At 39.9% G+C, this 117519-nt stretch overlaps 4 protein-coding genes and 2 long non-coding RNA genes across 10 annotated transcripts in view; 2 read left to right on the forward strand and 4 right to left on the reverse strand.

Annotated features, from left to right (window-relative positions):
• Positions 1–958, reverse strand: part of LOC309502979 (alpha-2-macroglobulin-like) — a 10578-nt gene extending 9620 nt beyond the window's left edge. The window contains exons 1-2 of the mRNA XM_082175654.1: positions 746–958; positions 49–601 (exon numbers count right to left, since the gene is read on the reverse strand). Of these exons, the coding sequence (XP_082031780.1) occupies positions 49–131 (83 nt within the window). The 5' untranslated portion in view covers positions 132–601; positions 746–958. The remainder of the gene's footprint in view (positions 1–48; positions 602–745) is intronic.
• Positions 959–6761: 5803 nt separating this feature from the next.
• LOC309501345 (uncharacterized protein) lies at positions 6762–71627 on the forward strand. Its single transcript, XM_082173394.1, has 9 exons — positions 6762–7765; positions 9921–10235; positions 55033–55443; positions 70120–70152; positions 70241–70315; positions 70613–70641; positions 70729–70803; positions 70953–71021; positions 71141–71627. Exons 1-9 carry the CDS (start codon positions 7705–7707, stop codon positions 71249–71251), a joined length of 1179 nt encoding a protein of 392 aa, XP_082029520.1. The 5' UTR covers positions 6762–7704; the 3' UTR covers positions 71252–71627.
• On the reverse strand, positions 18303–34066 carry LOC309503317. Of its 2 annotated transcripts, XR_014207609.1 has the most exons (5): positions 33361–34066; positions 30774–30961; positions 20461–23574; positions 19549–20369; positions 18303–19037 (listed from the first exon to the last, which is right to left on the reverse strand). It is a non-coding gene; the product is annotated as an uncharacterized lncRNA (long non-coding RNA). The 2 variants fall into 2 exon arrangements; XR_014207610.1 differs by having other exon boundaries at positions 18304–20369.
• On the forward strand, positions 54174–110189 carry LOC309501443 (uncharacterized protein). 4 transcript variants are annotated; one of them, XM_082173556.1, is made up of 10 exons: positions 54174–54265; positions 105483–105673; positions 106012–106132; positions 106259–106365; positions 106479–106541; positions 106833–106916; positions 107048–107185; positions 107613–107833; positions 108606–108765; positions 109131–110189. In XM_082173556.1, exons 2-10 carry the CDS (start codon positions 105484–105486, stop codon positions 109178–109180), a joined length of 1134 nt encoding a protein of 377 aa, XP_082029682.1. In that variant the 5' UTR covers positions 54174–54265; position 105483; the 3' UTR covers positions 109181–110189. The 4 variants fall into 4 exon arrangements, with proteins under 4 accessions (XP_082029682.1, XP_082029680.1, XP_082029681.1 ...); XM_082173554.1 differs by lacking the exon at positions 54174–54265 and adding an exon at positions 100770–100902; XM_082173557.1 differs by lacking the exon at positions 54174–54265 and adding an exon at positions 102750–104972.
• On the reverse strand, positions 88126–98009 carry LOC309498025 (alpha-2-macroglobulin-like). Its single transcript, XM_082168506.1, has 34 exons — positions 97800–98009; positions 97393–97576; positions 97170–97326; positions 97006–97058; positions 96821–96841; positions 96554–96719; positions 96388–96472; positions 96201–96315; positions 96002–96122; positions 95811–95920; positions 95571–95741; positions 95265–95492; positions 94966–95178; positions 94738–94887; positions 92348–92473; positions 92182–92275; positions 91748–91886; positions 91428–91653; positions 91219–91342; positions 91027–91148; positions 90901–90952; positions 90722–90805; positions 90457–90633; positions 90243–90318; positions 90007–90163; positions 89865–89939; positions 89617–89779; positions 89352–89536; positions 89065–89283; positions 88859–88980; positions 88659–88740; positions 88487–88570; positions 88309–88414; positions 88126–88225 (listed from the first exon to the last, which is right to left on the reverse strand). The coding sequence occupies exons 1-34, from the start codon at positions 97880–97882 to the stop codon at positions 88185–88187; spliced, it is 4311 nt and encodes a 1436-aa protein (XP_082024632.1). The 5' UTR covers positions 97883–98009; the 3' UTR covers positions 88126–88184.
• Positions 98098–99387, reverse strand: LOC309503913. The gene is made up of 2 exons (XR_014207934.1): positions 98511–99387; positions 98098–98352 (listed from the first exon to the last, which is right to left on the reverse strand). It is a non-coding gene; the product is annotated as an uncharacterized lncRNA (long non-coding RNA).
• Positions 110190–117519: the final 7330 nt, after the last annotated feature.

Genomic DNA, 117519 nt, shown 5'->3' on the forward strand with positions numbered 1-117519 from the left:
AGACAACAGAATGCTTGTTCACTTCAAAGCACATTTAACAGTACTTACGGCCCTAGTTTCTGTCCATCAACAGCAAAGAGAAAAAGGGCTAAAATGAGTCCTTTCCAAAAACTAGTCTCCCTCACAGCCATGAGGGAAAATCATCCAAACCTAAATCAAGAGTCTTTTTCAAAATTATCAGAGAGCTTCTCTGAAGACACTCTACCACTGTTTATTGCTGCTTCTCTCAATCATTTGTACTGAAGGCAGGGATATTTAAATACACTTAATTGTCAGGGAATGCATTAATTTAGTTAATTTAATTGATTAACCACCACCTGGAATTAATTTAGTCTGTTAATTAGGATTTCTATCTGGTATTGATTTAAAACACATCTAAATACTGCCAGTGATGTAGGCCCAGTTTCACAGAGAGCCTGTACTGAACCTGTGAGACTCATTTCAACAGTAAACACTCCTGTGAGCGAAGCATAGTAGAGCAAGCTTTAGTCAATAAGGGCCTGTGGAGTGATGGATGATTCCATCCATGGCATCGTTTCCAGGATTCAGCTCTGGGCTCTCCATCCTCACTGCTCACATCAGTCTAAAGACATTTCAGATCCTACAATAATGCAGAAGCACTTATTTTAACAGCACAATGTCATTTGTTTTCTGTATTACAAGTTAAAAAATGTTTTATCTTACTCTATATTTTTGTTTCAGGTCCCCCAGATTTTTTTAAAATTCATTTCTTTAGTATACTCACTCAAACTAGTATACTCGTCGCTGATCTCCACGATGTTCGATTATGATGTATCCTCTCCTGTGGCCTCCTTGGATAGAAAAGTATCCATCGTTGAGTGCTTCAGAATCTGGGCGGAAGCAGTAGGCCATCTGGGAACTTCTCGCCTACTCTTTTATGAATACTAAGGATTCATACATACTTTTTCGCTGGCCTACTGTTTTTCCCTACTATATAGTAGGGAAGTATGAGGTTTCGGACGCAGCCCGAACACACGCTCTTACTCTGTCCAATAAAATGTCTGTCCAAATACGAGACTCTATCCCAGGGGGTCCTGGAGTGCCACTGTCTTGCGGAGTTTAGCTCCATCCCTAATAAAACACACCTGAATAAGCTAATCAATATCTTCAGGATTACTAAAGGTATGTTTACACGACAACGGCTGAATCCAAAATCGCCCTGATAATATATCCTCAAATAGGGCAGTATTTGGGTCGACAGCCATTTGTAGTGGTAGAAACCATAGTGGACGTTATTGAGTGCACTTATTCAATCATTGAATCCTTAAAACTGAGAAGTTTTTTTCTTTGTACTGCAGCGTTTATACGCCCACGTATAAATCGAATTAATTATTATTCATAACGAATTATGATCAATAATTAATAATTCAATTATTTTTAATTATCTTCAGAATTTACCGTAGCAGAATCAATAGTATGATAATTTTATCAGTTCATCCAATGAACAGAAAGCATAAACAAGTATTAACTCTAGGAAATATAATATCTTCCTGGCCAAGAAAGAATTAATCCCCAGCTAACAATAAATTAAGAAATAATCACGGGTACAAGCATCGGTAACTTAAATCGAAGTTCAAGACAATAAGATGTAAACAGATTAACACAAGTAATCTCTCTGTTAAAATACGAACAATACTTTATTGATTATATACTAACACATAAAAACTAATATCTAACACAAACACACAGGTTACTTTTCATATGAATTTTTTTTTCCATTTTATTACGAAATTCAGACAATAAATACAGTTTTGGCGCTTGTAAATGTGACGTGACCGATCGCTGTAGCGCCTCAGTTCAAGTAAACCGATCATCTGTTACTTTTTATTTAAAGATACAGTACAACTTACTGAAAGGTATTTATTTATGCCTCATAAATAATATCGATCAATCAGTGTTTTTCAACCACGGAAAAAGCAATAAAACTGCAGGTGAACAATTATGTCACAGAACGTTACATTTACCTCAGGAAAGCCATTAATGACCAACACCTTAGTTGACTAGAAAAAATAGCTATAGTCAGAGAGGAGTATTTTGCTAAATATGTGCACTATATTACATTTGTATTATATTTTTACTTGTGTCATAATTGTTATTATAATGAAAACCAAGTTATATTTAACTTAATTTGTTCATTTTTAACCTTTAATAATACCAGCTGACTGTATGCATTATGTGATATGTATTTTTTCTTGAGAAAAATTAACATGTAGGCTATCTACTGTAACCAGGGACGGACTGACAATCTGTGCGTTCTGGAAAAGTCCAGAACGGCCGTCCAACAGAGGGCCGTCGGCACAAAAAAAAAAAAAGTATAATAAAGCAATATGAACAGCCAACAGCAGTGGCACTAATACGATCACTTATATGCTACGTGTAAAAAAAAGAGTTGGCCTACTAGCCACTTAATAGTTTTATAAGGCTTAGCAATTGCACTTTTAAATTTGCTTGCATTATATTTGAATAGTTATAAGTTATAGTAGGCTATATAGCAGTTGTGTCTGATAAACATCAAATGGGAAACGCTCAAAAAGCAGAACGAAACTTGTTTGATCTGTGCGCGGCCAAAGCAAGCAGGGCTGATCTCGATAACGCGAAAATTATTACACAGAGCTGCGCGATCCACTGAGAAGCATTTCAATTCAGCGCAGAATTCTCTATTATAAACCCACAGATGACTATGTGATTTAAGTTAGTTAAAAGACGAAACAGAGCAAAAAACAGGCGAAACATTGTTCCAAGAACAAACCAGTTAGAAAACATTTCACTCCACAACTTTACTGTAGTAAAACTGTAGTAAAACAAACTTTTATATATAGTCATGTTATTAAAGTTATTATGTTGTTATTAAACGTAATGTTATTAAATGTAATGCAGTAATGTTTTTTGTTTAGAAGTTGGCAGTTTATTTATTTTGCATTTATATTTATACTAAATATTTGTTTTTGATAACACATAGCCTACTATAGGTTTATAGAGAAAAAAAAAGTCAATATATATTTTCATAATTTTTCAGGAATTGTTTAAAACTGTCTGAACCAGAACCAGATCTCAAGATATTTTATTATTCCGCATATTATGGTGAAAAGTAAAAAAAAAAAAAAAAAAAAAAAAAAAAAAGGTAAAGGTAAAGGTAAAGTTAAAAAGCACCATGTTATATGTATAATAAATATTTTTGAGTATAACAAACTCAAAAAGATTATTGTATCCCTTGAGGTAGCCCACAAAAAGGTTGGAGAGGATTCTGAATTTTAGACACATTTCTGCTTGTAACTTTATGAAACATGCTCCGATTGTGGAAAATGACACATCATTATTTACAGCATTTTACAGTCCAAACTCAACATAATCCATCACTCAGAACTAAAGATATTCCTCATGGAGTTCTAACACACAAAAAATCCACAGACTCACACAGCCTAGCAAGGTAGCTTAGACTTGGCCTTTTTACTCGTATCTTCATGAAACACACATCGATCATGAAAAATGACACAGCGTTATTTACAGCAGGAGCTCACGATTAAAAAGAGCCCAAACTCAATATATTCCATCAATCAGATCTAAAGATATTTCCTCACGGCTTTCTAACACAAAAAATACCTCAGACGCACCTATCCTAGTACTCATGAAGCACTCACGTTTGGTTTTCACTTATAACTTCACGAAGCATGCACAGATCGTAGAAAAATGCACATCATTATTTTCAGCAGACTCGCGCGATTAAAAAGAGCCCAAACTCAGCAAAATCCATCACTCAGATCTAAAGATATTCCTCGTGGAGTTGGAACACACGAACTCCCAAAGGCGCACATAGCCTTTAACTACCCAGGAATCCGTGCGAAAGGCCAATCAGACAAAAGATGAGAGGAGATTTCACTCACAGATAATTATCTAGTAGCTAGCCGGTCATATAGGGATTGTCAAAGTTTTTTTTTTTTTTTTTTTTTGTCACCTTACTGAATTTTTCGTCAACGATACCAGGGACACCGAAGCACCGGGGAACATGAAATTTGGTGGGCATGTAGCCCCACTAGACTTCTAAGGAAAAATTTCGTTTGGTCCCCGGGGGCCACTCCCCCCCCGCGCTGGGCCCCCCCAAACCCAAAAAAATGCCGTTTTTCCTAAATAACTACCTGAACCGTGACACCGAGGATGAAGAAATTTTTATGGTATGTTGGTCTACTAGACTTTTACGGAAAAATTTCGTTTGGTCCCCGGGGGCCACTTCCCCCCCCCCGCGCTGGGGCCCCCGTAAATTTTTCGTCAACCATACCAGGGACACCGAAACACCGGGGAACATGAAATTTGGAGGGCATGTAGCCCCACTAGACTTCTAAGGAAAAATTTCGTTTGGTCCCCGGGGGCCACTCCCCCCCCGCGCTGGGCCCCCCCAAACCCCCAAAAATGCCGTTTTCCCTAAATAACTACCTGAACCGTGGCACCGAGGATGAAGAAATTTTTATGGTATGTTGGTCTACTAGACTTTTACGGAAAAATTTCGTTTGGTCCCCGGGGGCCACTCCCCCCCCCCCCGCGCTGGGGCCCCCGTAAATTTTTCGTCAACCATACCAGGGACACCGAAACACCGGGGAACATGAAATTTGGTGGGCATGTAGCCCCACTAGACTTCTAAGGAAAAATTTCGTTTGGTCCCCGGGGGCCACTCCCCCCCCGCGCTGGGCCCCCCCAAACCCAAAAAAATGCTGTTTTTCCTAAATAACTACCTGAACCGTGGCACCGAGGATGAAGACATTTTTATGGTATGTTGGTCTACTAGACTTTTACGGAAAAATTTCGTTTGGTCCCCGGGGCCACTTCCCCCCCCGCGCTGGGGCCCCCTTAAATTTTTCGTCAACGATACCAGGGACACCGAAACACCGGGGAACATGAAATTTGGTGGGCATGTAGCCCCACTAGACTTCTAAGGAAAAATTTCGTTTGGTCCCCGGGGGCCACTCCCCCCCCGCGCTGGGCCCCCCCAAACCCAAAAAAATTCAGTTTTTCCTAAATAACTACCTGAACCGTGGCACCGGGGATGAAGAAATTTTTATGGTATGTTGGTCTACTAGACTTTTACGGAAAAATTTCGTTTGGTCCGCGGGGGCCACTTCCCCCCCCCGCGCTGGGGCCCCCGTAAATTTTTCGTCAACGATACCAGGGACACCGAAACACCGGGGAACATGAAATTTGGTGGGCATGTAGCCCCACTAGACTTCTAAGGAAAAATTTCGTTTGGTCCTCGGGGGCCACTCCCCCCCCGCGCTGGGCCCCCCCAAACCCAAAAAAATGCCGTTTTTCCTAAATAACTACCTGAACCGTGGCACCGAGGATGAAGACATTTTTGTGTTATGTTGGTCTACTAGACTTTTACGGAAAAATTTCATTTGGTCCCCGGGGGCCACTTCCCCCCCCCGCGCTGGGGCCCCCGTAAATTTTTCGTCAACGATACCAGGGACACCGAAGCACCGGGGAACATGAAATTTGGTGGGCATGTAGCCCCACTAGACTTCTACGGAAAAATTTCGTTTGGTCCCCGGGGGCCACTCCCCCCCCGCGCTGGGCCCCCCCAAACCCCAAAAAATGCCGTTTTTCCTAAATAACTACCTGAACCGTGGCACCGAGGATGAAGACATTTTTATGGTATGTTGGTCTACTAGACTTTTACGGAAAAATTTCGTTTGGTCCCCGGGGCCACTTCCCCCCCCGCGCTGGGGCCCCCGTAAATTTTTCGGCAACGATACCAGGGACACCGAAGCACCGGGGAACATGAAATTTGGTGGGCATGTAGCCCCACTAGACTTCTACGGAAAAATTTCGTTTGGTCCCCGGGGGCCACTCCCCCCCCGCGCTGGGCCCCCCCAAACCCAAAAAAATGCAGTTTTTCCTAAATAACTACCTGAACCGTGGCACCGAGGATGAAGAAATTTTTATGGCACATCAACCTAGCCCATAATCACTCATTTGTGATTTGCGCCCCTCCCATAAAAAATGAAAATGCAATATTATTCTGCTTTAATCGCCCCTATCTTCAGTGGAGATGTTCAGAACTGCACCATATTTCATGTGTATGATTAACTTGACAACCTCTGGGGGTATCCTCTGCTAAGTTTTGTAGAATTTCATCCATGGGGGGGTATAAAATAAATTCATTTATGTGCACATTTAGTGACTGTACACTCATCGGCCTGTAGATGGTGCTGTTGAGCGAAGGGTTGCTGGTTTAGGATGATACTGTCACACACACACATGCAGGAATACAAACAAACGCAAGCATGCACACACACTGACATCCACACGCACAGACACACACCCATACACACACATACAAATCCACATGCACAGACACACACACACACAAACACACACGCGCACACATGTACGCACACATACATACACGCACAGACACACACACACACACACACACACACACACACACAGACACACACATACACAAATACACACACATACACACACACACACACACACACACACACACACACACACACACAGACAGACATGCACATACTATTACTTTTTTTAGGTATATACATAAACACGCAATACAGCCAAATTACTCCACGTCATTTATTTTTGTGGAAAGCCAGTGCAGGCCTGAGCGGCGGTCATATTTTGTACCGCAATGCGGTACATCTAGTTGTTGACATGGCTGAGAAGAAAATATTATGACCTAAATGTACATTTTACCAGTTGTTACCTACAGTTTATGCAAACATTATGGTCATCGAGCAGTGGTTGATGTCTCAAACACAATAATAGCGCGTTTAATAATACGATCGCATTATGGCAGGGCTTTACTGAGTCATATGTAAACATAGTATGAATATTGAAACCTGTAAATTGAAAAAAAAATATGTTTAAATTATGTTTTAAAATTGTAATCTTAGTTCAAATGGAACATTATGTATTATTATGTACAACTGTATCATTTAAATAAGCATGATGTAGGCTATCTATTGTCTAATGCCCAGGTGGCATGCACAATATCAAAATACAGAACTGTAAAATTAGGCTGTGTAGTGGACATGGAGATGAGACGTCGGAGCGCAAAAAATGTGATTTCTCCTGTCCAACAACAACCAGACCGTTATTTCCGGCATGCCGATCGAGTCTGTCCCAAAAATACCTCTCAATGCCCTCTCATGGACTTGCGCCAAGGGCCCTATAGGTCTGCACTACATGACGTCACCAAAGTGTGGACTCTGAGGAAGTCCACAAGTCCGGAGTGTGCCATTTGGGACAGGGCCTCAAACGGAAAACAAAGCCAGTAGCCCACGCAAACAACTGCTCTTCCGGTCTTAAAAAGCGCACGGAAATCTAATCGCATGCACACCTCCGCCCACAAAGAAACGCTCTTAAAGGGGCCGTATCACTTTTACCTTGCTACAGAGATAGATAGATAGATAGATAGATAGATAGATAGATGATAGATAGATAGATAGATAGATAGATAGATAGATAGATAGATAGATAGATAGACTAAAAGTAATTCTCTCATGTGCAAAAGTAGCCAATAAAGTGTTCAGAGCAGATGTGTGTTGAGACAGTGTGATTCACTCATTTGATGAGATCAGAGGAAGTTAATAACCACAGGAGGAGATGATGATGTTTAAAGGAGGAGCTGTAACTATATATAATGAAGAGGAAGACTGACAGAAACACAAAATGGCTGATAAGTGTGATCTGTGTCTGCTGGGACTGATCATTCTCTCTTCACTTCTCACAGGTAAAGAAATCTGTATTTTCTCTAAACACATTGTAGGATTGAAAATAATCCAAGATATTTGAAATGAACAAAGACGTTTGCTTTACTGTTTTCCACCCCCTCTTTCTACCACAATGACCATTTGTAGTTCCTAAAGGCACAGAGGGGCTGATAGTGATCACTGTAGGCCAAGATGTTTTGGGGGTTGATGAATTGTCACACATTTAGTACGGTGTGGGAAGTTGTAATTATCTGATTGGTCAGTTTGAACGTCTCACATTTGGGTTTTAGTCACATGATCAGAGAAAGGATAAAAGAAGATTGTAACTGTTGATCTGTCTCTTTTATTGTCTGGGTCCCTTTTTTTGGGTCTCTCTCTCTCTCTCTCTCTCTCTCTCTCTCTCTCTCTCTCTCTCTCTCTCTCTCTCTCTCTCTCTGGTAACATTTTAGATATATGCTGGGAACAATTAATGGTATAAAAGTTATCATCTCATACATTTATTTTGTAACTATTTTAAGTATAACTATAACCATGTTGTCAATAAACCCTTTAAATTACAAATAATGTGCTAACTAGTTTTGATTTGGTATTGACTTTATATATAATATAATATAATATAATATAATATAATATAATATAATATAATATAATATAATATAATATAATATAATATAATGCTTTCTATTGCAATACAATATTGTCACTCTCTATAGCAACGCTCTCCCACATATTAATCTATTGTAACTGTGCTTATTTCCGTTGTTGGTATAAGTGGCAGTGGGTGGAATGGACAAGAAATGTACAGTTTTCTACCATCTTGCTGACAATGTTTCTTTAGTCATCCGGCAGTCCTGCAGGAAATCCACCCTTACAACATTTAGTGGAATTAGTCTGGAAAGAGTTCATTTGAACATGCTCAGTTTATTCTTGCACACATTCACGTTGTGATCTCAGAGTTGTGTATTGATACACACAGATCATACTGTATTATTCCTGATACTGGACATAGTGTCACTCAAACATCTGATGATGAAGAATTATCTTCATATTAAGAGTGTGTCAGTGATTTGAACAGCTCTCTGATAAAGACTAATAGTTTATTCTGGAGAGTCTGTTGTTTGCTTTAAGTGAGGGTAAAGCTGTGTGTGGAGTTGTTTAATCCTCCTCTGCTGAGATCTTCAGAGATCTAATGTCTTTTATCTTCAGTTGATTTCATCTAATGCTGAGTTCACACGGCACGATTTTAGTCCCGATTTTGTTACTGTCAAAATTTGGCAGTTTTTTGTACAGCAAATTTTTACAGTGTGCACTGAAACAAATGGCCACATTTTGACAGTAACATGCTGTTTTCCATTAAAACAGCAATATAACGTAGAAACAAATGCATTCTGGGAGATATTTGTCTTTTTTGAGAAAGTAGCCTACAGGAATATACTGTGAATTAACAGCTCAAAGTCGACACTCAGAGGCTGTGTTCAAAAACACACCCTACTCCCTCATTCACTATTCCCTACATTAGTTCACTAATATAGTTGTGACTGAGTGAATAAAATGACTGAGTGAATAAAAACAAGTGAGTTAATTCAGACACTGATGAACACCTGCTGCTAACAAGCAGAATCACTGAAGGACAGAGGAACAAGAAGAACAGAAAAAATATGAAATCGACTGAAGATAAAGACATTAAATCTGTGAAGATCTCAGCAGAGGAGGATTAAACAACTCCACAAACAGCATTACCAGCTTCACTTATTACTAACCAGACTGACTTTATTTCTGTCAGACGTCTACAGAAGCTCTTGACAGGTGACAGAGGTTTAGATGTCATTGTATTTTCATTTGATGTCACCATGATGGTGATCAGTGTTTGCTTTAGTTGGGCTCTGGACCCTTGACTTTTCAACATTAGTTTTTCTTTGGCTGTGATAGCTTTGTCTTTAAATACAGTTGCTATTGCAAAAAAGCTGAAAGAAAACAGGATCAAATGACAATGGCTGTTAGTTAATGGTCACATTCATCATCTAGTGCCACGGATCTCATTTATTGTCTAATGTATTTTATCAGCTCAGTTATTTACAGTGTGTATTTTAGTTTTCTGCTTTTTCTGCTGGTATGTTTTATGTTTTCATTTATTAACATATATCATAATGATCACTGATATATACTGTGTTTCAGGAACCAGTGGAGTGACTGTGTTCATCAGTTCTGGTGAAAATGTGCGTCTGTCCTGTAATAAAACTCTTTCTGGCTGCAAATCTAAAACTACATGGACCTACTATAACAGATTCAGACTTTCAGAGACAGATGAACTGATTACTTTAGGGGAAAAGAAGAAAGACACAGAGAGACATGAGAGACTGAGTCTGGAGTCTGACTGCTCTCTGAACATCAATAACGTCACAGAAGAAGATTATGGATTATACATCTGCCAACAATATGTGAATAACGGACAAGGAACTGATGCTTATGTTTATCTGCATGTTCTTCATGGTAAATTTATGATTATGTGGTCAATTTAAAAGTTTCCCTTTAAACTCAGATGATGATTGAAGAGTCTGTGATTTGTGTCTTGTGTTCAGTTTCAGTGTCTCCATCTTCATTATCATCATCATCATCTTCGTCATCATCATCATCTTCATCCTCACAGACTGAGATCAGTCCAGGCCGCTCTGTGACTCTCTCCTGTCAGTTGTATGCATATACTAGACTCTCCTGTGATGATTTGGTCAGTTATGTGGGATTTGAGCTGTTGTGGGTGAATCAGGCTGGTGTTGATCTGAAGACAGACTCCAGATATCAGATATCATCATCATCAGATCAATATCACTGTATCATCATCACTCTGACTACAACACTCCTGAATGAAGATGACAACAGAGAGTGGAGATGTCAGCTTACTCATGGAAATAAACTCGAGACCTCAGTCAGATACACAGTCAAGTATTCAGGTGATAAAACAGTGTTAGAAGACCCTCATAATGTCAGTAACACTAAGGTCTATCAGTATCACTGAACCAGAACAAACTGAGGGAACAAAAGCTTCTTTGACTCTCACAGAAGAGTAACTCAAAGCATTGCTTCAAACTAATGAACTGCAGTGAAGTAACAGTCCAAAACGTGATGCTGGAATTAATAAAGGAATTGAAACTTGACAGCAAAAATATCAACTTTTTATGTAATGTGATGATCAAAGTTAAAATATGAATGTCATATTGTACAGTATTAATCATCTGAACTAACATTCATCTTCACAGCTCAAGCTGATTCAACAACAGCAGTGAATCCAGTCCACATCACACACTCTCAGGATCCCTCAACTATAAACACACACGTTTCTAAAGGTACATCATCACTGTCTTTCTCACATCAGTGCTTTTCAGAGCATAATGCTAGAGTTATCTTCAGTGTTCACTCATCAACATATGACTGTCATATTCTACAGTATGATTGTCACATTGAGTTGTTGTTTTAGTTTCATTTCATGGACTTTTATGGTGTGTCCCAATTAGCGTACTTATGCATATTCTATGACATGTTTAGTAGGGGTGTAACGATATTCAAACCGAACCGAAAAACCGCGATACACCACCCACGATACGTATCGCGATACTCTCATGGTTCGTAGGCTGAAATAATCCGAGAGAGGCGTGTGAACAATGTACAAAAAGACTTTATTCAATCATCATAAATAGTTAAAATGTTCCATGATAATCAATGTCTGGTCACCATCAAGCACTGTCGCAATCAGATACTCTGTGTACTGGACAAAAATAAAGATGTCAATTGGAAAATAGTCACAACAAAAAAATAAACAAAAGACATAAAAGACACAGGCTTTCCAGTGGCTGGGGCAGGCTAGATGGAGTGGAGACCCTATCTGTGGATTTGTGTAACACGCACACACACACACACACGCAGTGAGAGGTGAATCCAAGCAGCACTGCACTCCACACAACTGCACCACCACCTGTAGTACTCCAAACTAGCTAGCTAGCCTCCCAGCCTCGAGCCAGCAGTGCCTAAAATACACCAAAGCAAACAAATCAAATTAAGTTCAATAATACAGTGGAAATATTTCCATCAAAGTAAACAAAAACATTTATAAAGAACACTATTACAATAACAAGCTTGAACTATTGAAAATATACAAAACAAAATACTAGTAAACAACAACATAAACACACAAAATGAAATGAATGCAACAGTTCGAATGATCACTGGAGCAGGTCCCAGAATCAGAGTTCCCTGAGCGTAAACACTTAACAGGGCACGAACGATGACATTAATAATGCCCTAGATGTAAACCAGCCCCAAAAACAGCAGGAAAGGAAAAACAGCAGCGCATCCTCCTTTAACAACGGATATAAACTTCCGCCTTCAAGAAACGCGATGGAAGAGACAGCTCAGCGCACTAAGGAAGAATGCTTAATTAGATACAGGTCTTGTGAAAAAGAGGAAGCAGATTAAATCACACTTACCCCACGCAATTCCTCGTGCCACACGGGGTGTATGGTCACTCACAGCTCATAATGAATTAACATGCAGGAAGACTTTTCACTGATTTCACGGCTAAGAGTTAAACAGATAATTAATCACCCGACGCCAAAATAACAGTAGGTAAACAGAATCGCGCACATACCTAACATGCAGTGGACAGCCTATGACCCAACCAGGCATAAAACGCACTGAAAAAAGAGAAAGTCTACATTTAAAATCCACATGCTCACGTCTATTAGCCAAACAGCTACAAACCAAGAGAACCCACGTACCGTCTACACCAGCGCGCTCAGTATGGGCGGTCCCAGTCGTGACGCACACCAGGCGATCTAACTCCAGCCCTAAAATACCATCAGTGCCACCTCCAATAGGCTATGGTGGGTGACAATCATGTACCAATGAGCCAATGAAACTGAACTACGTCACCCACCTTGCCACATGTGTACACAACAAATACAGCGTTATAGCCTAACCACCATTAACACCCTACCCTATTCGCTAGTTGCACGTGGCCGCCATTTTGGATTTCAGATCAGCGAGGGTGTGCTTAGACACTTCCGGTTTCGCATTACGCCCGGTGCAGGGAGACGGAGAAAGCCGAAATTGATCTTTTATAGTTGTTTATAGAATCAATTATCACTTAAAATACTACTAAGATCCATATTACTATCACACGAGCCAATGGCAATTAAATGCACGGATGCATAGTCAGATTAATGAATGAAATACAACTGTTCACGAACAGAAGATTGTATTTGACTCATGCTGCATACACATACGCAATGACAGTTACCTACTGTAAATATAGAGATACAACTACGATTAGAGTTGTTTGCATAAAATACACCGTGAACATTCACACGTTTTTCCCTTGCGGTAATTTTGAGTGGCTCAATAGCGCGATATGCGGTTTTACCACATTTATTAATTTATTTTGATTTATTTGTTGCTATATAAATAAGTGTTACGATGTGGTCAGCGTCCACAAAAACGAGTACATTTTCAGTAACCAATAAACCGAAACTAAACAGCGTCTCTGCGCATTGAAAGCCTGTCACTCAACGCGCAGTTGTTACGGCAATGGACTGTCTTTGAGTGAGTCATTAAACCTTTCATTCAACAACACGTTCAAAAACGCTGATTGATTCATTAAAAGATAGTAATGAAACTAGGTTAATTATTTTTAACTTTGAGCTCCACTTTTCAAGGCTCAGCTGACCAGCAATGCGTCGCATGGGTAACGCTGAAGCTTCACTTAATAGAGAGAAATGGCATTGATTCAATGCGTGACTCACTGAGTTTTGTTTCCCGCGACCGCGAGTTCCTCGCACTGTGGATGCTGACCAGCGCTGTCGCTGATGCCATTCATGGTAAATACCCTTTATTTTAAACGTTAAAAGGATGACAGGACAAATATTTAACTTTCCTTGGACACGGCAACCTTTTCACGAATATGACTTGACCTCAAAGACAGACGCAGGTAATCGCACACGCTCAGTCGATCTCTCTCATTCACTGTCTGTTTAGGCTTAAGTGCAAATCCACGAAGCCTCTGTACAAATCACCATGATAAAACCATGATCACCACGTCTTATTATCATTAACTTATTTAACATTCTATACACATGCACGAAGTTTAAAACAAGAAGGGTATAGCCTTATGAAAAAAGAAAACACGCGAATATCGCAGTTGCTGCGGTTACTTGAATTCCTCTCCGGTTGGCTTGTCAGTAGCGCGGTACTGCGATATTGCGGTTATCGCGACAGCCCTAGAGATCGTATGTCGTTTTAACAACATCTTTTCTCGTAATAACGAGATCTTATGTCGTTAAAACAACATATTTTTCTCGTAATAACGAGATGCTATGTCATTAAAACAACATATTTGTTGGCCTTATAAGGACATGTGTAGTCATGTACAAAATATGCCTTTATCCACATAAAACTGATAGCCAATCATGTATTTATCATACTTCTACGTTCAAAAAGCTGAAACAATAGCCCAATGGACATTCATGTTAAAAGATCAAATTATGTACACACCTTATTAATAAAGCATGTGTAGCCTACAGATTAGCAGATGAGCCCAGAATACGAACATTGCGTTTAATTGCACATTAGGCTAAACGTTTTCCTTCCATAGAAAACCCTTATAATAAAAGAAAAATCTTAATGTGGCTTAATAGACTACTTCAGTGATAAAGATCAAATGCTGTACACACCTTATTAATAAACCATACTATCCTACAGAAAAGCAGATGAGCCCAGAATATGAACGCAACGCATTTAATTACACGTTAAGCGTTTTCCTCCCATAGAAACCGCCTTGGTTACTAACGTAACCTCGGTTCTCTCTAGATGAGGCCGCCAGCATTGGGCATTTATCTGTAGTGTTTCAGCTGCCCTTTTCAAACTGGCGCAAGAAAATGCAACAGAATTTGATTTGTTAAACATGAAGAGGACTTATCCGTCTGGCATGGCCGCTCGCTCTAACGTGAACCTAGATAAATGTTCACTATTATTAGGCTCAAATCCAAATACGTACAGTACAGTACCATCTGATTATGTAATCCTGTCCGTATGATTGGCGCATCTAGGCTACATTACAGCGGAGATGTGTGGAGATATGTTTGCAGGCAGCCTACACTGATTAATGCGCATGGATATAGTTTACCGGGTTGGCCGTGACGTTGGGAGAGTACAGCTCCAACTCCACAGTCTGAAGCGTCTACCTCCACCACAAACGGGAGATCGGGATCAGGATGTTTTAAGATGGGGGCTGTTGTAAACCTTTCCTTCAAAGTATTGTATGCTTGGTTGGCCTCTTCAGTCCATTTCAGCTTCGAAGGTCTCCCTTTCAAGAGGGGTGTCAGGGGTGAAGCAATCTTACTGTAATTTCTGATGAAGCATCTATAAAAGTTGGCAAACCCCAGAAACCTTTGAAGCTCTTTCAGGGTGGATGGTTGTGGCCATTCTGTGACTGCTTTGACTTTGGATTCATCCATTTTTACCCCTTGGTGACCGATGTGGTAACCCAGGAATGAAGTCTGTCTGACGTGAAATTCACACTTCTCGGCCTTGACGTATAGTTGGTTTGCGAGTAGACGAGAAAGGACTGTCTTGACATGGCTTATATGTTCATCCTCAGATTTTGAGTAAATTAAAATATCATCAATGTAAGCTATTACATACTGGTTCAGAAGGTCTCGGAAGATCTCATTAATGAACGACTGGAAAACAGCTGGAGAGTTGGCAAGTCCATATGGCATCATCTGGTACTCATAGTGCCCTCTATTGGTGAAGAAGGCAGTTTTCCATTCATCGCCCTCTTTGATTCTGATCAAGTTATAGGCACTCCGTAGGTCAAGTTTAGTGTACAGATGGTAACCAACCAGAATGCCTATTACCGCCGCGCCAGCCGGCGCGGTAAAAATAAACCAGTCGCATTTCAAAGTCATTCGCGAAATGACCGCCAGGTGGCTCAAAGGGATATTGTGCAAAACAGCAGCCAATAATGCATTTTTTTCAATTGCCATAAGTAGGGTTAATGTCAATTAACAGTAAGGATGAAATACTACAAACAGAATAGAACATTTTATAAGGCCAGAAAAATAGAATAACAAGTTAAAAATAGAGACGATAACAACCTGTATTTCATATTGTAGGCCTATCGTCGGTGGGCGACAAGCCTATTCGCCGGGGAGCAGTGCGATTTAAAAAAAGCACACACACACAAAAACAAATTTAATACCAAAAATAACAAACAACAGTAAATTATGAGCAATGAAGCTGATTATTGTACTATTCTATTGAGGAATGAGACGAATGAAGAGCGCTTCTACACACATTAGAACGTTTGGGCTTTTTTGCAAAGAGTAAAGTCATGGCCGAGTGGTAGAACGTACGTGTCACTCATTTAGATGACGGGTTCAAATCCCGAATTAACTTGAACTACTGGTTTTTTTTTTTTATATTAGCCTATTAATGCATTTTATAGCCTATTATTGATGCAGGGAGATTTGTCTAGTTCTAAAACTCTGTTACACCATAGTTTTTTGCTTATATTTATAAAATAAAATTACCATGCATTTCCATTTTACACTAAGGAACAAATATTATACAATGACTTTACTTCTGTTGCCTATAATAATTCCAATCGCAATTTCAAAAGCAGTTCTGTCAAAAAAATAAAAATAATATAAATATATATCAATGCTAATTCAATAGACCATATAAAATGTATAAAATAAAGATATGCAACAGGCACGTTTAAACGACAAACAATAAAATTAGAGTTACGTTCATGGTTCCAGTGGCAGTAATGCATGCACGGCTTTTCAAAATGTCACAAAGCGGTTTGAGATTGTTTTGAATGAAATATTGAAGTTTATAATAATATATAAAGTGTTTTGGCACACCATGCCGAGTGGCGCTATGCATTGTTCTAAAGTCGGGTTTTATTCTGGGATGTTGAATTAGTGTTCGACAAACGTGGCGGCGCGTTCATTTGGATTTATTTTTCTCTTAACAGCTAAAATAACCTAATAGGCTACTCTGTAATTTTTCGGTCATACAGATAAGAGTAGAGTAGCCAAAACTGCTGATTGATTCATTAAAAGATAGTAATGAAACTAGGTTAATTATTTTTAACTTTGAGCTCCACTTTTCAAGGCTTCGCATTGGTAATGCTGAAGCTTCACTTAATAGAGAGAAATGGCATTGATTCAATGCGTGACTCACTGAGTTTTGTTTCAAAACTGTAAACTTTTATTCGTATTAGGCTAACGACAAAAGTTTGTCTGTCGTCTCTGTCTCGGGAACCGTGCGTCACAAAAATGAACCGAAAGCACTTGCCTCAGCTCAGTCACGATACGAAATTAATCGGCTATGTCTAAAGCCTGATTATGTAATCCATATGAAACCGAGAGGTAGAGAGGTTCTACTCAAACATGTTTAGCTATCATGTGAGCGCTTCCCAATGAGGAAAGGACAAGGAAAGGGTGAAAATCTCGCTCTAATTAAATAAATCGCCCTGAATTAAATTGTAAAAACAGATCAAATTAATGTATTTGTCAATGTTGCGATATTGTTTCATTTAAGTTAATAATTATTCTATACATGTTATTTAGTTTAACAGCAGCACGAAGCACTGTGGTTCGAGATTTATTTGAATACAAAAATAAAAAACTTTATTCACAAATCGCAACCTGCGGTTAAGGATTCAAAGATCCCTGTGGAATTTAATATTGAGTTGAACATTTTGTTAATGACAACAAATGAACATGCGTTTGAAGATTGTATTTAGTTTTGCTTGGAAAAAGCTGGCCCAAACTGAAGTAGCGTTTTAATTCTTAAATTATTGAAATAGGCCTAATTAAATATTTAGTAATAAACATTTATGACAGAAATATTACTACATAGCCTAAATTATTTAATTCCTTCATTATCGACACTTGAATAGCCTATTGCTAATGTCTAGAATAGCGATTTAAGTGTGAATTGCAAACACTTTGTTTTGTTTTGCAAACTCAGAAAGCCCGTTGGGGGTTTGGAGAAGGCAGTAGGCTATAGTTGCTTTATCGTGGGGGTGCAGGACAAGAGGTGTTAATGTTCCTCTTTCATATGGAGAGTGTCGGATAGCCAGTCTGATGAGCAGGCAAAGGCGAAATTCTTTTAAGGATAAATCTCAAAATCTCCAAAAGTCCATATGTAGGCCCTATATCTTATTAAATTATAAATATTGTAGTTTTATTGATTGTATTTAAAGGTTTTCCACACTCAATTTCAATTTAGCAGATACAGAGCTCTTTAATTCGCGATCAACCTCGTTTTATTGTAAGGTGAATTCAACAAGGCATGCTGTGTCTTTGAAGCAACAAAGGCTATTTGTTACAGTTTTTTCTTTCGTGATTTGTGTGGATGACACGCAGCGACATATATTATCAGCTGTATGGTGTGTTTTTACCCTGAAATGTTTAAAGGGATACTCCACTTTAAAATTAAAATTCTGTCATCATATACTCACCCTCATGTTGTTTCAATCCTTTATGAATTTCTTTCTTCTAATGGACAGAAAGGAAGATATTTAGAAGAATATCAGTAACCAGATTCTTCTAAATATCTTCCTTTGTGTTCAGCAGAAGAAAGAAATTCATACAGGTTTGAAACAACATGAGGGTGAGTATATGATGACAGAATTTTCATTTTAAAGTGGAGTATCCCTTTAATTTCGAGAGAGACCCGGCGCGCGCAGTGAGGGAGACCAAACTTACTAAAAAGAGATCCAGCGCGAGAGAGGCAAAGAAAAACGCATGTTCTTAATTTATGTTGCTTTGAACTATTTTCGTTTTGTACCGTTTTCATTTTTTTTACTTAGCTGCAATTTCTTTGACAATAGAAATTTAAAATGTTGCAAGAATAAGACTCTGTGTTTCTTATTTTGCATCGCAAAGGGAAAAAACTCTATCGATGCAACCCTGTTTTAAATAAATAAACTGTCCCGACACTTTATTTATACCATTAAATGTGCGATGGGTTTTCAAACTTAATTAATTTTTATTTTATTTTACATTTCCATTGTTTTTTTAGTTTTTTTCTGATTTGTTCGATCTGTTTTGAAAAATGTCTTCCGTTGCTTTGGCCGGGTATCACTGTCAGTCATCTCAATTTCGTGAATGATAAAAAAAAATTAAAAAAAAATTAGCAGATTAAAGACGAGCTTCATCATCTTCATTTTCTGGTGCGATCTGCTGACAGTCTTCCTTCATCAGATGTGTCGTCTTTGCAGCGGCTCAACTGGAATGTAGCAAATTTATGTTGTAATGTACAATTGATAATTAAACAAGATGTTTGACTTTAATAAACAGATACATATTTAAGCATCAAGAATGGAAAAACATACGAAAAACTGTCGGCTACACTGAGATTCGATCTCAGGTCGCTTGAAGCTCCGACAGGCTCATGTTGTTGCATTGACCACAGAGCTATCGTCTGAATACTGTTAAACTAATGTCTTATGCTCTTATAAAGCCTCATTGATGTGGCCTAATATTTTTTTATTGCAATGTTTTATGTTGAATTTTTTTTTTCATTATTCAATTTATTCAATTTAATTTCAGTAATTTCAGTATTGTGATTATGAATTCGTTCAATGTTTCATTTGAATTGATTTGCTACCAGCTTTCAATCGCTCTCAATGAGCTGCGGCGCGGCGGCAGATTACGCAATAGCTCTAGAGAATAAACTGACACTTTGGAAAGTCTGTGATTGTAGTGCCTCTTAGCGGTAAGAGGCTGCAAATACACACCCGCAATTTACCGCCGCGGGAATGGCGGCGGTAAAAGTATTATTCTGGTTGAGTACCATCTGTAGATGGTGGCTTCTCGGAGCTGTTCCAGGGCTGAGGGAACCAATGGAAGGGGTAGCGGAATTTTTTGTGTGAACAACATCAGTCCTCTATAATCGATACAAGGCCTTAACCCGCCATCTTTTTTCTCAACGAAGAAGAACCCTGCTGCAGCTGGAGATGTGGAGGGTCGGATGAACCCTGAGCTTAGTGCTTCTTCTATATAATCTTCCATTGCTTGGGTCTCCTTCCTGGACAGGTGGTAGACTTTACTTTTAGGGGGCATGGCATTGGCGAGTAAATCAATTGCACAGTCCAAGGGGTGATGAGGTGGTAATTGCATTGCTTTGGTTTTACTAAAAACTTCTGCCAGATCGTTATAACAATTGGGAATATTAACAGTCTTGTTAGTCTCTGGGTTTTCAATGTTAGTTGTGAAACATGGGAAACTTGGGAAAAACAATGGTTTTCACAGAAATTCGACCAATTGGTCAGCTCACCATAATGCCAGGAAATAACAGGGTCATGGATGGATAGCCATGGAAATCCGAGGATCACTTCATGTTTAGGGGAGTCAACGACGTACAGGGAAATCAATTCTTGATGAAACAAACCTACTTGGAGTGTTAATGGTTTGGTCTGATGGGTAATCCCCTCTCCAATAGTGTTATCATCAATGGCTTTGATCTTGATAGGAGGATTACATGGTTAGGTGGGAATGTCATACTTTTTGATAAGTTCCTTATGTGTGAGGTTCAAAGCTGCTCCAGAATCTATCATCGCTGTTAATGAAATAGATGCATCTTCAGTCTTTAGTTTAATAGGGAGCTTGAATGATTTGTTATTTAGAAGTGAGAAATGTTCAATATTTACCCGGGAAGTTGTTTGGATTTTATGTGGGCACCCTTGGCTGCGATGGCCGGCTTCACCACAGTAGAAACATAGACGGAGTTGTCGTCTTCTCATTCTTTCTTCCTCAGATAATCTAGATAGACCGAGTGGCATTGGTTCGTCACTATGCTTGGTAGTTGAAGTTATCGGCTGCGAGACAGTAGGCGGAAAGTGTTGAAATTCCCTCACACTTCTTCGTTTGGGTGCTTGTCTCATCAGATTATCAATATTTATAGTGAGGGTCACAAAGTCATAAAATGATAAATTCTCTCCTTTACAAGCCAGCTCTTTTTGCAGATCAGGGTTGAGGCTCTGTTGAAACACAGCTTTTAGTGAAATATCATTCCATCCACTTTGAGCAGTGAATGTTCTGAACATGAGGGCGTAATCAGCAGCAGTACGGTTACCCTGTGACATTTGTAGAATTTGTGCTGATATATCCTTGTCCCTAGCGGGATATTCAAACACTTTGTGCAGTTGTTGGATGAAATAATCAAAAGATGTTCTAAATTGTACACCGTTTCCCAAACTGCCGCAGCCCAGTCTAGAGCTCTGCCAGATAATAATGTCATCATGAAAGTGCATTTCTTTCCATCTGATACAAACTTGTCTTCTTGGTTATCAAAGTAAATCCTTACTTGACGAATAAAGCCTTTACACTGCTCTGCACATCCATCAAATTTATCTTGTAATGCAAAGCTTACCGTCTTCGGTGTGGTCAATGGAAGAGACTGGATGTAATGAGTCAGGTGTTCGGTGACAGACTGGAGCTTATGGCGCTTTTCCACTGCATGGTACGGCTTGGTTCGGCTCGGTACGGTTCGACTCGGCGCGGAACGGTTCGGCTCGCTTCGCTTTTCCACTGCGTGGTACGACTCGGCTCGGTACAGCACGGTTCGGTTCGCTTTAGCTCGGTTGCTTTTCCACTGCAGTTAGTACCGCTTCAAAGTGGGTGGGACTGATCATTATAGTTGCCGTCTCTACTGCCATGACATCATCATATTAAATGCGAATTTTTCATTCCGTGTTTCCCCATCCACTCCTCGGCAACCAACGAGAGGAACGTCTGCACCTCGTCCACTGACCACGATACAGCCGTTTCTTTTTTGAAGTTTATACTCTTTTTTTTTTTTTTTTTAAGTAAATACTTTTAAAACAGGCGCTGCAGTGTTGGCTGTTGTCTACTGGCTATTTAAATCTAGCGGGTTTAGTGTCTCGTGTCGTAAATACAATGACGCTGGTAGTGATGATTCTGTCTGACCAATCAGTGATCTGCAGTGTTTTCACGTCACATTTTAGTATCGGTACGGTATGCTTGGAACCTCAACAGAGGTGGTACCATTTAAAGCGAGCCGAAGCGAGCCGTACCGTACCGTACCGTACCATGCAGTGGAAATGCGCCATAAGTGAGCCGTACTGAACCGAGCCGTACCGTACCATGCAGTGGAAAAGCACCAAAGCGTGCCGTACCGAACCGAGCCGTACCGTACCATGCAGTGGAAAAGCGCCAATAGTGAGTTGATCTTGGTAGCTCTTTAACACTTCACTTTGATAGGCGAATGCTGCTTGCAAGTTGGAAACTTCCGCTGGATTCAGTGGAGGCGAAGTATTCTGTAACGTCGAGGCTGAGGCAGTATTAGAATCCATTTGCGGATGTTTATTAGCAGCAGGTTTTAGAGACAGAAACGTTAAGCCAGGCAATAGGTCAAAATCACAATAGCAGTCCAATCTAGCGACAAACAAAAGGGTAATCCAAAAGGCAGAGATGAGTAAACAGGCAAAAGGTTCAAACACAGTCATCAGTCCAAAACAGGCTACCAGAACAGAGAATCCAACAGGCGTAAATCAGAAAATCAGGCAGAATCATACACGAGAAAATACAGGCAGAAAAACAATGGAAACGCTCGGTAAGGCAGATGAACTGGCAATACTTCGCAAAGTGCAAACACACAATCTCTTCTTAAATACTGTTCAAACAGGAAATGAAAGTAGAAGCAGAGGGAGTGGTACACAATCAATACTCAGGTGAAGGCTCCCTCTGCTGGCGTGACGTTACAATGTGTTTTGACTACTTTGACTACTAGATATAGCCTATTAACACAAATAAATCGTATATATATATTATATTAAACGTATAGGCCTATATAAAATATGTTTAAAAAAAAGGGCTGATTAATTTAGCCTGATTGGGGGCTGCTACTATTTGCTTAAGCTTTTTAAATGTATAAGTGTGATAAAGGCGTGATAGGCTATCAATTTTATGTGGATAAAGGCATATTTTGTACATGACTACACATGTCCTTATAAGGCCAAGAAAAGATGTTGTTTTAACTACATAGCATCTCGTTATTACGACATAATTGAGGGAAAAAAGTAATATGTATGTGGCAGCAATGCGTCACCATACACTGTAGATACATGAAAAACACCAAACAGACATAAAATACTGCTCATACACTCAAAAAAGAATCAAAAAACATACATGTAAAAGTAAACAAAACAAATATACAAAAAAAGAGAGAAACACAAAATAAGCCGTACACTCGTAATGCTCGGCAATGAAAAACTTTTATTTTTCATTGCCGAGCAGTTATTCATCATGAATAAACATGATGAATAAACAGTTATTCATCAAGTCTGGGTGTCTTATGACCCCAATATGAAATAAACTGATTTAAATATATTTTAATATATATATATATTTGACCTTAAAGAAAAATAGTTATCTCTGGCCACATTTTGTTTTGTCTGACCGGAGAAAGTTTGTCCTGCCATTCACCTCAACAGCTCAGATGAAACTGAAGAGAAAATGGCCGACTTCACTTATTTTTTACTCTAATGCTCAATTCACCTTCTTACGCCCTAAAAGTATGTACTCTTTTTGTGAAGAAAAAGTAGATACCTTTGAGTGTGTAGCAGAAGAGACAAGCTTTGGTATACTATCACGTCATATCCCAGATAGCAACATTATTTCGGCCCAGATCCGGCCCAGATCCGGCCCACATCTGGCACATGTGGAAAGACGATCTGGCCCTCATGCAGCGTGGAATGACGGCCCTTGGGTGGACCGCTCCTGTTAGCCAGATCCGCTCCTGTCTGCAAAATAGTAATAAGTGAAGCTGGTAATGCTGTTTGTGGAGTTGTTTAATCCTCCTCTGCTGAGATCTTTGGTTTGTGTGAGACAACGACCAGTATTTATATCGTTGTTACCTCTTGAACACAGCCGCGTCCAAATAATCTGAGGGCGCGGGCAGGTATAGATATATACACTAGATGTCGCCTTGGCTACTGCAGTTCATTGGAACGAAACCGTAGCCAAGACGACATCTAGTGTATATATCTATACCCGCCCCCGCCCTCAGATCATTTGGACGCGGCTGTGTTCAAGAGGTAACAACGATATAAATACTGTTCGTTTTCTCACACAAACCGCTCGTTTCGTGTCTTAGGCCATCAATGTGTACTTACGATGGGGAATTGTTTAATTTGGACGATGTGGAATTGTTTTAATTTGGACTCTGTGCTTGCTCTTTGAGGTGGTGACCATAGACCTGCATTATTTGACTGACAGACAAGAACGGTTTGACCTAAAAATATCAAAATTGAAACTACTGCGGAAAAAAAGACACCTACATCTTGGATGCCCTTGAGGTAAGCTAAAACATACCAAAATTTTATTTCAAAGTGAACTATCCCTTTAAGGCTGAGGTGACTACATATTTAATATACACAGGTTTTGTGCCTCAGATAAGGTCCAGTTCTGGTTTATTTATTTGCTCTTGGCTGACATGTGGCATTGCTATGGCCTGCTTGTGGCCCAGATCTGGCAAACAGGAGCGGTCCGCCCAAGTGCCGTCATTCAGCCAATGCTGCATTTTTTCAATTGCCAAAATGTAAGTGGGGTTAATGTCAATTAACAGTAAGGATGAAATACTACAACTATAGTGAACAGAATAGACATTTTTTTAAGGACAGAAAAATAGAATAAAAAGTTCAAAATAGAGACGAGAACAATATAGGCTAACCTATATTTCATATTGTAGGCCAAGACGTCGGTGGGCGACAAGCCTATTCCCCGGGGGAGCAGTGCGATAACAAAAAAACAATAAAACAAAAAACAAATTAATAACCAAAATAACAAACAGAAATAGATTATGTGCAATGAAGCTGATTATTTTTACTATTCTATTGAGGAATGAGAAGAATGAAGAGCGCTTCTCGCTCGTGTGAGCGAACCCACACTGGAGTAAAGAACGTTTGGGCATTTCACAACAAGTAAATTCATGGCCGAGTGGTAGAACTTACGTTTCGATCAATTAGATGACATGGGTTCAAATCCTGAACCAACATGGACTATTGTAATTTTTATATTAGCCTATTAATGCATTTTATAGCCTTTTATTGATGCAGTGAGATTTGTCTAGTTCTAAAACTCTGTTACACCATAGTTTTCTGCTTATAGGCCTATTTATAAAATAAAATGACCATGCATTTCCATTTTACACTAAGGAACAAAAATTATACAACAGAATGACTTTACATATCGTCTCTGTCGGGCGGAATCCTCGTATCTCCAAAACCATTATTTTTCAGGAAATTAAAGAAACTGCATATTTTTTGAGTTATTAAACATTGTTAAAGTTGGTATTATACCTTATATTGCTATCATATACGGTTGTATACCAACATTAACACAACATTTCCCCAAAATCATGTTTAATCGGAGATACGAGATTTATGACTTGGGAGAAGGGAGATACGAGGTTACGCTGTCATTGATAGAATGGTACGGACACAGACGTCGCTGCTGCCAAAGTCTGCAGTCGCGTTGAGCCTTTTGACAAGAGATAAGGCTTTAAGAGCTATTCAAGTCTAATGATTGTGGTTACATACATCTTCCTAAACTCCATTTTAAAGGTTTAAGAGCTATAAGTGAAGCAGAACAAAAAACGATGAGCTGACTAACGTTAGGCTGTCTAATAGGCGGATATTTATGGCGGGCCGGAAGGTCCAAAAATAGGACTAATGATTTGTCGTGGGAAGTCACTATACTATAGCCCCTAGCTACTCACTTTCCCACTGATATGCCAGCGGTGGATCTGTATACGTACTCTCCTCACACAGCGAGCGACTCACTCTCCTCAGCGAGCGACTCACTTTCCTCACACAGCGAGCGACTCACTTTTCTCAGCGAGCGACTCACTTTCCTCAGCGAGCGACTCACCCTCCTCACACAGCGAGCGACTCACTTTCCTCAGCGAGCGACTCACCCTCCTCACACAGCGAGCGACTCACTTAGCGACTCACTTTCCTCAGCGAGCGACTCACTCTCCTCACACAGCGAGCGACTCACTTTCCTCAGCGAGCGACTCACTTAGCGACTCACTTTCCTCAGCGAGCGACTCACTCTCCTCACACAGCGAGCGACTCACTTTCCTCAGCGAGCGACTCACTCTCCTTACACAGCGAGCGACTCACTTTCCTCAGCTGGCGACTCACTCTCCTCACACAGCGAGCGACTCACTTTCCTCACGCAGCGAGCTACATGTACATTGGCCTAATATTATAATAAAATCTCTACCCTTTCAAGTACTGTATTGGTGCAATAACTAACTACTTCAGTAAAGTGTTCAATTTTTGTGTTGTAAAAGTCATTTATTCTGAACCAATAATCTTAAATTGATTCTCATTGCATTTTTTAAAACATTTATAAAGGCAATTTCCCCCTAACTGTCATCTTTCAAGTCAAATTCTATACATTTTAAGTCACTATATTGCTTTTACCAATCAAATTGACTAGTATCAACAAAAAAAATTTTTCCCACTGCAGAGAAAACAGAATCTGCATAATTTATAAAAAGTTTAATATGCAAAACAAGCATAAAAAAACAAAACATTATTCAACATGAATGCATGGGGCAAAAATGAAAAAATATTTTGTGTATATTATGTGTATTTTATGTTTGTTTAAGGACTGCTGCTGGCCAATAAAAAGCCAATAAAACTTATGAATACAATTGGAGTTCAAAAACAAAAAATAATCATAAAACATAATGGGGCATTCATGTTGAATATTCTTTTGAATGGTGTCATCAAATAATAATCTGTTATAATCTGATAGAGAAAAACAACATGCAAGTAATTTATAGGCCTACAGTTAACTAATGTGATCTTTACAAAAACATAATGGTGTATGTAACTTTGAAATGCGTTTTACCTATTTTGATACCAATGTGAATCAGCAAAAATGGAAATGTCACTTTTTCAGAATATTCTATTTTAAAGATAATTTATAAAATCAACAAAAGCTTTACAGGTGTTTATTTTAAAGTGGTTAAACAGTGTTTTTTATGCTTGTTTTGCATATGAAACTTTTTATAAATATAAGTTTTCTCTGCAATGGGAAACATTTTTTTTTTTTTTTTGATACTAGTCAATTTGATTGGTAAAAGCAATATAGTGACTTAAAATGTATAGAATTTGACTAAGTTGAAAGATGACAGTTAGGGGGAAATTGCCTTTATAAAAAAAAAAATGCAATGAGAATCAATTTAAGATTATTGGTTCAGAATAAATGACTTTTACAACAAAAATGTAACACTTTACTGAAGTAGTTAGTTATTGCACCAATACAGTACTTGAAAGGGTAGAGATTTTATTATAATATTAGGCCAATGTACATGACTGAGTATAGCTCGCCAGCTGAGGAAAGTGAGTCGCTCGCTGTGTGAGGAGACTGAGTTGCCAGCTGAGGAAAGTGAGTCGCTCGCTGTGTGAGGAGACTGAGTTGCCAGCTGAGGAAAGTGAGTCGCTCGCTGAGGAAAGTGAGTCACTCGCTGAGGAAAGTGAGTCGCTCGCTGAGGAAAGTGAGTCACCAGCTGAGGAAAGTGAGTCGCTCGCTGAGGAGACTGAGTCACCAGCTGAGGAAAGTGAGTCGCCAGCTGAGGAAAGTGAGTCGCCAGCTGAGGAAAGTGAGTCGCTCGCTGAGGAAAGTGAGTCACTCGCTGTGTGAAGAGACTGAGTCGCCAGCTGAGGAAAGTGAGTCGCTCACTGTGTGAGGAAAGTGAGTCGCCAGCTGAGGAAAGTGAGTCGCTCGCTGTGTGAGTAAAGTGAGTCGCCAGCTGAGGAAAGTGAGTCGCTCGCTGAGGAAAGTGAGTCGCCAGCTGAGGAAAGTGAGTCGCTCGCTGTGTGAGGAGGGTGAGTCGCTCGCTGAGGAAAGTGAGTCGCTCGCTGAGGAGAGTGAGTCGCTCGCTGTGTGAGGAGACTGAGTCGCCAGCTGAGGAAAGTGAGTCGCTCGCTGTGTGAGGAGACTGAGTCGCCAGCTGAGGAAAGTGAGTCGCTCGCTGTGTGAGGAGACTGAGTCGTCAGCTGAGGAAAGTGAGTCGCCAGCTGAGGAAAGTGAGTCGCTCACTGTGTGAGGAAAGTGAGTCGCCAGCTGAGGAAAGTGAGTCGCTCGCTGTGTGAGGAAAGTGAGTCGCTCGCTGAGGAAAGTGAGTCGCCAGCTGAGGAAAGTGAGTCGCTCGCTGTGTGAGGAGGGTGAGTCGCTCGCTGAGGAAAGTGAGTTGCTCGCTGAGGAGAGTGAGTCGCTCGCTGTGTGAGGAGGGTGAGTCGCTCGCTGAGGAGAGTGAGTCGCTCGCTGTGTGAGGAAAGTGAGTCGCTCACTGAGGAGAGTGAGTCGCTCGCTGTGTGAGGAAAGTGAGTCGCTCGCTGTGTGAGGAGAGTACGTATACAGATGTATACGCTGGCATATCAGTGGGAAAGTGAGTAGCTAGGGGCTATAGTATAGTGACTTCCCACGACAAATCATTAGTCCTATTTTTGGACCTTCCGGCCTGCCATAGATATTAGCCTAATCTGCATGCAAACTTACCTTCATGGCTCACAGGCTTCCATCTGCACCAAAGCATTACAGCTATCAATTTTTAACAAAAAAAGCCTAATCAAATGTATCTAACCTAACTATTTTCACTCGTTATTGTCTAAAAAACAGACAGAGTTATCCAAAGATAGGCTTAACGTTACTTGGCACCAGTAGACAGACCTTTTTTCTCCCAATAAATAAAAACCTTGCTACTTGGGGTATTTTACATGCACAGTGCCAACTTTGAGTCAGTAAAATAATAATAAAAACAATAATAATAATAATAAATATTTCATAAATATTTGAATAATTCAATTCAAGTATTATATTAGATACATTTTAAAACTTCAATGCACACGTATAATAAGCCTAGTAATAATAAGCCTAGTAATAAGTATACATTTAAAATACATCAATAACTGATATCATAGTTTAACACAGATAAAATCAAAGTTAAGGCTTGCTTTATGTGTTGCTCGACGAGGATTTCTTAATCGTTGCGACTTTCAATCCTGAGCAGACAAAATTCCGTGAGTCTCCCGCCGCGGAGTGAAGAGGAGGTGGAGTTACGAGGATTCTCAGACAGTTGAAGTGTCCAGTGGAGTTAAGAGATTTGCTCTCTAGCTGTTTTCAACACTTTAGATTGGTTAATAATTTGTAAAAATAACAGAACCACGTGGGGATTGACCAATAGCATCGATTTGTGAAAAAATATGGTTTCCGCCCGACAGCGACAATATGTAGCCTATAATAATTCCAATCGTAATTTCAAAAGCAGTTCTGTTATTTATAATTTTTTTTGTGGGGGGGGGGAGTTCCACAGTAATCATTGCTACTTCACCAATAGACCATATAAAATATGCAACATGCACGTTTAAACAACAAACAATAAAATCAGAACCAGCGTTTCAGTTAAGTTTGTGGTTCCAGTGGCCTTAATGCATGCGTGGCTTTTCAAAATGTCACAAAGTGGTTTGAGATTATGAATGAAATACTGAAGTTCATAATTAAGTGTTTTTTTCTCAATAGTGAGCCTACGTGGTGACGTGTTAACACAGACGCGTTGCGCAAAAACACTACGAGACCCAGAGAGAAGGAAATGAATAGTGGAATAAAGTCGTTATTTTTGTTTGTTTTTGCGCACAAAAAGTATTCTCGTCGCTTGATATACTTAAGATTGAGCCACTGTAGTCACTTGAACTATATTAATGATCTCTTTAATAACTTTCCTGGGCCAGCAAGTTTGGGCCACCTAGCAGCCTATGGACAAGTGATCCAGCACTCAGATTTCATCAAAAATATCTTAATTTGTGTTCCGAAGATGAACGAAGGTCTTACGCGGTTGGAACAACATGAGGGTGAGTAATTACTGACAGAATTTCCATTTTTGGGTGACCTAACCCTTTAACAGCTAAAATAACTTAATAGGCAACTCCGTAATTTTTCGGTCATACAGATAAGAGTAGAGTATAGCCTACATCGTTCAAAACTGTAAACCTTTATTCATATAGGCTAACAACAAAAGTTTGTCTGTCATCTCTGTCTCCAGGAACTGCGCGTCACAAAAATGAACCGAACGCCACTTGCCTCAGCTCAGTCACGATACGAAATAGGCTATGTCTAAAGCCTGATTATGTAATCCATATGAAACCGAAAGGTAAATTGTTATGTTTCCAGTCTTGTGTTAACCTTGTCTTGTGTGTACTTTTGTCATTTCCTGTCCTGTGCCATGTTTTGTAGTCCCTTGTAGTTGTTCTTGTTTATTAGTCTCCCCAGGTGTTTCTGATTAGCCACGCCCCCTTGTTATCTTGTTTAGCTTGTTTGCCTCTGTATTTAAACCCTGTGTCTTGTTTCAGTGTTGGTGAATTCTTGACTTTGTAATGTTGTGTTCCCTGTTCGAAGTCTGTCAAGTTTTGAGTTAATCTAATAAAGCTGGATCCTGCATCCTCCTTTGTTTCAACCTGCTTCGTTACACAAATGATGTTCACCGTTCCCCTTTAAAAATACATGTGGCCCTAACAACCTAAACATGTTGCGACCACGCGCGCACGCACGCACGCACGCACGCACGCACGCACGCGCACACACACACACACACACACACACACAACACCTCTAAGAATAACCCTTAAGTTTGCAGGTCAAGCTCAAATTAGGCTTCAAGTAATTTAGGCTTATCCTGCAAATTCAACACATATCGCCATCTGTGTGAAGCTCGAGCATTATGTGATGGTGATGTTGTGTATATAAGTGGCATTATGTGTTGAACTGAACTAACAGACGTGATCCACAGATCCAGGAGAAACTGAAGTCAGTGTGACTGCTGGATTATTATACAGAGGTACGACACGTTCATTTATACTGACAGTTTTATAACATTAAACTATCAGTCAGTCTGTAAAAGCTTCATCAATAACTGTTGATAGTTGAATACCCTTGACTTCAGTCATGTACAGTTTCTCTTCTTCCTCTCATGTTTCCTGCAGTGATTGTGATTATTGTTGAGATCGCAGTGTTTGCTGCTCCTACTGTGATTCTTCTTCAGATCATCTGTGCAAGAAGAGCTGGTGAGTTTTGAGCCGCACACAATCTGATGATTCACACTCATCTGATCTGGAACATCTGCAATCATGATAAAAACACATACGAGAGGTCAGTCAATGCTTTTATTTTGCAGGGAGGAAGGACTCGAAGCACCCAGAGGAAATAGAGATGCCGACAATATTAGAATAAAATACTGATGAGTTTAGAGCAAATCTGCAACAATATTTACAATAGCAAAAACTCACAGAGGATTGTTCATTGTTTTATTTTCTTCTCAGAAAACAGAGAAAAAACTCTGATCACAGTGAAGAAATAGTGACACCAAGTTTAGATTAAATTTTCTTGTGCTTCATATGTAAACTGCTTTAAATATAATAGTAAATACAGTAACGGACAGACTCAGACTGTATAATCTCTCTCTGTTCTGTGTGATGGAGCTGATTTGGTGATTCTTGTATCTTGTCTGTTCATTCCTGTTTTTAGCATCTTTTTTTAATTTTGAATAATTAATTTCTTAATAAAACCTCTGCAATTGTGTTTAATATGTCTCCTTTCCTGAGATGTTTGTTACAAATATGGTGATTCCCCCTCATAATCTCATAATGTATTGTAATTGTGATGTAATTGTGTAAGTGTGAGTATTAATGGGTCAAGTGTTGATGTAAAAGAAGCGTTTCAGTCGTTTCTTGAAAGTGGCTTAAGTCTCTGCAGTTCTGAGAAAATTGGTTTGTTACTGAAATGCTACTCCTGAAATGCATATATCTTCAACAGTCGGACACTAGAAGACTGAAACCAGTGTCATCTTGACCTGCTAGATACACTGTTCACAGCAAAGTCTTTGGGCCTTATTTTAACGATCTGAAACGCAAGTGTCAAGCGCAAAGCGCAAGTAACTTTGTGGGCGGGTCTCGGCGCTGTTGCTATTTTCCCGGCGGGATAAATGACTCTTGCGCCCGACGCAAATCTAAAATGGGCTGGTCTGAAGTAGCTTCATTATTCATAGGTGTGGTTTGGGCGTAACGTGAAATAAACCAATCAGAGCGTCATCTCACATTCCCTTTAAGAGCAGACGTGCTTATTCCATAGCTGATTGCTATTGTAACGGTGGATTTGCCAGGCGCGCGCCAGGAGCGGTTCACAGCCGAGGAGAGCAACGCTCTCGTCACGGCCGTAAAAGAGAGAAGTTACATTGAAATGGAGAAACCCACCCAAATTAACTTCGGTTAAACAGGCGTATGATAATTTGGGTAAATGTGTAAGCTAGATGTATGCTTTTATAATAAATTGTCTATCTATCTATCTATCTATCTATCTATCTATCTATCTATCTATCTATCTATCTATCTATCTATCTATCTATCTATCTATCTATCTATCTATCTTCAAACCTTATCTATCTATCTATCTATCTATCTATCTCTCTATCTATCTATCTATCTATCTATCTATCTATCTATCTATCTATCGTAATAATGTATGATTTGCAAAAATGAAAACTGCTGCTTCTGTGTAGATGAGAGAATCAAAGTGCGCGTTGTGCACACCTACATTGATTATGGCCAAGCATGCGCCCTTAAAATAGCATATGAATAACATGCGCAACGCGCCACTGACTTTAAACTATTTTTTCCTGGTTAGTGGTGCAATTGTTTTCTAAACCTGCAAAATAGCATGAAGGAACGTTTGCGCCGGAACACGCCTCCTTTTTTGCGCTGAACCGCCCCCGGGAGTGCAAGTTCATTCCCTAGTTTAGCGACGTGCTTCTGTGGAGGGAAAAGCGCACTTTGCGCGGGTGCAAAATAGGAATGATACATGCGTCGGTGTACAAAGTCAATTGCGCTGGTTGCAAGATAGGGCCCCTTGTCTCTCATCCCGAGTCCTCCAGTCGGGATTATGTAGAAATTAGGCATTATTCTTGTCTAACAGCTGTTTGCAAAAACACAGTCTGTGTCAAATCAGAATCATTTGTTTTTCATAGTGCCTGGTTTGTTAACTTTCACAATCCGTTTTTGTTTCATGTTTAATGCTCTGTCCACTTTGTCTTGTGTTATAATGATATACAGGCTGTGCTGATGAATAATGGTCCAGGCCATTAGATAAATCAGCTTTAGGAAACGCAAAAGAGGAATCAATTTCGGTGTTCTGAAACCCGCCTTTCTCTCTCTCTCTCTCTCTCTCTCTCTCTCTCTCTCTCTCTCTCTCTCTCTCTCTCTCTCTCTCTCTCTCTCTCTCTCTATGCGCGCGCGCGCTTCGGGTGCAAGTCCCGATCTTAAATATATACTTAAATAAAGCACTGTGGGACACAGTTGTCACTGTTTGGCATGTCAACTAATAATTTCATACTTAAGATATGAGAATGCAACATATCAAGCTTTACACTCAAAATAATTTATGAAGACCGTTTTGACACACCCCACCCATCCCCCATAAAATAAAAATAAAATAAAGATTTTTAAATAGCCATGCATTTTACTAACCTCTTTAAGAGGAAGAAGTAGATTTTCCCCCTGTGTGGATGCCCCATCTTGGACTGGTACCATATTTTACGGCTGTTTTTGACCTACACTCTTTTACATCAGATACACCTCACCTGATTATTTAGATCTCTGAAACACAAGCAAAGTAATAAGGTGAAGGATGCCGACAGCTTTTCTTTAGTGCTCTATCAAAGAGTCAGACGCTTAAATGGACACAAGTGTTGAGTCTTCACAAAGGTCTCATGTTTAGGAGCGCAGTGTTTCATTTAGGGCGCGGAAGTTGCCGTTTCCTGTTAAAGGTCGGACCTGCAACTGAACTGTTTCTTCATACAGCAAAAACTGCAACCACGTCGTCTCTTCTTGTTGTTCTGTCACTCCATCTTCCTTCCTCTCTCACCATGCACATCTCCATGCCACTCACTCTTCATCTTTACATATTTAGTCTCTATTTAAACCACCACAGTGCAGTTAAAACAGGATGCTCTGCTCTCATATTTTCCATGGTTTGACATTCTGTAGTTTGTCACCCGTCTGTAGCTGCAGCACACTAACTTCGCACCATTTGACGTGAATGGCCCTTGCATTGTGTGATCCGTTCTGGTGAATATTAGCAGATAACATTCAGTAGTATTGGAGAACACCACTGATTTGCATTAGGAGAGGGAAAAGCTTTAGACCGCAAAGGAACAAAGGTGTCGAATCTAACATGTACCAAACTCTCTGTTAGGAAGAATCAGTGGGAGAATGTGTTTTTCAAAATAAAGACAGTGCTCATTAATCTGAGCATATCATGACTAGTCTATATGTAGATTTACATCCTAAAAGCAACTGTAAATTAAAGGAAATAAAAGGGAAAAAGAAGCAGTTTTTTTTTTTTTTTTTTTTTTTTTTTTTTTTTTTTTGTCTCTACTGAAATAACTGGCAACAACAAAAAGAAAAACACAAAAAGTTTAAAACAAGAACCATCTGCATTATCTACACACTAAAGGGAACAAATGCTTTACTATTTCCAAGGGAGACATAATTGCATAAATTTGTTTATGATTTGTTTTCATAAACTTGAATCACAAGTCCTATATAATCAAAGCATAGACACTGAACAAGATCAGGGATTCAAGCAATTACATGATGATATCATCATCATCATCAATAAACAGCCAACATCTCCTGATCTCATTTTCTCGTGGCTTTTTTAGCTACAACACATGTGCTTTATTAACACACAATTACAGCAGTCAGAGAAAAATTTATATTAATAAGTCAAGGGTCAAGAGCACAACTAAAGCAAACGCTAACCACCATCATGGTGACCTTAAATTACAAAAATATGATTTCTTTAAACCAGAAATTAAATAAAGTAAATCTGGTTAGTTTTAAGTGAAGCTGGTAATAAGTGTACGGCCATCCATTTCACCTTTTTGTTTGGCAAAATGACATCAGCAGAGGTCAAAATCTTGACATCAAATTGACATCGACACTTTGACGTCAATATGACTTTCATTTTTTACCTATTTCGTGACGTCATTTTGACATCAATGTTGATGTCATATTGATGTTAAATTTGCGTCAAGGTGGAGATGGTCCTCACTGCAGAACATGAAATCCACGTGGAGGAGTCGGATCTAGATCCAACTCCTCCCACCTTACATATACCTAAACCTACCCATCTCCACCCCCTGATCCCTAAACCTACCCCTAAACCTACCCATCTCCACCCCTTAATCCCTAAACCCACCCCTAAACCTACCAATCTCCACCCCTTTATCTGGATCCAACTCCGCCCCCCGGATCTCGTGTTCTGCATTGAGGTGCTACTGTCAAGGTGCCCGCTTTGTTTGATTGCAGTGCCTCGAGAAGGGTTTGGACTCGGCCTGAAGACAGTGAAAGAAATATTGTTTTTAAACTTCCTCTTCCACTTCTCTCTGTCCAGTCCATATTAATCACTTTCACCCTCTTTTATCCTGTCTAAAGAACTCCATCATTCCCCTCTGTTCAACAAAAGCACTGCCAGTTACATTTGTTTATTTATTTATACATGTGTTTATGCTTGTATATGTTAATATATCATGAACCATGTAACACATTTTGGTGCTGTCAAGACTCCTGAGGATTTTTGTTCTGCACAATATTTGCATTGACCAGCAGGTGTCGCTCTGTGCATTCGAAACCTTGAGAAATCAACCACATTCACACACATCAGGCTGAAGCTTCATCTCACCATCACTACCTTCAGGTTCACTTAGCTCAACAGTTATATGGTATATTCGCAAAAAACAAACAAACAAAAAAACACTTCACATGAGAGTATCCGCTAAAAAATGAGTTCCCTTTCAGACTGTAAAGTTCGACGTCACATCAGAACGTACCGATGAATTGGGATCTGGCCTGAGAGATTCTCCTGTTTATTCAGCTTGAAAAAGTGAGTGCTGCTGCCATTTCCCCTGTGCGCTTCAGCACTATAAAGAGAGATACAGTTCCCTCATGCTTTCCGCTAACATAACATGGTGTCAGAAGTTTAGGAAAAACCAGTTAAAGGGATAGTTCACTTTGACATACATTTTTGGTATGTTTTATACCGCAGACTGGTGCATAGATATATACACACTAGATGTCGCCTTGTCTACGGCAGTTCATTGGAACGAATGTCTTTAAGGCGACATCTAGTGTATATATCTATGCACCAGTCTGCGTACACGTCAGATCAGATCACTTGGACATGGCTGTGTATAAGTGGTAAAAACTATATAAATACTGTTCGTTTTCTCACACAAACCGCTCGTTTCGTGTCTTAGGCCATCAATGTGTACTTACGATGGGGAATTGTTTAATTTGGACGACGGGGAATTGTTTTAATTTGGACTCTGTGCATGCTCTTTGAGACTGTGACCATAGACCTGCATTATATGACTGACAGACAAGAACGGTTTGACCTAAAAATATCAAAATTGAAACTACTGCGGAAAAAAAGACACCTACATCTTGGATGTCCTTGAGGTAAGCTAAAACATACCAAAAATTTATTTCAAAGTGAACTATCCCTTTAACTGTTAGTTGTGATGCCACCATAAATACTCGGGAGAGAGTGTGTGCGTGGACAGAAAACGAAGATTAAAGCGGGGCTCAGTAGTTTCAGGATTTCTTCGCTGTATTCTCGCTTTTTGCTCGCAGGTTTCTCTCTAGAGCTCCCCCCACAGCTTCGGAATAGATATTTGACAACACTGTTGTAAAAACTCGTTGGCGATTCTCAGACACCACAGGCTAGTAGATCAACGACATCAAAACAGATGGGACATTCTTTAAAACGTCTTCTTCATTCGGGTTCAAACAGCGTGAGGGAGCGCAATAATGACAGCATTTTAGCAGATTTCTTTTGGCCGTAAAGCAATTGTTTACATCGCGAGACCTGATATCACGCGATACTTCCTGACGCAGCGGCCAGTGGCCCGCCGGCTCAAAGTTGCAAGTGCGGATTTTCCTCTCACGGGCACCAGGGGTGTGCGAAACGACCACCATTCAACCCGAAATAAGTAATATAACCATTCCAGTGACTCCGAAGCTGTTCAGTTAAGGTAAAAAAGTTACTTAGAGCACCTTTAAAGCAGAGATCGGAGAAGCCGCGAGTGAGCGAGACGGAGAAAAGAGGACAGATGAGCTGGTGAGATACAGCAGGAAAAATAAAAGGAGGTGACAATGGATGATGAAGCAGCAAGTATGCGGCATCTGATGCCGTCGCTGATGCCCCCAGGCAAGTTTGATTTCAGCCATATTAGTGAATGGCCCAAATGGATGCGACGCTTTGAGTGTTAAGAATTGCGTCAGGCGTAGACAAGCAATCAAGAGAATATCAGGTTAATACGTTTATGTATACCATCGGTGACGAAGCTGAAGATATCCTGAATGTTCTTCCCCTGTCTGAGAAGGAGAAAAAGTCGTATGAGACAGTGGAAAAAGCGTTCACACAGCATTGTGTAAGCAAACATAATGAACATTTAACAGACGTAATCAAGAGGCAGGAGAGTGTATAGAAGCTTTCATCTCTGCTGTACATGCTCTGGCAGAACATTGTGAGTTTGGAGCTTTAAGAGACGAACTGATGAGGGACAGAATTGTCGCTGGTATACAAGATGCAAGACTGTCTGAAAGTTTACAACTTGATCCTGAGCTCACACTGGAAAAAGCCGTGATTAAAGTGAGGCAAAGTGAGACCGTGAGGAGACAGCAGCCTATCCTGGGTGGAAGTTCACGTGAGGTGCAAATAGCAGGGGACGTTCATGCTTTAAAGGGATAGTTCAGCCAAAAATGAAAAATGAAAATAACTGGCTTCCGGCAACGGTCGACGCGCGTTCACGGGAGATGGATGCCAGCGTATGACGTAGCGTAGGAAGCGTTGTGACGTAGAACGAAGTATAGCTAAATCAAACGCTAGATCCTACATCCTACGCCGGCATCCATCTCCCTTGAACGCGCGTCGACCGTTGCCGGAAGCCAGTTATTTTAATTTATAAAGTTTTAAATATGTATATTTTTACGCCAAAGCCACATGGATTACCCTCAGAAGGCCTTCGTTTATCCCCCTGGAGCCGGATGGATTACTTTTGTGAAGGATGCATGCACATTTTTGGGACTTGAAGGAGGTGGACCCCATAACTTGACATTATAACCACTGAAAGATCTAAGACATTTTCTAAAATAACTGAAAATGTGTTCGTCTGAAAAATGATTGACATATACATCTCGAACGGCTTGAGGGTAAGTAAATCATGGGTTTAATATAATTTTTGGCCGAACTATCCCTTTAAGTTCAAAACCAAAACAGTCAAAAAAGAAAGTGAATTGGCCAAAACAAAAGAGGCCTAGTAAAGTGGATAAAGACCGGATGGGTGTGGGAAATACGGAAATATAAAGAGACACAATTGGAGAGAGTGTCCTGCACGTGAAGGGGAATGCTGTAAATGCCACAAAAAGGGACATTTTGCAAAGCAGTGTTGGTCAGCTGGAACGGTTAATGGCATCACTCAGGATCGAGAAGAGCAGAGCATGAAAGACTTTGATTTCCTGGGAGAGGTGAGTTCAAAGAGTGAGTGGATTGAACTAGTCAGACTGAATGGTCAAAATACTGAGTTCAAGCTGGACACTGGCGCAGCAGTTACTGCTATCCCAGAAAGCTTTTCAGCAGCCATTCATGGCAAACTCCAGCCACCCTGCAAAGCCCTGTATGGGCCCGGTAACCAGGCCCTCGATGTTCATGGACTATACACACACAACGTAATGATGAACGCGGTTGCCCAGCCCAGTTTATTTGAACCGCGAGAGGCGTCAATTGCCATCATTATGTTGTGCATCAAGTTCAACTGTTACTCTTTTGTACACTTATAACTCGGAAACTAGTTATTTTAGTCTATAAAGTTTTAAAATATTGATATTTTTCTTACACGAACGCATCGCTTCACTTCAGAAGGCCTTTATTAACCCCCCAGAGACGCGTGGAGCACTTTAATGATGGATGGATGCACTTTGATGGATTTCCAAAAACAAATGGCCATTCACTGCCATTATCAAGCTTGGAAGAGCCAGGACATTTTTTATATAACTCCGATTGAATTCGTCTGAAAGAAGAAAGTACACCTAGGATGGCTTCAGGGTGAGTAAATCATGGGATCATTTTCATTTTTGGGTGAACTATCCCTTTCAGTTTAGTTTTGCATATCATATTTCTCCATTCCCATCTAGAAAACCGTCAGGAATGCTCAGCAAGTGTGTTTTACGACATGAAAGTGTTTACGCTTCTAAAAATCAATCACTTTAATTCCCAATTCTACCCCATTCTGTACCTAAGCAAGCCTTCTAACTCCATGAGTTAAGGGTCATCACGTACGGTATTAATGCACATCAGACTTACGTGACTCTCTTCAAACCTTAAAAACTTAACCACATTACACATTACTTGCATCCTCTTTTGCTAAAGATAACTTTGTTACTATCAAGCGTCAAGAAAGCTTCAGCATATCATAAACCTTGCATATTAAATCTCCTGAGGTAAGCATACTATCTATACAAACTTCTGGTTGTGGTGGCAGTTTCCCTTATTTATTTATTTCCTAACCAACCCAGCTTTTTCCATTCGGCCTATCGAGGCTAACTCACTAACTCAAGCGGTCTTCTCCTCTTACTCGGCATTACTCACAACACTCTAGGCACTCTAGGCATTCGGATTACGGACGGAGCCTACGCCAAAGAATTTTAACATTGCATTTTGCATACAACTGTCAAATAAATCTTATTCAGACGTTATCTTGCCTCCTGAGTCTTTCTGGTAGAAATAAAGTCAGTCTGGTTAGTAATAAGTGAAGCTGGTAAAGCTGTTTGTGGAGTTGTTTAATCCTCCTCTGCTGTGATCTTCACAGATTTAATGTCTTCTTTTCTCTTCAGTGGATTTCATCTATGGCTGTGGCTGAAGTCAGTTGTAGTTCTTGTGTTTCTCTTTTCTTCAGAAACCCACTTTAAGAAAGAAGAGAAACTGTTTTCTAAATGTGTGAGAATTCACACCAGTCCGCCTAAACTGGGTTCAGAGATATCACAGTTGTGTGTGGGTTAAACCAGTGCGGTCAAACTAACTGAGTTCTCAACGCCAGCGATGACATGCTTCTGAAAACACTAGAGCTCAAAGCCACAACACAAAGAGACTGTCACGCAGGTGTAGAAACACACACGAAGATGAAGATGAATATAACATGCATGAGTAACATGCAACACACCCAAAGACGACACCAGACACTGACTGAACCAGAACTGAACACAAATACAGGTGATGATGATGGTGATTGATGAGTGTAAAGCTGAAAATCATCAGTGTCCATGACAACAAAAGAGTGATTAAGGCAGACGAAACACAACGAGTCCAAACAAACCTGACTGTGACCGACACAAAAGACAACCATTACTGTGGACAGCAAGTTCGGCCCGCCTACGGCATGATTGGTGTCATTGTTCTCGGTGTGACTCAAGAAATCTGTCAAGACCTGTTTCATTAAAAAAAAAAAAGAAGAAGAAGAAGAAGACATTAATCCAGGCCTACTCCAAGATGGCTGCCACGCTCTGTCTCTGAGTTCTCCAGCTCTCTACAATCTAATACAAATCATTGTAATCACATATTGGACCATTACTTCAACCCTCTGGGGATGGATTGGGCGGTACCGCCCAAAATGGCATACTTTTACAAATGTGTAATTATCTTAAAAACTATTAATGATAGAGAGATGCTGTCTTTTTTGCCGTCTTCCTCAGACTCCGCTGAAAACAGTGGTATATGGTGTACACACTTCCTTGTTGCGCAATACCACTGCGTGTAAGGCCAATGAAATCGATGTTGTTAGGAATATTCCACGCGCAAAGACCAATGGAAAAATTGCAGCTGGGAGGAATATTTTTCTTGCCCAATCAGAGGAAGGTTACCATGACGTATTCTAGCTAATCAGAGGACTCTGTAGCCTTGCAAGGGGTGGTACTATAGTAAGTGATATGACGCAAACAGCGTCGAGTGGAGAAGGAGACAGAGAGCGAACTGAGCGTAGAATTACACACACAGATTTATATGAGAGAGACAGAACAATTATAATGTTTATATATATAGCATATTAGCAATTATAGCATTATTATTTTATTGTTTTAGCACTTTTATGATGGCAAGCAGTAAAAGATTTACCTCAGAACAAGCTCTGGAACAATTAACAGTTACTGGAAAGTGACGAGGAGAAATTCGAATCACTGGCATGCCTGAGAAAAAACGCCTGGGACTGTTTGTATATAAAGTTCATTATTTAATTGTTCTTTACACTTTTGATTGAACAATTACAAATGTCTGTCAAGTAAAGGGTTTGAAAAATATATATTTTGTTCAAAAACTGTTCACTATTGTTGTGTAAGGTGTGATTTTCAGTAATAAATTACTAAAATAAAAATTTCGTTTTTGAAATTATCTAGTTTATTTAATTTTTTTTACTCATACTTCCTTTATAAACACATTACATGCATTCTTATGTTAGCTTAGGGTCTTCTGAATCCATAGATACCAAACACATGGTGTTCCATCTCCATTACATGGTTTATAAGCCCAAATGTAAAAATAGAGAAAACTGACCAAAAAGGGCTTAGTCCCCAGAGGGTTAAGGTCAACATTTGGTCAATATATGCATTTAGTCTTCACATTTTGAATATTGGACTTGTGCGGCGAGTGAATTGGACTGTTTTCATCTTTTCAACTGTTTGAGAGGCTTCTGGGCTTGGTGGGCCTGCCACTCCTATCTCAGTACATCTTGGTAAGATTGTGGAATCATGCCTCCCAAAGGTAGTAAACAACCATCAGAGGATGATACAGTTGTAACTATGGGTGTGTTGACCCACATGATGGATCAGCAGAGAGAATTTTATAAGGAAATGTTAAAACAACAACAGGACAACTTCAAGAGCTTCGTTCAAACCATTATGGATGGAAATGCGAAAAGGCTGGATGGTGTGATTAGAGATGTACAAGAACTAAAAACTAGTCTGCAGTTTACACAAGGCATCATGGATGAGATGAAAGCTAAGAAGAATGATATTGACATAAAAATTAGATCATTTGAGAGCAGCATTTCAAAATCAAAGCAGGAATTGGAGGATCTGTTTGAGAAGCTGGATCACATTGAAAATCAGTCAAGGAGATCTAATCTACTGATTGATGGGATCGCAGAGGAAAAAAGCGAAACAATCAGTGGATTAGAAATGAAGATTCAACAAATGCTGTCTAATAATTTGGGTTCTACAATTGAGATGGAAAGGGTCCACCGGATTGGCCAATTCCATGAGGGAAGAAAGCCAAGGAAAATTGTTGTGAAGCTTCTTAGATTTAAAGACCGACAGCGCATCCTTTTCTCCACCAAGAAATTAAAGGGTACAAACATTCATATCAATGAAGACTTTTCTGATTTGGTGCAGCAGAGGAGACGTGAACTGCTGCCAAAACTGAAAGAGGCAAGAGAGAAAGGTGAAAGAGCCAGCTTAATTAAGGTATGATAAGCTTATAATTTGGCCGGCAAATGGACCAAAGCAAGCATCTGAATAACTGCTCATGACCTTTATTTAGATTTTTATCTAAATATATATATATATATATATATATATATATTTTTTTTTTTTAAGATGTTTTTGTTTTGATCTTATTAATATGACAAATTTACTTTCAAACTTGCCTAAGAAAGGTTTAGTTTTAGCTCATTTGAACATTTGTAGTCTCAGAAATAAGGTTCATGAAATTATAAACATCTGTTCCAATGGGATTCATGTATTGGCCTTATCAGAAACGTACTCGGTTACTAACGTAACCTCGGTTCTCTCTAGAAGAGGGAACGAGTACTTGCGTAAGATATCTTACGCTAGGGGAAAACCTCTTTTCCTCGAGATATTGAAGCCAAAAATTATCCTTAATTTTGCAATAATGTAAAACGCATTGCAGCAGCATGCAGACATGGGCGAGACAGCTCGCGCGCCCATTGGCTGCTCTGCGGCAACTGCACCAGCCTATCGATAGAGGCTCCTCATGACGTCAGAACCAATGAGGGCGCTTCGCGCCCATTACGCCATGTCCCGCCGAAATCGGGTGGGGCCAGGGCTATAAATTCAGTTTTTCATCGCTGAAGCGAATCAGAACATGACGCATGCACGGCAAGATACGCAAGTACTCGTTCCCTCTTCTAGAGAGAACCGAGGTTACGTTAGTAACCGAGTACGTTCTCTTACGAGAGGTCTCTCGTACTTGCGTAAGATATCTTACGCTAGGGGAACACAATGTAAAACGCCGTGCGTGCTTGAGACATAACACTAAAGTCCCAAGGGCAGGTGCCCGGGGCTCATACAGTGCCTAATCACAAGGGACTCTGGGAAGAGGGGCTAGAATAGCATCATTCCTGTAATTTGGAGCTCTGATAAGAGCATGTTATATCAAGTGTTCCACACAGCCAGGGCGAACTCGGCCTGGACTGGTAAATATGGGGGACTTACGCACTGCCCACAGAAGTATACAGACGATCCGTGATCGACGCTCTAGCAGTTTCAGCATCCCGAGCCGATAGCATCGGGCGGGCAATACTGAAAAATTAAACCGAGAGCAACCTAGCTTGCAAAGCGGGAACCTCGAGGTTATAAAACCTTATAAATGTAGACGGGGAGGCCCAGCCTGCCGCCATACAGATATCTTGCAAGGCAATCCCACTGGACCAAGCCCACAACGAGGCCATGCCTCTTGTGGAGTGCGCTTTGACACCTATTGGGCATTGCAGGCCCCTGGATGTGTAAGCTAGCGCTATAGCATCAACTATCCATCTGGATAGACTCTGTTTTGACGCAGCTAGTCCCTTAGAACGTCCGCTGAACAAAACAAAGAGCTGCTCTGTCTGTCTGAAAACAGATGAGCGAGACACATAGGCCCTTAACGCCCTGACCAGGCAAAGGAAGCTGCGTCCCCTTCCTCTTCAGATACCGGCAGGGCCGACAGGGAGATCACCTGTGCCCTAAACGGTGTATTGAGGGATTTAGGAACATATCCGTGCTTTGGTTTGAGTATGACTCTCGAGTCATTCGGCCCAAACTCCATACACGTCGCGCTCACTGAGAGCGCTTGCAAATCCCCTATGCGCTTCACGCGAGAGCCAGAAGAAACACTGTTTTGAAAGACAAGAGTTTCAGGTCTATTGACTGTATTGGCTCGAATGGGGCACCTTTCATGGCTTCCAGAACCGTGGAAAGGTCCCAAACGGGAACTGAGGGTGGTCTGGGAGGGTTCAGCCTCTTAGCTCCTCTAAGGAAGCGAATGACCAGATCGTTCCTTCCTAATGACTGGCCAAGCGGTGGTTCAGCGAACGCTGCTATGGCCGCACCATAAACTTTGAGCGTGGATGGGGATCTGCCCTTATCCAGAAGCTCTTGTAAACAGGAGAGAACCTCCGGCACCCCACAGCGTGAGGGTGAAGTGCCACTCGCTGTACACCAGCTAGTGAACACAGACCACTTTGAGGAATAGAGCCGCCTCGTAGATGGAGCTCTAGCCTGCGTGATCGTGTTTAACACTCCCGCTGGGAGGTTAACGGGTACCCGTTGATGGCCCACACATGTAGGGACCAAAGCTCCGGGCGAGGATGCCAGATCGAGCCGTTCGCCTGCGAGAGGAGATCCCTCCTCACCGGTATCGGCCACGGGGCGGTACTCGTCAGCTGCATCAGGACTGGAAACCAGACTTGGTTTGTCCAAAATGGGGCGACGAGTAGCACTGGGCATCCGCTCTCCCTGATTCGCTCTAACACCTGGGGTAGGAGCGTGACAGGGGGAAACGCATAGAGCGGGCAGCGGGGCCAGACGTGAGCCAGCGCATCCCTGCTCTTGGAGAAGAATTCCTGACAATGAGCGTTCTCTTGAGACGCAAATAGGTCTATTTCCGCTCTGCCAAATGTCCTCCATAGCATTTTGACTGTCTGTGGATGTAAAGACCATTCTCCTGCCGGCAGATTGTTTCATTTCCAGGCAGTTTATATGCAGAAGCTTTTCCCGTTCCGACCACTGGCCGAATAACGGTCTGCCCTCGAGCAGCGCTCCCCATCCCGAGGTTGAGGCGTCCGTAGACACCACCTTCACACTCGAGGAAGTCCCCAGGCTTACACCTGACCGGTACCAGTTGGTCACTGTCCAAGGTTTCAGAGCTGCAACGCATTTCTGATCGACCTTGAGGCGCGCGAGACCGGAGGTCCAAGCTCTGCGCGGCGCGCGCTTTCAACCAATACTGCAGCGGGCGCATGCGAAGCAGACCCAGCTGAAGCACTGAGGATGCTGAAGCCATGAGACCCAGCATCCTTTGAAACTTTTTGAGCGGGACTAAAGCGGCGTGGCGAAAAATCTCTGTCATGCGCTGAATACTTAGTCTGCGCTGCGGCGACAGCTGTGCTGTCATAGACAGCGAGTCCAGATCTGTGCCCAGAAAATATATTTTCTGACTGGGAGACAGTGAACTCTTTGCCCAATTGACTGTGAGACCTAAATTCTCGAGGTGATCGAGTAATATGGTCCTGTGTTCTATGAGCTCCGACTGTGATCGAGCTAGAACCAGCCAATCGTCTAAATAATTCAGCACTCGTATGCCTCGGAGCCTGAGGGGTGCGAGCGCTGCATCCATGCACATCGTGAATACGCGAGGTGCCAGGGATAGGCTGAATGGCAGGACTGTGTACTGATATGCCTGGCCCTCAAAGGCGAATCTCAAAAATCGCCTGTGACGTGACGCTATTTGTATTTGAAAATAAGCGTCTTTCAGATCTATCGACATGAACCAGTCCACTTGGCAAATTTGCGAGAGGATTTTCTTGTTCGTGAGCATTCTGAACCGTCGTTTCAGAAGTGCTTTGTTTAGTCGTCTTAGATCTAAAAATGGGTCTGAGACCCCCGTCTTTTTTTTTTTTTTTTTTTTTTGGGGTACCAGAAAATATCTGCTGTACATGCCCCCTTCGCTCTGAGCTTGTGATAGGGGTTCTATAGCCCCTTTGCTCAGTAACTTCGCTATTTCGGCCCGAAGTAGGTGTGCTACTTCCTTTTTCACCGTAGTATCGATTCGCGCCGCTTTGCGTTGCGGGCGTCGACCGAACTGTAGCGAATAGCCTCTTTCTATAATGTCTAGCACCCACTTCGAAACCCCGGGTAGCCTTGCCCATGCGTTTGCACGAATGGCTAGGGGTTGAATGCGGAGCGCGCTCTGGTCGCTCAGCGACAGAGGGGCTTCAGTGTGCTGCAACATAAGCGTTGCGCTTATGACATTTGAGGCAGGGGGCGCGCTGATAACAGCGGGCAGATTGCCCGCGCTCGACTCCTCTGCGGTGGTCAACCGAGAGGGGGAGGGCTGGGCGAGTCCCGTAAGACCTGTCATGTCTATGTGTGAATGTGGGCGTGGGATAGCGGGCACATTTACAACACTGAGAGCATTGTCTGCCTGAGCAGAGCGAATGCATGTTGGTTTCGTTTTACAGAAACCTTGAGACATGCAGAACGTAGTGTTTGTGGGCACTGGGCAGTGGGCACATTTACCACATTTAATGCGCAATCGATCTGGGTCGATTTCATGTGCGCGAGCCCTGTGCGACGGGCTGTGTTTCTGTGTAGGAATGAGCACTGGGCAGTGGGCATTTTGTCTACACTCATAACACCATCGGCCGTGGCCGGAACACCAGAAAATACACTCTATGGGATTTATCTGGGTAGCCGTAAAGCGGCGTTTGTGTGCAGGCAAGCGGGCTGTGTCGCCGACTTGTTTACTGCAGAATACACTGGAACAGTCGCATTTACTGGAACTGAACAAGCGAGAAGTTGCCATAGAAACAGAGAGCGTCAACATGCTGGCGTTTGTTTGCAGGTGTGCGTGTATTACAATAGGCTCGTCCACTGCAATATTGACATTTCCAGAGAAATGTGTGAGAATGGAGGTAGTGACGCACGGAAACCATAGAAACGGTGCTTGGGTGCAGGCGAGCGGGTTGTACAACGCGCTCGTTGGCTGCAAAAATACACATCTGCAGTCGCCTTTTCAGGGAACTGACAGAGCGAGCATTGACGGCAAAGATTTTTTTTTTTTTGCCGGTAGACCCGGGATCGAACACGGGTCTCTCGCGTGAAAAACACCTGAGAATCTGCCACTGGGCCACAGGGGAAGACACAAAGGCATTTATATAGCGCGAGTATTATCAGAGAAACCTGTGTTTCTGTGTAGGAATGAGCACTGGGCAGGCAGTGGGCATTTTGTCTACACTCATAACACCATCGGCCATGGCCGGAACACCAGAAAATACACTCTATGGGATTTATCTGGGTAGCCGTAAAGCGGCGTTTGTGTGCAGGCAAGCGGGCTGTGTCGCCGACTTGTTTACTGCAGAATACACTGGAACAGTCGCATTTACTGGAACTGAACGAGCGAGAAGTTGCCATAGAAACAGAGAGCGTCAACATGCTGGCGTTTGTTTGCAGGCGTGCGTGCATTACAACAGGCTCGCTCACTGCAGTATGACATTTCCAGTCGCCCGAACTTCAGAGGGGAATGAGAAATAGAATTCGGCCCGGCCGCAGCGGGACATTAACACTCTTTTCTCCTTTCGCCAGTGACGCACGGGAACCATAGAAACGGTGTTTGGGTGCAGGCGAGCGGGTTGTACAACGCGCTCGTTGGCTGCAAAATGCACATCTGCAGTCGCCTTTCAGGGAACTGACAGAGCGAAGCATTGGAGGCATAATTAATCTGCCGTTAGACCGAGATTCGAACACCGGTCTCTCGTGTGAAAAACCAAAGATTCCGCCACTGAGCCACAGGGGGGAACACAAAGGCTTTCAGATGCACGAGCATATAAGAGCGTCAACATGTTTTCTTCGGCGTTTGCTTGCCGGCGCTGCAATATTTATTTTTCCAGTCGCCTGATCAGGGAACTGAGAAATGTGTGAGAAATTTCAGGTCAGTCCAGCCTCGGCGGGACTAAAACACTATTTTCTCCTTTCGCTGGTGATTGACGCGTGAATGGGGCGCAGAGGCAGGGTAGCTTTCTTGTACGTAAAGAAAAACTAACCCCGACCGTCCGCTTCCAGCCTCCCCTGTGAACGGCGCATTTTGCGCGGCTCGAACAGAGGGAGAGAGGAAGCTAGCCCCGTGACCGTCCGCTCCTGACATCCCCTGTGAACGGCGCGGTTTGCGCGGCTCGAACAGAGGGAGAGCAGGTATCATCCTCCAAGCAGGCAAGGCAAGCGGGCGCACCGGCGAGCTTTGCGGGTTGGGGGGGAAAAGGGCGTCTTGAAAAAGACGCCCGGCTCTTTTTGTGCAATGAGAGTGTGTGTCGCGGCGGCGAACACACACACATACACAAAACACAGTAGCAGAGAAAAGGATATGTACGCCGGAAAGCGTCAGCAGAAACGGCGACTGAAGGCGGCGAGATGTCGACCAGCAGCTTCAGATGCACTAATCCCGCTGGGTGCTTGACTCAGACGGCGCGGCTTCCTCTCAGGATCCAGCGATGCGAAGGCCCGCTGAAGAGATGAAAAACTGACCAAACCAGCCTCTCTGGGCCGTATAGCCCTGGCCCCACCCGATTTCGGCGGGACATGACGTAATGGGCGCGAAGCGCCCTCATTGGTTCTGACGTCATGAGGAGCCTCTATCGATAGGCTCGTGCAGTTGCCACAGAGCAGCCAATGGGCGCGCGAGCTGTCTCGCCCATGTCTGCATGCTGCTGCAATGCGTTTTACATTATTGCAAAATTAAGGATAATTTTTGGCTTCAATATCTCGAGGAAAAGAGGTTTTCCCCTAGCGTAAGATATCTTACGCAAGTACGAGAGACCTCTCGTAAGAGAACACACTTATACCGCAGTTTTGATAATTCACAGCTAGCTGTTGAGGGGTATAGACTATTTAGAAAGGATAGAAATCAAAATGGTGGGGATGTTGCATTCTATATTAGTGAAAATATTGCAGTCACTCCAAGGGAAGATTTGATGGGCAGCGATATTGAAATGATATGGCTACAGTTAAATATTCAGTTTAACAAACCCATTTTAGTGGGCTGCTGTTACCGACCTCCCAGTTCAAATGTAGATTACTTGGAAAAGATATGTGATAACATTGAGAGGGCAGCTGCTCAAACCAAAGATATCTTTCTTTTGGGGGATTTCAACATTGATTGGTTTTCAAAGAAGTGTTATTTACGTAGAAAGATGATTACTATAACTAATGCTTCTAATCTTAAGCAGATTGTTACACAACCCACAAGAATTTCGTTAAATGGTAAATTTAAATCAACATGCATTGACCACATTTTTACAAATGTGTATGAGTTGTGTTCACATGTCATCTCAGTTGGAGTAGGATGCAGTGATCATAATTTAATCATCACAACAAAGAAAACTAAATTGCCTAAATTTGGTGCAAGGATTGTCTATCAAAGGTCTTATAAAACGTTTGATCCTAATGCGTTTGTGGAAGATGTTGAAAGGTCCACTTGGTCGGTGGTTTGTGACGAGGAGGATGTTAATGCTTCGTTACGTATTTTTATGGATAGGTTTGTGAAAATAGTTGACAAACATGCACCAATTAGAAAAAGGTCGATAAAAGGCAATAATGCTCCTTGGTTAGATGCCGAGCTGAAATTTATAATGAGGGAAAGGGATAATGCCAAAGCTGAAACTCTAAAATCTAAAAGTGATATACTGTAGATGAAAGGTATTATTGTAAGTTGAGAAATAAAGTGACAAAGCTAAATAGATTAAAAAAGAAAATATATTTTAGCCAAAAGATTAGTAATCCATCAAATAACAGCAAGCAATTGTGGAAAGTTATAAATGAAATAATGTGTAAAAAACCAAAGTGTTCTAATATGTATTTGGAAACAGCAGCAGAAATAATTACTAAACCTTTGGATATAGCAAATCATTTGAATGACTTTTTTATAAAGAAAACTGCAAATTTAAGATCTAGTATGTTATCATACCCTAAGGATTCACCTTGTAGTAATGTGAAGAACATTATGAGGAATAAATCTTGTTCATTGACATTTGGTACAGTTAGAGAGTAAATTGTTGAAAAGATGTTGCTCTCTCTCCCGGAGGAAAAAACTGCAGGTATAGATCACTTGGATGGCAACATTTTTAAAACTGTCGCTAATATCTTATGCAAGCCGATCAGTCACATTTTTAATAGAACTGTGATAAGTGGGGTGTTTCCGGAAATTTGGAAGCAGTCTAAAATTATACCTTTAGTGAAAGATGATAGATTAGGTCTCACTGAATCAAATTGTAGACCAATTAACATTCTACCTATAGTGAGCAAAATATTTGAAAAGTTACTTTTTAATCAAATGATGCAGTACTTTGTATCGAATAATTTGCTCTCCAATTCACAGCATGCTTATAAGCCAGGACACTCCACTAATACTGCATTGGTACAAATGGTAGACCAGTGGTTAACTTTTATGGATGGTAAAAAGCTTGTGGGTGCTGTGCTGCTGGATTTTACAGCAGCTTTTGATGTTATTGACCATGACATTTTACTGTCTAAGCTTAAGTGCTATGGGTTTTCACATCAGTCTGTGTCCTTGATATGCAGTTATCTCTCTGATAGAAGTCAGCGGGTATTTTTCAATGGGAGCTTTTCTGATTGTAAACAGTTGTCATGCGGTATTCCCCAGGGCAGCTGTTTGGGTCCATTGTTGTTTTCTGTGTTTGTTAATGATCTGTCACATGCTGTTTCAAGAGCAGATGTTGTACTTTATGCAGATGATGCTACAATGTTTTATGCATCACCTACAATAACTGACATAAGTTGCACCTTGCAGAATTAACTTAATGCCATTACAAATTGGGTGAAACTTAATAAATTGGCTTTCAATATATCTAAAACTAAATGTATAGTCTTTGGTACTAAACGTATGCTTGGCAATCCTTGCAACTTAAATCGAATTATTGATACATCTGTGGTAGAGCAGGTGAGTCAGATTAAACTCTTGGGTGTGAAGCTGGATAGTCAGCTCTCTTGGGCTGATCAGATTGATCATATAGTGTCTAAAATGGCTAAAGGCATTGCTTTTTCCCGGAGATGTTCAGTATATTGTCCACCATTAGTTATGAAAACAGTTGTCCCGTCTTTAGTTCTGTCACATCTGGGGTACTGTCCAGTAATTTGGTCCAGTGCTACACAGGGACATCTGAAAAAATTACAAATCGTTCAGAACAGAGCTGCAAGAGTAGCCCTAGGTTGCTCTTTTCGCTCTAGTGTGGATAAAATGCATACCTGTTTGGGCTGGATAAAGGTGGAGGACAAACTCAATATAAGTCTTCTCTGTTATATGCACAATGCTCTATTTAAAAACAATCCAAAATCTTTTGTAGATAAATTGGTTTTTAGTGGGTATTGTCACGGACATGTTACGCGTCAGGTGAGCTCAGGTGTGTTAGTGTCATGATCCTGCCATCTAGTCCTTGATGTTGTTTAATTCTTGAGGTAGGATCATGACAGACCCATGTTTTATGTGTAAGCACATGGCCATTTGTTTGGGCTGTGTGCTTGCGTTGTCTTGTCACCTTACCCCGCCCCCTTGTTATCTCTTCTTGTTATCATTAGTGTATCATCGCCATCACCTGTTTCCCTCATTAGTTTCTCCCTATTTAATCCCCTTGTGTTTGCTGTCTTGTGCCGGTTCATTGTGTGTGATTCTCAGTGTGTTAACCTTCCCGTGAGTACCTTGTGAAGAACTCTGTCTTGTAAAGTCCTGATCTTGTTGTTGCTGTTAGTTATTTGTCTAGTTATCTGTCAAGTCTTAGTCTAGTGTAGTTAGTCTTTGTTTTTGCCCTCCAGCCTTGTTTTGCACCATCGTGGGTTTTGTTTTCCCTGTTTTGTCTGAATAAATCTGTGTTTATTGCATTCTGTCTGCGATTGGGTTCATCTCTCTCCAACCTCATAACAGTTAGTGGTTCCATCTGCAAGGTCCAATTGTATGACAAGAACAGTATTAGTTAGATCGTCATCTGCTTGGAATAAATTGGACGTAAGAACAAGGCAAATATCCAACATATGTAATTTTAAGAAGACTCTAAAACAGATTACAATTAATAGTATTACATCAGTTAATTTGTGACTGTTAGGTACTGACTTTTTCAAATGCTGAATGTGTGTATGTGGATAAATGTATACATGTGGTTAGGTTATATGGATGTTATATTTGTGTATTTTAAAGGAGCTGTATGTAAGAAATGTATTTCAATTAATCATAAAATGGCCCTGATATGTCACTAGACATTAAGAAATCATGTTCATTGCAAATACTTATATCACTGACAACAGTAGTCCGGCCAGGATATTGTCATTTAAAAAGTGAAGTTGCAGCCCTCAACTGATGTTGATGTTGTCATGTTGTGTTTTGGCCTGAAGCGCCACTCGCCACCTATCTAACAATCACGAAGTCAGTAGTGTTTCGGCATCGGGGTTGCCAGCTCTGCTCTAGTTACCACAGCTACGTAGCAGCCTACGTTCCTGCTGGATCCTGCAGCCTATCTGGCAACCTCGAGTCAGGGGGGAGGGGATACACCGCTCTACAGTAATTTGAAAGTAATTGCAGTATCAGTTTTGGCCACAATCTTACATACGGCTCCTTTAATTGTACATACGTTTCACCACTTTTATGGGCCCCAGGAAGACTAGCAACCACATTGTGGAAGCTAATGAGGATCCAAATAAATAAACAAATAAACAAATAAACATTATCTTTTTTTTTTTATTATTATATTTTTACAAGAAAGAAATATCTTGAGTATCTTCAGAGCATGGTGCCGATGACACATACTGACTAATGACACACCAAGGTATTCATAAAATATATACACTAACTCGTTGGAAAAAACGTTGCAAAATGCAAAATACGTACCAATATGTACTTATTACTGCAGTTTCTAAAAGAAATGAAGACTAGAGGCAGTAAAACAGCAAGCACTTTTAATCGTTTTCACACACATTTATGATAACTTATTAAGCTTGCTCAGTAGCTCAACTGGAAGACCATGGGTTCGAATCCTGTGAAAGACGAGTCATGATGTAAGAGCTCAAAGTTCATTAATAATCTTAAATACCATGGATACGATTATGTTTTCATGTCGCATTTACTATTGTTAACACTATCGGTGAGGTTTAGGGTATAGTGTAGGTGTACGTTATTTTAAAGCGTGATGGTTAATCTTTTAGCGCCACTCTCCGGACACTTCAACTCAGAACTGCGATGATACGTACAAACTTCGACGTAATAAAACGTTCCCATATTCACGTTCATCTGTTCCGGAAAAAAGACTAAACACACTTTTAGCGCCACTCACTGGTCATTTCACTTTGAAACTGTTGTGAAACATGCACAACGCAACGTATTTTATTGTCTTGCAAAAATGTTGCCACACGTTTGTTTTTCACAAGAGCCAGGTTTGCAACATCGCATTTTACAGAAAATTTTATTCAAAATAGACTTTAAAGCATCTCTGAATTGCTTTAAACAGCTCCGTCTGTGTCACAGCACACAAAACCAGCTGACCGAGAATTATCCCCATCGTCTCGTGCCACTGCCAAATCCACCGGCCAAATGGAAAATGTCTGGCATTTGGTGTTTGTAGTGTTAATAAAGGAGTCTGGATCTGATCTATTTTCTCAGAGCTGGAGAGAGTAAAGCAGAACATTATAATCCATGTGTAGAAACTCTTCCTGAAGACATTTAATAGGCTATCTGCTTTACAGATGCTCATGAAGTGTGTGCAAATACTTTCTGTTTCACCAAACTGGAGCTGACGTTAATCATTTCAAAATACTTTAAAAACTGTTTTAGAATTCCTTTTCTACAAGTGAGTCATGGATAGTGGAAACCTTTTCAGTAGTAAAACAATTTTATTACTAATAATGTAATAATCGTATTTCTAGATTTTAATGTCATGTGGGAAACTACTCAAATAAAGAAGTGAGACTAACAGTAATTCTCTCGTGTGCAATCTGTTCAGAGCAGATGTGTGAGACAGTGTGGTTCACAGTATGCACTTCTCACACGTTTAACACACACTTAAAGCAACACTTCACTGTGGCATCGTGTCACTAAACAGCTCTCTACAGCTCTCTCTCAACTCTAGCAGAATTTAAACACTCATTTGATCAGATGAGAGGAAGTTACACAACCAGAGGAGGAGATGATGATGTTTAAAGGAAGAGCTGTAACTATGAAGAGAAAGAGCTGTTACTATAAATAATGAAGAGGAAGACTGACAGAAACAGAAAATGGCTGATAAGTGTGATCTGTGTCTGCTGGGACTGATCATTCTCTCTTCACTTCTCACAGGTAAAGAAATCTGTATTTTCTCTAAAGACATTTATTAGTCTGCTCAGTTTATTCTTGCACACATTCACATTGTGATCTCAGAGTTGTGTATTGATACACACAGATCATACTGTATTATTCCTGATACTGGACATAGTGTCACTCAAACATCTGATGATGAAGAATTATCTTCATATTAAGAGTGTGTCAGTGATTTGAACAGCTCTCTGATAAAGACTAATAGTTTATTCTGGAGAGTGTGTTGTTTGCTTTAAGTGAGAATAAAGATTATGATTTAAAACTTCTGCTTTTTATGCTGGTATGTTTTATGTTTCATTTATTAACATATATCATAATTATCACTGATATATACTGTGTTTCAGGAACCAGTGGAGTGTCTGTGTTCATCAGTTCTGGTGAAAATGTGCGTCTGCCCTGTAATAATGCTCTTTCTGACTGCAAATCAACTACATGGACCTATAACAGACATTCAGGAACAGTTGAACTGATTACTGGAGGGATAAAGAAGAACGACACTGAGAGACATGAGAGACTGAGTCTGGAGTCTGACTGCTTTCTGAACATCACGAACATCACAGTAGAAGATTATGGATTATACATCTGCCGACAATATGTGAATAACACACAACAAGGACCTGATGCACTTGTTTATCTGCATGTTCTTCATGGTAAGTTTATGATTATGTGGTCAATTTAAAAAGGGCAGATTCTCTGATTCTCAACTCAGATGATGATTGAAGAGTCTGTGATTTGTGTCTTGTTTTCAGTTTCAGTGTCTCCATCATCTTCATCATCTTCATCATCATCATCATCATCATCATCATCTTCATCATCATCATCATCATCATCATCATCATCATATTCATCTTCATCCTCACAGACTGAGATCAGTCCAGGCCGCTCTGTGACTCTCTCCTGTCAGTTGTATTCATATACTGATTACTCCTGTGATTATTGGGTTCGTTCTGTGGGAATTGAGCTGTTGTGGGTGAATCAGACTGGTGTTGATCTGAAGACAGACTCCAGATATCAGATATCATCATCAGATCAATATCACTGTATCATCATCACTCTGACTACAACACTCCTGAATGAAGATGACAACAGAGAGTGGAGATGTCAGCTTACTCACAAAAATCAAGTCAAGACCTCAGTCAGATACACTGTCAAGTATTCAGGTGAGAAAACAGTGTTAGAAGACCCTCATAATGTCAGTAACAATAAGCTCTGTAGCAAAACAGCTTAAATGAGGGGAATGAATAATTAATAATTAATCATTCATACTAAATAATTAATCGTACTGGTCATAAGCCATTACCAAAATCGCCCAAAAAGGGAATACAAAGCCCATATATGTGTATCTCTATATATAAATAATTAACCACAACGAATTACAATTAATTATGAATATACAGAAAGGCCATATATCAAATTTGTGAATGCCAACAAAATGAATGTCACATCGAATAATTCGTTTGTCCACCAAACGTATCATGAGATTTTCTTATCAACTCTCAAGGAGGATTCTTCTTATAAACTCTCAAGAAAGGCTATTCCTCTGGCCATGAGGAATAACTTTCTTGTTTTATAAGATTATTAATTTGTAGGTTGATCACACTTTATAAAGCTTAGCTAAGATCACACATTTAAGAGGCTTTTGTTCTGTGAGCAGCAAACAGAGGCAATCAAGCATATAATGGGTTTTTAATAAATTAAACTATAAACATACTACATAACAAAGAATACATATATGAACAGTATAATTAAATTAAATAGAGAAAGACAGAAAGAGCAGATCACAGAATGGCAAACATATCACTAACAATGAACCGAGAACCAGCAAAGAAAATCAAAACCACCTTAAGCAGGGGTATATAACCTTAATGCATTTGAACCTTGAAAAAGGTCATACTTGCATTGATCTTTTGTTGCTGAGCAGGAATGCGTGTGTGTGAGTGTCTGTTCTCGGTGTGTCCGTTAGTTGGACGCGTTCTTTCAGTTTTTCCAGAGCTCGTGTAGTTTGCGGGAAGTTCAAACGGTCTACTTGTAAAAGTTGCCAGAAACTTAGTTTAAAGTCCGTTTCGCTGGTAGGTAGAGATGAGTGAACATGAGACTAAAACAAGGCAAGGACGTAAAACAAAACGGAGAGAGAACAAACTTTAGATACACAAAACCAACTTGAAGAAAACAAAAGCTTGAAGAAGTAAAACGAAGAGCGACGAAAACATGAAGAGACAAAACAATAGAGAAGACAAAACGTGAAGAAGAGACGCTGATCTTGTGATCAGTAAGCTTTAAAGTGTGAAGAGTTTACCCCCTCTAGGCGTATGTAAACCAATAAGAACCGTTTTCCTTTGGTGGGAAAGTTTTTATGACCCATTGTTCGGGCAGGCCTCTGAGTCATGTAATTTGATTGGATGTTTAACACAAGAATCTTTTAGATGCTTATAATCCTAATGCGTCATAAAGTTAACAAAATGTGATGTAAATTAACAAATGGGGAACGAAGATTGGAGTTTATAGAGACTAAACATGCCACACGTATGATTTGTATAAACCATAGTATGTAAACAGGTCTGAAACATTAATCCATAAAGTTTACAAGAACACAAAGACCAAACCACATAGAAGGAAAATCATTAGATGAGAAAGTTAGATACATGTTTAGATATATTTCTCAAGTGGGTGTATATATATATATATACAGTGGTTAAATTGGGCCGGCACATAAGCCTGCTCGTTTGTGCCCTGATGTGCCTGTTTGCAGTCAGTTGCCTACTGGAAATTATGTCACATAAAATTTTATGAAAGTGATGTTTTTGAAAACATATTTCTGATTATAAATGAAAATTTTTGGAAATGGCATGTGTATTTTGTCTCGGCGGAGCTGAGATGAGAACAATCGGAACACGGCCGTCTTGTTCAGCTGAAAGTAAAAATTTTTTTTTTAAAACTCACAAGCTGCTGGCCGCCGCTGCAACAACAGATCAATTTTGTCAAGTTCAGCACAACGTTGGTTGTACAAAAAGTGCCCTGGCCTTGAAAGACAATTAAGGAAAATATGTTTTGCACATTGTATGGGTCACTATCATAACAAGGTAATACAATGTGTAATCAAGTGATGTCAATTCCAGCGTTATGGACGTGACATTTGCAGTAAAAACTTGAAATATAAATTCTCAGAATTCAGACTTTAGAAAACTATCAGTCTACACATGCGTTTAATATTTAATATGAGGGAAATAGGCCACACATGCCGTGGACGTGACACAAAAAGATCTTTAACTTTTAGGTGGCAAAATATTTTTTTTGTAATTCTGTGAATTAGCCTACACTGCGCAAACCAAACGTAGGCTAAATGTTATTATGTGGCTCTCCACAGAACATAACATAACATATTCATTTTATTTAATTTTTCATGTTCGCATTTATGAGGAAAATTCAATGTTACGGACGGGACAGTTCTCCGTTACGGACGTGACCGCTCTGAATGCGGCACTAAAAGACTGTTTAAAACTTTCACTGAGACCTCAGGCTCAAACAGAAAGCAAGCCTTTCTTTAAAATGAATTTCATTTTGTATTAATTATATCTTAAAGGTGCTCTAAGTGATGCAATGCGTTTTTTAGGCCCAAACATTTTTTGTCACATACAGCAAACATCTCCTCACTATCCTCTAGCTGCCTGTCCCCTGAACACACTGTAAAAAAACGCGGTCTCTCTAGACACCACAGGCTCCACAAACGGCAACAAAAACAAACTGGGCTCACCCGCACCACGAAACACAACAAACAGTACTCCAGCCAATGACCGACAAGAAGCATTGGAGGGTGGGGTTTGGAGGGTGGGGTTTGGGGGGTTAGTGCGCGTACACATGAAGGGGGTGTGTGGAGGAGAGAGAAGCATGAAGAGGGAAGTTTGAATTATGGCCGACACACGACCAAAGAGACGACGTTTCGATGAACAAATTGCAAAGAAGAGGGACAAGGATAAGGAACACGTGAAGTCCCGAATTTACATCAGAAAAACCTTCGAAAGGTGGCGAGAACTCCGCCGGCAGAAGGGCTTCCAATCCGACATAGTTGCTCTGTTTTTGCAGAACAGGTAAATCCATTTTTCTTTCTAAACTGACGTTCATGTTCACCAAACCAACACAAGGATGTAATTAGCAAGAACTATGCAGTCAGCGTTAACTTTGGTGAATACAACATATATGTTTCAGCTAGCGATCAATCTCTATTGTAAATGATCAAGCAAATTCACAGTAGGGCGACAATTTGTGTGAATGACTGTTTTCACCCACGGTTTGTTATGAATTTGATTGTTCATTTATAGGCTATTGACAACTTTGACTAAATTTATTTACGCCGCCGCCGTTGTTTATGCTCACTGGGAAACGCGAAGCTAACGTTATCTTGCTATTATTGCGTCCTTTTATGGGAGCTATAGTTATAACCTCAGGTGGCGAAACGATTAAGATAATGTTTCTCTTTTTCTGCATTCTGTTCTGCAATATATAAAAGCATTTATCTAACTTGGCGACATTACACATTGAATGAAGTATCAGTAAAACTTAACTTGGTTTGTAGTGACTATTTTGACTTTCCTTTATGCCGGAAGGGAGGGGAGGAGGGAGGAGACGGGATGAGGAGGAGGGAGGGTCTAGCTAGCCTCCGTTTTGTTTGACAACAATTCGAATGTCAACAAGAAGTTACGACTCCCGGGATCGCTTAGAGCACCTTTAATTTTAATCAGTGTTTCATCAACCAATTGCCAGGATTGAATAAATATGAAGTAAATATAGCCTAGCAGACAATAGATAGCCTAATCATGACACGGAGGCGCCAGCACGTGAACTGAAGCGCGTCTCATAAATGAACCGAAACTCAGCGTAAAAAGGAAGCTAGCCTACTTGCCTGACAGACCTGAGGAATATCTATAGAAAGCTTGAAATGTCTTCTTTTAAACAGAACAATTCAAAACAAAAGAAAGCAGACTGTTGCTTGTGTAATCCGTATGAAATGTGCATTTCTCTCTGAATCGTGGTCAGTGGACGAGGCACAGACGTTGCTTGCCGAGGAGCGGATGGGGCAACACGGAATGAAAAATTCGCATTAATATGATGCTGTCATGGCAGTAGAGACGGCAACTATAACGATCAGTCCTACCCACTTTGAAGCGGCACTAACTGCAGTGGAAAAGCAACCGAGCTAAAGCGAACCGAACCGTGCCGTACCGAGTCGAGTCGTACCACGCAGTGGAAAAGCGAAGCGAGCCGAACCGTTCCGCGCCGAGTCGAACCGTACCGAGCCGAACCGAGCCGTACCATGCAGTGGAAAAGCGCCATATTACAAGGTAATACAATGTGTAATCAAGTGATGTCAATTCCAGCGTTATGGACGTGACATTTGCAGTAAAAACTTGAAATATAAATTCTCAGAATTCAGACATTAGAAAAATATCAGTCATGCGTTTTATATTTAATATTAGGGAAATAGGCTACACATGCCGTGGACGTGACACAAAAAGATCTTTAACTTTTAGGTGGCAAAATATTTTTTTGTAATTCTGTGAATTAGCCTACACTGCGTGGCTCTCCACAGAACATAACATAACATATTCATTTTATAAAATTTTTCATGTTCGCATTTATGAGGAAAAAACAATGTTACGGACGGGACAGTTCTCCGGGACAGTTCTCCGGGACAGTTCTTGCTTGTGTAATCCGTATGAAATGTGCATTTCTCTCTGGTGCGTTCACTACTGCATCGTCAACTTCATCTATGGAGGGCACGGACACAGAAAACAATTGTTTATTAATAAACAATTAAAATGTCTCCTTGATATATTTTACATATTCATAATCATTACTTGTGCCGGTTCTTAGTGACAGCTTTTAGGTGCTTTATTGGCAGCGCCACCCTTAGCCTACATGTTACATGAACGCGTCAGCACCACATTAGCACAGAAAACAGGAGATTTTTTTCAATCCCTGTTTTGGCAGGGGAAAAACTGATCAGAAAATGTAACGAAATGTTGTAGAAATGTAGTGGAGTAGAAAGTATAATAATTGCTGCAAAATGTAACGAAGTAAAAGTCTAAAGTAGGCCTATGCACTATTGATTCTACTTAAGTTAAATACAGATAGGTTAGATTATGTGGAATTATGTATTATTATGTGGTACTTGCCCACATAATAAATCCCAATTTAACCCCTGTGTATATATATATAGGATTAACATGGTTTATATAAAATCCTTAAAAAAGAAATCGAGTGAGCTGTCGCAGCTGTCTGCAGATTCCTTTTGGGGTCATAAAACTCTTATCAGTCTAAAAGAGGGTCCGGTAACACCGCGTTCTGTTAGGGATACATTCTTTAAAATAAGCACTTAGAGTTCAACTAACACAACTTGGGAATCATAACTATGTCAATATAAGGGGGAAAACATTCATGCATACAGCAATATGTCATATACATTTCAGAATTATTTATATTCTGAGTTAGATACAAAGGACGTTTGTGTGTGTGTGTAATGGCATCTCAGAGGTCTTTTCTGGCCACCTGGATTTCTTGCTTGCAGAGAGAGGGGGTTTGAATAGATAATGATCTCCTTTGAAGCTCACAGCAGAGGAGTTTGGAGATGGTTCTGTTAAGCTTCCACTCGGTCACAAACGTGTCAAAGGGGCAATTTGATTCAGACTCATCGGCGCTAAGCTGTGATTTACCTTTATGAGGTTGATGGTTAAAAGCTTATCTTAAAAGGACATGCTTCATGGTGCAATGCATTCTGGGAGCTATGGATAAGTTTCGTATGATGCACTCAGAATGCATTGCACCATGAAGCATGTGACCATTGTTGAGATTCATATGCTGATTATTGATGTCTGTGTGCGAGTAAAACTCACAGGAGGCCAAAATATGTAAATGGTGTGTTAAAAATCATTTGATGTTCTGATTATACTGTGCTGGATCTCTTGCTGTAGAATCACAACAATAAAACAAAATGAATGACATACTACCCGTACAAACCTCACACAAAATATCAGTGAGTTAAGCCACTACATGACGATGATTACATTCTTATCCTCAATCAGCTTACAGCATCTGATTATATTTTCTCTTGCTGTTCTCGCCATAACAAACAGACACAGCTGCCTGAGAAAAACTAATGTTAAAAAGTCAAGAGCCTGACTAAAGCACACACTGATCGCCACAATGGTAACATCAAATCAAACTATTACTTTCAAATAAGTAATCAACATCTAAACCTCTGTTAATTCTCAATAAGAACTTCTGTAGATGTCTGACAGAAATAAAGTCAGTCTGGTTACTAATAAGTGGAGCTGGTAATGCTGTTTGTGGAGTTGTTTAATCAGATCTTGAGAGATTTAATGCATTTTATCTTCAGTTGATTTCATCCAAGGCAGTGGCTGGAAGTAGGCCTAGTTCTTGTGTTTCTCATTCCTTCAGTGATTCTGCTTGTTAACAGCAGGTGTTCATCAATAAAGCACAATCATTATTCAATCACTTAATTATCTCATTACCTCCAACACTGATTAAGTGTTACATTAAACAGCCTGTAGTGCGCACACTAAGCAGTGTTCATTTCATCTGGGCAAACCCATGTGGGGCCTACATGGAAACTGAGGACAAAACTGGCTGGGTCCCAGTTAGGCTACGTTCACACTGCAGGCTGAAACGACCCAATTCCGATTTTTTTGCCCCTATGCGACCTGTATCTGATCTTTTCATGACAGTCTGAACGACACAGATCCGATCTTTTCAAATGCGACCCAGGCCACTTGGGTATGTGGTCCCAAATCCGATACATATCCGATCTTTTGAAATGCGACTTCAGTCTGAACGGCCAGGTCGCATGTATCCGATCCGCACGTCATTGATACGCGAAAAACGTCATCATTCTGCGTTGAAGTAGTCGTCGGTTTGAAAACGGACTGCATATTCGTCGAGCTGAGGTAAATCTGCCGAACGGGTCGACTTCGACGAGCCCGTTAATAAAAAAAAATCATTTGGGCCCCACATGGCTGTGCTGGCTGGGCGTGAGATTGTCCATACGCTATAGGTCTATCAGTATCACTGAACCAGAACAAACTGAGGGAACAAAAGCTTCTTTGACTCTCACAGAAGAGTAACTCAAAGAACTGCAGTGAAGTAACAGTCCAAAACGTGATGCTGGAAATAATAAGGGAATTGAAACTTGACAGCAAAAATATTAACTTTGTATGTAATATTATCAAAGTTAAAATATGGTTATCTTGAGTGTTAACTAATCAAAATATGACTGTCATATTCTACAGTATGATTGTCACATTGAGTTGTTGTTTTAGTTTCATTTCATGGACTTTTATGGTGTGTCCCAATTGGCATACTTATGCATATTCTATGACATGTTTAGTATAAACAGTGAGAGTAGTGTGTTCATATAACACTCCGGTTCTTTCACTCGATTCTCCAAGAAAGTGTCACATGAAGACGATATGTTGAGCTCATCCATGCAGACACGTGTCCCATTTTCTCACAAATCTCTACGTTCATTTAAGACTTTATTTAAATCATTTAAGACGGCTCTTATGAGGACACTCGACAAGTCTTGTCGCGCTTGAATGGTTTAAAAGCATTCACAATAAGAGCGTGATCATACAACGCTAATTATATAATTATATATAATTAACCTTAAAGAAAAATAGTTATCTCTGCCTACATTTTGTTTCTGTCTGACCGGAGAAAGTTCGTCCTGCCATTCACCTCAACAGCTCAGATGAAACTGAAGAGAAAATGGCCGACTTCACTTATTTCTTACTCTAATGCTCAATTCACCTTCTTATACTACGCCCTAAGAGTATGTACTCTTTTTGGGAAGAAACGATGCATACTTTTGAGTGTGTAGCAGAAGAGTAGACAAGCTTTGGGACAAACAATCACACCATACAATCGCGTCTTTAACGGTTGCTCTCTGTCGCTTAGTTACACACATCCTGACACTCAAACTGACCTGTCAATCATCTTGTCAAAGATAAAGTCCTCCACATTTAATTTCATTTCATTTCCTACTAGGGCTGGGTATCGTTCAAAAAATTTCGATACCAATACCGATACCTTGATTTCGATACCGGTTCCTGAACGATACTTTTTTCGATACCAATTTTATGAAATCCATTTTACATAACACATTACCTCAGAAAAACTTTGGTTTTATTTTTTCAGTTTGACTCATGCTCCTTAGTCAGTGCACAAAGGAACAAAAAAAAAAAAAAGCACAAAGGAACAAAATATTTTTTTATAAAGAGCTCATGCTTACCAAACCTGAATTTGTTTGATCATAAATACAGTAAAACTTGTAATATTGTGGAATAGTATTACACTTTAAAATAGTATTACAATTTAAAATAGTATTTGAATATATTCCAAAATGTAATTTATTCCTGTGTTGTCAAAGCTGAATTTTCAAAATCATTACTTCAGTGTCACATGATCTTTCAGAAATATGAAAACAGTTTTTGGAAACTGATACATTTTTTCATGATTCTTTGATTAATAAAAAATTCAAAAGAACAGCATTTATTTGAAACAGAAATATTTTGTAACATTGCACATGTTTTAAGGTCATTTTTGATCACTTTAATGCATCCTTACTGAAAAAAAAAATTCTGACCAACACATTTTTGAATGGCAGTGTACATTCAGTAGTCATTATTATGGGGCGCCGTTTGTAAAGTGTCTCATGCTGAAAATAACAGCAACATTTTGTCACATTTAGCTTCAAACAATGTTGTATTTAACTGGTATGAATTTTTGACGGTCACTTTTTACCACATTTACAACAATATTTGTCAACTTAGAGATATTTTAAATAGTTAAATCTAAATATTAAATGTTACACCTAAATGTTAAATCTAAATGCTAAATCTAAATGTTAAATCTAAATCTAAATGTTAAATCTAAATGCTAAATCTAAATGTTAAATCTAAATCTAAATGTTAAATCTAAATGTTAAATCTAAATCTAAATGTTAAATCTAAATATTAAATCTAAATCTAAATGTTAAATCTAAATGTTAAATCTAAATGTTAAATCTAAATCTAAATGTTAAATCTAAATCTAAATCTAAATGTTAAATCTAAATCTAAATGTTTCGGGTGAAATTAAATATTTAACTAATATGCAAAATCAAAATGCCGGTAACCGGAAGTGCCAAAATAAAAGCTCGAGGAGGTCAGTGTGTGTTTATAGCATGGTTTATAGTGTCAAATAACGAATAAAAACCATCTCATCCGAGGAAATGGACTCTTGGACATGGATTATCGTGATAATAACTACCTAAAATAATAAACACATTTGGAGAAACTGTATTGAAGAGTAGGCTAGTGTCACTTTTATGAAAAGTGCGGGACTTATGACCTGCAGCCATAATAGCCAGCCACTAGTCAAGTCAAGTCAAGTCAAGTTTATTTGTATAGCGCTTTTCACAATACAGATTGTATCAAAGCAGCTTCACAGTATTAAATTAAAATAATACAACAAAGTTTGTTTCAAGAGGAATTTATTGATTGATATCCCCAAAATATCCCCAACTGAGCAAGCCAAAGGCAACAGTGGCAAGGAACCGAAAAACTTCATCAAGTGACCTAATGGTGTCCTAAAACTCCATCAGGTGACCTAATGGAGAAAAAAAAAAAAAAACCTTGGGAGAACCCAGGCTCAGTCGGGGGCCAGTTCTCCTCTGGCATTTATGAGCTAGAGGCCGGATTGTAGTTTGAACTGTAGGATTATATGAATGCCTGGCTGAAGAGATGCGACTTTAATCTAGTTTTAAACTGGGAGAGCGAGTCTGAGCAACGAACAGTATCAGGAAGACTATTCCAGAGTTTTGGAGCCAAATGTGAGAATGCTCTCCCTCCTTTGGTGGTTCTGGATATCCTAGGTATGACCAAAAGCCTTGAATTTAGTGATCTTAAAGAGCGCGATGGATTATAGGGTGATAAAAGATCCGTTAAATAGACTGGAGCTAAGCCGTTTTGGGCTTTATAGGTCAGTAGCAATACCTTGTAATTAATACGGAACTTTATAGGTAACCAATGCAGTGATGATAAAATCGGTGTTATATGATCATATTTTCTTGATCTCGTAAGAACTCTAGCGGCGGCATTTTGGACTAACTGTAGCTTGTTTATTGAGGATGCAGGACAACCAGCTAGTAAAGCATTACAGTAATCCAGTCTCGAGGTCATGAATGCATGAACTAACTTTTCTGCATCAGAAACTGATAGCATATTACGTAGCTTAGCAATGTTTCTAAGGTGGAAAAATGCTGTTTTTGTAACATATGAAATATGATTTTCAAAAGACAGGTTACAATCGAGTATGATTGTAGGGGGCTCACTTTGACTGAATGTCATGTCATCACTCTCATCACGAAACTCTACAGTTTCTCCAAACGTGTTTATTATTTTAGATAGTTATTATCGTTATATTATAGTTATTATTATGAGATGGTTTTTATTCGTTATTTAACACTATAAACCATGCTATAAACACACACTCGAGCTTTTATTTTGGCACTTCCGGTTACCGGCATTTTGAATTTGCATATTAGTCGAAACATTTAGATTCAACATTTAGATTTAGATTTAACTTTTAGATTTAACATTTAGATTTAGATTTAACATTTAGATTTACATTTAACATTTAGATTTAGATTTAACATTTAGATTTACATTTAACATTTAGATTTAGATTTAACATTTAGATTTAACATTTAGATTTAGATTTAACATTTAGATTTAGATTTAGATTTAATATTTAGATTTAACATTTAGATTTAACATTTATATTTAACATTTATATTTAGATTTAGATTTAACATTTAGATTTAGATTTAGCATTTAGGTGTAACATTTAATATTTAGATTTAACTATTTAAAATATCTCTAAGTTGACAAATATTGTTGTAAATGTGGTAAAAAGTGACCGTCAAAAATGCATACCAGTTTTTTAAACATTGTTTGAAGCTAAATGTGACAAAATGTTGCTGTTATTTTCAGCGTGAGCCGCTTTACAAACGGCGCCCCATACATTATTGCTATATTTCTGTCAGAGTGATCAACAAGGTATCTCTTAATTTACCAGTCGAAGACGGAGCAACTTTCTGCTCTTATGTTTACTCCATGCACTGTCGAGGTCTTCATCATATCTGTCGTGGTACCGGTCTTTGCAGCAATTATTTTACCGCAAATACTGCATCACGCGCTGTTGGCGTCGAGCCTGGAGAAATGTATCCACACTTTTAATCGGCTTTTCCACATCTTTAATGTATTGTGAGTGTGTGTGCTCGCGTCTCATTGAATATGTGCGCAAGTTTGTGTGTGTGTGCGTGCGCTCGCGTCTCATATGAGAATGTGTGCGTGGACAGTTTGTGTGCGCGCGTGCGTCTCATACGAGTATGTGGGTGGACAGTTTGTGTGCGCGCACGTCTCATATGAGTATGTGCGCGGAGAGTTCCGCGCGTCTCGTGTGTGTAGAGTTTGCGTGTATGTGCGTGAGCGACTTTAGGCGTATAAGAAATTATGGTCTGTTCCAAACCACTTCAACTCCAGGGACATTCTACCAGAAACGTACATTATCTGTCCTTGAATTGTTACAGTGAATAAAAAAGTATTTCATCCCAAAATTTCTAAAACTGGCTCATAGTTGATTTCTGTGAGTTGTTCTGTAAAGGAATATGTCATTCATTAGGTTCTCAGATATTTTTTTCTTTATTAAAAACACTTTTGAAAATTACAAATCCTGTCCATGCCCTTGTCCTCAGCCAAATTGGAGCTACAGCTTTCATAGTTTTGTTATGCTACAAACTGTTATTTAAAAAAAAAAAACTCATCAATAACAAGTTTAAGCTGTTATCATTCACATCAACTGATCAAAAACATAAAATTATATATAAATTCTACAAATAAATTCTATTTTACAACTGTCCCCATGTTTTGGTCAGTCCTGTCACGTTTACATAAAACTCTACATAAAATGTGTGAAATACACCTTTAAGGGTATCACTCAGAGGAAGTGACATCATTTGACCCAGGTGAAGCTTACATTGATTAAGGCTGAATTGTTTCATTGAATTGTATGATTTTAAGCTTGTTTTTGTATGTTTTTTTTAGGAAGACGAGCTAAAGGGTCAGGCCCTGTCACGGTTAAACATTCCAGAAAATAATGAAAATGTTTTAAATCCAAAACATGTCTAAAAAGGTTATTGAAATTCCTTGCTTGCATGTTAACAGTTTTTATGCTAGCATGCTAGCAGGCTGAGTAATGGCAGTTTACAATGGCCAACCGTCAGGCCCTGTCACATCAGGCCCTGTCACATTCCTGTGTGACACGGCCTTACAAATTAATGTTATTGTTCTTTTTTATTACATTTATTGCATATGTTATGTATTTAACGCATGCAATAGTAAAATGAAGGCCAAGGTGCTTGATTTTTATACAACTGTGGCCATGGAAGTGATTTAAACACCTAAATTCAATTATTTGGAGGGCTGTCCCAATACTTTTGGCAATATTATGTATGTCCTTGGCTGAATTTTACCATAGTCTAATATTACTTTAACATTAAAATTATAATAATAATTTTAAAAAGAAATGCCAATCAAAACTTAAATAAAGAACACAAAACATAACTTTTTCTGCATCATCAAAATCCATAAAGTCAGTCCTGTCACAGTACCGTCAGTCCTGTCACGCCATGGTCAGTCCTGTCACACAGGAAATTATGATAAAAGTGTACTATTTGAGGAAATATTAATTAATTAATCTCTTTAACTGTGTAGATGAAGGTGGGGGTATATATCCACTACTATGTTTTTATAAAAATCTCCTATGTAAAGGTAGTTATTTTACAACTATATGAGTGCCTGCGGGTATTCTGTGATTTTGTGTACTACAGTTGACCGAAAAGTTACTTATATTTCTTAAAGGAATTATAAAACCATGTTAGATACAATCAGGGACATGTGATCAATAAGAAAATGCTATCTGTATCAAAGAAATTCATTAGGAAACCATTCTAACATATACAAATTTGTCTGTGACAGGGCCTGACATTTTAGGGGTGAAATGCGTATAAAAATGTATTTTATTTAATCATAAAAACATGCTGAGATGGGATGATATGTGTTTCTCATAGTTTAACATGTCCTCCATATGTCTCAACGTTCAGATTTAAGAAAAATATATTTTTTTCCCCAAGATTTTTTAAAGTGGAAATGTACGTTTCTGGTAGAATGTCCATAGGGTTAGGGTTAGCCTTCCATATATATATCAAAATGTTCCTTCACTTAAAAGAGCTTAATTATCATATAGAGACGATTACATCCAATCTCAGTAATATGAAAATAGTATCACAGAGGCACAGGTGTCACCTATAGCTTGGGAGTGACTGAGGGCAATCGAGAACCATCTTGATTAAAGGGACTTCAAACAATCTTATCACTTTAACCTTTGGCTGTTCTTATTTGAAAGAATAACAGAGAACCTTCTGTGGGACACTAGGGACCATGGGGTGTCTCAACTTCATTAACATACAGACCACAGCTGTTGCAAGAAGAGCAACTTCATTTACATTAAGACCAGGATAAAAGGTTTAGGATGGGGTATGTTCGGGGTTCATTCTGATGCCGGTGAACCCAAGGTGCTTCATGTACCTTGCCACTACTATGCTGTAATAAACTTCATTTTTTGAGATCTTCGACGTCCACTTCATTTTTTCTTACAGGCGTGTCGTTGTGCATTTCATATGTATTTGTTTGAGCACTGACGTTGACGAGTTAACCCCTTAGGTATCGAAATCTGGTACCGAAAAACAAGTCATTTTTCGATACTCGATAGTATTGAGGCAATTATTTAGGTCGGTACCTAAAAAGTATCGAACTCGGTACCCAGCCCTATTTCCTACCGTATCGGAGAGAAATGCAGAATCACGTTGATCTGCAGACACGGGTCTTTCATGACAAGACTCTCCTCATATTAATGCAGAATGATGCATTTAAAAGTAAATGGCCAAACGGATCTTTATAAAAGTCCACATTGTTATTGCAGATGAAATAACACGGATAGCTAACATGAAATAAATATTTTCTATCAGGTTAAACTTTGATTAGTCACTCAAACCTTTATCTAAACCTCTCACCGTCGGTCGTGCATATCCGCCATGTTTTGTCGTTTTTTTTAACACTTTTTACTCATGTTTGTAGTTCCTCCTCCAAAGCACAATGGGTTGTGGGTAATATTAGCCGTTATAGTGAGCACGGATCCACACTTCGAAAATCCACCGGAAATAGTAGACCATCCGGAGACTTCTGGCACACTCTTCAACATACTATGCTTTGGGACACTTATTCTAATCTCACACACTGTTTAGGAAGGATAGTATGGACATTGAGACGCAGGGCGAGGCTGTGTTTACGTCCACTTTTTATGCTCATCCCTCGCTAATGTTGCACGAGTGTCCACTACTGGTGAACTCTTGAAATTAGATTGAATGAAATGCTCTAAGCCCTTGATCACTTGGAATCCAATATGGAGCTGATTATAAATTATACATTTGTTTTACACACCATTATATAGGCCTGTATGTATGCTTGGGCTGTTGGAGAAAATATATATATATATATATATAAAAAAAAATAGATAAAAATCTATATAGAGTTGTGTGGTGTGACATGCTTCATGCCGCAATGCATGCTGGGAGCCATGAGTTTTATACTATACCATGAAGCATGTCACCATTGTCAATGGCTGTTGTCTTTGTATATAATTGTCCCCATTCATCCTTTTCACAGAGTCTCAGGATCATTGGAATAAAAACACACAAGGTACATAATCACAGTGTTTTGTCTTTGTCTATAGTTGTCCCCAATCTGCCCTGTCCGTCTCTGACTCTGTGCTCGATCTCTTCTTCAGTCATAGTGATTTCTGTCGCTGCAGTCGCTGTTCTCCTTCTTGCTCTTCTCTGGCTGATCTGCAGAAAAAGAGCTGGTGAGTTTTCAGATTTACTCCTTTACAACAATTAAAAACAGTTCAGATGAGCAAACAAACACATCATGTTGAGACTGTTACGTATCATAGAAACATGTGGATTATATGAAATTCTCAAACAGAAGTTTATTCCTGCTGAGAAATCCTGTAATGTCAATCTCACAGAGTTATCACGTCAACAATCATTTTTATTATTCATTTTAATGCTTCAACAAAATCTGATTGTTGAAAAAGCGTAATGCTTAACATTGTGTTTTTCCATAAATACTCATATTTCATGAGTCACTTTTTTTTCAGATAATAAAAGAGGGACTGGCGACTCCGCGGTGAGTTCAGTAATGCAGTGATTTAGATTTGATTACTGTCTTTAAAGCTCAATAAAGTGTCATGCAGTTTAACTGTTTGTTCTGAAGGTCAAAGATGAGAATGATCATAACGGGGCGAATGAGACGATCAACATGTCCATTCCTCCCGCTGTAAGAGCCGATGTGAGTCCACTAAATCATCAAACATTACGTTCACTGTCTGTTCAATAATGTGATTTAAAAGCTTTTGTGTTATTCTACATATTATAGAGAGAGATATGTCTGTTCTGTGTGTTAAACTTGACTCTCTGCACGTTTGCATTGACGTTTAGGAGCAGACAGATGATGTGACTTATTCTGAGGTCACTTATTCCAACACAAAGCCAGTAAAATCACTCAATGTGAGTAGATACCAGCATATGAGTTTGACTCAGATAAATGAAGCTCATGCTCTAATAATAATAATAATAATAATAATCGCTGTGGTTCAAACATTGATGGACAGAATCTGTTCTTTCAGGATCATGATGATACAGTGACTTATGCTGCCATCAGAGGAAGAGAAGATCAACCGCAGGATCAACTTTACGCCTCTGTGAACAAGAACAAGACCTTCACAAATAAACATTAATGATCCAGATCATGAGCTCATCATATCAGGAGCAGACGGGAAGATTTCTTCCCTCTGGGGTTTGGAGGAATTATATATGTGTGTGTTAACGAGCAGATATTTGTTGAATGTCCTGTGAATATGACTGGAGTCTGTTTATCCACTGGATTTCTGTCTGAAAACCTTCATCTTCATGCAGAAGCTCATGCTGAAATGATCCTCTTGCTTCAGCTTGTATATCAGCTGTTTCTTCTACAGAGAGACGTCCGTCTGAGAATTACATCAGTGTCTGCTCACATTATATTGTCATAAAATATTCTAAAATTTGACTTTGCAGTGTGTATATGTCACACAATTACATTTTTTCACATGTGACAATAAAGAGCATGAAAAATCATGAGTTAAAAGAAAAGTTTTTGTTCCTTTGCTTCTATTCCTGTAAAAACAGACGTAACTAAACTTGCTCCTTTTTGCATATGTGATAGTCCTATTTATCTTTATTTAGCAGATTTTAAACACACATAAACACTAACATTTTACATGAAGCATTGGCTTTATCACATTTGCTGTCGATGAATAAATGATGTTACTGCCATGATGGTGTGGTTCCAGCATCTACCAGCAGAGGGTTGATGAGATTATTCAGTCAATTCCTGACCCAATCCCAGAGGAAAACAGTGAGGATCAGGCACTCTTTTAAAAAGACACATTTCCGGCTATACTTTTGGACTCTGCTCATATACAGGTGCTGGTCATATAATTAGAATATGATGAAAAAGTTTATTTATTTCAGTAATTCCGTTCAAAAAGTGAAACTTGTATAATGTATACATTCATTACACAGAGACTGATATATTTCAAGTATTTATTTCTTTTAATTTTGATGATTATAACTGACAACTAATGAAAACCCCAAATTCAGTATCTCAGTATCTAGAAAATTAGAATATGTGATGCGATCTAAGGAAAACCCACCACATGGTGAAATTTGACCTATTACAGGTTTTGATATCATATGGAAGCTGGTATCAAGCCCTTTCCAAATCTGTTTTTATTTTTATCATAGCTTGTTGGTAGCAAAAGTTATGTTTATCTGAAGTTGGCCGATCGCTATGATTTTCTGGAACGGAATTTTGAGAAAAACAGGTTTAATAACTGTCACCGTCGGGACGCTTGGCACTCTTTTTTTTAAACAGGATTGGCGCGAAATGCACACTAATAAACATTCACTGTACATGTTTTGTGGTTTATTTTATAGGTAAACTATCTTTGTAGTGTTAAGAGACGGACAGGTGTATGGCATATACGGCGATTGTTTTGTTTTTTTCACCTCTGCCGTGCGTTAGAGAAAATGGTCGCATAGAGAGTATTTTCAGCTTGACACTATCGCTGTTTTTCTGCATTAAACAAGGGAATTTTGCCAAGATATTTTCAGAGATAAGAGTTATCTTTTGTGTTTATTTAAAATAAGACAAATCTGATATTATTTTAATCTCCAAGATGTTATTTAACAGTTGAGATAGTTCTTTAATGCTTCGCTAACTAGCAGAAGACACTAGCAGGGTTTAAACCCCAGTTGTGCAGGCGGGGGCATGTTGTAACACTGCGTTACAATGTGCCCCTATTAGAAATATGCTATTATATTCTATACTTTTATTAATTTTATTGGGAAAACGTGAGAAAAAGGTGAATAAAGACTGAGAGTCAATGTTCAGAAATGACTAATTATTTATTTGTTTTGAACTATGTTGTATAGCTGTGTTTTCATGTGTTCGTAGTCAAAACTCAAAAAAAAAATTATTTTTAATTATTAAAAATTGCCATTATTTTATATGAAAAAGTTTTTTAATTGTATTTTATTTAGAAAATATTTTAGTTTGTTTTGTATATATTTTTTATTAGATCAGATAACATTTTAAGCTGTCATATGTTATGTTACAATGTGCCCCTGCACATGTTACAATGTACCCCACCTATGGGGCATGTTGTCACATTTCACTTCCATTCTTTCGGGGTATGTCAAGAAAAAAGTATATACTGTATTAATAAAACAAAACCACATAATTGTAGACATGTGGGAAATTAATGTGGGAAAAAATAAATACTCTGAACCATAAGTAGATTTACACAAACTGAGAAAGTCAAAAAGCGTTAGGTTGTGCCCCGCTCTCCCCTACTAATGAATGTAAATGAGGAATCCCCAAATGTGATGAATGTGATCGAACACAGACTGAATCAGCCTGTAGCTAACACTGATGCTAACTGGCGCTCAAGGTCGAGCAGACAGCGGCACTCAGCTCAGAGCGCAGCCGAGCCCAGGACTCTGATAGTGGGGGACTCCATAATCAGAAACATTAGCAGCAGGGATACAACTACATGCTGCCTTCCACAAGCAACAACTTCTGATATAAACAGGGAACTTCAGAACATTTTAATGAAACATAAGACTGCAAATCGACTCATCATTCATGTGGGGAAGAATGATATTCATAAAGAGCAGTCAGAACTCCTTAAGAAGGATTTCAATGAACTTTTTGAAACACTTAAAAGACTGAAAGTTCAAACATTCATCAGTGGACCACTCCCAGCAAGAGGAACAAATAGGTTTTCACGGCTGCTTGGGCTTAATACATGGCTGCAAAAAACCTGCAATATAAAAGGAGTAAACTTCGTTGACAACTTCAATCTCTTCTGGAGTCAGAGACAACTATTTCATCGGGATGGCCATCACCCAAACAAACTTGGTTCAAGAGTGTTAAAGGACAATATCTACTTCTCCCTCAATCATCCTTCTGCAGTGTGTGCCAATCCACTCAATCTGAACGACACACACACACACCTGGAAACAGTATGAATGACCACGGGACTTCACTTGAGCAGAAAAATGGACATGCGGTTGACATATCACACAAGGACAATGATAACACCACTGAGCCACAACAACCTCTGCTCACGGACACAATCTCAGCTGAGCCCTGCCCACAGAGCTCACCACAGACAGACATATTAGAACTGCTCCAAGATTCAGCACCCAAGGACGACTTCCTGGAAAACAGCCAGGGAAGCCAGGACAGCATATTACAGCCTCCGATAACACCTGAGCAACAGCCCCTCTCACCAGACACGTTATCCCTCTCTCCAACATCCCCACTTCTGTGTTTCTCACAGAAAATGGAAGAACTGGTGTATGCTGGAACCAGACTATCCCACTCTTTTGCTGCAAGCCCCCAGATACCAACCAAAAAACGGCAAGCACCTCAAACACCGAAGCCTGCGCGCCGAGCTTGCCCGCCCCCTCCTGTGAGAGCTCTTCGGCCTCTTCGGCCAAAACGCCAGGGCCCACACCCTCCCCCATCTGCTCGAGGTGAACCAAAAACAACTGATACCAGCTCTCAGTGATATGTTTTGGGTCCCTGCTATGATAACAGTAACTTTCTCAAATGTTTACAGAACAAGCGGGAACCCAGTGTGCCTGTATCTTTCTCTATTGCTGTTCTATTACAAGATAGAAAGTCTAAGGCCTTCAATAGCCGTACAGCAAACCCAACTAATCTGGTGCCTATTACACGTCAAACTAAGATTGCTGTGGGGACAAAAAGTAAGACTGTTAAGTTAGCACTTTTGAACATTCGCTCACTTAAAAATAAATCACTTCTAGTCAACGACTTAATAACCACAAACAACCTGGACTTTATGTTTCTAAATGAAACCTGGTTAGAAGACAGCTGCAGTGCAACAATCCTCAATGAAACAGCCCCTCCTAACTTTACTTTTATGAGTGTCTGCAGAGCTGTTAAGAGAGGTGGGGGGTCTAGCTGCTCTTTTTAAAGATATCTATCAATATAAGCAAATATCATTTGGGAATTACACGTCTTTTGAATATCTGGGTATTGTGTTAAAAGGTGCTCCATGCATTTTACTTATCATTATTGACAGGCCTCCAAAATACTCTCCAGGCTTTGCTGAGGACTTTACAGAACTGTTATCAACAATTACCTCAGAGTTTGACTGTTTTGCCATTGCTGGAGATTTTAACATTCACATAGATAATGCAGAAAACAATATGGCAAAATAAATCAAAACTGTTTTAAAAACTTTTGATCTGACTCAGCATGTACATGGACCCACACACAATCGCGGACACACTCTAGATTTACTTATCAGTAAGGGTCTAAACATTTCATCGATTGTTATTAAGGATGTAGCACTGTCTGATCATTTCTGTATTTTCTTTGATATATTGATCTCTCCTGCCATTGAAGCTAGATCTGTGTCTGTCAAGAAGAGATGCTTAAATGAGAACACTAGTGTACTATTTATGAAGGCTATATCCTTAACACCAAGCATATCTGCTGAATCTGTTGATTTTCTCCTTGATTCTTTTAACTCAAAAGTTAAAAATGTAATTGATGATATTGCTCATGTGAAAGTCAGGAAGAAGAGTGGCAGACAAAAAGCACCTTGGAGAAACTCAACAGCAGTGCAAATTATGAAAAGACAATGCAGAAAATCAGAGCGCATGTGGCGGAAGACAAAACTTGTAGTCCATTATAACATCTACAAAGACAGCCTGCATGCTTTCAATATGGAACTAGGCAAAGCTAGACAGACTTTTTTCTCAAATATTATAAACTGCAATTTAAACAACACACGCACTCTTTTTGCCACTGTAGAGAGACTGACAAACCCTCCAAGCCAGATTCCCAGTGAAATGCTCTCAGACAACAAGTGCAGTGAGTTTGCTTCTTTCTTCTCTGAGAAAATCAATAATATCAGAAAGGTGATCAGCACATCCTTGAGTTGCGCTGGGGTTAGACAGATCAGACCACCTGAGAAAGTAGTTACTATGTCTGACTTCAAAGAAATTGATGGCAAAATTTTGGAAGAAACCGTACAGCACCTTAAAACATCAACATGCGCCCTTGACACACTTCCCACATATTTTTTTCAAAAGTGTGCTAAACAGTTTAGAAGCAGATCTTCTAGAAGTGGTAAATGCCTCACTTCTCTCTGGTACCCCTTTTCCACCAAGGCAGAGCTGGTGCTGGTTCGGAGCCAGAGCCTAGTTTCAAATCGGTTCTTTGTTTTTCCACCGCCAAAGCACCAGCTCCGAACCAGTAAAACTGGTTCTTAAGTAGCACCAAATCATTGCAGGGTCTAGAACGGAGCCAAGAAAGAACCGCTTGCGTCAGGGGCTGGGGGCGGGGTTACCGTAGACTGAAGAGAAACTTGTGACCGCCATTTTTAAATAGCAGCTAGTCGAGCTTATAGCAGCTCGATTATAATATCCGTCTATGTAAGTTACGGCGAGCTGCACGAACGCGTTGGATTCGCCGGGTTTGGATGCCGATTTATTTTCGCAAACCCATGAGCATCCATAGTAACGCAACTTCTATTATTGTTGATGCCTTGTTCGAGATGCATCGGAGCAGCGTGGACCGATCAGAGCTGCGGGAGTGTTTGGAGATCATACGACTCCTTGTGCTTTTTGATCGCTTTCGCAATGCTTTGATTTCATGTGCTGATCGTTCTGCGAGAAGCCGATGCATCTCGAACAAGTCTGGTGTGTTTGTGTTTGGCGCTGCCGCACTAGCGTTGCTGGGCAACATGATACGTATGCAGTGACGTAAGATATAGCTCTGTTGTGGCTCTCTGGCCGGTGGAAACGCAAACCGGTTCTTAGTAAGCTCGTCAGTCGAACCAACTCCGAACTGGCAATAGCTCTAGCTCTGAACCAGCACCCGGTTCTTGTTGGTGGAAAAGGGGTATGGGAGTTTTCCAAACTCCCTGAAAACTGCAGTTGTCAAGCCCCTCCTGAAAAAGAGCAATCTGGATAAGACCATATTAAGCAACTATAGACCGATCTCGAATCTTCCTTTCATAGGCAAGATCATTGAAAAAGTTGTCTTCAACCAGCTGAACAAATTCTTAAGCTCGAATGGATACTTTGACAATTTTCGATCTGGTTTCCTACCGCACAGAGACAGCGCTCATAAAGATAATAAACGATATTCGCCTAAATACTGATTCAGGCAAATTATCAGTGCTGGTACTACTCGACCTCAGTGCTGCATTTGACACTGTCGATCATAACATACTTCTTGACAGGCTGGAAAACTGGGTGGGGCTTTCTGGGATAGTCCTAAAATGGTTCAGGTCATACTTAGATGGGAGAGGTTATTATGTGAGTATAGGAGACCATAAGTCTGAGTGGACATCCATGACATGCGGAGTCCCTCAAGGCTCAATTCTTGCGCCACTCCTGTTCAACCTGTATATGCTCCCAATGAGCCAAATAATGAGAAATAATCAAATTGCTTACCACAGCTATGCCGACGACACACAGATCTACTTCGCCCTATCGCCTAATGAGTACAGCCCCATTGACTCCCTGTGCCGATGTATTGACGAAGTCAACAGTTGGATGTGTCAAAACTTTCTTCAATTAAACAAAGACAAAACTGAAGTTATTGCGTTTGGAAACAAAGATGAAATTCTCAAGGTGAACGCATACCTTCACTCTAGGGGTCAAACAACTAAAAATCAAGTCAGGAATCTTGACACTAGAGTCAGACCTTAGTTTCAGTAGTCATGTCAAAGCCATAACTAAATCAGCATACTATCATCTGAAAAATATTGCAAGAATTAGATGCTTTGTTTCCAGACAAGACTTAGAGAAACTTGTTCATGCTTTCATCACCAGCAGGGTGGATTATTGTAATGGACTCCTCACTGGCCTTCCCAAAAAGACCATAAGACAGTTGCAGCTCATACAGAACGCTGCCGCTAGGATTCTGAGCAGAACCAGGAAATATGAACATATCACACCAGTCCTCAGGTCTTTACACTGGCTCCCAGTTACATTTAGGATTGATTTTAAAGTATTATTACTGGTATATAAATCATTCAATGGCCTAGGACCTCAATACATTGCAGATATGCTCACTGAATATAAACCCAACAGATCACTCAGATCATTAGGATCATATCAGCTAGAAATACCAAGGGTTCACTCTAAACATGGCGAGTCTGCTTTTAGCTATTATGCCAGCCGCAGCTGGAACCAGCTTCCAGAAGAGATCAGATGTGCTCCTACAGTGGCCACATTCAAATCCAGACTCAAAACACATCTGTTTAGCTATGCATTTACTAAATGAGCACTGTGCCGCTGTTCGTCCGACTGTTTGTACTGTACTGTATTTTATTTTATTTTATTTTATTTTATTTTATTTTTCTAAACTGTTTTAATTATTTAATTATTAATGCTATATAAATAAACTTGCCTTGCCTTGCCTTTAAAATTGGAGTAATATGATCTATTCTTTTGGTTTTTGTAAGGATCCTGGCTGCACTATTCTGTACCATTTGGAGCGGTTTTAAAGTATTTTTAGGGAGTCCTGTTAAAAGCACATTACAATAATCAATCCTACTAGAAATAAAAGCATGTATGATCTTTTCAAGATCCTCCTTAGACATGAATCTTTTAAGTTTATTCATATTTTTAAGATGAAAATATGCTGATTTTGTGATTGTTTTTATGTGACTATTAAAATTTAGATTATTATTTATTAGGACACCAAGGTTTCTTACCACTTCCTTTACTATTAAGCCCTTTGTTTCGAGCAGGGTAGAGATTTTACATCTTTCCTCATTTCTTCCAAAAACGATAACCTCAGTTTTATTTTTATTGAGCTGGAGAAAGTTCTGTGACATCCAAGTATATATTTCTTCAATGCACTGACAGAGAGTTGCAATGGGGGTATAGTCATTAGGCATTATCTGCTGATAAATAGAAGAAGAAGAAAAATCATAATGTTTTAACAATTTTTTTGTACTACATACTGCAATATGTCAAAAACATCATACAGCTCAGATAGTCCTGTGTCATATGTCATTTGAAAGGTCTCAATTAGTAGAATACAACAAGCATAATTGTTTCAGGCTTTTTACTAAACTTGAGCAAGGTTTTTGTAAAATAACCCTCTCAAGAGACCCATGGGTAAACCATATTCCCCTGCTGACTGGAAACGACCTTTCAATGAAAAGTGGTCTTCAGAGTGTGAAGAGGCCTTTCAGACCTTAATACAGAAGCTGACATCTGCACCTGTCTTGGGATTTGCAAACCTGAGGAAGCCTTATATTGCACACTGACGCCAGTCTGCATGGACTCGGAGCGGCTCTATATCAGGAACAGAATGGCCAACATAGAGTAATCGCTTATGCAAGCCGCGGACTGTCTAACTGTGAAAGGCGGTATCCTGTTCATAAACTTGAATTTCTTGCCCTCAAGTGGGCAGTGACAGACAAATTCTTTGACTTCCTTTATGGGGCCAAATTTGTCGTCATGACTGACAACAACCCCTTAACCTATGTGTTGACTTCAGCTAAGCTCGATGCTGCAGGACACAGATGGTTAGCTGCCCTCTCAAGTTTTGATTTCAGTATAGAGTACAGAGCCGGGAAAAGGAACCAAGATGCAGACGGTTTATCCCGAAGACCACACACACAGAACGAGTACGATTATAGTTCCAAGGAAGAGGACGATCGGATTGTAGCAACACTGAGTTGTTTTGGGGAATTATTAACTCAAATGATGGTAATATTCATAAGAAGATGAATATGTATATATTTGCATATACAAATTAAATTATCTAAAAATAGGGAATAGACAAATTTTTACCGTATATGAATAATTAACACGATGGCTCGTAATAATTATTAATACAGGTTGGTAAAATCATATAAATTATCAGTGTAAATTCCATGTAATTCGAATTTGGCTATTGCGTAATCTGTCCGTTTAGCGAACTGGATGCGAGACTTCTCATCAGAATTTACCGGCCTGTAAACAACGAAAATAACCTTCCTCTGGCCATAAGGAATGATATTCTCGTGTAAGGCACTTAAGATATTTTAATAGTCAAACCTCGTAGAGCTTTTAGCTTTAGATCGACATTTTCAGGGACTTCAGTTCATGGGACAAATGAGACAGATTCAGTTAAAAGATTATGGAGTTTAATAAACAACTAAGGATTACGTATACTGCTTAAAAAACACGCAGGAGTAAATATGCATAACAAAACAAACAATACAAAATTGATGATCATATGAAATATTGGAGAGAAGAGAGAGAGAGAGAGAGTAAAAGTGAAAGTAAAATCTTCTCAGGACAAAAACAGTTCAGTCAGTTACTTCAAAAGACCCAAAGGCTTTAAGAAGTTCTAGACAACCTTAAACAGCACTTTCTTTTCAGATTTGCGATATTAAGATTACGTTACTTGCTTTGAGATTTGCTTTTTGAGTGGGCTGGTTTGAAAAGGATGTTTCTTGCCGCGCCGGGCGGAGTCGGATGTTGCGATGATTCGGCTGCAGCACGTTCGTAAACTTTGCTAAAAGATGACTAGTCCTAAACTAGTTTTGTTCGCACAGACTGAACGAAGTAAAATTATCAAACTGCGGTAGATAAAATAAAAGACTTAGAGTAAATGAAATTCAGAAAATAAAACGAAGAAAGCTCCAGCTGGAGCTGCCGGAAGAAGGCGGGTTTTCTCTCTCTGGCGAACTGCATAGATGAGCGTGTGGCGCCTTGTTTTGAAGCAGCCAAAGTCACGCCTTCTCACGTGTATGAGCCAATCATTCGGGAGGACGCGTGGCGGTAAACTTCTTTGTTTGCGAAGTTCTGCCTCCTGGAAATGATGTTAGTGGAGACAGAACTTATTTCTAGTACATTCATAAACTGGTATTAATGACGGAATGCATCAGGTTGAACTTTGTGTTACGGATTCGACACCGTTGGGTTCTTTGGAATAAAACAATACCATGAATGATAATTCTGCGAGCTATTAACCAGCAGATACATGATTTTTCGTGATTACATGCACATCAAATCGATTAAATACCAATAAAGCTTATAGTTAGAGTAATTTGGGTATGGGGATCATGAAACATAACAAGAAATACATTTTATACATTTTAAAGGGTAATTTTGACCACACGTGGTCAGGGAATAGATGCAGTCCTTGTGTGAGTGTGTATGTATATGTGTGTGCGTAGAGTCATGAAGTCACTGAAAGTTCAAACTGCGCCGTGAACTTTTGTCACTCCCTCGGGGGTATTGGTCAGTATGTGTGTGCGTTTCTGGGGTTGATGAGATTAGCATTGCATATCTGGTTGAAACAATAGTGGCTTGTTTTCGGGGTGTTGTGCGCGTTGGGGAATTTTCCCGGGGATCTCAGCGGGTCTCGCCGTTTCGGCGCCTGCTGGCCAGCAAATCTTAAGTTTGAGCAGTAAAACAGAGGTTCTCTGTTTACTCAGGAGGAGAAGATCCGTGGTCTCAGATCAGAAGTCAATGATTTATGCAAATGCTCGATGCCATTTGCTCTGTGTCCGAACAGAGTCCGTGTTGTTGATTAGGATCCAGTCATTTAATCACATAGAAGTCAGGCTGACCATCTGCTGACTGTTACAGGATACAACAGTTCATTTCTCGGTTTGTGAGAGAAGGATCGGAACCAGCATTCTCTAAGGAGGCTCTGAAAGCAGTGTGTCAGAGGCATAACGTGCTCGACAGTGCAGAGTCTGAAGATGGAGCAGATAGCGAACCAGCAATTGTTGAGTGTCTGGCCATGAGTGAAGAGGCTATTCCACCTGATTTCTTATCCACAGATTCCTTCCTTGGATCTAGCACGCTTCCAAGTATGTCCCAGCAGGATTGGGCTCGAGAGCAACGGAATGACCCTGCTGTGAACCGAGTGATTGACATTGTTAAGTCAAACAAGCACCTTTCCTGCCGTGCTAGGTTGCATGAGGATAGAGAAGTCCAGGTGATATTGAGAGTTGTAGACCAGTTTGTTCTTACTAATGATGCCTTGTATCAGAAGCACATCATTGGAGGGGAGCCTCTATTCCAGCTCGTCCTTCCTAAAGCTTTCAGACAAGTGGATCTTACAGAACTGCATGATTCCGTTGGTCACCTGGGCATTGAAAGGACAGTAGACCTTGTGCGTCAAAGGTTTTATTGGCCCAGAATGGCACTGGATGTAGAGGAGAGGATTAAGTCTTGTGAGAGGTGTGTGAGACGCAAAGCAAGGGTAGAGCAGAGTGCTCCTCTTGTCAACATAAACACAAGTCGTCCCCTTGAATTGGTCTGTATGGACTAATTATATTTGGAGCCAGATGGAAAGGGCAAAAGGAACATACTTGTAATCACTGATCACTTCACGAAATATGCCGTTGCTGTGCCAACCTCTGATCAAAAAGCGAAGACAGTCGCCAAAGCCTTATGGAACCACTTCTTTATTCATTATGGCTTCCCAGAGAGACTTCATAGTGATCAGGGCCATGACTTTGAGTCCTCTCTCATAAAATACCTCTGTCAGTTGCTAGGTATAAAGAAAACCAGGACAACGCTGTACCATCCACGTGGCTGAGATGGAAGGAATTTATTCAGCCTTTAGTGCACTCTTATAATTGCACCAAGAATGACACAACAGGATTCTCCCCATACTAGCTGATGTTTGGTCGACAACCAAGCCTTCCCCTTGACCTTGCATTCGGCCTGACTCCCAGGAACCCTGGTAAAGTGTCTCATTCAGAGTATGTAAAGAAATTGAAAGAGAGCCTTAAAGAGAGTTACCGACTAGCCATTGAACAGAGTGACAGAACCGCACAAAGGAACAAACAACGATATGACCTCAAAGTCAGGGAATCCATCCTAGAGTCTGGTGACAAAGTGCTTATAAGGAATGTGGGACTTTGTGGAAAGCATACAATTGCTGACAAATGGAGAAAAATTGTGTATAGGATTGTGAAGCAGATCGACAACTCACCCGTTTATGTTGTTGCACCTGTGGACTCAGAAGGTCCAGAGAGAACCCTACACAGGGATCTAACTTTTACCCTGTGGATTTCTGTCTACCTGCATAGATGGATCTAAAAGTGCAGAATCTAAACCAAGAATGGAGAGTTTCAGTGTACCCCAGGATGCTCCCACAGATAAGATTGATGATGTTTCAGATCACATTCCTGAGGATCATGTAGTAGAGTAGTACTCACCCCAGTCATTGTCTTGGATCGAAACAATTGACCTCCCGCTTCCAAGCCAACAAGTGGTTGAACCTGAGCGAGAAGTATGTAGTTCAGAAGAACAGACTACTGAACTAGAAAACATGTGTCCTGTGCAGTCTCAGGAAAGAGCTAGGACATCTGAACATGAGGATTATGCAGAGTCAACCTTAAGCCCAGAGGCTCAACCATTCTATCCGCAGACAACATCACTGTTGACTGAATTGACTGACACCCCGTCAGTTGGTGCAGAAACAGATTTGACTGCTCCAGAAGAATTAATCAAAGGCCAAGAAGAGGAAGATGAAGTTAAAGCTGATGTCTCTAAAGAGTCTGACACTTCTGAAACTGAAGGAATACCTCAATCAAGTGATGAACTGGTGCAGGAACATTTCACACCAAGAAGATCCACTAGACAAAGAGTTCCACCACACAAACTGACTTTATTCTTAAACTGAATCCTTTAGTCCTCATTATGCAATCTCTATTTAGGGGACTTGACAAAGCATTCTCCCAAGCCCTTGACTATGACATGAGTCCTAGAGTTAGTTCCCTATTACCTCATGAAATTGTATGAATTTACTACATGCAGGGACGCATGCAGATTTAGGGGGGGGAGGATGTAACCCCTTTAAATGTAGCAAGTAAACAGACTCTTAATTTGAAAAAAAAAAAGTGTAGTGACTGCTGTTCTCCACTAGAGGGCACTTCTCTGTGATGAGTTAAAATAGCTGAAAAGAAACGCCATTTTTTGCAAAACGAGAGAGAGAGCAGAGAAAAAAAGACGATTCGGAGAGTAATTATTATAAAAGAGAGTAATAGAATGTGAAGACAAAGTTTTAAGTTCTTTTCAAGTGAAATCCGGGGGAAGAAATATCTTTTCATACTTTTATTTCGAAGAACTCCGGTTACTGTTTTTTTTCTTCCTTTTTGTTTCCGGTTGATGTGTACTTCTTGAGTTGACCGTGGACGAGCGAACGGCGAGCCAACAGTGCCTAGTTGATGTCACAAAGCATCTTTCTCTGGAGCGAGCTCAGTATCCTTAATCTGTCATCAAACAGATAAGAGAATACAACACACCATACATCTTGGATACTTTGAGTGAAACTGAGTTTAAAACTACCCGGGTAGTAAATTTTTTTTTTTTTTTTTTTTTTGTCACATGACCACTTCTGCTTCTATTTTTTCTACTTCAATATTTCTTTCCTGGAAGGATCAGACTTTAAAGGAAAAAAAAAAAGACAAATAACAACACAAGGAAAATACTTTCTGAACTGTGTTTGGGGACCTATTTATTTTATTTGTTATACTCAACAGGCCTGATTGTATTTTTTTTTTTTATTATTATTCTTTTTATTAACTGTATGTTCACAAACTGGTACCAATACAGTACATTTTCTTTAATTTCTCAAGTTGTGTTGAAATTGCTGTCTCAATCCTCCTTTCCGAACTTAGATGTTAACTATACTGTGCCCATTCAACCTGATCAGTTTATTTAGAACCCTACAATAGAGTGATACAACAGGTTACATATGCATAAATGACAAAGTCCTTTTAGGAGACTATAGGGAACATTGTTCACTATTGTTTAATGCACTATTGTTCATTACTGGCAGGCAGTATAATAGCCTTTTTGCCTGTGTTTTAGGTTTATGTTAGTAAGATTTTATGGAAGTCAGAGAGGAAAAGCTGTACCTTTTCCAGAAAGTATTGATGATAGTGAAGGGAGTGCATCAGAAAACAAGGCCGTATAAGAAAGGAAGAAGTTGAAGATCAAGGAGGATAGAAGCAGTGAGGGTGATGGCAAAGATGAAGAATATAAGTCATAGTTTCTTGTGGAAGTCAAGCAGATCCTTTGCCAGTTTGGAAGATGTGATCCATAATACAATCAGAGGTCAGGAAATATGACACTGCCTATTGCCTCACTACACTGACAAGAAAATGCTCCAAAAAGTATGACTTCATGAAATGAAATTACTTATGTTGACCCATTAACATCGATTTAACATTTTTTCGATGGTTGCTTGCTATCTTGGATGTGAAAATGTCAAAAACTTGACAATGAATGAATGAATGGAGACATTTATATAGCACTTTCATATGTACTACTGTACACCCAAAGCGCTTTACAATCATATCAGGGGATCTCTCCTCAACACCACCAGTGTGCAGCATACACTTGGATAATGCGATGGCAGCCACAGAAAAACGGTGCCAGTGCGCTCACCACACACCAGCTATAGGTGGAGAGGAGAGAGAGTGATAGAGCCAATTCAGTGGATGGGGATTATTAGGAGGCCATGATTGGTAAGGGCCAATGGAGGGAATGTGGCCAGGACACCGGCGTTACACCCCTACTCTTTACGAGAAGTGCCATGGGATTTTTAATGACCGGTTTTCCATCTCATCTGAAGGATGGTGCTCTTTGACAGTATAGTGTCCCTGTCACTACACTGGGGCGTTAGGACCCACACAGGCCACAGGGTGAGCGCCCCCTGCGGGCCTCACTGACATCTCTTTCAGCAGCAACCTGGTTTTCCCAGGACTCCCCCCATCCAGGTACTGACCAGGCTCAACCCTGCTTAGCTTCAGTGGGCAACTAGTCTTGGGCTACAGGGTGATATGGTTGCTGGCAGTTAGACAGAAAAATTCAGATGCAACTTCGCTGCCTGGAAAGTAGGGAAAACATGTCTCAATCTTTCAAAAAAAAACATTAAAAACCTCTTTAACATTGTTTCTTTCTTGGAATTCCAAATTCCAATGATTGTAGCACAAGTGAAAATCAACAATGCGCTTCTTTTTCAGTGTGTATATATTGTTTTGTTTCATTTTCAGAGAGTGCAAGCCTGATGTTGAACAAAAATCACATTGTAACATTGATTCAATGCCATTACCATTGATTTTTGGAGGAAATTGCAAAAAAAATCCAAATTAATTGTAGGTTCGAAATGAAATAGTAGCACAAGATGAAATGGAATGTTAATAAAGCTTTTTAATATTTTGTTTAAACTATGTTACGGCCTGAGCCTTATGTTTATTTGTGTGTACTTCTATTTCTTTGGTTGATCTGGTTCTCTCTCTTTCGGACTAGGCTCCGCCCCACGCCCCTGCAGCCTGTTCAGTGATGTTCTGGGCCGGATGTATAATGAGAGAGCGGACGTTGACCAATTACGATTTGTTTCCACAGCGGCGTGATCGCTGTTTCAGCTCTGTCAGAGGGAGAAGGACTTGAGAGGAGTGATGAGAGAGCCCTGTGTGCGTCATGATGTTTCTGCCAAACACTAATAAGCTGTGTTTCAATGTTTTGTTGGTCTATGTTTGTTTATTTCTGTCAACATTATCGGTTGCCTGCTGATACGCGAGTCTTGTTCCAAGAAAAAAAAAAAAAAGTTAAAACTGTTAAATTTTGCATCGTGTGACTTTGTTGCTTACCCCCCTCCTTTAACGAGCACTTTAATAGTGGGGTTTGTAACAACTATAAGACCTTTTCACTAATTTTCAGATAGTGAAAATGCATTTGATTATTGAAATTTCAGACAATTTTGCCAAAAATGAATAGGCTACCCTAATAGGACAGTCACTTATAAACAGTGGCACCCTAAAAAAAAAGGGTCAAAGTTCAGATATGGTAAATACTTTTGGAAAAGGAGTTTTGCCTTAAATGTTAAATATATTTTTAATATAATACAATATTTTATGATGATATCAGTTTCATGCCATTTTTTATTGGCTTTACTAATGCCTTAGAATCCAGATTCTTCAACATCCAGCATGACATTAAAGACTTGTATAAGCTAAGTTTGTTTCAACCACTTTATTTTTAAGTCAGATAAATTTAATAAAGATCATTGGCCTTAACAAAACAATTTTTGTACATGTCTCTAAATATGATTTCAATATAAATGTAAACTTGGTTATTTTATGTGAAAGGTTAGTTGATTCAGGCGTTTTTTTCAGTCCACACTAATACTGTGTTTTGAGAGTCTGTCTTTTAGGTTTGATCCAGGAAACAGGCATAACTACAATGTGTTTGTCTCAATTTGTTCTTTTAGGATGACATACGGTAACGTGGTTAACATCTCTTAATTTAACAAATTTAAATATTTGTTCAGCTTAAATGTCACTTACAAAAGTTTCATGCATAATATCTTATATACACACAATACATAATTATGATCATGTTACAGGTCTAAGTAGCCAGTTGCCTAGGAGCGATAAACTTAACAGTAAATGAGAGATGAGGTTGTTACTATAGTGGTCCTGTGTTGTCTTAATGACACTGACATTTATTAGAAGACAAGTATTCATAAATACACCCACATGGCAAGCTTGGCCTGAATGTGTCCAAGCTGGAATCCCATCAGCAATGACATGTATCAACCAGAACTGGGCCATGTGGCAATGGCACAGCAAACATGAGGGCTGTCCAATTAAGTGCACTTACCTGAGGTCAAACATTGACACCATATCAACTACTAATATACATTTATAGTCAAATTAAAACTGCACTGAGAGACTCCTTGAAGAATGACTAAATTTTTCTGGTACTGTCCATTTATTGCTTTTTGGTTTGTTACAGTAAAACTGGCTATATGTCTAAGTAAATGCCTTCATAAATGATAACAAAAAAAGTTGATTACCATGGTTAGAAAGTTTAAACGGTCCAAAAAAAAAAGCTTAGTTGCAGTCTAAAGTTAAACTTTCAACAACAAAAGTTAACAGCCACTGCCCAAGTAAAGACTTGGTCACAGGACAAATAGAAACATGAACACTGAAAATAAACCTGCTTCAAATAAACACAGATGAGGAACAAAAGCAGGCAACAAAAGAACTGGTTGTATAAAAGCAGTTTTAATTAAGTCACGTGTCCTACAGCCAGTACTGAATCAAATCATGGACAGGGAGACATGTAGGTGGTCTCAAACGAATCACCTGAAAAAAGAACATTAACCTAGTGGGATCATGTTCAATAGTGAATTCAGCTAGAGCAGTGAATGATTAGGATGAAAGCATACTTGTCTGATAGTAGTCATAAACGTTGATGACTGCTGGCTTGAGATTTTTTACTGCAAGAACCCGTTTCAGCTGCAGAGTGAAACTCTTGGGGACGCCTTTGGGAACCTACGAGAAAGGATGAACAGCAGCATATGAGAAAGATGGCAGCTAGTAATATACTTAGTGTCTCAATCTCACCTCTTTCAGATACACTAGGACATGATCATCTTCAGCATCAACCCTCTCCACTAGCGGGGCAAACGATTGGGGTGGAGATCCAAGCTAAGGAAAAGACCATCATTTAAAGACACAATTACATCTGAAGGAGCTTCAAGCATCTTGGGATTTTCTAAATCTTAAACCTACAAACCGGTGACGTATCTGCTGTGAAGCCCGACAGGAGCTTAATGTCCACTAGAACCATGTTAGTGCTTGTTTTTACACCGTCGTATCTGAATGATAGTGATGGGGAATAAAGAGGTTTAGGTCAACAGAATCAAGAATGCAGGATCCTTTTGAAGGAGTCAAACAAGAGCTGGTTTCAGGACACCAAGCCAAAGCTGTTCTTACTTTACTGTGAAGTTCAAAATAAGATTGGCCCCAAGCGGTCGGCAGTCTCCAGTCACCTTTGTGTCAACACTCAGTGTCCTGGAGACTTTAATGGGTGTCGGGATGTTGTAGAAACATGCAATCTACGGTATGGGGGCAGGGCAGACAAGACTAATCAGATTTGGATGTGCACAAAAGAAACAGAAATAGAGGGTTAAGATGCATACCTGCACAGACACACAAGTGGATCCTGACACTTTAACACTATATTTGCCAGGAACGTTCTTCAGCAGCTTCTCCTGATACAGCAGCCTGTTATCCCGATTCACTTTGAAGCTATAAGAGTCTCCTACTACTGAGGACTGTACGGTAACAGTGCTGGAGCCATCCAAGCTGAACACTTGAGCAGCGTACACAGACAGGGCATGAAGAGCCACCACAGTGTCCTAAAAACAAGCACCAGATTAAAAACTCCTCATAAATGATTGCACTCATGTTTGGTAGTCAGAGGCACCTGGGTGGAGGAAAACCCTCCATAGGGATTCTGCTGGGTCACAAGCCAGTTGACAATGCGGTTAGCATAACCCAGATTAGCTGTCGTGAGAGGCTGAACAGCGAGAACCGCTAGCAGCACGTAAGAGCTGATCTCCACCGCCAGAGTATCACCAGATGTTGTCTGAGACCAATGGAGCTTAGTGCCTTAGGATGAGATGAAGGAGAGAAAGTCAATGACAAAGAACTTGAACTTCTCAACAAAAAAAAAAGCGGGTAAATCTTACCTTCAGAAATGGCAACGTTGTTCAAGGTTGTTAGAAGCTGTGATCGAGTGGTGGTCTCTCCAGCCAGACTGAAGGTGTAGGTCAGCAGAGCTGTGGTGTAAGTGTTTCCCAGGTTCCCGGCGACAGGCCTCAAGCATGACAGAGCGTTGGTAATGACGGGATCCTGAAAGCAAAGCAGATATCAGACAACAGCGAGAAAAGGAAGGCCATCTGCAAGGAGCTCATACAACTACTGGAGATGTTTTTACTGTGGCGGGGATGCCTAGTTCAAGCAGCGATGCAACAATGTAGGCAGTCATGGTCACGTTATCACCAACTCCACCCTAAAACACAAACAGATTAAAAACAATCTTGGAAAAATGGTTAAGGTCCATTTGATAACACATGTACCTTCATGTCGTTGTGGTACAAAGTTCCCTGTTGCATGAGACAACCATTTGCACCCTGTTGGCTTATCAGCCAGTCCTTTGCACTCTGAAGGACATTCGGATCAATGAAGATGAAACGCTTCGCTAGACCAAAAGACCTCATGACAAAAGCGGTCAACCTGGCCGTGGAGAAAGTTTAAACTGAACAAACCGCTTGTGACAAAGGTTACACAACTAGAATAACGGCATGAAACTCACCATGTATTGGATGCATCATAACCAAATGTGCTGTATGAGCCGTCACTGTGCCTGTAGTTTAGTTGTCCTTGGTATCCTGTTCAAAAGAAAGAAAAAAATATGGGGCAGGGGATGAGATGAGAGCTTAAGGAGTCTTGACCGCTTTGATGGGAATCACAGACTAAGTCATTAAGATTGTCTCCCCAACACTGAAAATGGATCTGCTCGCCCATACCACTCCGAAGGTATCCTGTGGCGGTCTCTCGGATGGCTGCGGTGAGTTGCCCCGTGACTTCCAGGTACAGCAGGATGTAAATATTCGGAGCAAGAATGATCATATTCTGTTCTCCACAGCCAGATGGCATCTGTAATAATCCATCTAGATTCTTCAGTGCACGACCCATTATGTCCCCTACACGAGGTCAAGCATTAAACCCACATCAGAAACAGTTATTCTGCTAAATATTACCTGTCAGTTTCTACTCAATGAAATGCTTTACCAAGGACTGAAACTGAGCATCTGGCTGATCCCTGAACCACATTTGTTGGAAACGTCAGAGTCGCATCTTCAGAAAGATCTTTTCCTGCAGACCGAACAGAATGGATCAGCATTGAGTGCTAGGCTAATGTTTGGCTATACAGGGAGAATGTATTTGGGAATCATTGAGTGCAAACAAACCCTTTGGACACAGTAACCAACTCTGGGTGTTTGTCCTTTCAACTCCTTCAGGCTATAAACAATAACACCACATCAGTAAATCAGCATGAGATCATGATCAAACTCCAGAAGGCTGGTAACACTCACCAGGACAAGTAGACTTTGAGTGACTACGTCAATGCGTCCTCTTGTCGGCACAGTCACGACTTCAGTGCCACATTGAGTCTGGGATGCTTCAGCTGAAGCACTGACAGTCACATTGACAGCTCCTGCAGTGCAAGACAGGAAGTGAGCAACACCACTAACTTTAAATTTGGAAACAGACGGTCCAAAACTGACCGAGAACTGAAGCTGAGAGAACCCATTTGAAGGTCTTTCTCCCATTGGCACAAATACAGGATGAATACGGATCAGTATATGGTTTAAGAGTGAAGGCCGTGGATGAAGCTGGAGTTAATTTAACCTGCCAATGAAACCGCACATGGAGCAAATACACATGACCTTCTCTATACAGATCCATTACAGTATATAAAGAAACCATGACAGACCATGATGCACTTGGACAGATAGCTGAAGACCGTGGCCTTCAGATCAAAAGACTCCCCACGGACGATGGAGTATGGCAGGGAGAGCTCCAGGAAGAAGGGCTGGAAGACAGTCAGCAGAGCAGGAGGAGCAAGACCTAAACCTTTTGAGGACAGACAGAACGCCTCCGTCTCCCATGTGGTGATGGTGTCAGGAACAGTGAGGGGAACTCGTGTGGATCCAGTCGCTCTGAAGACAAGGACTCAAAACTATAAATGAGGGGGACAGGAGAAGTAAAAACTGTGGGAAAGTAGCTTTAGATGGAACAAAAGGTTTTACTAACCCCACTTGAGCAAGCTGCCAGATCCAGGTTTCTGGAAAGTAAGTCCTGACGGTCACATCAAAAGAGGAAGTGTCACCTCCAGCCCTTTCTGCTTCTGGAGGAGCCATTGCCATGGCTACAGGCTTACGATAATACATTACTGAAAGAGACCAGCAATTTTACTACAAACTGTCCTAGTGTCTGCAGATAAAACAGGGTTAATACAAATTCAAATATGCATGTTTGGGCAGTTGTAAAAAAAAAAAAAAAAACTGATTAGTTGTGACTTTACATAGCACATTAATAATAAAATTGAATATACACTGTTACTATGTAAGAGACTTGAGTTTTTCCAAATGACTTGCAGTTTCAGATCACAGAAGCTACCAACTATAATAAACTTAAGGAATCTTTCAAGTCATGAGTCTATGAGAGCAACAAACAAACTGACATACCATCACGGAAGTTGCGATAATAATTCAGGCCTCTGTACATCACACACTCAGGTACTCTGATAGGCAAATTTGTGGCAACCTTCATCCCCATGCTCTGTCAGAGCAAGAGAAAAACATTTGAAGATTAAGGTGAGTTTAGTAAACAGGATAATGAACAGTTTTATACCTTGAAGGTTTCGGAGGCTTGGTCTGTAGGAACAGCCCGACGGGGTCGAACATTTAGGCACTCCTGTTCATCCTCAACTTCATATGGATAATCAGATAGTGACCGCACTGGGAGCAAGTTGAACACCTGAGAACAGAGAAAGTTGTCTTCTAGTAGTAAGTCACATATGTACTGTAGGTTTGTAAGATGTACTGTAGGTTTTCAAAAAGCAAAGTCATAGTGATAACACATTTTAAAAAGGACAAGTGTCTGTCCTTTTTAAGGTTTAATCAAGTTTAAGTTTAATCAAATTGAAAAGTAGTTCAGTGATGGCATGTCAGGGTTTTCCCCATCTCTGATCTGCAGTAAACGGAATATTTTAATGTGGCACACATCTGATTAGAATGCCACTTAAGTTTAGGTCTAAAAATGTGTAGCATCTGGACCAATCAGACAAATTATTATATTTAATGAATAATCCAGCAAACTCACTAACAAAGGTCTATGAAACTTCCCCAAAACTAACATCCCAAACGAATCCCTAAAATACTGTTACAGGACACATTAAGACTGACAAGACTTATGACCCAGAAAGAATTTGCAGAGATGTGTTCTTGCTGAGAATGAGAAATAAACCTTTTTTATCCTATAATACATACAACATGAGAAATGTATAAACATGTATCCAATTTTCCCCCATCTCATGATTTCCCTTTTATGGGGTTTGGCATATGTATTCATTCTCTTTTAGATTGTTTCAGACATACATACTATGGTTAACCAAAAATCATGTGTAGCATGTTTGGACTCTTAACAAATGGGGACAAAGATTGGAGTTTATTTACATTTTGCTAACTTTGTGACACATTGTATAAGAATCTTAAATTATTTTAAACACCCAATCAAATTACATTCAACAGCCTGCGAGAACAAAGGGCCGTCAAGAAATTCCCTCCAAAGGGAACTTATTGGCTCACACCTCCAAAGGGTGTGACATCTTCATGCTTTAAAAAATAAATGATCAAAAGATAATGTCTTAGCATCTCCACATCAGGATTTCTCAGAAAGGGACTGAACTAGAAGTTTAAGGACCCCCATGCTTGTGCCAGGCTGTGGCCTTTTCTTTCCATTCACCAAAGTCTCTGACTCCCATTTGTGCCAGGCTGTGGCCTTTTCTTTCCATTCACCAAAGTCTCTGACTCCCATTGATTCTCTCATCAAGACATCAGCAAAGATCAAATGGAGCCTCAACAAATTGCATCATGACAGTTTTACTCAAATGGGCGAGACATGCAAGTATCAAACTTAGTCTCATTATTTGATACATTAAGTATCCTTACCCCTTTTAAAGGGAGTGTTAGAACAAAACTGATGGTTTGCTCAAGGCCGTTTATCTACTGAATTTCAAACAATGCTACAACTTCTTGCTTTCCTGTATTCTGCTTCAGCTCTTCCCTTGGTAAACTGAATGCATGCAAGTTAGAGTAGTTTAAGTTTAGTTAAAGTCTTGTTCATGTCACACGTAAATTTGTCCATGTTTCATACTCATATACTGGAGTCGCTAATCATGCAGATTTTAACTACTTGCTCTGAGTATTGAACAGTAAGAAAGACTTCCCATACAAATTAAAAATTAAAAATCTAATTTATGGGACAAACAGGTTAATGGTAATAGTAATTACTATATTAAGTTAATTCTATTAACTGATCCAAATATAATAAGTTATGATTATTAAAGGGGTGGTTGATTATGATTTCACTTAACTTGTTAGTGTAATGTTTCTGTTTGAGCATAAACATCTGCAAAGTTACAGTGCTCAAAGCAAAGGGAGATATTTGCTTTTAAAGAAATCGCTTTAAGGACAAACGGCTGGTAGGGACTACACGACATTCCTCCCGGGTTAGTGACATCACCAACCCTACAATTTACATAAACCCTTCCCCCGGTTTATAGATTATCAAGACAGAATATGCTAATCAGTGACTAGAAGATAACTACACATACGCTACATAAATTCATCAACTAACCATTCAGAAACATCCCATTGTATTCTACATGTCACTTCTTGAGTCTCTCCATTGTTTGAATCCAGTTTGAACAAAAGGCTTAGTTTTTGAAATTTTCAGTGCATGTCTGTGTGAGTGCAAGCTGTTGAAGCTCCGCCCTCTGTGCCAGGAGCAGCAGCTCATTTGCCTTTAAAGGAACAGACACAAACGGTGCATTTTTGCTCACCTCAAAAATGACAAATTGAACATGCTATATAAAAATATCTTAGGGGTATTGAACTAAAACTTACACACTCTGGGGACATCAAAGACTTATTTCACATCTTGTGAAAAGGGCGTTATACCACCCCTTTAATATTTAAGCTAATTTGCTACAATGGAAATCTGATTGAGGCACATGATACCATTTCAGCACTCAGACGTCTTCCTGGCTCCATGATCCGGATGCTCTGATCTACAGCACTGATGCCACAGAGAGATCCTGCTTGAGCAGAGACAGTCAGAACATTTCCCTCAGCAGGAACAGCCGTAGCAGGAGAGAACTGTAGAGACACCTGGAACAAGAATCAACAGGCTGTAGAACACATCACCATTCCCCACTTAAAGACAAAAGATGCTAGTGCACATCATACCTTGTTTTGGAAACACGTTTCTGTGTCAAATGATGCACTACCAACAACAACAATCTCACTGGGCAGAACACAGTAGACCAGAATCTGCACTACTGGAGCCATATCAACACTGACAGACAGCTGGAAAGACACAGAGCCGCTCGTGACTGTATTAGAAGCTCTTGCTGTGACTGTCTGAAATCCATGGAGGACGATCAATCCTCTGGACATGACCTGACAAATGGGTGCAAAAAGGTACTGAAACTGACCAGTGCAGAAAAAAAAAAAAAAAAAAAACTACAACACTAATGTTCACTCACCATGTAGATGATGTCAGTGCTGTAGCCACCAGTCTCTCCAACAAAAGAATACTTGACCGTCACTGGAAACGCAGCACCACATTTGAGTGGCTGCTCGAGCTTCACTATAGTCAGTTCACTAAGTGATGGGTTGTCAGGAGAAGCAGGTTGGAGAATCTGAACAACCCTTGTATCTGTAGTGAAGTATGGTGATTTGTAACCATAAACAACCTCTGGAGTCGCACTTGCCTGGGGAACAACGAATGGCATTGTTTCATGCGAGAGATAGGGAGAAGTCTACATGTCACAAAACGGAGCAAATCGTACCACGAGATTGAGAGCAGCTTTAGGAAGATTAGCAGTGCTGAGGGAGAAGGTGGCCAGTCCTCTCTGGTTTGTGGTCAGATTCAGCAGCAGTTTGTTGGGCCAGCTGTTACCATCCTGGAGATAAACCGCTTTGTTTGCAATTGGAGCACCATCGAAACGAGACACCGAGATCTGTTGGGAATGATCAAGGTTAGGAAAGGGAACTAATGTGAAGGCTTCTGTGACAAAGATTAAACTTACCTTTCCATTAATCAGTGATCCAGTTTCAAAATAATCTGGGAGGTCCACAAACGTGACTTTGCCGACTTCAAACGTAATGGACACTGTTGCAGATTTTGACATCAATACATCTGGGGAATGCAATAGAAAAAAGGTGAACTGCAAACAAACTTTAAGCAAGTACCATTGGTTCAGATCAGCCAATAGCTCACCTGTTCCCACCTCAGTGACATTCACATTTACAAGGAAAGTATCTTGCATATCATTTTCAAATTTGGTGTTGAAAAACACTGATGTATCGACGGTAAGGGAGGCACAGCCAGTGTCGTTCATCTGGTAGCAGAACAAATGGTCACATTTAAGTCAAGCACAAGCAGAAGAAAACCCTCCACTGTAAGGCAGGAGTCACACCTTTGCAGTTTTAGTCAGGCAACGACGGGTCACATCAGGAACCACAACATATGGAAATGGCTCACGGCAGACTTCCACCAATGCTTGACCAAGCACAGGTTGGCCATATGTGTATCTGAGAAACATCACAAGGAACAAGATCAAGATCTGACCAACCACAAGACAAGAAAATAGAGGTGTTACTCACTTGGCACAAGCCTCAACTTTCAGTCCCACATTTGCAACGCTGTACGTCTGTGGTGTGTTTACGGTCACGTCAAACTTGGGCAAAACTTAACCAGAAACCAGATGACTTGGATCAAGACCTCAGATGTGTCATTGAACTGCTACACAATTTATACACAATGACTTACCATATTTTTTCACCTCAAAAACATGGGAGATTGTTCGGTCACCAATAAAAGCCTTTAGTGTGTACATCCCTATCTGAGCCTCTGGGTTTAACTCATGAGAAAGCTGCAATATCCATCCCGTTGAGGAAACATTTGTCCACTGACCAATCCGGTTATTATTATTGTCCTAAAAACCAAACAATTAACAACTCAGAGGAAAAACAGCAAACAAAGCAGAAGTACAAAAAGCTGCATTGGCTCCATTCAAAGACTTGCAACAGAACTCACCTCTACTACCACCAGATTGTACTGCAAGACAAAGACAGGAATATTAAACATTTAAAAAGCACAAACACACAGATGCTGCAAAAATCACTGAAAGTGCAAAACAGTGCACGTAAAAATAACCTGCATTAAATTTGCAGGTTTCTTTGTGGCTAGAACACTCAATATGGTGAAACATCTGATCTTACCATTTGATCAAAAGGCACAAATCTGGTATCCATAGTGACAACTCTGAAATTCACTGCAGAAACACCAATAAACTCACATCAATGCACTTGAAGATTATCAATACTTGTAGCGTATTGGACTTTCTACACCTCTAATATTAAACCAAGGGACATTCACAGCTCACCCGTTTGTCCTGGATTGTAGATGGGTTTGTCTGTTTGGATGAAGGTCAAAGGCTGGTAACGTCTGAACATGACTTTTCTCTCTTCAGTCGCTCTGAAGACCTTCCCTTGAACATCCACCTTCAGCTTCTGCACCACTTCTCCATCTACTCGAGGAGCCTGTAAAGAAACTAAGTTAACAACAAACCCAAAAAAGAAAAGAGGCACATGCGTCTCATGACAGACCTGGAAACTGAAAGAGCGGTGAAACGACGTTGAAGAAACCTGCTGCACAAGTTGAGTTGTCCTGTTTTTCTCATCAAGCAGAGAAACTGTCATTGTGAGGCTCTCTTGGGGTTTCAGAAGAGTTATGCATAATTTGGCATCAGATCCAGACTCAATCACTGCAGGGAACGTCACCATGAATAACCTGTGGAAAAATACAGAGAGGTTTAGTTTCAGAAACCACATGACATCTATTTTAATCACTGGATTACAACAAATGAGGAGTGGTGATCTTTAACAATGGTATTGAAAGAAGGCTTCAATCAGTTCACAAAACTCATTTTCACCATCTATAAAGTTTAGTTAATCCAACATAAAACAGACAACAGAATGCTTGTTCACTTCAAAGCACATTTAACAGTACTTACGGCCCTAGTTTCTGTCCATCAACAGCAAAGAGAAAAAGGGCTAAAATGAGTCCTTTCCAAAAACTAGTCTCCCTCACAGCCATGAGGGAAAATCATCCAAACCTAAATCAAGAGTCTTTTTCAAAATTATCAGAGAGCTTCTCTGAAGACACTCTACCACTGTTTATTGCTGCTTCTCTCAATCATTTGTACTGAAGGCAGGGATATTTAAATACACTTAATTGTCAGGGAATGCATTCATTTAGTTAATTTAATTGATTAACCACCACCTGGAATTAATTTAGTCTGTTAATTAGGATTTCTATCTGGTATTGATTTAAAACACATCTAAATACTGCCAGTGATGTAGGCCCAGTTTCACAGAGAGCCTGTACTGAACCTGTGAGACTCATTTCAACAGTAAACACTCCTGTGAGCGAAGCATAGTAGAGCAAGCTTTAGTCAATAAGGGCCTGTGGAGTGATGGATGATTCCATCCATGGCATCGTTTCCAGGATTCAGCTCTGGGCTCTCCATCCTCACTGCTCACATCAGTCTAAAGACATTTCAGATCCTACAATAATGCACAAAACATAATACAGAAGCACTTATTTTAACAGCACAATGTCATTTGTTTTCTGTATTACAAGTTAAAAAATGTTTTATCTTACTCTATATTTTTGTTTCAGGTCCCCCAGATTTTTTTAAAATTCATTTCTTTAGTATACTCACTCAAACTAGTATACTCGTCGCTGATCTCCACGATGTTCGATTATGATGTATCCTCTCCTGTGGCCTCCTTGGATAGAAAAGTATCCATCGTTGAGTGCTTCAGAATCTGGGCGGAAGCAGTAGGCCATCTGGGAACTTCTCGCCTACTCTTTTATGAATACTAAGGATTCATACATACTTTTTCGCTGGCCTACTGTTTTTCCCTACTATATAGTAGGGAAGTATGAGGTTTCGGACGCAGCCTGAACACACGCTCTTACTCTGTCCAATAAAATGTCTGTCCAAATACGAGACTCTATCCCAGGGGGTCCTGGAGTGCCACTGTCTTGCGGAGTTTAGCTCCATCCCTAATAAAACACACCTGAATAAGCTAATCAATATCTTCAGGATTACTAAAGGTATGTTTACACGACAACGGCTGAATCCAAAATCGCCCTGATAATATATCCTCAAATAGGGCAGTATTTGGGTCGACAGCCATTTGTAGTGGTAGAAACCATAGTGGACGTTATTGAGTGCACTTATTCAATCATTGAATCCTTAAAACTGAGAAGTTTTTTTCTTTGTACTGCAGCGTTTATACGCCCACGTATAAATCGAATTAATTATTATTCATAACGAATTATGATCAATAATTAATAATTCAATTATTTTTAATTATCTTCAGAATTTACCGTAGCAGAATCAATAGTATGATAATTTTATCAGTTCATCCAATGAACAGAAAGCATAAACAAGTATTAACTCTAGGAAATATAATATCTTCCTGGCCAAGAAAGAATTAATCCCCAGCTAACAATAAATTAAGAAATAATCACGGGTACAAGCATCGGTAACTTAAATCGAAGTTCAAGACAATAAGATGTAAACAGATTAACACAAGTAATCTCTCTGTTAAAATACGAACAATCCCACACAGCAGGAGACTCCTATGCGGATCCGCGTTCAAGTCGCCAAACCCGCGTGACTGTCAAATTCGTTTTGGCGCCGCCCAGAGGATCAGCTCCGCCTCCGGGAGGCTCCGTAAATTCTACTGTCAAACAGCGGGTCCTGAGCAAGCGGCAACCTCCCCGTCTCTCTCTTGAAACCAACACGGAAGTGAGTTAAACTGCAATTCATTGACTGGCCGCTTGGGCTGGCTGCAGAAGTGAGTCAAATCTGTATCTCCCCCATGTTAAAATGACCAACTTTACAGCAGAAAAAAACATGTTTACAGCCTGGATCTCTATGTGGCTTTGGTCTATACAGCTAATTTTGCCCTTCATTACAACTGTGAGGGGGGTGAATTTTTTTATAACTCATCCGTTTAGTTGATTAATATTTAAAGTTCTGCATAATTTAAGGGTGTGGCCACTTGAGTGACAGATGGATTCCCGCTGATGTCATTGCTAGCCGTTTGTCTGCTGTTGTTACTAGCCGTCACTTCACCTCAGCAAATTTTAGCTGCTGAACTTGCCATCTCTGCAGTGTTTTGTGCTTTTTTCCGGGATTATTTCATACAATTTAATACACCCATTACTTCGCCCACGGCTTAGGATTCCGTCGTTGTCGTCGAGTATCGTTCGAGAGAACAACCAGCGCAGTATTTCAGTTGTTTTCCTCTGTGAACATGCACTAATGGATGTCTGACAATTTCGTTGCTTTTTGGAGTTTTCAGATTTAAAAACGTCAATAAAGGCTCGTTCGTTCTGCTCTCACGGAACAGGTAGATTATAATATCATATGCTTATGTACCGTCAGATGAAATCCTGCAGATGTCGGCGCTTTCTCCGTCCATGCAATAAATGCACATCCATGAATGAGCGCGGATTTTCTAGCGCATTTACTTGAACTTCATAGGCAATATATCTATGGTTTAACCCATTTGAGAGGCGGCCAAAATCAGAATTTAAAACGGACTGAATAAGCTCTCTACGAACTTGAGCAATGCCGCGCTGACGCACCATAGACTATAAAAAGAGAGTGACTGACATGTAACGTTAAGCACATAAATCACTGTCACACACACACTCTCAGAGTAATATTAAGTTACTGCATAATACATTTTCAACTAGCAGAATAGTACAGAATCATAGCAAGGCTCCTCAGCTCCACTCACGCCCCGCCTCTTTGCCTATTTTCTGTTATCCGGGAGTGACGCAAGGCCAAGATGGCGACGGCCGGCTCCGCCTACTTTAGGCTTCAAAAATGCTCTTCAGAAACCTACGGGTGACGTCACAGACACTACGTCCATATTTTTTTACAGTCTATGGTCCTGAGCGGACCCATGCCGGATGCTCGGACGCGGACGCGCCTTTTACTGCAACGGTTGGACTACAGCACGTCACCAAGAACCGATTTATCAGTCGAGAATATTTTTGCTGTGACGCGGTTGTGTTGAACCCTCTTTTGAGTAAGTATATTGATTTATTGATATATTGCGACATTCACAGTAAACATTGTTTTTTAAATCACTGTATACTAATGATTGTAATGACGTTGTTTGATATTAGGACAACTTTAGAATGTTCACTTAATGGTTTAGCGCTAGCTTCTAGCTAGCTGTGCATTATTTAGTTTGCATTTTGCCAATTTTTGTCTCGTGTGTGTGTCAGCCATCCTCTTATATAATGAAAATTAAGTTACAGCATTTTAATCACTGTTTGAGTCGGTTCAGACAACTATGCCGCCTATTTGAACGTCAAACTCAAAAGTGCGGGCTTCTGCTAATGTTATACCGTCTAAGTGACATTGAAACCATACCTTGTGAACATAAACATTTCTTGTGTCGTCTGGGGTCTGATAAACAGTAACGTTAAGTTAAATTAATCAAATTCAGTGTCCACAATGCTATATTTTCCAATAAGCTGTAACGTTAGCTGTCATATTTCACGGGACCTGTGAGTGTGGATTTCATGTCACGGCTTTCGTCGCTGTTTGTCACTTTCCCTATAGGCAAATATATTATAATATATTATATACAATATACTGTTATTTGGTTGCCATAACTTCGCGAGTGACGACGTCTTGTCACTGTTAACGTTAGTTGCTCGAGGGAGCGGATAACATTTCGCTTGAGTTCAGTAACGTTAGAGCAGACAGCTCTGCTGAGTCGTGTAATTACGACTTTATGACTTTTCATAAACAGCGGAAGGACACCAAATGACTTTTATATTAATTACATTTATTCATATAGCAGACGCTTTTATTCAAAGCGACTTACAAATTAGAACAATAAAATCAGTTAAACTAACAGTAATATACAAGTGTTATGACCTTTCTCAATTAAATTTGTGTTCCGAGAGGTCTTGTATTACGGGAAAACTCCTTTTCTCGAGAATATTGAAGCCAATTTTTTTGTGAGTAAAGTTGCATAGCAGACACACGAGCGTCTAGAGCGGTCATTGGCTGTGCTGCAGCAAATGCTGCACGAACCTATGGCGAGGCGGCTCAGACGCTTGAGCTAATCAGGGCACTTCCCGCCCTGGCACGTCCTCCCCTTCCGGTCGACAGCCTCTATGCACGAACGCTGCTGAATATCTAGGGGAAATTTATAATTTCAAATGTAGCTTAATGTTTGTTTTTTTGTATCATGTCTATGATCTTCGTTACTTGATTTATATTTGATAAACCTTTTTTAATAAAATAATTACTGATAGAAGTAGGCCTTGTTTATTTAAATAAGTAAAAGAAAATTATATAAATTGAAATAATAACTTATTTGCCTAGCTAAAAGCGGTATCCACCTCCGACTTCTGGTTATTAACAGCAGCTGATGTCCGGTTTTATTGGCAGGTATGGTCAGCTCAGCTGCTGATTTTTCGCAGAACCCCCTCTCATGACATAATATTGTTACAAATCAAAGCCAATGTTTCAAATCACAAGGCCTGTTATACATCAAACAAATATTAGGTCTTCATGAATACCTACTTTTTAGATATTTTTTTTTATTATTGTTAAATGAATACCAACTTAATATAATTATTTTCAAACAAACAAAGGAAATGTCAAAGCCAAGCAGATAGTCCACGAAGGCACGAATAAAACGTCCCAACTGGATTGAGATTTTTTAAACATTAATTTTCAATGTAAATCTAGACCTATTCATGGGGCCGAATCAAGAAGTGCATCCCAAATTTTAATGTTGCTCTATTTCTCTGTTCTTGTCTAGTTTGTAGCAATGAAACAGAAAACACCACAATTCAACAATGTATTTATTTAAATGCAACATTAGAAACAATTATCAATTTTACACACCTGATTGCAACTTGTCGTTCTTGAAAAAAAAACCTGCAACCTGTCTTTCTTGAAATTTCTCTCTTAGAACAAAAATGAATAGAAAGACTGTGCCTGTCTCCTTATCAACCGTAAGGCGAAGGACACGTGTAGACGTTCAAAAAAGGATTAATCAAATTAGGACAGACATGACTGACATGACTGATATGGACATGACAGGAATTGTGGCAGATGACAGAGTTCTTTCTGAGAACACTGCCCCACCCTCTTCAGCTGCACATGCAATGCCAGAGGTGCAAGTGTTAACTGAAGAGGACATGGAATTGGAGGCAGATTTTGGTGATATGTATTGTGATGGGGATGGGACATCAGGTTCGAATTCTGAAAATGATGATGACCTAACATCACTTTCCGATAACATTGCCAACTGGGCAGTGAGTTTTGGCATTTCCCTTGTTGCGCTGACTGCACTGCTGAGTATACTCCATATAACCCATCCCAATCTGCCAAAGGATGGTAGGACCCTTCTCAAGACAAAAACACATTATGCTATTCAGGAGAAGGCTGGGGGGAACTACCATCACTTTGGCATCCTTCCCTCTTTGAAGGCCACTATAAGCAAATATGCCAAAACACTGACAGAGGGCATGACATTGGGGCTGCAGATTAATATAGATGGTCTACCTTTATTTAAAAGTTCCACTGTACAGCTGTGGCCCATCCTTGGCTTACTGGTTACCGTCCCCATGAAGGAACCTGTGGTCATTGGGGCCTACTGTGGACCGAAAAAACCTAGTTCGGCCACAGAGTTCCTATCTGATTTTGTCAATGAACTACAGGAGCTAGAGGCTGGGTTTTGCATTGGAGATAAGAACCTTAAAATGAAGCTTCACACGGTAATCTGTGATGCCCCTGCACGGTCCTTTGTAAAAAAAACAAAGGCCCATAATGCTTACCATGGGTGCGATAAGTGCCTACACCCAGGGCAATACCAGAACCGGCGTATGACGTTCCCTGGATCAGAGCACCCCCAGAGAACTGACATCTCATTCAATATGAAGGTTGATGAACTACACCACCACGAGGGGCCACATCCATTTAAAAATGTGAAAGTTGGCATGGTATCGCAGTTTCCCTTGGATTATATGCATCTAGTGTGTTTGGGCATTGTAAGGAAACTGCTCCAGACCTGGCTCCGGGGTCCGTTAACAGTAAGACTGCCGGCATTAATAGTAGACAGGATGTCAGGCAAACTCCAGTCAATGAGGCCCTACGTGCCAATTGAGTTTGCCAGGAGACCACGGTCGCTTAGGGAGTTGGACCGTTGGAAGGCGACTGAATTCCGACAGTTCTTACTGTACACTGGCCCAGTGGTGCTGGCAGGATTCCTGGACCGGAACATGTACCACAATTTCATGCTCCTGTCAACTGCTATATCTATTTTGATAAGCCCTGAACATCTCAACCTTGCTGACTATGCTGGACAAATGCTAAAATCTTTTGTAAACCATTTTGGTGAGCTGTATGGGACAGACCAGATTGTATACAATGTCCACTGTCTGGTCCACCTGGCAGACGAGGTGAAGAGGCATGGCTGTCTGGATTCTTTTTCAGCATTCCCATATGAGAACCACCTTGGGAAAATAAAAAAACTCATTAGAAAACCGGAGTTCCCTTTAGCTCAACTCATTCGGCGCCTTTCGGAAGTTACAGCTACCAAATTGGATGCTGATGCAGACATTAGACTGAAAAGGGAGCATTTTGTGGGCCCAATTGTTGTTGGCATGGGAGTAAATGCGCAATATGGGGAAATGCGAGTTGAAAGGTGGACCATCAAATTAACAACAGGGGACAACATGTTTCTGGTGGGGGATAAAGTGTGCCTTATCAAAAACATTATCCAAAATGATAATGGTGTGTACGCTATTTACACTGAATTTTCCCGGCAGTCTCCATTCTATACATATCCCTTCAACTCCGACAGAATGAACATATTTGTCATAAATGATCAATCTGATGAGCTGAAGTCGGTTGAAGTGTCAGCGCTGCAACAGAAATGTGTAGCCTTGCCATACAGGGATGGTTTCGTGGCCATACCCCTCCTCCACTAAATGAAAAAAAAAACAAAAAAAACACACAAATCAGTTCAATCAATCAGTTTAAACAATCAGTTAAAGTTAAAAACTCTAATAATATAGTTGACTACTGACTATGACTTCCATTACTCTGTCTGGATGAATATTTGCTGTAAGTATTTCACAAAGTTGGTATTTTTCCATACACTGATTACACCCATAATTTCACATTTTCAAAATATGAGATGACATATTATCCTGTAAAAGGCAGAGTAAGGAATAATCTCTTAACATCGAAATAAAATGCCAGGGGAAATGATATTTTATGCTGAATTTAACATGCAATTTGATACATGTCCCACCTTTCTCAATACAATAGACTATAATTACTAAATTATTAACATTATGCAATGATTTTTTTTATGAAACAACACCCCAACACATTCTGCCAAAAAAATTGCAATAGTACCCTACTTTACAGTTGTGCTTAAGTTCTACCTAGCTATTATGACCTGTACATTTTCCTTCCTTATACTTCTTCCCACCCTGGGGCACCATTCTAGTTAACTTTCAGGCTATCTTACTTGCTTATTTGTATACACTTTACACTTGTGCATGCTTTAGTCATGTTATTCCTTTTTGATGATTAATAAATACCCCTTTTCTTTCTTTCTACATTAAGGATGCCTTTTCACCTAATTGAGTTCCAAGCAAGCAAGGACATTGCTGTTGTTCCAGTTGATTGGTATGATGATGGGATGGTGTACTGGCCCAGCTTTAAGAGCACTGAACGGGTGAAAAGGGCAGCCGCTAACAATGAGAAGCATGAGCCAAACTGGCCAAAATATGACGTAAAGATCGTCAGAACTTGTGGTAAGCCAATTCATAAAACTCTTGTTTAAAAATAATTTCATGGTTGTTTCTCCTTCTGCTTGAAATAACGTATTATTTCTATTTTCTGAAAATGCCCATGAAATTGTCTTTGCCTTGCATTGTTTAAAATATTCCATATATATCTACTGATGCTATTCTTGGTCAGGTCTCTTTTGTAAGAGATATTTTGTGTTCTCAATGAGACCAACCTGGTTAAATAAAGATGATAATAATAATAATTATTATTATAATCATCATCATCATCAATAATAATAATACTCTGTGCAGCTCTACAGCTAATTTGAAACTCATGTTCATTTTAACATAATCAATTTTAGACAACTACAAAGATGCCGTTAGGCTAATGAATCAGTATCAGACTGGCTGCAACACCTCTGACCTACAGTCTGACGCAGAGCAGGAGGGGGAGCTGCCGGAAAAAAGATTCAGGAAGCCAGTGTAAGTGTGTTCTGTTCTGTTTTGTTTTTGTTATGTTTATGCAGTAATAGGAAGGTTCTTTCCCGTAACATTCAAAAATAGACCAGAGATGCTTGTACTATGTATATTTGGCCATTTTTTTAACAGCCATCATTTTGGGGACTCTGATGAGAGTGAGGAAGAAAATGGTGACTTTGCATCTCTGAGGATGCCTGGTGTATCAGCTGAAGCCTCAAGCCAATTGCACTGGCCGAGTAAGGAATAATCTCTTAACATCGAAATAACATATCATAATATTAATATTAAAGATATGGTTAACATTCTTAGTGCTAAAGATATTCCCCTCTCCTTGTATCCATACCTTTAGCTCCACCATCTCGCCGAGTGCCAGGCAGCAGAGTAAATTCTCAACCTGGAGAAAACTGTCTAGGTAAACACTGTTCTCCGAAATAATATTGAATACAGTGGCCCCATCAATATTAACACAGCAATGGTCACTCTGTTTCAAATTAATAGATTAAATCTGCATTACCATCTCAGATTTTCAATGTCAATCCATTCATGGGGTTGAAATAGGTAGAATACCAAAATGTTGAAACATAAATTCATGTTTAGCATGACCAGAGATTTTTTTGTTTGCCATTGTTTGCCCTGTAGCTTGCAGCCTTGCAGACTACCATGGTTAACAGATCACAGACATTTACCAATTTCTCTCCCTTAGCACCTGACTATGGGGCAGGACAGCAAAACCCTTTACCACCTCAACTCCTTGCACCCGCATTTACCATGCGCAGAGTTACTCAAGGTAGGGACTGATTTCTGAAATATTAGTGAATAGAAAGGCCCCATGTGTATTATCAGTCATGATTAACAGATTACTACCATTTAATAAAAAATGTCCCCCTCTCACACACCGCTCACCTCACTATGGATCAGGAACGGCAGTCCCTCCACAACTCCCTCCACCCCCCACACCAGCCCTCAACATGCGGCCAACAGAGGAAGCCTGTCCAAGCCTGACATATAGACCAACATGGCGAGGGGGAAGAATGGCTGATACCATTCCCTGTTCTGGTGAGCAATAACTGACAAATACTAGAGGGTCATTCTGTGCCAAAAATTTTGGAAAAAACTCCCACAGCCATCACATATTTTCTTCAAACTTTGACATTTATTCATTACATTTACATTTATTCATTTAGCTGACGCTTTAATCCAAAGCGACTTACAATTGCTATATATGTCAGAGGTCGCACGCCTCTGGAGCAACTAGGGGTTAAGTGTCTTGCTCAGGGACACATTGGTGTCTCACAGTGGATTCGAACCCGGGTCTCTCACACCAAAGGCATGTGTCTTATCCATTGCGCCACCACCACCCCTAGTTATTGACAATAACTTTTGTCATTAACTAATGTCAGTATTATGAGTAATGAGGATAAACACTGAAACATGATATATTTTAATGCACTACATTTTAGCTATATTTCATGTTTGTCAACAGCGGCTGAGGTCCACATCCTTAGCCTGCTGGAAACAATCAAACAACAACAGGACCAGCTTGTGGCAAAGGTGAACTACCTCACCAGCAGGCTGAACAGCACCCCGGGGCCAGATGTCGAGATGCCTGAAAATATCCAGTTTCCCCTGGAACAATTGGAGGCAGTGGAGGCATTCGAAATCTTTTTAAAAGAACCATCAAATGGCCCAGCTCGACAGAGAGTGGTGAGTTTTCTTATTTAATATGAATGGTGCCATTAGGTTTATTGATTGTCCATGATTATTGCAAATATTCTATTGAAGCAGTGGTAAGATTCTGTCTGTGAGCGACAATCTCCCTGGTTTGACATTAGCCGCGTTTCCACTGTCGGGCCAGGGCTTTAAACGGGTCGTGCCGGGCTAATAGCCTCGGAAGTGACAGTGGAAACGCGACTGGCCCTGGCACGCACTAGCCTGGCTCGACCCTGGCCCGACAGTGGAAACATGGCTAATGTGTTTAAAGGTGACACAGGTCCATGAGGGTGTGATCCAAGTACATGTTTCATGTTTCACGAGTTCACACTTACAATTAGAGGGGGTAAAGATTAATGTGTATATGGCGTGCTGTCCGGGGAGAGGGCTCCGAGCTCAGAGTTCGGCCCAAACACAGAGTACTCCCTCCGTATGTAAGTAGTTAGGACTATAAGTGTGGAGAAGGGGTGGCAGAGGGATGCTGCTAAACTGGCAATGGATTGAGGTGAGACTGCTGAATCTATACACCTCTCCACCCATGTTAATTATCTGAATGTGCTCCTCCCGAACTTTAATAAAACATCATTTAGAAGAATTTTTTTTTCTTTAGAGACAAAAGTAGAAACATAGAAGTTTTCTATCTTTTTCTACATTTCTGGACACTTTCAAAAGGAACACAAATATTTTAAATGCACCTTTAAATTCAACTTGAGCTTAGAAATGTTTACCTTGCTGTCTATTTAAAAAAGATGCCTTTGCCTTTTAGATTTCTTCTTTGGCCACCATTGGAGGCCAGGATGTGAAGAGGGTGACCTGGAACATCCTGGGCAGGATCTTCACAGATGAGGTGTCTCATCAAATTAACTGGAAGGGGGCTAATAACAAAAAGTCATTCAATAGGATGACAACAAAGACCTTGCTTTTCAGTAAGTATATAATTCAAAGTAATATTAAATATGTTGGAAGTCAATAGTTTGTAAATGTTAGGGCAGCCTTAAAAATCACAGCAACCATCTTCCCAATATGACAGTGTAGCCTTTTTTTTAGACTGGATCCTATACCATAGACTTTTTGGACGTTTGATGTTCTCTTTTGAACTTTATAATAACGTTCAGTTGTAAGTCATTTATAAGTGGTTAGTTATTGATGAACTAATCATTTAGAGAAAGGAGAAGTTCTGCTCTGTGTGTCGTTGTGAAGATCTGTATTCCGCTGTTGCTGTCCTGTGGTAAGAGAAGACTCAGTTATTAACTGCTGGATTCTGTACTCACCATTGTTGTTCTATGAACAGAGAGACCCCGTTATCCGCCGCTGCATTCTGCCATTACTGTCCTGTGGTAAGAGAAGACTCAGTTATTAACTGCTGAATTCTGTACTCACCATTGTTGTTCTATGAACAGAGAGACCCAGTTATCCGCCGCTGCATTCTGCCATTACTGTCCTGTGGTAAGAGAAGACTCAGTTATTAACTGCTGAATTCTGTACTCACCATTGTTGTTCTATGAACAGAGAGACCCCGTTATCCGCCGCTGCATTCTGCCATTACTGTCCTGTGGTAAGAGAAGACTCAGTTATTAACTGCTGAATTCTGTACTCACCATTGTTGTTCTATGAACAGAGAGACCCAGTTATCCGCCGCTGCATTCTGCCATTACTGTCCTGTGGTAAGAGAAGACTCAGTTATTAACTGCTGAATTCTGTACTCACCATTGTTGTTCTATGAACAGAGAGACCCCGTTATCCGCCGCTGCATTCTGCCATTACTGTCCTGTGGTAAGAGAAGACTCAGTTATTAACTGCTGGATTCTGTACTCACCATTGTTGTTCAATGAACAGAGAGATCCCATTGTGCCTGATAAAAGGAGCTAACGTTAGATGTGTAGAAACTGGGGTGATACAGCTTTTAACACGCTGCACGCGCTCCCTTTGCGCGCTGGCTTTCGGCTCATTCAAACCAGCAAATTTGAGACGAAACGCGCTTCAGGTGTCTTTCACTTATAACGTACCCATGTCTCAATGGCAGAGACCGCAATATATCTTTATTTGACATTTCTAATTCAAAGTAAAAAAATGTTGTTTTATCAGTCATCTCCATCTTCAACTGCTATGTGTTACTATATTTCGTTTAATATTCCATCTCATACCATAAACATAAACATATCTGTCTGTTTTATTACAGGTGCTGTGAGGAAAAACACAGTGACACGCTCAGCCACGGATGCGGAGGTCACAAAGCACGCCATCAGGTGGTTCAACCTGGCGGCAGATCGGGCAACGAGGAGACGTGTCCCGCCTCCATCCACACAAACTGAGTGATAGAAGTGATTAACAATAAAACATTTTTATTGAACCTCTTGTTGTTCACTCACTTTCTGATAGTTTAGCTGTGCATCGTGCAGCATTTCATTGAAGTTGTAGCCTAATTGATCAAATATTTTATGTTTGCACCGACCTTGGCCTATAAAGCATTAAATTAGGTTGACTGCAAAATGAATGTAGATTAGCCAAGCCAACATATACTTAACAAAAACTGCATAGCCTTTAACCTACAACTTTTCATAAATGTAAATGTCAATTTCATATTTCCATTGAGTAGTGATTACTTTTGTACAGTAAATGTATGTCTTGTATTGGAACTTTTCTGTTAGGCCTATAAATATTGTTAGGTTAAAAATACAAGGCAATGCAATGCAGATTTTAAGCTTAAGGTCTATATGCTGTAGTAACATAGGTTACTTAGGCCTAGTGATAGTTTTGGGTTTTATCCTATAGTTTAGTTAATCCTATTTTATCCTAGCCTACAGCAAGAACAGAAGGGATTTTAAAAATGAGATAAACGGGTCCAAAATGGACCCCGGGCCAAATGAGCCACTATTTTTTGAGTCCGCGGCGGATGTGTATCAATAATCGCGGATGCAGAGCGGAGGCCGTACGGAGCCACGGCGGGTCCACGATCCGCCTTCATTGCGGATCCGTCACTGCGCGCAAGTGGACGCCGATACGGGTCCGTTTCGCGGGTCCGTTCCGGAAGCCGCGATACCTCCGCGGCCGATCCGCTGCGGAGTCCTTTTGCTGTGTGGGATACTTTATTGATTATATACTAACACATAAAAACTAATATCTAACACAAACACACAGGTTACTTTTCATATGAATTTTTTTTTCCATTTTATTACGAAATTCAGACAATAAATACAGTTTTGGCGCTTGTAAATGTGACGTGACCGATCGCTGTAGCGCCTCAGTTCAAGTAAACCGATCATCTGTTACTTTTTATTTAAAGATACAGTACAACTTACTGAAAGGTATTTATTTATGCCTCATAAATAATATCGATCAATCAGTGTTTTTCAACCACGGAAAAAGCAATAAAACTGCAGGTGAACAATTATGTCACAGAACGTTACATTTACCTCAGGAAAGCCATTAATGACCAACACCTTAGTTGACTAGAAAAAATAGCTATAGTCAGAGAGGAGTATTTTGCTAAATATGTGCACTATATTACATTTGTATTATATTTTTACTTGTGTCATAATTGTTATTATAATGAAAACCAAGTTATATTTAACTTAATTTGTTCATTTTTAACCTTTAATAATACCAGCTGACTGTATGCATTATGTGATATGTATTTTTTCTTGAGAAAAATTAACATGTAGGCTATCTACTGTAGCCAGGGACGGACTGACAATCTGTGCGTTCTGGAAAAGTCCAGAACGGCCGTCCAACCGAGGGCCGTCGGCACAAAAAAAAAAAAAGTATAATAAAGCAATATGAACAGCCAACAGCAGTGGCACTAATACGATCACTTATATGCTACGTGTAAAAAAAAGAGTTGGCCTACTAGCCACTTAATAGTTTTATAAGGCTTACCTAGCTATTGCACTTTTAAATTTGCTTGCATTATATTTGAATAGTTATAAGTTATAGTAGGCTATATAGCAGTTGCGTCTGATAAACATCAAATGGGAAACGCTCAAAAAGCGGAACGAAACTTGTTTGATCTGTGCGCGGCCAAAGCAAGCAGGGCTGATCTCGATAACGCGAAAATTATTACACAGAGCTGCGCGATCCACTGAGAAGCATTTCAATTCAGCGCAGAATTCTCTATTATAAACCCACAGATGACTATGTGATTTAAGTTAGTTAAAAGACGAAACAGAGCAAAAAACAGGCGAAACATTGTTCCAAGAACAAACCAGTTAGAAAACATTTCACTCCACAACTTTACTGTAGTAAAACTGTAGTAAAACAAACTTTTATATATAGTCATGTTATTAAAGTTATTAAGTTGTTATTAAACGTAATGTTATTAAATGTAATGCAGTAATGTTTTTTGTTTAGAAGTTATGGCAGTTTATTTATTTTGCATTTATATTTATACTAAATATTTGTTTTTGATAACACATAGCCTACTATAGGTTTATAGAGAAAAAAAAAGTCAATATATATTTTCATAATTTTTCAGGAATTGTTTAAAACTGTCTGAACCAGAACCAGATCTCAAGATATTTTATTATTTCGCATATTATGGTGAAAAGTAAAAAAAAAAAAAAAAAAAGTAAAAAAAAAAAAAGTAAAGGTAAAGGTAAAGTTAAAAAGCACCATGTTATATGTATAATAAATATTTTTGAGTATAACAAACTCAAAAAGATTATTGTATCCATTGAGGTAGCCCACAAAAAGGTTGGAGAGGATTCTGAATTTTAGACACATTTCTGCTTGTAACTTTATGAAACATGCTCCGATTGTGGAAAATGACACATCATTATTTACAGCATTTTACAGTCCAAACTCAACATAATCCATCACTCAGAACTAAAGATATTCCTCATGGAGTTCTAACACACAAAAAATCCACAGACTCACACAGCCTAGCAAGGTAGCTTAGACTTGGCCTTTTTACTCGTATCTTCATGAAACATACATCGATCATGAAAAATGACACATCGTTATTTACAGCAGGAGCTCACGATTAAAAAGAGCCCAAACTCAATATATTCCATCAATCAGATCTAAAGATATTTCCTCACGGCTTTCTAACACAAAAAATACCTCAGACGCACCTATCCTAGTACTCATGAAGCACTCGCGTTTGGTTTTCACTTATAACTTCACGAAGCATGCACAGATCGTAGAAAAATGCACATCATTATTTTCAGCAGACTCGCGCGATTAAAAAGAGCCCAAACTCAGCAAAATCCATCACTCAGATCTAAAGATATTCCTCGTGGAGTTGGAACACACGAACTCCCAAAGGCGCACATAGCCTTTAACTACACTGTTAGACCTTACCGGGTTTTTTTACAGTAAAATACTGGCAACACTGTTGCCAGTAATTTACTGTTAATTGTGCAGTTCTTTACTGTAAAAATGCACTAAAACTCGAGTTAACTAATTTCACTTGCAGAAACCGACTGCCTTAAATTGACCAACTGTCATTTAAATGTATTAACTAAAATTTATAATGCATTAATAACATGAGCAAAGTATTACTGTGAACTTCTTTCATTTGAAACCACAACAAAACTTTTGTAAATAAAGAAATCTCCACTGGACCAGCAACTACACAGTCACCACCTGTTAAATAAAGCAACATGCAGCATATCATCAATGTTAGTAGATCTTCTCCTGGACTGAAGCTCAGGCTCTACTCTTCTGCACAACGGTGACCCAAAAAACAAGATTTTACAGTAAACTACTGGCAACAGTGTTGCCAGTATAAACCTGTTTTATAACTTACAGTTTATTACTGTTAAAATACATTTTGTGGGTGTGTCTTTTTATCTTACACTGTTAACCCTTTCAACCCCACAGGAAAATCCACACTACAAAGAGTAAAAGTAACATTGAGACAGTGTTGCAGTGAGATAATTAAGGGAATATGTAAGTGATTGTTGAGCATTAGTGATGAACACCTGCTGTTAATAAGCAGAATCACTGAAGGAAAGAGGGACACACGAACAGAAAATAGAGAAACACAAGAACTACAACTGACTTCCAGCCATTACACATTATTACACTTATTATTAACCAGTATGACTTTGTTTCTGTCACACATCTACAGAAGTTGTTGTTGAGATGTTTAATTGAAAATGTTTGGTTTACCATTATAGAGATCAGTGCTTGCTTTAGTTGGGATGCTGATGCTAAACATTAGTGTTTCTTTTGCTGCTTGAGCTGTGTTTTTGCAAGTCACACTTGTGCACACACAGTTTATGAATGATGGTGGTTATGTTGATTATGATGACAAAATCATCATATTGCTTGTTCATTCACTAAGGAATTCATCCTCAATCAAAAGTGTTACATTAGCACCACTGTGAAACCACAACAATAAATTACAATGATTCATTTTTTTTAACACATCATGCACAACCAGAGAAACAGAACTACACTGTCCTTTAGAAACACAGAGATATCACAATTTAGCACATGAATCTCAACAACGGTGGCAATATATATTTTTTTATTCATGCAGCAGTGCATGCTGGGAGTTTAATATTATCCTGGAACCCAGCATGCATTGCGACATGAAACTTTTGATTGTCACCATTGTTGAGATTCATGTGCTGATTGTTGATATCTGTGTGTGTTCTGAGTCAAGCAGGAGTTAAAAAAAATTTATATGATTACAATATTCTTCAGAAGACCTTATTATAGTATTGATTTTATGTTGTAGATTAACAGATATATGCTAAATATGAAATACCCATAAATTCAAAGAATAAATACAGGAAAGATCAGAGAATCAGACATGTCCAGGATGATGGTGATATCATCACAAAATCCAAAAACACCTGATCATCTTCCTCTTGACTTTTTCTTGCCATAACAAATGTGTTTTATAAACTCACTGTTACAGCAGTCAGAGAGAGATAAAAGGTAAGAAGTCCAGGGACAAGTGACCAACTAAAGCAAATACTGATCTCCATCATGGTGACAACAAACTTTATTATTAACTAAATCTCTGTTAATCCTCAACAAGAACTTTTGTACATGTATGAAATAAATAATCGTAAACTGGTTTCACACTCAGTGTTGCTGGAAGTCAGTTGTAGTTCTTGTGTTTCTCTTTTTTCTGTTCTTGTTTCTCTGTCCTTCAGTGATTCTGCTTATCAGGTGTTCAGCAGTGTCTCAGTTCACTCACTTCTTTTCATTCACTCTGTCAAGTGGACTATATTAGAGAACTAATGTAGGGAATAGTGAATGAGGGTATAGGGTGTGATTGGGAAAACAGCCTCTGAGTGTCGATTTTGAGCGCTGTTAATTCACAGTATATTCCTGTAGGCTAGTTTTATTTTCTACAGTATATTACTGTTTTAATGGAAAATGGTATGATATTGTCAGAATTAGGCCTTTTTTTACAGCAAGGGTTAACAGTGTACCCAGGAATCCGTGCGAAAGGCCAATCAGACAACAGATGAGAGGAGATTTCACTCACAGATAATTGTTGACATGGCTGAGAAGAAAATATTACGGTTTTTATGACCTAAATGTACATTTTACCAGTTGTTACCTACAGTTTATGCAAACATTATGGTCATCGAGCAGTGGTTGATGTCTCAAACACAATAATAGCGCGTTTAATAATACGATCGCATTATGGCAGGGCTTTACTGAGTCATATGTAAACATAGTATGAATATTGAAACCTGTAAATTGAAAAAAAAAATGTTTAAATTATGTTTTAAAATTGTAATCTTAGTTCAAATGGAACATTATGTATTATTATGTACAACTGTATCATTTAAATAAGCATGATGTAGGCTATCTATTGTCTAATGCCCAGGTGGCATGCACAATATCAAAATACAGAACTGTAAAATTAGGCTGTGTAGTGGACATGGAGATGAGACGTCGGAGCGCAAAAAATGTGATTTCTCCTTTCCAACAACAACCAGACCGTTATTTCCGGCATGCCGATCGAGTCTGTCCCAAAAATACCTCTAAATGTGCTCTCATGGACTTGCGCCAAGGGCCCTATAGGTCTGCACTACATGACGTCACCAAAGTGTGGACTCTGAGGAAGTCCACAAGTCCGGAGTGTGCCATTTGGGACAGGGCCTCAAACGGAAAACAAAGCCAGTAGCCCACGCAAACAACTGCTCTTCCGGTCTTAAAAAGCGCACGGAAATCTAATCGCATGCACACCTCCGCCCACAAAGAAACGCTCTTAAAGGGGCCGTATCACTTTTACCTTGCTACAGAGATAGATAGATAGATAGATAGATAGATAGATAGATAGATAGATAGATAGATAGATAGATAGATAGATAGATAGATAGATAGATAGATAGATAGACTAAAAGTAATTCTCTCATGTGCAAAAGTAGCCAATAAAGTGTTCAGAGCAGATGTGTGTTGAGACAGTGTGATTCACTCATTTGATGAGATCAGAGGAAGTTAATAACCACAGGAGGAGATGATGATGTTTAAAGGAGGAGCTGTAACTATATATAATGAAGAGAAAGAGCTGTAACTATATATAATGAAGAGGAAGACTGACAGAAACACAAAATGGCTGATAAGTGTGATCTGTGTCTGCTGGGACTGATCATTCTCTCTTCACTTCTCACAGGTAAAGAAATCTGTATTTTCTCTAAACACATTGTAGGATTGAAAATAATACAAGATATTTGAAATGAACAAAGACGTTTGCTTTACTGTTTTCCACCCCCTCTTTCTACCACAATGACCATTTGTAGTTCCTAAAGGCACAGAGGGGCTGATAGTGATCACTGTAGGCCAAGATGTTTTGGGGGTTGATGAATTGTCACACATTTAGTACGGTGTGGGAAGTTGTAATTATCTGATTGGTCAGTTTGAACGTCTCACATTTGGGTTTTAGTCACATGATCAGAGAAAGGATAAAAGGAAGATTGTAACTGTTGATCTGTCTCTTTTATTGTCTGGGTCCCTTTTTTTGGGTCTCTCTCTCTCTCTCTCTCTGTCTCTCTCTGTCTCTCTCTCTCTCTCTCTCTCTCTCTCTCTCTCTCTCTCTCTCTCTCTCTCTCTGGTAACATTTTAGATATATGCTGGGAACAATTAATGGTATAAAAGTTATCATCTCATACATTTATTTTGTAACTATTTTAAGTATAACTATAACCATGTTGTCAATAAACCCTTTAAATTACAAATAATGTGCTAACTAGTTTTGATTTGGTATTGACTTTATATATAATATAATATAATATAATATAATATAATGATTTCAAGCAATACAATATTGCAATACAATATTGTCACTCTCTATAGCAACGCTCTCCCACATATTAATCTATTGTAACTGTGCTTATTTCCGTTGTTGGTATAAGTGGCAGTGGGTGGAATGGACAAGAAATGTACAGTTTTCTACCATCTTGCTGACAATGTTTCTTTAGTCATCCGGCAGTCCTGCAGGAAATCCACCCTTACAACATTTAGTGGAATTAGTCTGGAAAGAGTTCATTTGAACATGCTCAGTTTATTCTTGCACACATTCACGTTGTGATCTCAGAGTTGTGTATTGATACACACAGATCATACTGTATTATTCCTGATACTGGACATAGTGTCACTCAAACATCTGATGATGAAGAATTATCTTCATATTAAGAGTGTGTCAGTGATTTGAACAGCTCTCTGATAAAGACTAATAGTTTATTCTGGAGAGTCTGTTGTTTGCTTTAAGT

The sequence above is a fragment of the Leuciscus leuciscus genome (assembly GCF_965113295.1).
Source record: "Leuciscus leuciscus genome assembly, chromosome: 1".
NCBI lineage: Eukaryota > Metazoa > Chordata > Actinopteri > Cypriniformes > Leuciscidae > Leuciscus > Leuciscus leuciscus.

Bases quoted from the DNA above. Each gene is read 5' to 3' on its own strand.
- LOC309501345 (XM_082173394.1), top strand. From the start codon at position 7,705: ATGGCTGATAAGTGTGATCTGTGTCTGCTGGGACTGATCATTCTCTCT. The intron at 70,316-70,612 runs GTGAGTTTTCAG...CTTTTTTTTCAG, and splicing joins GATCTGCAGAAAAAGAGCTG to ATAATAAAAGAGGGACTGGC. The intron at 71,022-71,140 runs GTGAGTAGATAC...CTGTTCTTTCAG, and splicing joins AGCCAGTAAAATCACTCAAT to GATCATGATGATACAGTGAC.
- LOC309498025 (XM_082168506.1), bottom strand. From the start codon at position 97,882: ATGGCTGTGAGGGAGACTAGTTTTTGGAAAGGACTCATTTTAGCCCTT. The intron at 96,842-97,005 runs GTAAGATCAGAT...TTTGTCTTGCAG, and splicing joins TTGTGCCTTTTGATCAAATG to TACAATCTGGTGGTAGTAGA. The intron at 88,571-88,658 runs GTTTGTAGGTTT...TCTTTTCCTTAG, and splicing joins TCACAGCAGATACGTCACCG to CTTGGATCTCCACCCCAATC.
- LOC309501443 (XM_082173556.1), top strand. From the start codon at position 105,484: ATGCCTTTTCACCTAATTGAGTTCCAAGCAAGCAAGGACATTGCTGTT. The intron at 106,366-106,478 runs GTAAGGAATAAT...CCATACCTTTAG, and splicing joins AAGCCAATTGCACTGGCCGA to CTCCACCATCTCGCCGAGTG. The intron at 107,834-108,605 runs GTGAGTTTTCTT...TTTGCCTTTTAG, and splicing joins GCCCAGCTCGACAGAGAGTG to ATTTCTTCTTTGGCCACCAT.